Below are 144,179 nucleotides of genomic sequence, written 5' to 3' on the forward strand. Positions count from 1 at the left end.
TTCTCACCAGTTTCCATGCCACCAAAGGCACAGAGGAATTAAGTGACTTGCCCAAGGTAACCCAGAAGACAGGTGGAGAGAGAACACCCTGCTCTCTCTCCCTCCCTCCAGGCTAGTATCTCCTCCTGCCTACAGGACATCTCCATCTGGATGTCTGCCCACTATCTAAAACTCAATATGTCCAAGACTGAACACCCTATCTTCCCTCCCAAACCCGGCCCTCTCCCTGACATTCCCGTCACTGTAGACTGTCACTGTAGATGGCAAGCACTACCATCCTTCCCGTCTCACAAGCCCGCAACCTTGGTGTCATCCTCGACTCCACTCTCTCGTTCACCCCACACATCCAATCCGTCACCAAAACCTGCCAGTCTCACCTCCATAACATCACAAAGATCCGCCCTTTCCTCTCCATCCAAACCACTACCTTGCTGGTTCAATCTCTCATGCTATCCCAACTGGATTACTGCATCAGCCTCCTCTCTGATCTCCCATCCTCTTGTCTTTCCCCACTTCAGTCTATACTTCACTCTGCTGCCCAGATTATCTTTCTACAGAAATGTTCTGGGCATGTTATTCCCCTCCTCAAAAATCTCCAGTGGCTGCCTGTCAATCTACGAATCAAGCAAAAACTCCTCACCCTCGGCTTCAAGGTTCTCCATCACCTAACCCCCTCCTACCCCACCTCCCTTCTCTCCTTCTACAGCCCAGCCCACACCCTCCTCTCCTCTGCCACTAACCTCCTCACTGTGCCTCATTCTCGCCTGTCCCACCGTCAACCCCCAGCCCACGTCCTTCCCCTGGCCTAGAATGCCCTCCCTCCACACATCCACCAAGCTAGCTCTTTTCCTCCCTTCAAAGCCCTACTGAGAGCTCACCTCCTCCAGGAGGCCTTCCCAGACTAAGCCCCCTTTTTCTTCTCCTCCTCCCCATCCCCCCCCACCCTACCTTCTTCCCCTCCCCACAGCACTTGTATATATTTATACAGATTTATTACTCTATTTATTTTACTTGTACATATTTACTATTCTATTTATTTTGTTAATGATGTGAATATAGCTATAATTCTATTTGTTCTGATGATTTTGACACCTGTCTACATGTTTTGTTTTGTTGTCTGTCTCCCTCTTCTAGACTGTGAGCCCGTTGTTGGGTAGGGACCATCTCTATACGTTTCCTACTTGTACTTCCCAAGTACAGTGCTCTACACACAGTAAGCTCTCAATAAATATGATTGAATGAATGAATGAATGAATGAATGTGGAGGAGCTGGGATTAGAACCCAGGTCCTTCTGACTTCCAGACCCATGCTCCATCCACTAAGAGACACAACCACTGGAGGTTCTTGAGGAGTGGGGAAAATGATCTTGTAGAAAAATGATCTGGGCAGCAGGGTGAAGTGTGGGCTGAACTGAAGACAGCCAGGTGGCTGGAAGGTCAGCAAGGTGGCTAATGCAGTAACCAAGGAGGGATAGAATAAGTGCTTGCTCAACACTGTAGCAGTTTGGATGGAGAGGAAAGGGTGGATTTTAGCAACGTTGTGGAGGTTGAACCGAAAGGATTTGGTGACAGATTGAATATGTGGGTTGAATGAGAGATATGTGTTGAGGCTAATGCCAAGGTTATGGGCTTGTGAGACAAGGAGGGTGGTGATGCTATCTAAAGTGATGGGAAAGTCAGGGGAAAGCAGCAGAGTGAAGTATAGACCAAAGTGGGGAGAGACAGGAGTCATGGAGGTCAGCAAGAAGGTGGATGAGGTAATGAAGGCAGGCTAGGTTAAGCAATTGGACCAGTGTGTAGCATAGTAGCAGTTTGAATAGAGAAAAAGAGATGGATTCTAGAGATTTGTGTAGGAAGAACAGACAGGATTTGATGACAGACTGCATCTGTGGGTTGAATGAGAGAGATGATTTGAAGATAATGCCAAGGTTTTATCACTGTTCTTGTTTTTTATGTTGTTTTCATGTTTCTACTGTTTCGTCCTTCCTTATGTGTTTGTCACCATTCCCCTTCTCCTCCCTTATTCCCTGATGGTATGCTGCTTAGGAGCCAGGGAACATGTCTACATTTCATCTGTGTATTTCTCCCTGTGCTTAGTACAGTGCCCTGCACAAAATGAAAACTCAGTAAGCATTATTATTTCTACTACTAACCCCAGTCCAAACTCTGACCAGACTCTGGCTCAAACTTCCACTGCGAATGAGACTCAGCTAGGTCTAGGGCTGGGGCTAGACTAGGACTGGAGATGGAACTGGGGGTGGGATTGGGGGTAAAATTGGGGATGGGATTGGGTCTGGAACTAGACTGGGACAGGAGATAGGCCTGGGTGTGGGACTGGACTGGGAGAGGAGATGGACTGAGGAAGAGCCAAACCTGGGCAGGGATTGGTCTGGCTGCTATGGAACTGGGTGGATACTACTATTACTACTACTACTGGGCCTGAGACTAGTTGGGGACATGGAATGGACTGAATCTAGGTCTGGGGTTGGGTCTGGGATTGGATTGGACCAGGATGGTATTAGGGCTGGGACTTGGGTTGGAACTGAGAAAGGGACTGGGATGATAATTGGACTGGGCAGGGACTGGGATTGAACTAATGACTGTACTATTTATTTAGTACATAGAATGAGCCAAGCACTGTACTAAACTCTGGGGTAGATACAAGATAATCAGATCAGGCACAGTAGTCCCTCTCCCACAAAGGGCTTATAGTCTAAATAAGAGGGAGGGTGGTATTAGATCCCTACTTTGCAGTTGAAGGAACTGAGGCACAGAGAAGTTAAATAACTCACCCAAGGTCACACAGAAGGCAAGATGAAGACCTGGGATTCGAAGTCAGGTCCTCTGAATCCCAGTCCTATGCTTTTTTCACTAGGCCACACTGCTTCCTAACTGGATTTGGAATAGGACTCTACTGCAAACATTTGATATTCATCCCTCCCTCAGCCCCACAGCAATTAGATAAATATCGCTAATGTTTTTATTCATATTAAGGTCTGTGTCCCCATCTAAACTGCAACTCCTTGTGGGCTAGAAATGTGTCTACCAACTCTGTTGTTTTAAATCAATCAATCATATTTCTTGAGTGCTTAATGTGTACAGGACACTGTATTAAACTCGCCCAAGTACTAAATACAATGCTCTTCACACAGTAAGTACGCGGTAAATATCACTGATTGGTTTGATTTGATTGGACTGAGTTTTGCTTTGGTGGGAATGAGAATGGGACTGAATTGGTCGTAGTAGTGGTAGCAGCAGTAGTAGTAGTAATAGTAGCAGAAGAAGAACTAGGAGTAATAGCTTTCATTGAGCATTTTTGGGTGTAATCCTCTGTACTAATGACTGGTCTGGGACTTGGATAGGACTAGACTGGGATGAGAGTGGGATGGGACTGGGACTGGGACTGTGTTTGTCTGGGGTTGGTCTTGGACTGACCAGGGGCTGGGGCCGGTCCAGACTGGGACTGGCCTGGTACTAGAGGGTGATTAGAACCAGACCTACCTCCTAACCCAACCCTACCACCCAGCCCTCACCCCCCCACCCCGACTAGCCCTGATCCCCAGTCCCAATCAATCATATTTATTGAGCCCTTACTGTGTGCAGAACACTGTACTAAGCACTTGGGAGAGTACAATATAACAGAATTGGTAGACACCCAGGTCTGACTCCTCTTCCTAGTCCAATCACCAGCTAGCCCAACCAACCCCCAGCCCTAACCTCGCTTGCTAGGCCCAATGCCTCTTCTGAGCACCATCCCACATCAGCTTTGAGGTGTACTTATTAGGGTGCAGGGACCAGAGGAAAAAATTGCCGGTGCCTAGAGCTCATTCCTTGTTGTTTTTTTTCTGTTTTGTTTTCTTTTGTTGTCTGTCTCCCCCTTCTAGGCTGTAAGCCCGTTGTTGGGTAGGGATTGTCTCTATTTGCTGCCAAATTGTACTTTCCAAGCACTTAGTACAGTGCTCTACACACAGTAAGCGCTCAATAAATACGACTGAAAGAATGAATGAATGAACTCCTGAGAAGGAAGTGATATTCTCCCTGACTGATATTGTAGGAGCACTTGGGCAGCTGCTGGGGCTAACTTCCCTGAGGCTTCCACTCCATTTACACTTATTAAGATGATCTCATTGCCTTTACCATAGCCATCTCATGCCAACTGCCAAATAAACTTCCTGCTCATTCAGAGCCTTATAAATAGTGCTTATGTCTGTTGAGTGGCAGGGGAGGGGAGTAGTGGGGAGAAGAGATCTGTGAAGGAGGCAGGATGTAGTTTCCAAAGTGGGTCCCACCCCTACCCTTGTCTGGAAAAGCCAGAGCATCAGTGGTTTTTATTAATAATAATAATAATAATGGCATTTATTAAGCACTTACTATGTGCAAAGCATGTTCTAAGTGCTGGGGAGGTTACAAGGTGATCAGGTTGTCCCACGGGGGGCTTACAGTCTTAATCCCCATTTTACAGATGAGGTAACTGAGGCCAGAGAAGTTAAGTGACGGCAGGTCCTTGCTGCAGCACTGGAACCAAAGGAGACGTCATGGGTCAAAGAGCTTCCTTGCCCAGTGCCAACAAGTTCTGAAACTAATGAAATAAATATGATTGAAATAATGACTGGTCTTACCCGGTTCCCTTTTTTGCCCCCTAGGGGAGTAGTGATTCAAGATGACAAGTGGGGGTGGAAATTGGGGTAGGTTGGACATGCTGAAAGGCTTGGGGAGATGGCTTGTCATTTATTTTACTCTAGATTGTAAGCTCCTCTGCCACTTCATTGTATTAGACTCTTGCAAATGCTTAGGACTCTGTTCTGCCCATAGTAAGGATTCAATAAATACCATTAATTGATTGATTGATGGAGCATTCAAGGACTAAAAACTGTGTCTAATCTGAGTACCTTGTATCTGTCCCAGTGCTTAACAAAGTGCTCGGCACATGGCATCCAAAGTGCTACCTTGTTGGTACAATCTCTCATCATATCCCAACTGGATTACTGCATCAGCATCCTTTCTGATCTCCCAACCTCCTGCCTCTCCCCGCTTCAGTCTATACTTCACTCTGCTGTCTGGATTATCTTTCTACAGAAACGCTCTGGGCACATCGACCCCCTCCTCAGAAATCTCCAAGGGTTGCCTATCAACCTTCGTATGAAGTAAAAACTCCTCACTATTGGCTTCAAAACTCTCCATCACCTTGCACCCTCCTACCTCACCTCCCTTCTCTCCTTTTACGGCCCAGCCCCCACACTCCGCTCCTCTGCCCCTAACCTCCTCACTGTGCCTCATTCTCGCCTGTCCCGCCATTGACCCCTGGCCCATGTCCTACCTTTGGCCTGGAATGCTCTCCCTCCTCACATCCACCAAACTAGCTCTCTTTCCCCCTTCAAAGTCATACTGAGAGCTCACCTCCTCCAGGAGGCCTTCCCAGACTGAGCCCCCCTTTTCCTCTGCTCCTCCTCCCCCCCATCGCCCTTACTCCCTCCCTCTGCTCTACCCCCTTCCCTGCCCCACAGCTGTTGCGTATTTTTGTACATATTTATCATTCTATTTATTTATTAATGATGTGTATATATCTATAATTCTATGTATATATTTTGATGCTATTGATGCCTGTTTACTTGCTTTGTTATTTTGTCTGTCTCCCACTTCTAGATTGTGAGCCCATTGTTGTGCTTAGTACAGTGCTCTGCACACAGTGAGCGCTCAATAAATACGATTGAATGAATTGTTGGGTAGGGATTGTCGCTGTTATCGAATTGTACTTTCCAATTGCTTAGTACAGTGCTCTGCACACAATAAGCGCTCAATAAATACAATTGAATGAATGAATGAATGAATGGTAAGTACTTAATATATTAGTATTAAGACCGGTAATAATAATAATAATTAGTAAGTCCAAGACCAACCCCAGCCAAAAACCTTCCCAGTCCCAGTCCCTTTCCTCAGTACATCTGTTCATTCAGTTACTTATTCAGCTATTTCATCCTAATGTACTTGAGTTACTTCCTGAACTATCTTCCTCTTCCTCATTCTCTGCATTCTTGTAAACAATTTAATGTCTGTCCATTATTGTAGATTATCAGCCCCCTGAGGACCAGGATCATGTCTTTGGCTTCTGGTGTACTCTTCCAAGAGCTTAGGATAGTGTTCTGCACAAAGTAGGCATTGGCTGATTGGTTAATTGATTGACTAGGTAGCGTCAGCTCCTGGAACTTTCCCTCTGAGGATTTTTTCCATCCCTGTCATCATTCTTGCAGCTTTTCTCTGGCCCCTCTCCAGCTTCTCCACTTTGTTTATAAAGCTCGGTGTTTTTAGTGGGGGAGGGGAAAGGAGCTGGACCTCCCCCAGTAGTACAGGTCTGACCCTCAGGTCCCTTCAGAAAACAACATGACAACTTTGACATTGGAAGGGAAAAATAGAAATAAACTAGTCCTGCCTCCTGTAAGAGCATTATGACTCCGATATCAATCAGCCAAGGCAATTTATTGAGTGCTTACTGTATGCAGAACACTGGACTAAGAGCTTGGGAGAGTATCATAAAGTAGACATGATCCCCTGCCCTCAAAAAGCTTACAATCTAGTGGGGAAGAGATATGCTAAAATAAATTACAGATAGGGGAAACAACCAGGTTTATGAATATGTATGTAAATACTGGGAGGGTGAAGTGAGTACCTAGGAGCTTAGGAGGTCCAGGGCTCAAATCATAGGTGACACAGAAGGGGAAGAAATAGGTTGGGGAGATGAAAGGTTAGCTAAGGAAGGCTTCCTGGTGTAGATGTGATTTTAATAGGGCTTTGAATATGGGGAGAGTGCCCAGGGTGCTAGGAGCCACCTAGCAGTTGCCTTGCCCCAGGGGCACCCGGAGAATTGGCTACCATCACAGTGTAAGGAGAAACCAGCACTTTCCAAACTGCATAAAAAGGGACGAAGACGTGCGTTGTAAGGTCAATCATCTTCTCTGGCCAACTGGCTAGAACAGTTCTTGTGCCAAGGGATTTAAGTGGCTTCTAGCAAACTGACGGGTGCACTTTGCCAGCCGCCCTGCTTTAGGGGTTATTCCTCTGCTTCTTTGAGGAAATTTCCAGCTGTCCCTGCCTCCCCCTGGACGCTTCGGAGACCCTAAGGGGAGGGTAAATTTCCGTAGTTTCGTTTCATAAATGGAAAAGCCCCGGGAAATTTCCACTTTGCGGGGAGCGCCTCTTCTCCTTCCAGCAGGGGGCAGTGTTGCTTAGCTGCTGCCTAGTCCTTCGGCACAAACCACAGCAACTGAGCTTTGATCCAAGATGGGAATGAAATTTCACAAGTGATTCCCTCTGATCTGGATTATTATTATCACTAACATTATAACTATCATTTACACTGTGCACGGCCCTGTGCAAAGCTCAGGAATAAACATAAGAGAAACAAATTCAGGCACATTTCTTACTTCCAAACAGAGAGGTGGTACATCCTAATGAATGGAACATCCACCTGAGAGTCAAAGGACGTGGGCTCTAATCCCGGTTTCGCCAATTACTTGTTGTGTGACCCTCACTTTCCTCATCTGTAAAATGAGGATTCAATTCCTGTTCTCCCTCCTACTTAAACAAAGATCCCCATGTAATTCAGGTAAAAGCAGTGTGGACTTGTGGCAAGAGCAAGGACTTGAGAAACCGAGGATGTGGGTTCTAATCTCGGCTCTGTCACTTATCTGCTATGTGACCTTGGCAAGTCATTTAACTTCTCTGTGCCTCAGTTCCTTCCTCTGTAAAATGAGAATTAAGACTGTCCCACTGAAGGTTTGTGTTGTGCCTCCAGCTTGGGCCACAAGACTGGAAAGTGAAGATAAATCACTGGTAAACTCATCAGCGATGGCCTTCTGTTATTCAGTGAATGTGTCCAGCATCAACTCCTCAACACAGATTTTCACTTCTCGGGTAAGACCAAGACATCTCTGAAAGTGCCCAAGACCTAAACAGTGGCCACTTACTGATAATACCATTGTCAGACAAAGACACCGAAAAGATGCTAATATGATCACTGCTCTGAGTGACTCAGAGGGCTGGACTGATTATCCCCCAAGATGAGCTGAATGGTCTCTGATGATGAAACCCATGCATTGTCACACCCTGACAGATGAATGTCCTCCTGTAAGGTGTACTGTAACTAACTAGCTGTAACTAATTAGGGTTAGGGGTAGTCCAACTCTAGACTGTTATTTACTTGGGGACAAGAAATGTGTCAAGAGCTCAGTCCAGTGCTCTATATGCAGTAAGTGCTTAATAAATACAACTGATTGATTGAAATATAACACAGGTAAGGAAATTTGCACAACATTTAAACTGCCATATCAGAGGCAGGAAACCCCAACTGCCTCAACCAATAAAACCAATGACTAGCTGTCCTTCTTCGGTATTCTATCCTACTTATTTTATTTTGTTGGTATGTTTGGTTCTGTTCTCTGTCTCCCCCTTTTAGACTGTGAGCCCACTGTTGGGCAGGGACTGTCTCTATGTGATGCCAATTTGTACTTCCCAAGCGCTTAGTACAGTGCTCTGCACATAGTAAGCGCTCAATAAATACGATTGATTGATTGATTATACTTTCTCTCAGGAGTCTTTAAAATCATGGTCCCTGCTGGAAGAAAACACCAGAATTGGTTTAATGAGAAGGAACTGAGGTTAAGGAGTGACTTACAAAGAAACAATCTATGATTCAATGCCACATATAGATCCTCTCAAACCTGCCCAAGAGACACTTATCAAAGCCAACATCATGGAATATGAAAGAAGGAAAAAGGATACATGAAAACTTGGAGGATGCTGAAGAGATGGATACTTGGCTGTGTAAACCAAACCAAGGATTTCTATGCATTACTGAAGAGTGTATGTGGACCCATCCACAACATGTGCTTGTGGATAACATGCTCAACATGTCGGAGACTGAACTCCTTGTCTTCCCTTCCAAACCTTGTCCTCTCCCTGACTTTCCCATCTCTGTTGACGGCACTACCATCCTTCCCGTCTCACAAGCCCGCAACCTTGGTGTCATCCTCGACTCCGCTCTCTCATTCACCCCTCACATCCAAGCCGTCACCAAAACCTGCTGGTCTCAGCTCCGCAACATTGCCAAGATCCGCTCTTTCCTCTCCATCCATACCGCTACCCTGCTCATTCAAGCTCTCATCCTATCCCATCTGGACTACTGCACCAGCCTTCTCTCTGATCTCCCATCCTCGTGTCTGTCTCCACTTCAATCCATACTTCATGCTGCTGCCCGGATTATCTTTGTCCAGAAATGCTCTGGGCATATTACTCCCCTCCTCAAAAATCTCCAATGGCTACCTATCAATCTGCGCATCAGGCAGAAACTCCTCACCCTGGGCTTCAAGGCTCTCCATCACCTCGCCCCCTCCTACCTCACCTCCCTTCTCTCCTTCTACAGCCCAGCCCGCACCCTCCGCTCCTCCGCCGCTAATCGCCTCACTGTACCTCGTTCTCGCCTGTCCCGCCATCGACCCCCAGCCCCCGGGCCTGGAATGCCCTCCCTCTGCCCATCCGCCAAGCTAGCTCTCTTCCTCCCTTCAAGGCCCTGCTGAGAGCTCACCTCCTCCAGGAGGCCTTCCCAGACTGAGCCCCTTCCTTCCTCTCCCCCTCGTCCCCCTCTCCATCCCCCCATCTTACCTCCTTCCTTTCCCCACAGCACCTGTATGTATGTATATATGTTTGTACATATTTATTACTCTATTTATTTATTTATTTATTTTACTTGTACATATCTATCCTATTTATTTTATTTTGTTAGTATGTTTGGTTTTGTTCTCTGTCTCCCCCTTTAAGACTGTGAGCCCACTGTTGGGTAGGGACTGTCTCTATATGTCGCCAATTTGTACTTCCCAAGCGCTTAGTACAGTGCTCTGCACATAGTAAGTGCTCAATAAATACGATTGATGATGATGATGATGATGTGCTTGGGAGGCAGAAAACCTGAGTCTGAATCCTGGCTCTGCCACTTATCTGTTGTGTGTCCTTGGGCAAATCTTTCAACTTCTCTGTGCCTCAGTAACCTCATCAGTAAAATGAAGATCAATCAATCAATCAACTAATCTTATTTATTGAGCACTTACTGTGTGTAGGGCACTGTACTAAGTACTTGGGAGAGTACTAAATCCTCCTCCCTCTGACTTAGACTGTGAACCTCATATGGGTTGGGAGCTACGTCCAACTGATTGTCTTATATCACGCTGAGAAGCAGCGTGAAGAAGAGCCCGGGCTTTGGAGTCGGTGGTCATGGGTTCAAATCCTGGCTCTGCCAACTGTCAGCTGTGTGACTTTGGGCAAGTCACTTAACTTCTCTGTGCCTCAGTTACCTCATCTGTAAAATGGGGATTAAGACTGTGAGCCCCCCGTGGGACAACCTGATCATCTTGTATCCCCTGAGTGCTTAGAACAGTGCTTTCCACATAGTAAGTGCTTAATAAATGCCATTATTATTATTATTATTATTATTAAATCTACCCCAACACTTAATTCAGTGCCTGGCACATAGTAAGAACTTAAAAAGTATCATAACAATACCAAAAACAAAGCAGACCAAGCCCAGCCTGACTTCTGCCATTACAAATTTACTCTAGCTTGCTATAACTCAGGTCTCTCTTTACTTGGTGACATTTCTTTCCTCCCTCATCAAATTCCATGCCCCAAAACTCTCTCTCATTAAAGCCTCCAAATTTTAGTTCCTTACCCAGTGCCCCATCCCCTCCTTCTCTAATCCCTGAGAACCTTGACAACTACTTTAAAATTAAAATTAAAACCATGAGAACTTCCCAAGGTTTCTCCATCACCCCCATGTTATGAGAAGCATGGCATAGTGAATGGAGCACATCCTGGGAGTCAGAAGGTCATGAGTTGTAATCCCATCTCCACCATTTGCCTGCTGTGTGACCTTGGGCAAGTCACTTCACTTCTCTGTTCCTCAGTTCCCTCATCTGTAAAATGGGGATTAAGACTGTGATCCCTTAGGTGGGACAGGAACTGTGTTCAACCCAATCTACCCCAGCACTTAGAACAGTGCCTGGCACATAATAAGAATTTAACAAATACCATAATTATTGTTATTTTAGCTCTTCTATCCACTCCCAGACTTTCTCCTGCTTCCATGTTGCTTCTCAAGAGATGGTATCCCACCTACTCTTTAAATCCACCACCTTTACCTATGCCACCGACTCTATCTACTCTTCCCACCTAAAAGCCATCATTCCCACCATTCTCCCCATTGTACTCATTGCTTTCTTTGACCTCTCACTCTGTCTTGGTTCCCTCCTTCATAGATGCCCAAATGTTCCCCATACTAAAAAAGGCCTCTGTCAACCCCCTCTATCACCCAATATCCCTAGGCCCACTCAATTGGTGGTATTTAATGAGCAGAGCACCATACTAAGCAATAGGAAGAGTATAACGTAAGAGTCGGTAGGCCCATTCTTTGCCCACAAGGAGTTTATAGTCTAGAAGAACAGGTCATTTACACCAACTGTCTTCATTTCCTCTCCTCTTGTTCATTTATTGGCCAGTACAGTCAGCCTTCAATTCCTTCATTCCATTGGAACTACCTTCTCTAAGGCCACCAATGACCTCTTTTTAGCCTAATCCTCCATGACCTCTCAGCTGCCTTTGAGATTGAGGATTACTCCCTCCTCCTTGAGACACTCTCAGGCCTTGGTTTTGCTGACATGCAACTAGCCTGACTCTTCTACCACTGTGACTGATCTTCTCAGGTTTGTTTACTGACTCACTTTCCATCTCTCTTCCCTGCTGTGTTCTGCATCCCCTACTCTTCCCTTACTCTCCTGGGGAGCTCATCTAGTCTCATGGTTTCAGTTAACTCTCTATGAAATCAATCAATGATATTTATTGAGCATTTACTAAGTACAGAGCACTGTATAAAGTGCTTTGGAAAGTACAATAATAATAATAATAATAATGGCATTTGTTAAGTGCTTACTATGTGCAAAGCACTGTTCTAAGCATGGGATGGGGGATACAAGGTGATTAGGGTGTCCAACTTGGGGCTCACAGTCTTAATCCCCATTTTACAGATGATGTAACTGAGGCTCAGAGAAGCTGTGACTTGCCCAAAGTCACACAGCTGACAAGTGGCGGAGCAGGGATTTGAACCCATGATCTCTGACTCCCAAGCCCATGCTCTTTCCACTGAGCCATGCTGCTTCTCTACACTACACTCTACAATAGAGTGAATATACATGATCTTTGCTCTCAAAGACCTTATAGCTTAGTGGGGTCATCTATGCAGATGACCCCCAACTATATTTCTCTTTCTTGAGCTGACCTTTCATTCATTCAATTGTATTCATTGAGCACTTACTATGTTCAGAGAACTATACTAAGCACTAGGGTGAGTACAATATAACAATAAACAGACACATTACCTGCCCAAAGCAAGCTTACAGTCTAGAGGGGGAAACAAACATTAATACAAATAACTAAATTACAGATATGTACTGTGGGGCTGGGAGGAGGGAATGAATAAAGGGAGTAAGTCAGGGAGATGCAGAGGTGAGTGGGAGAAGAGGAAAGGAGGGCTTAGTCAGGGAAGGCCTCTTGGAAGAGATATGTCTTCAATAAGATTTTGAAGGGGAGGAGAGTAATGGTCTGTCAAATATGATGCAGGAGGGCGTTCCAGGTCAGAGGCAGGATGTGGGTGAGAGGTGAGCAGTGAGATAAATGAAATCGAGGTAGAGTGAGAAAGTTAGCATTAGAGGAGTGAAGTGTGTAGGTTGGGGTGTAATAGGAAAGTAGCAAGGTGCGGTAGAAGGGGGCAAGGTGATTGAGTGCTTTAAAGCCAATGGTGAGAAGTTTTTGTCTGATGTAGAGGTGGACCAGCAACCACTGGAGGTTCTTGAGTGGAGAAACATGGATTGAACGTTTTTGTAGAAAAATTATCCAGGCAACAGAGTGAGGTATGGACTGGATGGGGAGAGACAAGAAGCCAGGAGGTCAGCAAGGAGGCTGATACAGTAATCAAGGCGGGATAGGATAAATGTTTGGATTAACGTGGTAGCAGTTTTGATGGAGAGGAAAAGGCAGATTTTAGCAATATTGTGAAGGTTGAAAGAGGATTTAGTGGTGGATTTAATATGTGGGTTGAATGAGGTGGAGGAGTTAAAGATAATGCCAAGGTTATGGGCTTGTGAGACAGGAAGGTTGATTGGTGCTGTCTTCAGTGATGGGAAAGTCATGGGGAGGACAGGATTTGAGTGGGAAGGTAAGGAGTTCTGTTTTGGACATACTAAGCTTGAGGTGACGGCGGGACATCCAAGTAGAGATGTCTTGAAGGTGGGGGAAATGCAAGGCTGCAGAGAGGGAGAGAGAGCAGAGTATTTGAGTATTATCCTCATAGAGCTGGTAGTTGAAGCCATGGAGTTAATGAGTACTCCAAGGGAGTGGGTGTAGATGGAGAATGGCAGGGGACCCAGAACTGAACCTTGAGGGACCCCCACAGTCAGGGAGGAGAAGCCTGCTAAAGAGATTAAGAGGCCAGAGAGTTGGGAGGAGAACCAGGATAGAATAGTGTCAGTGAAGCCGAGGTTGGATAAGGTTTCATTCATTCAATCCAGGAGAAGGGGGTGGTTGGCAGTGTCAAAGTCATATGAGGGGTCAGGGAGGGTTAGGATAGAGTAGAGGCCATTGGATTTGGTAAGAAGGAGATCATTGGTAAACTTTGAGAGGGCAGTTTCTGTGGGGTGAAGGAGATGGAAGCCAGATTGGAGGGGATCAAGGAGAGAATTGGAGGGGAGGATTTTGAGACAGCAGGTGTAGACAATTTGCTCAAGGTGTTTGGAGAGAAATGGTAGGAGGGAGATGGGATGATAAGTGCAGGAAGCCATGGGGTCAAGGGAGAGTTTTTTTAGGACAGGGGTGACATGGGCTGTTTTGAAAACAGTGGGAAAGAAGCCACTGGACAGTGAACAGCTGAAGATGGTTGTTAGGGAGGGGAAAAAGGAGGGGGCAAGAGTTTTGATAAGGTACAAAGGAATGGGGTCAGATGCACAGGTGGAGTGGGTGGCTTTCAAGAGGAAGCAGGACTTCCTCTAGAGATAATGCTGGGAAGGATGAGAGAGTTGAAGAGGGGGCTAGAAGGGGGAGGGATTGAGGAGGGGAAGGGGCACTTTTAGGGACCTCATGCCTAATAGTGTCAATTTTCTTAATAAAGTAGGTGGTCAGGCCATAGGGGGCTAGGGATGGGGGAGGCAGGGAGACAGCGGGTCTGAGGAGGGAGTTAAACATCTGGAACAGTTAGTTAGGGTGATGGGTGTCAATAAGAGTGGCTAAATAATTTTGCCAGGTAGAGGAGAGAGCAGAGTTAAAGCATGTAAGGATAAACTTGAAGTGAAAAAAGTCAGCCTGATATTTATCTTTTCACCAGCAGTGCTCTGCTGCTCGATTACAAGAGCGACGAAGGAGGACTGTGCAGGTGATCCAGAGCTGTGGGCTAGTGGTACAAGATCAACGATGGCATAGGGGAGTGAGTGAGCTGAGTTCAATAGAGAAGGTGGTATTGAGAGCATCAGTTTCATAGGTTGGGTATGGAGGCTAAATGGGGCATGATGAGTTGAGAAAATTGGATAGGGTCAAAATAGCGGAGGTATCTGTGGGCAAATAGTAAAGATTTACAGAGAGAGGGTGTGGGGGAGAAAAGGCAGGTGAGGAGGTCGGGGTCAAATAGAGTGATTTCAGAGATGGTGAGGGTAGAGACTGTGCAGTGGCTAGAGATGATGAGATCAGGTGTGTGCCCAAGTTGGTGAATGGGTGCGGTGGAACAGGAGGTCAGTGGAGTTGAGGAGTGATAGAAGATGGGTTGCAGAAGGGTCATCAGGAACCTGTAGTTGCATAATCGATGTCCCCAAGGATCAATGTAGGCATGGAGAAAGAGAGAAGGAATTTAAGAAAGGGATCAAAATGATTTAAAAAGTTGGAGGTGGGACCTGGGGGGCAGTAGATGACCATTACTAGAACCTAGAGTGGGTGGTGGAGACGGAAGATATGGGCTTCGAAGAAAAGGAAAGAAAGGGGTGGGGAGGTGGAATGCTATGGAAGCGGCATTGGGGAGGGAGAAGGAAGACAACACCTACTCCTTTCCCAGAGGGTCAAGAAGAGTGGGGGAAGATGAGCCCCCCCCCTGGAGAGAGCGGCAGGAGTGACCATCACCTGGAGAGAACCAGGTTTCAGTGCTAGTGAGGAGGAGTAGTGACTGTGTCAGGAAAAGATCAAAGATGAAAGGACGTTTCCCCACGATGGAGCAGGGTTTCCACAGACCGCACTTGGTTGAGGCTGTTGTTGGGGGCGGGTGGGGGGAGGGCTTGGGAGAGGGGACAGCTTGAGGGGTGGGGACAGGTTGGATAATAGTAATAATAATTGTGGTATTTGTTAAGTACTTACTATGTGCCAGGTGCTGTACTAAACACTAGGGTGGATACTAGCAAATCCAGTTAGACACAGTCCCTGTCCCAAATGAGGCTCAGTCTCAATCCCCATTTTACAGAAGAGATAACTGAGGCCCAGAGAAGTGAAGTGACTTGCCCAAGGTCACCCAGCAGACCAATAGTGAAGCCAGGATTAGAACCTACGACCTTCTGACTCCCCAGCCTATGCTGTATCCACTACACCATGCTTCTTCTGGGATGGGAGTGAGTTGACAGAGGGCAGATCCTCTGGGAAAAGGGATGAGGGGTGGTTCTGGGATAGGATTACAGGGATGGGGTGGGGAGGAGGGGTGGGGACGGAGCAAGGGAGGGGTGGGGATGGAGCAAGGGGTGGGGAGGGAGAGGTGTGATGGGAGGAGAGGACTGGGTTGGGTTGACTGGAGGAGAGGGATTGAAGGGAAGGGTTGTGGTGGGGTCAGTGAAGTTTGAGCATTGTAGGTGAGTTTAAAGACAGCAATAACTACTTAATCAGTTGATACCCTGAGGAGATGGTTGAATTGGCCTTGGGTCCTTGAGAGTGAAAAGGCCAGTGTGAGAAGCAGCGTGGCTTAGTGGAAAGAGCACAGGCTTGGAAGTCAGAGGTCTTTGGTTCTAATCCCAGCTCCGCCACTTGTCAGATGTGTGACTTTGGGCAAGTCACTTAACTTCTCTGTGCCTCAGTTACCTCATCTGTAAACTGGGGATTAAGACTGAAAACCCCATGTGGGACAATCTGATAACCTTCTATCTATCCCAGCTCTTAGAACAGTCCTCTGCACATTGTAAGCACTTAACAAATACCATTATTACTATTATTGTTATTTAGGAGAAAATACAGGCTGGGTTAATACGAGCTGGCAGTCCTGCATTTCCTCGTACCTCCAGGACATCTCCACATTGTGTCCACATTGTCTATAAATGAATTACTCATCTTCTCTCCTAAATCTACTCTTCCTCCCAGCTTTCCCATCTCCCTAACACCACAGTCCTCCCAGTTCCAGAAGCCCACAACCTTCAGCGTTATTGTTGCCTCCTCACGCTCCTTCAACTCACATTCAGACTATTGCCAAATCTTGACAGTTCTTTTTTCCTCAACATCTTCTGGTTCCCTCCAGTTCTCTCCGCCCAGACAGTTATCACTTTGATTCACCCTCTGGTCATAACATGGCTAGACTTATGCATCAGTCTTTTTTGTTGGTCTCCCTGCCTCCAGCCTCTCCCCTCTCCAATTCACCCCACCTTGCATTTCTGCTCTCTTTACTCATTCCTCCATAACTTTTTCTCTTAGTTCCTCTCAAGCTACTTTCCTATCTATATCATTCTCAATTCCTTGGCCTCCATCCTCTTGCTCACAATATTTTCTGACTTTGAACACCCTCCCTCCCCAAATCCGACAGAACACTTATTCAAAGCCCTCCTGATGGCCCATCTCCTTCAACATGACTTCCTTAATTAGTTCCCAGCATCCCAAATCAGCCATCTCTGGCACTGATCTCAGCACTTAGCGAATGTATGTATTCATTTGTAATTTGATTCTTTATTTTGATTACCCTGTTTGTAAATAATTTTATGTGTGTTTTCCTCTTTAGAGTGTAAAATCCTTGTGGAAATTGAATAATAGTGGTATATGTGCCAAGCACTGGGGTAGTAAATGCTCAATAAATACGATTGAATGAATATCAGGTAATCAGGTGCTCACAGTCTAAATAGGAGAGAAAACAAGAATTCAATCCCCATTTTAGAGATGAGGAAATTGAGACACAGGGAAATGAAATGACTTCGTTAAGATCACACAGCAGGCAAGTGGAGGAACTGGGATTAGAATCCAGGTCCTCTGACTTCCAAGTTCATGATTTTCCACTAGGCTTCTCTACTTCTCTATCATGACTTGTTTTGTACTTTGCAAGCACTTAAAACAGTGCATAGCAACCAGTGAAGGATCAATAAATAAAGCTACTACTATTCTTAATTTGGCTACTACCACCTCAGCCCCACTGAAGGAGTAAAAGAGGCTTCACCCTCTTCTCAGAGACGAAAGGAATCTTAAAATTAAACAATCCCTTCCACTATTGAAGTAACTCTAACATAAAGATTAGTTCACTTACCATCATGTGAAGACCTGACTTTCACTCCGACACAATCAGCCAATCAATCAATCATTTGAGAGTTTACTGTGCACAGAGCACTGTATTAAGTGCTTGGAAGAGTACAATGCAACAGAGTTGTTAGGTTCTCTACCAACAATGAATTTACATTCTAGAGGGGAAGACAGACATTAAATTACAGATATGCACATTAGGCACTGTCGGGCTGAGTTTGGGATGAATAAAGTGTATAAATCCAAGAGCAAGGGCGACACAGAGGAGAAAGGGAGTAGGGGGAATGGAGACTTATTCAGGGAAGCCCTATAGGAGACATGATTTTAATAAGGCTTTGAAGGTGCGAGAGTGGCGGTATGTCAGATATGAAAGAGGAGGGAGTTCTAGGCCAGATGCAGGATGTGGGTGAGGGGTTGGCAGCAAAAGAGATGAGATTGAGTACACTGAATAGGTTGGTGTTAGGGCTGGATTGCAGTGGAAAGAGCATGGGCTTGGGAGTTAGAGGACACGGATTCTAATTTTAGCTCCACCATTTGTCTGCTGTGTGACCTTGGGCAAGCCGCTTAACTTCTTTGTGACTCAGTTATCTCATCTGTAAAATGGGGATTAAAATTGTGAGTCTCCCGTGGGACAACATGATTACCTTGCATCTACCCCAGAGCTTAGAACAGTGTTCGGCACATAGTAAGTGCTTAACAAATACCGTAATTAATATTTATTATTATTAAGAAATCAGAGAGGTAAGATGAGGGGGCAAGGTGATCAAGTGTTTTAAAATCAATGGTAAGGAGTTTCTGTTTCATGCAGAGGCGGATGGGCAAGCATTGGAGGTTCTTGAGGAGTGGGAAAACATGGACTGAATAAGGAGTTTACAATCTAGTGGGGGAAACAGACAAAAAAATAAATTACCGCTAGAGGAAGCAACAGAGTATAAGGATATGTACGTAAGTGTTGTGGGAATAGGGGTGAGATGAATAGATGATGGGGTTACAGGAGATGCAGAAGTTAGGGGAATAGGGTGGGGAGGTGAGAGGTTAGTGAGGGAAGGCTTCCTGGAGGAGATATGATTTTAGTAGGGCTTGGAATGTGGGGTGAATGGTGGCCTGTCAGATATGATAGTTCTTTCTACCTTCACAACATCTCTAAAATCCTCCCTTTCCTCTCCATCCAAACTGCTATCACTGATTTAAGCACTGATATCCCACCTTGACTACTACTGCATCAGCCTCCTCACAGACCTCCCTGCCTCCTTTCTCTCCCCACTCCTGTCATCTTTTCTTCTGCTGCCAGGATCTGTTTTCTAAAATAAATGTTCAGTCCATGTCTCCCCACTCCTCAGGAACCCCCCAGTGGTTGCTCATCCACCTCTGCATCAAAGAGAAACTCATTTCCATCAAATTGCCCCTCCTACCATACCTCACTGATTTCCTATTAGTCATTCAGTCAGTCATTCAGTCAGTTGTATTTATTGAGTGCTTACTCTATGCAGAGCACTGTACTAAGCACTTGGGAGAGTACAATACAACAATAATCACATGCCTTGCCCACGATGAGTTTACAATCTAGAGGGGAAACCCAACCCACACACTTCACTCCTCCAGTGCCAACCTACTCACTCATACCTACTCCCTGTACCTCTATCTTGTCTACCTCAGCTCTGACCCCTTGTCTACATCCTCCCTCTGGCCTAGAACTCCCTCCTCCTTCACATATGACAGAGACCACTCTTCTCATCTTTTGAAGGCTTTGAGACTTATTAAAACAATTTCCTCCGAGGCCTTCCACACCTAAGCGCTCATTTCCTCTTTACCCTCTCCCTTCTGTGATGCACATGTGCTTGAATCTGTACATTATTATTATTATTACACTTTAAACACTTAATATTTACCCCACCTTCAGACCCACAGCAATTATGTACATAGCTGTAAATTATTTATTTATTTAAATGTCTGTCTCCCCCTCTGGACTGTAAGGTCCCTGTGGGCAAGGAACAAATGTACCAAATCTGTTATGTTGTGGCATTTAAGTGCTTACTATGTGTCAAGCATGGTACTAAGCACTGGGGTAGATACAAGGTAATTGGGTTGGACACAGTCCCTGCCCCACATAGGGTTCACAATCTTCATCCCCATTTTCCAGATGAGGGAACTATGGTACAGAGAAGTTAAGTGACTTGCCCAAGGTCACACAGCAGACAAGTGGCAGAGCCGTGATTAGAACCCAGATTCTTCTGACTCCCAGGTCTGGCTCTAACCACTAAAAAATAGTGCTTCTCTGTATATTGTACTCTCCCAAGCCCTGCACACAGTAAGGGCTCAATAAATATGATTGATTGACTGATTATTTTAATTTTTGTCCTCCTCTATAGACTGTAAGCTCCTTGTGGGGAACATGTCTACTATGTTGAAGTGTACTCTCCCTAGCACCTAATACAGTGCTCTGGACACAGTAAATGCTCAATAAATACCATTGATTGATTGAGGGATTTCAAGCCAACATGGAAGATGTGAGCAAGGGGTCAAAGGCAAGAGAGATGAGATCAAGGCACAGTAAGTGGGTTGATTCATTCACTCATTTAATCATATTTATTGAGCACTTACTGTGTGCAGAGCACTGTACTAAGCACTTGGAAAGTACACTTTGGCAACAGAGACAATCCCTACCCAACAACTGGCTCACAGTCTAGAATGAGAAGCAGGATGGCCTAGTGAGAAGCAACAGAGCCTAGTAGTAAGAGCTCAGACCTGGGAGTCAGATGACCTGGGCTCTAATCCCAGCTCTTTGACTTGTCTGCTTTATGACAAGTCACTTAATTTCTCTGTGCCCCTACTCTCTGCTACCTAGACAGTGAGCTCCATAGAGCATGGAACTGGGAGTCAGAAGGTTATGGGTTCTAATCCTGGCTCCATCACTTGTTTGCTGTGTGACCTTGGGCAAGTCACTTTTCTTCTCTGGGTCTCAGTTACCTCATCTGTAAAGTGAGGACTAAGACTGTGAGCCCCCGTGGGACAACCTGATTACCATGTATCTGCCCCAGTGCTTAAACAGGGCTTGGCACATAGTAAGCACTTAACAAATACCATAGTTATTATTGGGACTATGCCCAACCTGATATCCTTGTCTCTACCCCAAATCTTAGAATAGTGCTTGGCACATAGTAAGCACTTAACAAATATAACTTTTTAAAAAAGACAACAGCAGGCTACCAAAATGGTTGCCCTGTGGTATCTAATTGTGGTAACTGTAGACAGGGTGGGCAGAAGAGGAATTTTTAAAACATAATGAAAAGCACTTAAAACAATGCAGCAGAGCAGTGGATGCTGAGAGGAAGCAGTAGAAGATAGATGGGACTGGCTTACAAGAATTAGAAATGGAGAGGACATGCTGGATCTAGGGGCAGCGCCGAGCAGGAGAAGTGAAAGAAATGTCAGGCACTGTGGATAACAGATACAGCAGCATCAACAGGAACAATCTGTATTTAAAATTAAAACCACTGTGGAAGGAATTATTCACATATTGATCTTTTCTGCCACACTTGCCCCACCAAAAGAAAAATCAATCTTAGAGTCAGTAGTTTCACAATGGAACCTGCAGGACAGAAAGAGTGTGTGTGTGTGTGTGTGTGTGTGTGTGTGTGTGTGCATGCACATGCATGTACATGCCTATTTAGAAACTATATATCTTTATACATAAATCTATATAGTACAGATAAGCATGCTCCACAAAATTTGTCTTCACTGAATTATGGAAAGTGTTAAATATTGTGTCATTGGGAATTAAATTAGAAACAGGGAGCTACCTTCTTTTTTTTAATGGTACTTGTTAAGTGTTTATTATGTGCTAGGCATTGTACTAAGTGCTGAGGTAGATACAAGGTAATCAGTTTGGACACAGTCCATGTCCCACATGGAGTTCACAGTCTTAATCCCCATTTTACAGATGAGGAAACTGAGGCACAGAGAAATTAAGTGACTTGCCCCAGGTCACACAGCAGACAAGTAGCAGATCTGGAATTAGACCCAGGTCCTCTTTCATTAATTTCATCATATTTATTCATTCAATCGTATTTATTGAGCACTTACTGCATGCAGAGCACTGTACTGAGCGTTTACTGTGTGCAAAGCACTGTACTGAACACTTGGGAGAGTACAATGCAACAACAGTAAACAGACACATTCCCTGCCCACAATGAGCTCACAGTTCTTCTGTGCCCCTTGCAGAATGAGGCTGCTTCTCAGTGGTTTTCTAAAAGTTTAACATCAAATAATTCAGTACAGTCCATATAGAACAGCTGTTAGGGGTCTGTAAGCACTTATCTGTGGTCAGATTTTCACTTTCACAATTTATAAACATCGGCACCTTAAGATGCATGACCAGATTAACTTTCATTTTAAACCCAGCATTTCCTAGCTTTGTATTTCCTTAATGTAAGGGCTCCCCACCCACAGCGGTGACCCCAACACTCAGACTCGGTAGGGAGGTAGTCACAGGTGGGTGACAATCAGGTTTATTTTCTGGCTGGGGGTCTCGGGGCTACAGAAGCAGGTTGACCAAGTGCTGCCCCTCAGGATGGTCTGCCAGAAACAGGCAGCAGGCCAGAAGGCATGAAAAAGAGAAGAGCTCAGAGCCAAAGGAGCCAAGTCCACTTCAAGTTTAACCTTGCGTGCTTTAACTCTGCCCTCTCCTCTGCCCAGAAAAAATATTTATCCGTCCTTATTGACCCTCACGCCCATTGCCCTCGCCAGTTGTTCCAGATGTTTAACTCCCTCCTCAAACTGCCTGTCTCCCCACATCCCCCATCCCTTACCCCTAATGAACTGGCCACCTACTTTATTGAGAAAAATGAAATTATCAGGTATGATCTCCCTAAAATCTCTGAAACCCATCTCCAGTTATTCCCCCATCCTGCCCTCTCTTCAACTCTCCCATCTTTCCCAACTTTGTCAAGAGGAGATTCCCTACCTTCTCTCAAAATCTATCTCCTCCACAGTACATCCCACTCCAACTCTTTGCACCTTACCAAAACAGTTGCCCAGTTCCTTCTTCCCTCCCTTCATCTTCAACTGGTCACTTTCAAATGACTTTTTCCCCTACTGTTTTCAAACATGCCCATGTCTCCCCTGTCCATAAAAACAACCGAAACCCTTGACTCATGGCTCCCTCCAGTTATCGCCCCATCTTCTTCCTACCATTCCTCGCCAAACTCCTTGAACAAGTTGTCAACACCTACTGTCTCAGGTTCCTCTCCTCCAATTCTCTCCTTGATACCCTCCCATTTGTCATCACTCCATAGAAACTGCCTTCTCAAAGGTCACAAATGATTTTCTTCTTGTCCAATTCAGTGACCTCTACTTCATCCTAATCCCCCTTGACCTCTCAACTGCCTTCAACACCGTAGACCACCCCCCTTCTTCTGGAAACAATGTCCAACCGTGACTTCACTCACCCTGTCCTCTCCTGGTTCTCCACCTATCTTTCTGGCAGCACCTTCTCAGTCCCTTTAGTGGGTTCTTCCTGTGCCTCTCACCCCCTAACTGTGCGTGCCTTTTAAAGTTTCAGTTCTGGGTCCCCTTCTATTCCCCATCTACACCCATTCCTTTGGAAAACTCATTCTCTCATATGGCTTCAACTTCCACTTCTATGCGAGTGATTCCCAAAACTACATCTCCAGCCCAGATCTCTCTCCCTCCTTACAGTCTCGCATTTCCCCCTGCCTTCAAGACATCTCTAATTGGATGTCCCACCATCACCTCAAACTGAATATGTCCAAAACAGAACTCCTTACATTCCCACTCAAACCCTGTCCTCCCCATGACTTTCCCATAAGTGTAGACAGCACCATCATCCTTCCCATCCCACAAGCCCATTACCTTGGTGTTATTCTTTACTCCTCTCTCTCATTCAACCCACATATTCAATCCATCACTAAATCTTCTCAGTTCGACTTTCACAACATCACCAAAAATCGCCCTTTCCTCTCCTTCCAAACTGCAACCACAGTATTCCAATCGCTTATCCTATCCTGGCTTAATTACTGTGTCAGCCTTCTTGCTGACCTTCCTGTCTCTCCCCACTCTAGTCTATATTTCACTCTGCTGCCTGGATCATTTTTCTACAAAAACGTTCAGGCCATGTTTCCCCCCACTCCTCAAGAACCTCCAATGGTTGCCCATCCAACTTGGCATTGAACAGAAATTCCTTACCATCTGCTTTAAAGCACTCAATCACCTTGCCCTCTCCTACCTCAGCTTACTACTTTCCCACTACAACCCAGCCCACACACTTTGCCCCTCTAATGCCAACTTTCTCACTGTACCTCAATCTCTTCTATCTCACTGCTGACCCTCACCCACATCCTGCCTCTGACCTGGAATTCCCTCCTTCTTCATACACGTCAGACAATTACTCTCCCCACCTTCAAAGTTTTTTTAAAGGCACATCTCCTCCAAGAGTTCTGCCCTGACTACGGCCCTCTTTTCATTTTCTTCCACTACTTCTGTGTTCTATGACTTGCTCTCTTTATTCATCCCCACTCCCCACAGCACTTATGTATATATCCATAATTCTTTTTACTTATGTCAATGTCTGTCTTCCCCTTTAGACAGCAAGCTCATTGTGGGCAGGGAATGTGTCTGTTGCATTGTTGTATTGTACTTTCCCAAGCGCTTTGTACAGTGCCCTGCACACAGTAAGTGCTCAATAAATATGATTGACTGACTGACTAACTGACCAAGAACAAGCTCAGAGCCAGGCAGCTTACACCGGGGCTGCCTTTGTCATACACCCCCCCAATTCAAACCTTGGAACTCGGTCCATCCTGGGTCTTGGATCTTTTTCTGCAGGCTGGGTTTCAGGGCCTTCAGGTATTCAAACTTCTGTCTCTTCTTCCTCTCTTTAACGACTCTTATCCTGTCTCTCTGCTTCAGGAGATCAATAGCTCCTGGCCTTCTCTCAGGCCAGAGTTTGTGGAAACAGGCTGTTGCCCCCAGAAGAGGAGACTGAGTCACCAGTTCCCTGATGGCTCTCAGTTCTGAGGCTGGGTCTCTCCCAGCACTCAGAACTAGCTTGTGACCGCTTCCCCGGAGTTAGCAGGGGCTTTTCTGAGTGTATTATAATAATAATAATTATTATTATCAAGTGCCGTTGAATCGTTTCTGATTCATAGCGACTCTATGGATATATTTTCTCCAGAACGTCCTCTCTTCTGCCATAATCCATAACCTCGCTATGAGTTCTTCCATCATCATTGTTATGGTTTCTAACCATCTAGATGCTGGTCTGCCTCTTCCATGTTTTCCCTGGACTTTTCCTACTAGCATTAGTGTCTTCTTCAGAGAAACAGTCCTCCTGATTATGTGCCCAAAATATGCTCATCTAAGTCAAGTCATTTGGCCTTCCAGAGGCCTCTTTGGCTTAATTTGGTCCAAAACCTATTTGTTTGTTTTACAGGCAGTCCATGGTATTTGCAAAAGCCTTCTCAAACACCACATTTCAAAAGAATCGATGCTCTTTCTATTCTGTTTTTTCACTGTCCAGCTTTTGGATCCATACACTGACACTGGAAGCACCATAGAATTGACAGTTTGTGGCAATTGTTACATCAGTGCATTTCATGACTTTTTCTAGGCTCTTCATAGCAAAGCTTCCTAACATTAATCTTTGGCATATTTTTGAGTATTTCTGATCGTCCGTGACTATTATGGAGGTCTTCAGAGAGTACATCTTCTCCTTTCCTGGAGAGATGGAGAAAGGGGAGGTTGACGACCCTGGGGCCCAGGGCTGCTCTGCTGCTATTCTGGGGACTGAACAGGCAGGCATGTGGAGAGAGGGCAAGTCCGCTGTCCATTTACCAGGACTGTGGGTGTCCAGTTCAGAGGGCTTGTCTGAGGACTCCAATCCCTGCTGGGGGAGCAGGGCTGGGACACCCAGGTGGAAGGGGCACAGGAATGCTTCTATACATGACCACTCACCTACCCATCTTCCATGGGCACAGTCTACATTCTCCCCTGTTTTTCTTTCATTTAAAGAATACACTTTTGTGGTTACATCAAATGACAATACAGGTCAAATTTAACAAGATCACAGGTAGGCCAGAAAAAAAAGCCTTGTAGGAGTTTCAGAGAAGAAAGAAAAGCAGAATAAAAATGGAGAAAAAAATTAAACCCAAAATGTTGGAGCCAAATAGTGATAATAATAATGATAATAATAGCCAAAGGTGGAAATATAAAAAACCAAGAAAACAACAACAAAAAATAAAATATTTTGTTAAAAAATTAAAAAGAAAGTAAAAAGGGGAAAAAAGGAAAGAAATAAGAACAAACAAAACGAACAAAATACAAAATTTAAACCACCAGCAAAACAAATTAGTCACCAGATCTGGAATGGAAAACCAATAACACCATCTGGCAAAACAAATTTAGGTAAAGATTTAGAAGGATATTGTATATTTGGGGCAAACAGCAGAGCCAACTAAAGCAAAGTTTGGAAGAAATGCCAGTTATAAATTAGGGAACCACAAAGCAAATTTTAGTTAGGGCCAGATTCAAGTCCACACAGATCTCTTGGTCCCATGGACTGTCCATTGCCTGGATCTCCCTGCTAATATTACAGGGGGCCGGTAATATTACAGGCACCCATCACCATCCTGAGCTGACTCGGTGTCTGGGAGGGCTGGGAGAGCCTTGTGAGGCCCTAGGAATTCCTCCTGGCAGGTTCCAGAGCTGGATCTCTGAAAACCCTTAAAGGGTCTCACCTGCTTTTGTTGTTTCCATGTTCCTCTTGTCCTACGCCTGGTTCCTGCTCCCTCCCTGTCCCTTGCTTCTCTTTCACAGAAGGGAGGGTGTGAGAGCCAGGTCTGGGAGACAGAGGAAGGGGAAACTGAGGGCCCTGGCACCCAGGGGTGCCCTGCTTTGCTGGAGACTGGACAGGCAGGGCAGGGGGTGGAGAAGGCAAGTCCCCTGTCCATTTCCCAGGACTCTGGGTGTCCAGTTCGAAGGGCCTGTCCGAGGGCTCCACTCTTTCCTCGGGGGGGGCCAGGTCTGGGACACCAGGTTGCAAGGACACGGACCGTCCAGAGTACCTGCCTTCTTCCACCTCTGGGGTTGGGCTCTGCTCTCTTGAGGGCCAGAAAACCCCTGCTTGGCTCTCTGCTCCTGGATCTCTGTTTGCCCCTGGGGACTTCAATGATGTTAACTGGGCCCTCAAGGCATCCCCGGGAGCAGGATCCCAAGGGTCTTCCAACCACGAGGGTCGCCCTGTCCTCTGGTCTCCCCAATCACCCTGTTCCCCCAGAATCCTGGGGAGCCCATCGGGTTCCATGTGGGAACGGGCTTGGGAGTCAGAGGACGTGGGTTCTAATTCCAGCTCTGCCACTTGTCTGCTGTGTGACCTTGGGCAAGCCGCTTAACTTCTCTGGGCCTCAGTTACCTCATCTGTAAAATGGAGATTGAAACTGTGAGCCTCACGTGGGACAACCTGATTACCCTGTATCTACCCCAGGGCTGAGAACAGTGGTTGGCACATAGTAAGCGCTTAGCAAATAACATAATAATAACAATAATTATTATTATTACTAGAGGTTCCCGCAGATACTGGCCTTCTGTTTCAGGGCTTCTTCTTCCCACCTGGCTAAATTAGAGTCTTGCTGCCCTTCCTCTCTTTCCCGCTCCTCCTCGCTTGTCCCGATCGAATAGGAGGGGAAGAAGTGGGGGTGTGAGGGGCGGGAGCAGGGAGAGGGGTGGAGGAGGAGGAGGGGGTGGGATGGTCCCGTGGCGCCGGGACCTGAAGGGGTTTCTCTGTCTAGGCGGTGGGGGAAGGGGAGGAGAGGGCAGAGAAGTTATCTGACAGAGAAGCATTGTGGCTTAGTGGAAAGAGCACGGGCTTGGGAGTCAGAGGACGTGGGTTCTAATTCCGCCTCCTCCACTTATCAGATGTGTGACTTTTGGGCAAATCACTGAACTTCTGTGTGCCTCAGTTACCTCATTTGTAAAATGGGGATTAAGACTGTGAGCCCCACGTGGGACAACCTGACTACCTTGTATCTACCCCAGAGTTTAGAACAGTGCTTGGCACTTAGTAAGCGCTTAACAAATACCATCATCATCATCATCATCATCCTATAACCGATCTGCCGTTTGATCCCTCTCTCTGCGGACCTTCTGGCCCACCCACTCACTTGCCAGGCCTTTCTCGTTGGCCCTGTCCGCACGCGTCTCTTAGAGGGCTCCCCTTTCGTCCCCTTGGCCGCTAATGCCACCTGAGCATCACACAGCGCTTCTACTTCCCTCAGACAGAAACGGACATGGGCCACCTCGTTCCAGAAGGTACCGTCTCTGTGCCTCAGTTTCCTCGCTTGTAAAAAAAAGGATTCAACATCTGCTCTCCTACTTAGATTTTGAGCCCCAAGTGGGACAGGGACTTGTATATACCCCAGCGTTTTGAACAGTGCTTGACACACAGTAAGCGCCTAAGTGTCATAATAATAATATTATTACATTTATTAACTCTTCAGGAATTCGTCAGGCTCAGCCTGCATCTCTGCAGGTGCTATGCAGTTAGTAAAAGCCCTGGTTTCTGGTATTCCACTTGGAAAGGAAGGAAAACTAGGTAATATTGGGTAATACTAGGTCCATTAGGTAAAAAAAAAATAATAATAGTAATAATAATAATAATAATAATGGTATTTGTTAAACATTTCCTATGAGTCAGGTGGTGTACTAAGTTCTGGGATGGATACAGGCAAATTGGGTTGGATACAGTCTCCGTCTCACATGGGACTCAGTCTTAATCCCCATTTTATAGATGAGGTAACTGAGACAGGGAAGTGAAATGACTTGCTCAAGGTCACACAGCAGACAAGTGGTGGAGGTGGGATTAGAATCCAGGTCCTTTTAACTCCCAGGCCATCTGAGTTCCCTCTTTTAATGCTATGACTTATTCTGCAGCTGGCAGGCCTTGGCCAGTAGCTCACTGAACCACAGTAACAGCATATTATTTTTTAGCATGAGCATTTTGACACATCTGAATTATTTTCAAATGAGAAAGCAAGTCAAAAGGAAGTCCTTTTTTGATTCAGTTTTTTAACAAAACCAAATGGACTTCGTGGCTTAGTGGTAAGAGCACGGGCTTTGGAGTCAGAGGTCATGGGTTCTAATCCCGGCTCCACCACTTGTCTGCTGTGTGACCTTGGGCAAGCCACTTAACTTCTCTGGGCCTCAGTTACCTCATCTGTAAAATGGGGATTAAGACTGTGAGGCCCACATGGGACAAGCTGATTACCTTGTATCTACCCCAGTGCTTAGAACAGTGCTTGGCACATAGTAAGCACTTAACAAATGCTATTATTATTATTATTATTATTATTGTTATTATTATTATTCTCTAATCCCTATAGTCTGGGGGAGGGGATCAGGACTGGGAGATAGGATCCCCCCCAAAGTCATAGCACCAATCAATCTATCAATGACATTTATTGAGCACTTACTGTGTGCAGGACACTGTACTAAGCTCTTGGGGGATTACCATACTGTACAGTACAATACAACAGAATAAGCAGACACGGTCCCTGCCCCGAACAAGCACCCCACTTTGCTACTTGTTAGCTAAACATTGCTACTTTTAATTAGCAAGATTCTATAAAGGCCCCCTCGCCTTCAGCAGTGATTCTCCAACAGTCAGATTGGGAAGGCTGGGAAGTCCAAGCGGGCACTGTCAGGTTTATTTAGCAGCTAGCGGGCCTCAGAGTTAGAGAAAGGGATTTATTTAGCGGACTTGCCCCTCCCGCAGTTGCCTTTGATATGCACGCACAATGCACACTTTACACTAGTCTCTGGTCTTTCCTCTGCAGCTTATGGTCTCAATGTTTTCAGGCATTATTTCCTCCCCACCTTCCCCTACCCCACCAGTATCTCCAGTGTTGGGCCTTCCCTCAGGCCTGGGTTCGGTGGAGAGGGTCTCTAAACCTATTGAAGAGATGATTTAGTCACCTGCTCCCTGCTGACTTTCAGCTGTCCGGCTCTGGCTTTCCCAGGTGTTGGCAGGGGCTTTTCCGGGTGTTCATGTCCGGTTTCGGGGATTTCATGGGGTCCAACTTTCTGGCGAGACCATGGGAGGACCGCATACACACAGTCAGTTACATATTGACCCCCACTATAGGGACAGTCTGCGTGTAACGGGCCTTGATAGAAACATCACTACTTTTAATTAGAAAGATTCTATTAGTCAATTAGAGTAGCAGCATGGCCTAGTGAATACAGTATGGGTCTGGGAGTCAGAAAGACCTAGGTTCTACTACCTAGGTTCTAAATAAATAAATAATAAATAAAGGGTACATCCTCCTGGTTTCCATTTATCCAGCCCAAACTCAGCTTTCCTCACACCCTTCATGTCAAATTCGACAGAGAATAAATTTTATTTAGTTAAGAATTTTCCCCAGATTAATTATTCAGTACCAAGCAGGACTAGGAATTAAACACACACAGTCACACACACACACACGATTCTTATTTATTCACACGACATCAAAACGTTGTTTACATAAGAGTGTTTGGTTCTTGGACTCCAGCCAGCTTTTCTCTTTGAACGGGAAGCTGAAGCCGGAAAAAATTAAATGTATTAAGCACTAACAGGGTGGCGTTTGATTAGCAAGTCCATCCTCATGGCAAGTCCTAAACTCGGAAAAATCCATTTGACTACCTCCTGCAACTCCGTAAACATTCCCACAGCTTATGCCCATTTCTTCATTAAAGTCCAGCTCTGACAAATGGTTGATCCAGAGGCTGGAAATTCCTTCCAAGAGACCCAGATTCCCCGAAGTAGGAATAACATTGGGAATGGTAAAGGACATTTCCATGACAAGATGCCTGGTAATAATGATAATAATAATAATAATAATATTTGTTAAACACTTACTTCTAGACTGTGAGCCCGTTGTTGGGTAGGGACCGTCTCTATACATTGCTAACTTGTACTTCCCAAGCGCTTAGTACAGTGCTCTGCACACAGTAAGCACTCAATAAATACGATTGAATGAATGAATGAATGTGCCCAGCACTGTTCTAAGCGCTGAGAGGATACAAGATTATCAGGTTGTCCCACGTGGGGCTCACAGTCTTAATCCCCATTTTACAGATGAGGGAACTGAGGCCCAGAGAAATGAAACGACTTGCCCAAGGTCACACAGCTGACAAGTGGTGGAGCGGGATTAGAACCCACATCCTCTGTCTCCCAAGCCCGGGCTCTTTCCATTGAGGCACGCTGAATGAATGAAATCATCATTCATTCAATCGTATTTATTTTAACACTTACTGTGTGCAGAGCACTGTACTAAGCGCTTGGGAAGTACAAGTTGGCAACACGTAGAGACGGTCCCTACCCAACAACGGGCTCATCATCATCAACAACAACAATGGCATTTACTGAGCGCTTACTATGTGCAGAACACTGTGCTGAGCTCTAGAGGAAGCATAACACAAACAGAGTGGTCCAGTCACCCTGACCCCCTTGCCTCTTGCCACCTGAGGCCTGGAGGAGCCGGGTGAGTCACTCTGGCCACCCAATGTACTGTGCCTTTAAGGTCTAGGGGGCGTGTAGTCACCGTGAGCTTTGGAGGGCGCTTTGAGACACGCTGCAGAAGTGAAGCGTCCGGGTTCCCGCTGTTTAAAAGAACTTCTGAAACTTTCCAGCGAGGCCTGCGTGCCCGGCCAAGCTTGGAGCGGCTGGCCCGCCGAGGGAGCTCCTTTGGTCTATGAAGGCAGCCGGGAAGCGGCGATCGTAGCACGTGCGGTGGGCAGTGAGTGGGAACGGCGCTCGAGCAAGGAAAACCAAGCGGGTGGAAAGAACTGGTCCAGCAGCGCTCGACATGGGCGGCTTTCAATTGGAAGATTTTATAGCTGGATGGATCGGAGGTAAGGTTCACATGCAGACGCTTGTGGCTCGTGCTTCCCTCCCCTCGACCCCAATCCACACCCGTGGGAGATAGGAAGTCTTTCCCTAAACTCTAATCGGAAGCAGCGTGGCTTAGTGGAAAGAGCCCAGACTTGGGAGTCAGAGGACGTGGGTTCTAATCCGGACACTGCGACTTGTCTGCTGTGTGACCTTGGGCAAGTCACTTAACTTCTCTGCGCCTCGGCTACCTCATCTGTAAAATGGGGATTAAGACTGGGAGCCCCACGTGGAACAACCTGATTACCTTGTATCTACCCCAGCGCTTAGCACAGTGCTTGGCACATAGTAAGCGCTTAACAAATCCTATTATTATTATTAGTATTATTATTAAGAAAGGGAAACAGGAATCCAAGCCCCTCGTGTCCAGAACTGCCTGTGTATCCGACGGTCCATGATTTTGAAAGTTTCGCCTGGACTTTTCGTTAGAACGGTCCAATTGTTCGAGTTCAGAATAAATCAGCCAAGGCACTGGCAGCCGGGACACGATGCATCTTGTGTGAAAGCCGCGTCTGGGTGTGTCTGAGCTCTCGGGAAAGCTAACACAGAGTGGTCCAGTCACCCTGACCCCGTTGCCTCTTGCCACTTGAGGTCTGGAGTAGCCGGGTGAGTCCCTCTTGCCGTCCACTGTACTGTGCCTTTAAGATCTAGGGGCCGTGTTGTCACTGTGAACTTTGAGGCGCTTTGAGACACGCTGCATTTATATGCCGTCGGATAAATCTTCCAAGGAGGGTTGTAAGGGAGTTTAGTGGGCGCCACTACCCGGAATGCGTAGTGCTACGCAGCATGAACCGTGTTACTACTTTCCCCCAAATTCTGATTCGTCGGGATCCCCTGCCCAATCATGAAACTGCGGGTCATTCATGCTCATTCAGTTGGAAATGTTGGAAACCGAAGCGAAGAGCGCGCCAAGCTTCCCAAGAAAGCGTCCGACGACGGCATAGGGTGGGGAGGAGGGGAGGGGGCTGATGAGCTCATGGACCCAGGACGACTTATTTATTTATTTATTTTTTACAAGCGGTTTGTGTTCCAAGAAATCGCGAAACCAGCACCATACGGATTGCTGAGATCTGAGGCTGGCAGGAGGGTTAGAGTTGGGGGAGGTGTGAGAAACCGGTCTTTGTTTGCTCTGAATCAACTAACAGGAGTTACCTGAGTGATTCGGACAGAAGTTTTGGACTCCGGCATGAAAATTGTGCAAACAGGACACCAGATCTGCGGCTTCCCTTTCTCGCGAGGAAAAGAAATAGAAAAAAGAACTCGCCTCCTGCCTTGTGTTTTCCACTGCACAGGCAATGTAGAAGGGAAGGCAGATAGGAAGAATGAGGGCTTAATCAGGGTAGGCCTTTTGGAGGAGATACGATTCAAGAGGGCTTTTGAAGGTGGGAGAAATGGTGTGGTCTATCAGATGTGAAGGGGCGTTCCAGGCCAGTGGGGGATCGGGTTGTAGTTGGAGATCAGCTAGGTAAGGAATCAGTCATATTTATTGAGTGCTTACTGTGTACAGAGTACTGCACTAAGCGCTTGGGAAACTGCAATATAACAGCTGGTTGACACATTCCCTGTCCACAATGAGCTAACAGTTTAGGGGAAGGAGGGGGAGAGATGATGTAGTGTTTGAAAGCCATTGACTGGTAAAGAGTTTCTGTTTGATATGAAGGTGGATGGGAAACTATTGAAAATTTTTGAGGAGTGGGGAGACATGGACTGAATTTTTTTTAAGAAAAATTATTCAAGCAGCAGTGTGAAGTGTGGACTGGAGAGGGGAGAGACAAGAGGCAGGGAGGTTAGTGAGGCAGCTGATGAGGTAGTCAAGGCAGGATATCATAAGTGCTTGAGGTAGGGTGGTAGCAGTTTGGGCCAAGAGGAAAGGGTGGATTTTAGCCATGTTGTGAAGGTAAAAATGACAGGATTTCATAACAGATTGAATATGTGGGTTGAATGAGAGAGACAATTCGAGGATAATGCCAAGATTATGGGCTTGTGAGGAAGGATGGTGGTGTTGTCTATAGTGATGGGGAAGTCAGGGGAAATTATAACCTTTGAATGGGGAGATGAGGAGTATTGTTTTGGACATGTTAAGCTTGGGGTGTGAGCAGGACATCTAAATGGAGATGTTCTGAAGGTAGGAGGAAATGTAAGACTGCAGAGAAAGAGAGAGATCAGGGCTGGAGATGTAGTTTTGGGATTCATCTGCATAGAGGTGGTAGTTAAAGCCATGGAAGTGACTGAGTTCTCCAAAGGAGTGGGCCTAGATGAAGAATAGTAGGGGACCCAGAACTGAGCCTTGAGAGACTCCCACAGTTAGCCAGTGGGAGGCAGAGGAAGAGCCTGTGAAAGAGATTAAGAAGGAGAAGCTAGGAGAACTAGGAGAGGACTGTGAAGCCAAGGTTTAGATCATGCTTTCAGGAGAAGGGGGTGGTTGACACTGTCAAAGGCAGCTGAGAGGTCAAGGAGGATTAGGATAGAATAGAGGCCATCAGATTGGACATGAAGGTGGTCATTGGTGCCTTTAGAGAGGGCAGTTTTCGTGGAGCGAAGGGGACAGAAGCCAGATTGAAGGGAGTCAAGAAGAGCACTGGAGGAGATGAAGTGGAGACAGTGGGTGTAGACAACTCACTCAAAGAGTTTGAAGAGGAATGGTAAGAGGGAGCTGTGGCCATAAGTGGAGGGTGTTGTGGGTCAAGAGAGGGGGTTTTTTTTCGGACAGAGGATACATTGGCATGTTTGAATGAATGAAAGCAGTGGGAAAGAAGCCATTGGAGAACGAGCAGTTGAAGGTGGTGGTCAAGAAGAGAGGCAGGGGTTATGTGTTTCGATGGGGTATGAAGGTATGGCAGATGGAGGGGGTAGATTTTGAAAGGAGGCTGTATATCTCATCTTGGGAAACTGCTAGGAAAGATGGGAGAGTTGAAATGGTAGTTGAAGCCATGGGAACAAATGAGTTCTCCAGAGTATGAGTATAAATGGAGAATAGAAGGGAACCCAGAACTGAGCCTTGAGGGACTCCCACATTTAGAGGGTAGGAGGCAGAGGAGGAGTCAGTTAAAGAAACTGAAAAGGAGCAGACAGAAAGGTAATCGATCAATCAATTGTGTTTCTTGAGCACTTACTGCATGCAGAACATTGCTCTAAGCACTTGGGAGAGTACAATATAGCAGTATAATGACACATCCCCTGACCACAGCAAGCTTACAGTCTAGAGGGGGAGACAGATATTGATATAAATAAATCACAAACATGTATATAAGTGCTATGGGGCTGAGAGAAGGGATGAATAAAGGGAGCAAAAAGGCAACGTAAAGGGAGTGGAAGAAAAGGAAAAGAGGGGTAGTCAGGGAAGAACTCTTGGAGGAGTTGTGCCTTCAATAAGGCTTTGAAGTGGGGGAGAGCAACTGTCTGTTGGATATGAAGAGGCAGGGTATTCCAAGCCAGAGGCTGGATGAGGGCGGGAGTTTGGTGGTAAGATAGATGAGATCAAGGTACAGTGAGTAGGTTAACATTAGAGGAACAAAGTGTGAGGGCTAGTTTGTAGTAGGAGAATAGTGAGGTGAGGTAATTTGAGGCAGAGGTGGATGGGCAACCCACTAAAGGTTCTTGAGGAGTGAAGAAACATAGACTGGACATTTGTATAGAAAAATGATCCAGGCAGCAGAGTGAAGTATAGACTGGAATAGGGAGAGACAGGAGGCAGGCAGGTCAGCAAGGCAGCTAATAAAGTAATCAAGGTGCTATAGAATAAATGCTTGGATTAATGTGGTAGGAGTTTGGATGGAGAAGAAAGGGAGGATGTTGTGAAGGTGGAACTGACAGGATTTAGTGATGGATTGAATGTGTGGGTTGAATGAGGGAGAGGAGTCAAGGATAACACCTGGCTTGTGAGACAGGAAGGATGGTGTTGCTATCTACAGTGATGGGAAAGTTTGGGAGGGTAGATAAGGAGTTCTGTTTTTGACATGTTAGATTTGAGGTGACAGCAGGACATCCAAGTAGAGGAAATGCAAGACTGCAGAGAAGGAGATGCAGGGCTGGAGATGTAGATTTGGGAATGGCATGCATAGAGGTGGTAGTTGAAGCCATGGGTGCAAATAAGTTCTGCAAGGGAGTGGGTGTAGATGGAGAATAGAAGGGGACCCAAAACTAAACCTTGAGAAAAACCCACAGTTAGGGGGAGGGAGGCAGAGGAGGAGCCCGAGAAAGAGACTGAGAATGTGATGGGAGGAGAACCAGGAGAGAACTCCAGTGCCCCCCTGCCCCCAGCACCCTTGCCAGAAAGTACCTGGTTCCGAAACCCTCTGACCCCCTTTCTCTCTTTCCTCATCTTTCATTCATTCTTCATTCCTGCAACTGTATTTATTGAGTGCTTACTGTATGCAGAGCACTATAGTAAGCACTTGGGAGAGTACAGTGCAACAATAAACAGGCACATTCCCTGCCCACAATGAGCCTACATTCCAGAGTGGGAGCCAGACATTAATATAAATAAGTAAATTACAGATATGTACATAACAGCTCTGCAATTCATATTCCTTTTTTGCCTCAAAGCAAAAAGTCACAAGAACTCTCTAGTGGAGGTTGAGGGTAGGTTGAGCTGGGACTTCCTTTCTGTTCCTTACACTGCTATTTCTGAGAATGAAGCTCTTCAGTATATTAGTCTCCATTCTCCTTCTACACCTAGTCCATTGGAGAACTCATTCACTCCCATGTCTTCAACTACCACCTCTATATGGATGATTCCCAAATCTACATCTCTCCTTCTCTGCAGTCCCGTATTTCCTCCTGCCTTCAGGACATCTCTACTTTGATGTTCTGCCTACACCTCAAATTAAACAAAACAGAACCTCCTATCTTTCCCCCAAATCTCTGTCTCTCCCTGTCTTGCCCATCACTGTAGTCAATGCCACTAGCCTCCCTGTCTCACAAACTCATAACCTTGTGTTGTCCTCTACTCATCCCTCTCATATAGCCCACATATTCAGTCTGTCACCAAATCTTATCAGTTCTGTCATCAAAATATCATTAAAATCTTCTCTTTCCTCTCCACCCAAACTGATACTACGTAGATCCAAGCACATATTCAGTTTCACATGGGCTCACCATCTAAAATGGAAGGAGAGCAGGTATCTCATCCCCATTACAGCTCAGAAACTGAGGTCCAGAGAGGCTATGTTACTTGCTAAGAAGAGCAGTGACAGCTAGGACTAGAAGCCAGGTCTCTGACTCCCCATCCCATACTTCTTTCACTGATCCAAACTGCAGTCCTTTCAACATCCATGGCCTCTTGGGAGAGTCTCACCAAATGTTCTGAGGTCGCCTGAAGTCACCCTTGGGATGTTCTGGATGGTAATTTCTGCCTACCTCTCCTCTCTTTCTATGTCCTTTCCATTGTGCTGCACCCCTGTCTGCCTCTTCATTTTTTGCACTCTGTGCCCCGAGGGAAGATGATTGGCAGGAAAAAGATAATGCAAAGGAGTTGGGCAAACCCCAGTCCTACAAGTCCACTCCCTAGCACAGGTTCTCCATCCTGAAGCCTTAGGCCCGGGCTCCTCTGCGTTTGCTGACCAGAAACTCCATCCTCATCCTGGCTCATACCCTGAGCTAGGCATTGGGGTTGATACATTATAATTAGATTAGACACAATCTTTTTCCCACTTGAAGCTCGCTATCTAAGAGAGAGAGAGAAGATATGTTGCCTATGCTTTTTTTGATGAGGAAACTAAGGTGCAGAGAGGTTAAGTGACTTGCCCAAGGTCACACAACAAGCAAGTATCAGAGCTGGGACTAGAACCAGAAACTCCCAATCCCCAGACCCATGATCTTTCAACTAGACCATACTGTCTCCCCTGGCTTCCCATTGGCGAGCAAAGTTTTGTAGTTTAATGGTCTTGCAGTCGCTTTGTCAGTGCAAGAGGAAAGAATACCACCTACTTTAGTATCTGACTAAGTAAGTATCTGGGACTTTAAAGAAGTGTCTGCACTCAGCATGTAGGCTAGATCCACATTATGATCTCAAAGTCCCTTTCCTCCAAGGAACAACACTACAAGACAACTGAACACACTGTTCATACAACTAAATCATTACTGTATTTGTCCAGTTTACAAAGTGCTTCGTTTTGAGATCAAAGGACAATCAAGTCTTGCTAATAATTATAGTACTTGTACTATTTTAATGCATTTGGTAAATGCTTGTTATGTGCCAGGCATTGTACTAAGCATTGCAGTAGATGCAAGATAATCAGTTTGGGCACAGTCTGTGTCCTGTGTGGGGCTCACAGTCTTAATCCCTATTTTACGGATGAGGTTACTGAGGCACAGAGAAGTTATGTGACACTCACTCAAGGTCACCCAGCAGACAAGTGGCAGAGCTGGGATTATAACCTACGTCCTCTGATTCTCAGGCCTGTACTCTTTCCAGCAGCACTTACTTATTAAGCACAGACTTGTTTAGCATTTACTTTGTGTCAAGTACTGTTCTAAGTGATGGGATCAGGTTGGCAAGGTAATCAGGTTGGACACAATCCATGTCCCACTTGGGGCTCACAACCTAAATTGGAGAGCGGGGATTTAATCTCCATTTTGCAGATGAGGAAACTGAGGCTCAGAGAAGTTAAGTGACTTGACCAAGGTCACATAGCAGACAAGTGGGATTAGAACCCAAATCCACTGACTCCGAGGCCTCACTTCCTGACTCCCTTCTTTGCACTAGGCCACAGTGCAAGCTCCCCTTTAGACCATCAGCTTATTGTAGGCAGGGAATGTGTCTGTTTATTGTTGTATTGTACTCTCCCACACACTTAGTACACTGCTTTGCACATAGTAAGTGCTCAATAAATACAATGGAATGAATAGTAAGTGCTCAATAAATATGTTTCCCAGGCTACTAGTGACTTGTTATTTTTTTAATCTGCAGGGGCTGCAAGTGTGATTGTTGGTCATCCTTTGGACACAGTCAAGGTATGCTGAAACCATTTCAATGTCAACCTTAAGTGGAAACTAAGATATGGTTGTTCTTTGGGTTGTACTGGCTGTTTGTGGTGGTCAACAGAGCAGTGCAGGAGGCAGACCATTCATTCATTCATTCATTCAATCGTATTTATTGAGTGCATACTGTGTGCAGAGCACTGTATTAAGCACTTGGGAAGTACAAGTCGGCAACATACAGAGATGGTCCCTACTCAACAATGGGCTCAGAGTCTAGAAGGGGGAGACAGACAACAAAACAAAACAAGTAGACAGATGTCAATACCGTCAAAATAAATAGAATTATAGCTATACACACAACATTAATAAAATAGAGTAGTAAATATGTATAAATATATACAAATATATACAAGTGCTATGGGGAGGGGAAGGGGGTAGGGCAGAGGGAGGGGGCGATGGGGAGGAGAGGTGAAGGAGGAGAGGAAAAAGGGCAGCTCAGTCTGGCAAGGCCTCCTGGAGGAGGTGAGCTCTCAGTTGGGCTTTGAAGGGAGGAAGAGAGCCAGTTTGGCAAATGTGTGGAGGGAGGGCATTCCAGGCCAGAGGAAGAATGTGGGCCAGGGCTCGATGGTGGGTCAAGCAAGAACGAGGCACAGTGAGGAGGTTAGCGGTGGCAGAGGAGTGGAGTGTGCAGGCTGAGCTGTAAGAGGAGAGAAGGGAGGTGAGGTAGGTGGGGGCTTGAAGCCTTGAAGCCAGACCAGCCTGGTGGGCAGAAATCAGGAGAGAGGTTGCTGTCCTTCTGCAAAGGCTGTGTGACAACAAGAGAAGTAGCATAGCCTAGAGGATAGAGCATGGGCCTAGGAGTCAGAAGGACCTGGGTTCTAATTCTGGCTTCTCCACTTGTCTGCTGTTTGTCCTTGGGAAAGTCACTTAACTGCCTCAGTTCCCTTATCTATAAAATGGGGATTAAAACTGTGAGCCTTATGGGGGACATGGACTGTGTCCAACCTTATTAGTGTGTATCTACCCTTGTGCTTAGAACAGTGCCTGACACATAGTAAGCTCTTAACAAATACCACTAAAACATAAAAATTGAAAAAGAACAAAAAAAAATCCACAAGGAGGCAAAGTCCAAAACAAGGGCAGGCCTGATGTGGAGAAAGACCACCAGCAGGTGCTCTCCTTGCTGGAAAAAATGTGGCAGGGTGTATCCAACCCCCATCAGTCTTTAAGACCACATTTGAATTCCTGGTTAGGACCTCACCATCAGGAGTATCATCACTGAAAACCAAAGACAGAGATATATTTTTGGAGGTTTCCCAGAAATCTTGAATCTTATTTTTGAAGAATGGGAGATCTCTGACAGGAGCACAGATTCTGCAGAAATGCAGGCTCTTTTCTAGTCCTGCCAAGATCCTCAACCAGTTGTTCAAGATTCACTCAAAACATCAGTTGTCCTGGTTATGGCCCAAGTGTTGGGAGTAGGAAGACTGGACAAAGGGAAGAAAAAGGAAAAGCAAGAAATGACAAAGTAGAAATGTCAGTATTTTCTCCACACTCATTAAACGAGTGCACTCTATTGCATAACACAGGCAGATCGATGTAAATGGCAATAGAGAGTCTCAGGCATTTGACAGTTCTCTCCAGATCCCATTTCTGGCCAGTCATCATCCCAGGAATGCATATTCTAAACCCAAATTCTCAGAGCCCTCTTCTTTTTCATCTTCCTCATGCAGCAACACCAGGTTGGAGTTCAAATCCAACCCAATGTGTTCAGAGGCCTGAGAAAGAGATGGACAAATGAAGGGAATGGAGAAAATCCTTTTCAGGTTGCTGAATTCTGTAAACATAGGTGTTTACTCACTGTCAGCAGAGCAGGGGAAGGTGATTTGTTTACTCTAAATAGACTTGCTTTTACTGACAGAGTCCCTAGGGCAGCCTATCCCAGTGGTCATCAGCATAAAAAACATTAACCCATGACAGCCCTGCAGCCATTAGAGGGAATCCATCGATCAATGAATGATGTTTATTAAGCACTTACTGTGTTCAGAGCACTGTAATTAGTGCTTGGGAGAATCCAATTGAGTTGGTAGACATGATTCCTGCCCTCAAGGAGCTTGCAGTCTAGCAGACAGGGAGATAATAATAATAATTAATAATTATGGCATTTATTAAGCACTTACTGTGTGCAAAGCACTGTTCTAAGCGCTGGGGAGGTTACAAGGTGATCAAGTTGTCCCACGGGAGGCTCACAGTCTTAATCCCCCATTTTACAGATGAGGTAACTGAGGCACAGAGAAGTTAAGTGACTTGCCCAAAGTCACACAGCTGACAATTGGCAGAGCCTGGATTTGAACCCATGACCTCTGACTCCAAAGCCTATGCTCTTTACACTGAGCCATGCTGCTTCTCCGTGTTTCTTCTGCCCAGTACAAGATGCTGATACAAATGCCGTACATCAGCCCCTGTTTATAACCCTGATCCATCCATATTGGAATTTCAAAAGCTGTTCTGATCACCACATTCCAAGAAGACAGAGGATAGTGTTGAGAAGAGGCAGGACAGGATTAACAAAGTGATCAGGAGGCAGAAGAAGCTTTCCCATATTAGGATAGGTTGCAGAGAACAGAGTTGCCAAGGTTGGGAATAGGCAAGCTGAAAGAGGAGTGGATGGAAGCCCACAAAGTCATGAAGGGTATGGAAAGGGTGAGCCCCTGCATCTAACAACACTGGGGTGAGGGGCACCCATGGAAGCTTGAAGGGAGAAGATTCAAACCAAACCAAAGGAAGCCCTATGCCCAATGGGTCATCCATCCATCAATCAATCAACCAATGTTTTTATTGAGGGCTTACTTGTGCAGAGAGCACAAGCGTTTGGGAGAATCCAGTACAAAAGAGTTCACAGACACCTTCCCTGCCCACAATGAACTTGCAGCCTACATGTTACACTCCCATAGGAAGGTGTATAGTTTAAAAGTATGGACTGGCTCCTGATAAATTCGTGGACAAGCAGTCCATACTGGGTTGGCAGTTGTAAAGCTTAATAGATTCAGTGCCAAGACCATAATGCAATAGTAAAGAGAAAATTTAGGGGTGTTCGATGGTATATCCCAAACCATGAGGACAGGTTTTCAGCCATCACATGGATTCCCCCTTAGCATCCTTTTGTTGCCGCTGGAGACAGATTTCTGTGCTGAACAATGAACAGTGGGTCGGACCCAGGATGGTGTAAGCTGGATGAGCCATTTTTCCTTATCAGTGTATGTTTCCACTGGCTTGACCAGCTAAGGGGGGCTTTGGGAGAAACAGTCTTCCTCTGCTCTTGGCCACGTGGCTGGTGGGATGAAGAGTACAGTCGCTTTAACTTTTTTTTAGGTTGTTGCCTTTTTCTACCCTTTCTGTTTACCCAGCAGGCTGGTGGCAGAGCTGGGGCTACGACTCGAATCTCCAGACTCCATAATAAATAATAATTGTAATTTCTTAAACACTGTACTTAGCACAAGATCAAGCCAGGCACAAGTCCCTATCCCATATGGGGCTCAAGGTCTAAGTAGGAAGGAGAACAGACATTGAATCTGCATTTTACAGGTGAGAAAGTGAAGTGACTTACCCAAGGTCACAGAGCAGGCAAATGGCAGGGCCAGAATTAGAACCCAGGTTCTCTGCTTCTGCTTTTCCAGTCCCTTACTTTTTTAAAAAAACTGGTATTTGTTAAGCACTAACTATGTACTAGGCACTGTACTAAGCATTGGGGTAGATGCAAGCTAGTCAGATTGGACACAATCTATTTTCCACATGGGACTCACAATCTTAATCCCCATTTAACAGATGAGGTAACTGAGGCAAGATTAGTTAAGTAATTTGTCCATGATCACACAGCATAAAAGTGGTAGGGCTTGGATTAGAACCCAGGTCCTTCTGACTCTTTCCCCTGGGCCATGAAGTTTACAATAGAGAACCCTCAGCCTCACAAGGACAGTTGCCTCAGGAATCAGAGTTTCTCTGGTGGAGAACCCTGGGAACTGGCAGTTTGCTCAGTCTGAGGCAGGAGTTTTTGCAGCGAGCACAGAGTAGCAAGTCTGAGCCAAACCAGGGGATCAGAGAAAACGTTTAGGAACGTAGTTTTAAAGTGCCTGTTCTACCTGTTGGTTTGAGCCAAATTTGTCCTTCCTTAGCAAGGAAAGACAATCAAGGAAGTTCAGGTTATATGTCCTTGGGGTCTCTGAAGGGTGCAGAGATGGCTGTGGTGCCACTGAAGTGTTTTTCTCTCTGGCCAGACAAAGGGCAGACACATTTATCCATGTTGCCAATGGTGACTGTCAAGCAGATGCCTTGGTCCTATTGGCTGGGGGAGATGCTAGAGGAATACCAAGTAAGGAGCTTTGTGACCTTTTCAAGCTGGACCAGTCAGAGCAAAAGTGCAAATCACCCTGCTTCTCAGACTGCAAGCTGCACTGGGGGAGCCTTCAGGCATCCCAGGCTGGGATTGAAACTTTTTAGTGTCCAGGACCGGGAAAAATGGGCATCTTTGAAGACTAAATTCAACCAGCAACTTAGACTGTGAGCCTCATGTGAGACAGGGGTTGCGTTTGACCTGATTATATTGTATCTACCCCAGGATTTATAACAAATACCACAATGATTACTATTATCCAACATCTAAAAATCTTTACAGTTAAAAGTTCGAATGTTGGGTTGCTATATAATACACTTCCCTGAGACACAGCCCACTACAGGAGCTTCACAGAACTGTTTTTGAACTATCAGGATCAATCGTGGTATTTATTGAGTACTTATTGTGTGTAGAGCACCGTATATACTAAGAGCATTCCCTGTACTTAACTCTTAATCAGGGTAATTCAGTATGATGAAAAATTATCAAGGGAAAGCATTCACATTGTGAGCAAGTTCAATTGAAAAGGAAAAATTGTGAAATGGGATGCAAACGAAGAGGCTCAGAAATCAGGGTCCAGGGCACCAATCACAGTAGTAATAGTAATAGTAATGGCAGCAGCATTTATTGAGCACCAGTTGGTGTGGGGCATTGCACTAAGGTCTAGGGAAGTACAGGAAAACAAAGTGACATGTTCCCTGCCCCTATGGTACTTACACTGTAAAGGGGCCTGGGTTGGTCAGTCAGTCAGGCAATCAATCATATTTATTGAGTGCCTACTGTGTACAGATTACTGTACTAAGCACCTGGGAGAGTACAATATTCATTCATTCAATCGTATTTATTGAGCGCTTACTGTGTACAGAGCACCGTACTAAGCTCTTGGAAAGTATAATGTAACAATAAACAGGCACATTACCTGCCCACAATGAGCTTACAGTCTAGAGTAGGGGAGACAGGCATTAATGTGAATAAACAAATTACAGATTTGAACGTAAGTGCAGTGGGGCTGGGAGGGGGAGGAATGAATAAAGGTAACAGGTCAGGTGATGCAGAAGGGAGAGGGAGAAAAGGAAAGGAAGGCTTAGTCAGGGAAGGCCTCCTGGAGGAGATGTGCCTTCAATAAGGCTTTGAAAGGGGGCAGAGTCATTGCTGTATAGGAGGAGGGATGGTGTTCCAGGTTAGAGTCAGGGTGTGGGTGCGAAGTTGGTTTGTGTCACCCTGCCTCCATTTATACTGCTTCTGGTAGTGCCTTTCTGAACAGGCATTTACCCTAGGTTATAGCTGCCACATAGTTACAATCCATATCTTGGGATCCAGCCACCTTCATGGTTACAATAGCCCACACCATAGGGTCAGCTATCCCATGGTTATAACCATATCCTGGGGGATACTGGCTGTGTTGTTAGGTTCATTCATTCATTTATTTATTCAGTCGTATTTATTGAGTGCTCACTGAGTGCAGAGCGCTGTACTAAGTGCTTGGAAAGTACAATTCGGCACCAGAGACAATCCCTACCCAACAACAGGCTCACAGTCTAGAAGGAGGAGACAGACAACAAAACAACTAGGTAGGCATCAATAGCATCAAAAGAGATAAATAGAATTATAGATATATACACATCATTAGTAAAATAAATAGAATAATAAATATGTACTTAACATGTCCAAAACAGAGCTCCTTATCTTCCCACACAAATCTTGTCCTCGTTCTGACTTTCCCATCACTGTAGACGGCACCACCATCCTTCCCCTCTCACAAGCCCGTAACCTTGGTGTTATTCTTGTCCCCTCTCTCTCATTCAACCCACATATTCAGTCCATTAGCGGAAAGAGCACGGGCTTGGGAGTCAGACGTCGTGGGTTCTAATTGTGGCTCCGCAACTTCATTCATGCAATTGTATTTATTGAGCACTTACTGTGTGCAGAGCACTATACTAAGCACTTGGAAAGTAGCTGTGTGACTTTGGGCATGTCACTTAGCTTCTCTGTGCCTCAGTTACCTCATCTGTAAAATGGGGATTAAGACTGTGAGCCCCACATGGGAGAATCTGCTTACCTTGTATCTACCCCAGTGCTTAGAACAGTGTTCGGCACCTAGTAAGCACTTAACAAATACCATTATTATTACAATATCGCTAAAATCCACCTTTTCCTCTCCATCCAAACTGCTACCATGTTATTGTAATCACTCATCCTATCCCGCCTGGATTACTGCATCAGCCTCCTTGCTGACCTCCCAACCTCTTGCCTCTTCTCACTCCAGTTCATACTTCACTCAGCTGCCCAGATCGTCTTTCTACAAAAATGTTCAGGACATATCAGCCCCCTCCTCAAAAATCTCCAGAGTTTGCCCATCCACCTCCGTATCAAACAAAAACTCCTCACCATTGATTTTGAAGCACTCCATCACCTTGCCCCCTCCTACCTCACCTCCCTTCTCTTCTCCTACAACCCAACCCACATATTTTGCTCCTCTAGTGCTACCTTCTCACTATGCCCCGATCTCCCCTGTCTTGCCGCTCACCCCTGGCTCACATCCTGCCTTTGTCTTGGAATGCCTTCCCTCCTCAAATTTGACAGACAATTACTCTTCCCCTCCTCCAAGCATTATTGAAGGCACAACTCCTCCAAAAGGCCTTCCCAGACTAAGCCCCCATTTTCCTCATCTCCCTCTCTGTTCTGCGTTGCTCTGAACTTCTCCCTTTGTTCTTTCCCTCCCTCAATCAATCAATCAATCAATCAATCAATCAATCGTATTTATTGAGCGCTTACTATGTGCAGAGCACTGTACTAAGCGCTTGGGAAGTACAAATTGGCATCACATAGAGACAGTCCCTACCCGATAGTGGGCTCACAGTCTAAAAGGGGGAGACAGAGAACAGAACCAAACATACCAACAAAATAAAATAAGTAGGATAGAAATGTACAAGTAAAATAAATAAATAAATAAATAAACAGAGTAATAAATATGTACAACCATATATACATATATACAGGTGCTGTGGGGAGGGGAAGGCGGTAAGGCGGGGGGATGGAGAGGGGGACGAGGGGGAGAGGAAAGAAGGGGCTCAATCTGGGAAGGCCTCCTGGAGGAGGTGAGCTCTCAGGAGGGCCTTGAAGGGAGGAAGAGAGCTAGCTTGGCGGATGGGCAGAGGGAGGGCATTCCAGGCCCGGGGGATGACGTGGGCCGGGGGTCGATGGCGGGACAGGCGAGAGCGAGGTACAGTGAGGAGATTAGTGGTGGAGGAGCGGAGGGTGCGGGCTGGGCAGTAGAAGGAGAGAAGGGAGGTGAGGTAGGAGGGGGCGAGGTGATGGAGAGCCTTGAAGCCCAGGGTGAGGAGTTTCTGCCTGATGCGCAGATTGATCGGTAGCCATTGGAGGTTTTTGAGGAGGGGAGTGATATGTCCAGAGCGTTTCTGGACAAAGATAATCCGGGCAGCAGCATGAAGTATGGATTGAAGTGGAGAGAGACACGAGGATGGGAGATCAGAGAGAAGGCTAGTGCAGTAGTCCAGACGGGATAGGATGAGAGCTTGAATTAGCAGGGTAGCGGTTTGGATGGAGAGGAAAGGGCGGATCTTGGCAATGTTGCGGAGCTGAGACCGGCAGGTTTTGGTGACGGCTTGGATGTGAGGGGTGAATGAGAGAGCGGAGTCGAGGATGACACCAAGGTTGCGGGCTTGTGAGACGGGAAGGATGGTAGTGCCGTCAACAGAGATGGGAAAGTCAGGGAGAGGACAAGGTTTGGGAGGGAAGACAAGGAGCTCAGTCTTCGACATGTTGAGCTTTAGGTGGCGGGCGGACATCCAGATGGAGATGTCCTGAAGGCAGGAGGAGATGCGAGCCTGGAGGGAGGGGGAGAGAGCAGGGGCAGAGATGTAGATCTGGGTGTCATCAGCGTAGAGGTGATAGTTGAAGCCGTGGGAGCGAATGAGGTCACCAAGGGAGTGAGTGTAGATTGAGAACAGAAGGGGACCAAGCACTGAACCTTGGGGAACTCCCACAGTAAGAGGATGGGAGGGGGAGGAGGAGCCTGCAAAAGAGACTGAGAAAGAACGACCGGAGAGATAAGAGGAGAACCAGGAGAGGACGGAGTCTGTGAAGCCAAGGTCAGATAACGTGTTGAGGAGAAGGGGGTGGTCCACAGTGTCAAAGGCAGCTGAGAGGTCGAGGAGGATTAGGACAGAGTATGAGCCGTTGGATTTGGCAAGCAGGAGGTCATTGGTGACCTTTGAGAGCGCAGTTTCCGTGGAATGAAGGGGACGGAAGCCAGACTGGAGGGGGTCGAGGAGAGAGTTGTTGTTGAGGAATTCTAGGCAGCGCGTGTAGACAACTCGTTCAAGGAGTTTGGAAAGGAATGGTAGGAGGGATATGGGACGATAACTAGAAGGTGAGGTGGGGTCAAGAGAGGGTTTTTTTAGGATGGGAGAGACATGGGCATGTTTGAAGGCAGAGGGGAAGGAACCAGTGGAGAGTGAGCGGTTGAAGATGGAAGTTAAGGAGGGAAGAAGGGATGGAGCGAGAGATTTCATAAGATGAGAGGGAATGGGGTCAGAAGCACAGGTGGCCGGAGTAGCCCTCCCACCCCTACAGCACTTATGTATATATCTGTAATTTTATTTATTTGTATTGAGGTCTGCCCCCACCCCCCCAGACTGTGAACTCATTGTTGGCAGGGAATGTCACCATTTATTGTTGTATTGTACTTTCCCAAGAGCTTAATACAGTGCCCTGCACACAGTAAGCACTTAATAAATGCGATTGAATGAATGAATGAATGAATGAATGACACCATCCTTCAGATAAGCAAATCCTTCACCTCCCACTCCCTACCTGTTCTCTAGACTGTGAGATCCTTGCAGACAGGGAATGTGTCTACCAACTCAGTTCTATTGTTTGCTCCCAAGTGCAAAGGACAATGCTCTGCACACAGTAAACACTCATTAAATACCATTGATTGATTATCCAAGAGAATCCTGAGCAGAGAAGCCAAGAAACTATTGAATGGGGAGGCCACTTAGACATTCATGATGTAGATGTGAATGAGTTCACTGTTCCTCACTCAGAGGACTTGTTGCCCGACATGGACCTAGTCAAACTTTGACAATCCAGTGCATCATTATGGGTATCACATCATGTAAGAAGTGTTCACTGGCTACAATCTTGGGATGAAAAAGTCTTGTAGCAATTTCAAAAAAGCAGGTAAATGTTAAAATATGATTGGAGGTGAAGACCCTAATGGAGAAAGGAGTTCAAAGGTGCCTAGAAGTGTTTGGAAGGTGTTTACAGGCTGTAAATTGCTTCAGGAAAAAAAGGGAACCCTGCTTAATTCAACCTAAATTGGAAACACTGTTTACTGAAGTTGAAAAACCACGATGACTGTCAACCCAACAAGCTTCTATTACAGCAGCCTCTAGCAAAGACTCTTAATCATACTATAGGTCTTCATTTATGTAATATTAGGATGTCATGCTTGGAATTACTTTAACAAAGATTAAAAATTGTTAGTGAAATTTGTTATTACAGAATATAGCATGTGAAAGAACTTTGTATTGCTTTTTCAGAGGTTCTGAAATGGATCCTAATTTATAACATGTAAGTCTAGGGGAAAGTAAACTCCACAACATATCATTCACAAGGCAAACAAATTTTCAAAGAACATAATTTGGCTGTATTGTAAATCATCAGTTTTTATCAACCATGTACTGTGTGCAGTGCCTGGTACTAACCACTGATGAGGTGAGCAAGTTCTCTTTAATTCTATTTGTTCTGACAACTTGACACCTGTCCATGTTTTATTTTGTTGTCTGTCTCCACCTTCTAGACTGTGAGCCTGTTGTTGGGTAGGGACCATCTCTATATGTTGCCAACTTGTACTTCCCAAGCACTTAGTACAGTGCTCTGCACACCGTAAGCTCTCAATAAATACGATAGAAAGTTACTGTGCTGAGCATCTACTGAACTGAACTGCCATCAGAGGCCTTTCTTTGCACACCACCACCTAGCTAATTGGGGTTACTGTTTAATTTCTGGTTCGAATACCCATTCGGATTGATTTTTTGCCCATGTGGAGGTCTGCTCACCTTTGGCCTTTGGAACCGGCCCCTCCCTGCTGGAGTGCTGTTTCTTGAGTGCGCCAGCATCCTTGGCATGCCAGTCCAAGACTGGTTACACATGCAGCCTAGATTTCTGCTCTGGCAGCTCACCCAGCCCATGCACCTGTTATCTTAGAGGATCTAATTTCTAACTGCATTTGCGGTTAGGAAACTATACTGCAACTGGTTGCTGTACTCTTCCCAAATCTTCGGGTTTCTTCAAGGGATTCACCATGCTTTCACCCATCACTAGCAAGCCCCTATTGTGTGCAAAGTGCTATATTGGGCACCTGCTGTATGTAGAACACTATATTGGGCATGTACTGTGTTCAGAATGGTATATTGGGCCACTACTGTGTGCAGAGAACTCTGTTGGGTGTCCACTGGGTGTAGAGTGCTATACTGGGCACTTACTTTGTATAGAATTTTAGGCTGGGAGCCTACTTTCAGCAGAGTACTCTATTGGACACCTCTGTTTGCAGAGCATAGTACTATGTGCATAAAATAAAAGTAGAAGCCCCACTCCTTGCCCTCAAAGGCAGCTTTGATGGCATCTTTGTGCCTCAATGGCTTACTATGAGCCTTGCCCTCAATGGCAGCAAGATGGACACATAGTGGACCTATATACATCTCACATAGGTGACATATGTCACAGTTCAGTGCCTTGGGAAGTTTTCCTGAGAACCTTGTCTGATCCAGCCAAACCCCTGCAGGCCCCGTGCACACCTGGGAGGTTCTGAGGTGGTGAATTGTTGCATAAGATCAGATCAGCCCAGGGACACCTAGCTAAATACCCAGTTTGCTCTCTAAAGGCCTCCCAGGCGAGTGGTAGTCAGATATTCAGGGCTTGTGGGGGAAGGTAGAATCCGGGAATGGGAGGTGGGCTGTAGGTGGAGAGTGCAACCCTCTAGACTGTAAATTCCTGTGGGCAGGGAACATGTCTATCAACTCTATTATATTGTACTCTCCACAGTACTTTGTACAGTGCTCTGCACATGGTAAGTGCTCAATTCATTCATTCATGCAATCATATTTATTGAGCACTTACCGTGTGCACAGCACTGTACTAAGCGCTTGGGAAGTACAAGTTGGCAACATATAGAGATGGTCCCTACCCAACAGTGGGCTCACAGTCTAGAAGGGGGAGAGAGACAACAAAACAAAACATGTCAAATCAATAAGTATGATTGATTGATTGCAGGAGTGTTCCCTGGCTATGGCTCTCAGTGTGCATCTTAGTAACGCCAATCCTGCTGGCAGGTATTTTGGAAGGCAACAAGGGATACTCATTCCACTTGTCCCATTTCCTGCACTGCAGCAATTGAAGCAGCCAGGTTGCTACATGGAAGAGCAAAAACCCGGTTCTGGGTTGTGCTGACAGATGTGGCCATTCAGGGAACAGGGAATGGGGCTGCCAGCTCCTGCAAGATGACCTCGCTCTCGCCTGTCCCGCCATCGACCCCCGGCCCACGTCATCCCCCGGGCCTGGAATGCCCTCCCTCTGCCCATCCGCCAAGCTAGCTCTCTTCCTCCCTTCAAGGCCCTGCTGAGAGCTCACCTCCTCCAGGAGGCCTTCCCAGACTGAGCCCCTTCTTTCCTGTCCCCCTCGTCCCCCTCTCCATCCCCCCATCTTACCTCCTTCCCTTCCCCACAGCACCTGTATATATGTATATATGGTTGTACATATTTATTACTCTATTTATTTATTTATTTATTTATTTTACTTGTACATTTCTAGCCTACTTATTTTATCTTGTTGGTATGTTTGGTTCTGTTCTCTGTCTCCCCCTTTTAGACTGTGAGCCCACTGTTGGGCAGGGACTGTCTCTATGTGATGCCAATTTGTACTTCCCAAGCGCTTAGTACAGTGCTCTGCACATAGTAAGCGCTCAATAAATACGATTGATTGATTGATTGATTAATAGGGTTTTCTCCCATCACAGATCATTAAAAGAATGTTCATGAGTTCCCCAAGTTTGGAAAATGTCCCCAAGCCCCATGTCCATCCAATCTGGCTCAGTTTCCATTGGCTTAGCCCTGCTGGTTCATATGAAAGTTGGAATATAGATCACATCTGTGTTCTCTAGTTTCACTTCCAGCTCCAGGGGCTTCTAGCAAAATATCCTGAGGGGGTAGAAAACTTAATGGGCAAGAGAGTAACTTACTATTTGTGGGGAGGAGGAATCATTTCTTATTCCAAGAATTGAAATTGGGAATTCTCTAGTACTAAAAGAGGGGCATTTCTACAGGGAGTAGAAGCCACCTAAACAAGGTGGATTGTGGAACCTGGAGGGAAGTTTAGAGTGGGTGAATATCAAGAGTTCATCCAGCCCATTCCCCTGCCTTCAGGTAAGTGGCTGTGTTACAAGGACAGTGAGAGGAGGGACTTTATAGCTACAAAGTGAGCAACCCACTATCTAAGGCTTTGACTGGTAAACTTTCTGGTTGAGAATGGGTAGTGGTGATGCTTGGCTCTCTGGGAAAATGTTTTAAAAGGCTGATTATTTGGGTTCCAATCAGAAAAGTTAGTGTGACCTACTAGAAAAAGCACGGGACTCAGGGTTAGGAGATGTGGGTTCTAATTCTAGCTCCTCCACTTGCCAGCTAATTGACTTTGGGTAGCTCATTTAACTTCTCTGTGCCACAATTTCCTTATCTGCAAAATAGAAGATATGTTCCCTGAAAACCAGAAAAGAGTTTCAGTATTTTACTTTGTCGGGTTTTGAGTGGCAGTGGCTTTTTTGTTGGTTTTTTTTTTTTGTTTGTTTTGGGTTTTTTTTGGTATTTGTTAAGTACTTGCTATGTGCCAGGCACTTTACTAAGCGCTGAGGTGGATATGAGCTAATCAGGTTGGACACAGATGAAGTCCTACATGGGGCTCATGGCCTTAATCCCTATTTTACGAGGCACAGAGAAGTTAATTGCCCAAGGATGTGCAGCAAGCAAGTGGTGGAGCTGGAATTAGAACCCTGGATCTTCTGACTGCCAGTCCTGTGCTGTATTCGCTAGGCCATGTTGTCTCTCACTGGTTCTGTTTGGTTGAATGATTCTAAAGGGTCCTTTGGCCATCACCCATCCCCAGATTCTTGTCCAATAGAAAGTCAGTTCACTGTTGGGTAAGTTTTGTGGTCAGTTACTCTGTTGAATGTTAAAGGATGCCCTGCCTTCCTCTACGTCTTCCTCCCAGACCACCAAAGCTGTTCTAGAGGTCTCAATTTTGCCTTCTCATCCTTGATGAGGCTGCCATTGCGATTCATAGTTTGGAGTCTTTAAAACAATCAAACGGATCCTCAGACTCAAACTCTCCTTTGTAAGCCCATTGTGGAGGCATATTCTCACCATCCACCGATCTTTTGACAGACTCGCTTGCAAGCTGGACTGGGATATGGAAATACCTTGAACTGCATTCTCACAGTGTACAAAAATGAAAGTGTAAGTACATCATTGGTTTCTACTGGCCAAAACTGGTGTGGGGTATTCCACTCAAGGCACACTTGGGTCAGTCAGTTAGTCAATCATATTTATTGAGTACTTACTGTGTGCAGAGCACTCTACTAAATACTTGAGAGAGTACAATATACCAATAAACAGACACATTCCCTGCCCACCATGAGCTTACGGTCTAGAGGGGGAGACAGACATTAATATAAATAAGTAAATTACAGATATGTACTTAAGTGCTGTGGGCCTGGCAGGGGGAGATGAATAAAAGGAGCAAGACAGGGTGATGCAGAAGGGAGTGGGAGAAGAGGAAAGGAGGGCTTAGTCAGGGAAGGTCTCTTGGAGGAGATGTGCCTTCAGTAAGGCTGTGAAGGCAGGGAGAGTAATTGTCTGTCAGATATGAGGAGGGAAGGCATTTCGTGCCAGAGGCAGGACATGGGCGAGAGGTCGGTGGCAAGTTAGATGAGATTGAGGTACAGTGAGAAGGTTAGCATTAGAGGAACGAAGTATGTGGGCTGGGTTGTAGTAGGAGAGTAGCAAGGTGAGGTAAGAAGGGGCAAGGTGATTGAGTGCTTTAAAGTCAATGGTGAGAAGGTTTTTTTTTTTATATGGAGGTGGATGGCCAACCACTGGAGTTTCTTGAGAAAAATCATTCCTTTAGAAAAATCATTACTCTGAGGGGGAGACTGCAGAGTGTGGATGTGGATGATCATGGCTCTAAATGGAACTGACTTCAGAAGACCATCTGGAACCATGGTCTTCAGCTGACTCTTGATTTGGGGTTCCTGTTTGTCAAACAGGAAATGGAGCTACAACATTCTTCTGAACAGGACTCTGGAAGAAACACAGAGCCAAAATTCTAAAAATCAGTTCATTCCTGTGACCATGGACAAGCCTGTATTCCTGGGGCTAGGGTATTTTGTGCAGTATAAGAAATTAAATCAATGCTCCATGAAAAAGGGGCCCCAAGCCTTCTCTTTCTCAGCCAGCTCCCAGAGCTAATCTCAGAGAAGCCATTCTTCCCATGACCTCAGAAAAGGGGCCATTAAGGTCCTAAAAAAATCCCCCAGAAGCCAGGAACCACATGATACCACAAATGGTAGCCAGCTTTGGTTCCTCCACAATCATCCAGGTGTCCCTGTTGGAGGCAGAATCCTAGACTGAGTGGACCATGGGTCTGGCGTTCATCGGTGATATTTACTGAGCACCTTCTGAGGGTAGAACATGATGATAAGTGCTTGGGAGAGTACAGGAGAAGCAAGAGACATTTCCCTGTCCTCAGAGAACTTTTAATTGAATGTTTGGTGTTACACAGGTGGGTGGTCTTATCTTTCTATTGAATCCATTTCCTAGAGATTCATGGAGAGGTAGAGAGTCTACCAGTGCTACTCTTTAATGGAAGGAACGTCAATCAGTATTTTTTTCCAGCACATTAGAAGGACTCTCTAAATTCCAACATGAAACTCTCAAAATTGAATTTGATTTATGTGGCTGGGTGGAGGATGGTTCAAAAGATTTGCAACTGTGCCCGCAAGGGTGGAGTCCTGAGACACTCTGACCTGGCACTATTTTCAGTTTCACTTCTCATTCTCAAAATTCTGTAGAAGCTTGTGAGCTCTCCCCTTAAACTGAAACCTCCTTGAGGGCAGGGAATGTGTGCCTTGCTTCTGTTGTAATGATAATGATGGTATTTGTTAAGTGCTTACTATGTGCCAGGCACCCTTCTAAGTGCTGGGGTAGATACAGATTGTCCCACGTGGGGCTCACAGTCTTAATCCCCATTTTACAGATGAGGTAACTGAGGCACAGAGAAGTTAAGTGACTAGTCGAAAGTCACCCAGCTGACAAGTGGCAGAGGCAGGATTAGAACTCACTACCTCCCACAGCTCTTGCTCTTTCCACTAAGCCATGCTGCTTCTCTGTACTTTTCCCAAGCCCCTAGTACAATGTATTGCTCTCAGTAAGTGTTCAATAAATTGACTGATTGGAATATATGCCTTGTTTCTGTGGCACTCTCCCAGTCACATTGTACTCAATAGGGTGCTCAGTACATAGCACTGGCTGGCTAACAGGAGCCCACCATTTAAGCCAATGCACAGCTTGTTACACTCAACATCTGGCTGTTTTGCTATGGCGCCTTTTTTACCGTCCTTGTCACAGGACCTTAATAATAACTGTATGAGAGATACAGGTGATGAGGAGAGTTCAGTACTTTTGCATGTAAAATTCATATGCTCAGCAGAGTTGTCCCAAAATAACCTCTGTTGAAAATGTCCTAGACCTCTGAAATCTCTATCCTTCAGTTTTGACTTCCTCTAAGCCAAAAATCTGAAAATATATTGTTTTAAATCTTTCCATTTTTATTGGGCTTTGTATAAAACAGGGCTATAGATTTTGTTTGAAAAGTAAAACTCCGCACTTCAAAGAAAAGCTGTTGTTAATTCAGCCTTTTTTTCTCTCCATATTTGCCAGTTTAGCAAAGATGCATTCTGAGGACTGTCATAGTTGAATTCTTCAAGACCAGGCATTTCCTAGGTAAATGGGTCACCAGAAGGAATCACGAAACAAAAGATAAGGATTTGTTGTCTGCCTTTTCCAACACAGGACTTTATTTCATAGAGACCAGGAACCAATATTGCTTTATGGACATTTCATTTCTGCCTGAGATACATCAAGAGATCGGAGCCTTGAGGTTTCCTAAAACAATTTTTCTATCCTTACATGGGTCTCTAGGAAGCGGGTGTGATAGGAATATAAGATCTGTACAGCTCACAGAGGACATTCTGTCCTTATGGTAATAATCCTTATATCCAGATTTGCGTTGGCTCCTCTCACCTTTTTTATGGTATTTGCTAAGACTTACTTTGTCAAATATTGTTCTAAGCACTGGAGTAGATACAAGTTAATTAGGTTGGACACAATCCGTGTCCCACATTGGACTCACAGTCTAAGTAGGAGGGAGAACAGGAGAACTGAGGCACAGAGAAGTTAAGTGAATTGCCCAAGGTCACACAGCAAAAAATTGGCCGAGCCACGATTAAAACCCAGGTCCGCTGACTCCCAGGCCTATGCTCTTTCCATTAAGCCATGCTGCTTCTAATTTCCCAAAGCCCTACCCCGTCTTTTTTTCTAGGCCTGCTCACCTTCCACTCGTTCCCAAATCTTGACCGAAGGAGAACTCAAGCTTCTGCCTCTGTAAAAAATATTCGAAGTGTCTTGCACAAACACAGATTCCCAGGCCAGCCAAATCAGAAAGGAAAGTTGGACAATTTTAAGTTTCCTTTTTAGTAGTATTATCTTTAAAAATGAAGGGCATAAGTAATAAATATTTTTTAAGTTTTCAAGTTTGCTTTCTGTACTCTCCCAAGTGCTTACTATAGTGCTCTGCACATAGTAAGAGCCCAGTAAATACCACTGATTGATCGACTGTTGGTCTTTTCCCGGTTCACCCCCATGTTTTTATGTATTTATTACTCTATTTATTTATTTTACTTGTACATATCTATTCTATTTATTTTGTTTTGTTAATATGTTTTGTTTTGTTCTCTGTCTCCCCCTTCTAGACTGTGAGCCCACTGTTGGGTAGGGACTGTCTCTATATGTTGCCAACTTGTACTTCCCAAGCGCTTAGTACAGTGCTCTGCACACAGTAAACGCTCAATAAATACGATTGATTGATTGATTGATGTTTTTATCTCACTGGGCCCTATCACATAACCAAAGGCAACATTAATTTAACAGCAGCGCCCCCTACTGGAAATACCATGAAGACCAGGAGTCAGAAGACCTGGGTTCTAATTCCAGCTGTGCCACTGGCTTTCTGGGTGACCTTGGGGAAGTCACTCTATAGGGTTCACTTTCCTCACCCTGTAAAGTGGGGATCAGATCCCTGTTCTCTCTCCCACTTAGATTGGGAACCCCGTGGGACAGGGATTGAATCTGAACTGATTATCATGTATCTACTTGAACATTAAATACCTTGTGTTGGTGCCTATTAAACTCTTAATAAATTCCACTTTTAATAAAGGATTACAATCTACCAATCCAACAAAATATTTTTTAAATGGTATTTGCTAAGCACTTACCTTGCCTGATCTCTTGCAGTTGTTAACAGTGGAGTAGTAGACCAGTGGAATAACATCTTAGTGAACTGGGCCTTCTTATCTCTTCAAGCAGCATGAGCCATTTCTTCCTCTGAGGAAATTGTTTTTGATATGACTACTTTACTCATAGTGATCCAGGGAGTAGAGACTGGGCTGAGGGAGAAGTGAAGATGTCAGACCCAGGCCATCAATACTTTCTCTGGACAAGAGGTGGCTTAGCCTTTGTGCTCATTGGAGAGAGAGATTATAATTTACAAGCAAAATGAGCTCTTCTACAAGTGAGGGGTTTTCAGCTTTGCCAGATAGGTACAGTGGCTGTTAGTTGTGGAAGTTATTGAGGACCTACTATATGCCAAGGACTGGGATAGATGCAAGGTAATCAGATCAGATGCCCCCTGTGCTACACAGGGCTCACAGTCTAAGAAGGAAAATACCTTCTCTCATCCCTATTGAACAGATTGGAAACTGAGGCCTAGATAGTTTAGACTTGTCCAGCATCATAGAGCAGGTCAGTGGCATGTTTTTGCTCCTTGTGGGCAGGGGTCGCTACTTCCAACTTTATTATATTGGACTTTCCCAGGCACTTAGTACAGTGCTCTGCACACAATAAGCACTCAGTAAATACCATTGATTTATTTTGGGATGTGGTTATCTATAAAGTTTGGTCATTTAAAACTGTAACAAACAGTTTTTTTTTCCCCTGGGGTTAATTCTGTACAAAATCTGCAATTCCCTTAGGAAACCCATGCTTATACTTTGCTTATCTTTAGACTATAAATTCCTACAATTAGATTGTAGGATCCTTGAGGGCAGGGATTGTGTCTACCGTCTCTATTGTATTGTACTCTCCCAAGGGCTTACTACAGTCCTGTGCACAAAATAAGCACTCAGTAAATACCATTGGTTGATTGATTGTCAGAGAAGCAGCATGGCTTACTGGATAGAGCACAGACCTGGGAGTCAGAAGGAGCTGGATTCTCATCCCGGCTCCACCACTTGTCTCCTCTATGACCTTGGGCAAGTTAGTTCACTTCATTGTGCCTCAGTTCCCTCACCTGTAAAATGGGGCTTAAGACTGTGAGCCCCATGTGGGACAGGGACTGTGTCTAACCTGATTACCTTGTTTCTACCCCATCGCTTAGTACAGTGCCTGGTACATGATAAGCACTTAACAAATACCACAATTATTAATTATTAGATTGAACTCCAAGTCCAGTGGTCTATCTACTAAGCAACACTGTCTCCCAGTACACTGGACTGTAAGCTCCTTGAGAGCAGGGATTGGGTCTTCTAACTCTACTGTTCTGTCCCATGCACTTAGTACAGTGGTCTGCACAGAATAAGTGCTCAGTAAATACTATTGGTGGGTTGCTTGATCCCATTGTCAATTCCGCTTTTCGGATGTTCCTTAACCCTTGCTTTCTTCCCCTGCTAGGTTGCCGGATTCTTTAAAGGGATGTCGTTCCCCCTGGCCAGCATTGCTGTCTATAACTCAGTAGTATTTGGTGTCTTCAGCAACACCCAAAGATTCATCAGTCAGCACCGCTACGGAGAGCCCAACCAAGCCCGTTCTCTGTCGGACCTGGTTCTGGCCAGCATGGTGTCAGGGCTGATCTCAGTGGGCCTTGGCGGCCCTGTGGACCTCATCAAGATAAGGCTTCAGATGCAAACCCAGCCCTTCCTGAAAGGTACGGAGGTCAGAGCCAGGCTTTGTTGGGAAATCCCATCTTGGACAGTTGTCTGGGTGCTTCTGAACTGTTATCCAAGCGTTTGAGGAAAAGGGGCTTCCCACAGCTGGACCCCTGGCTGGTCTGTCCTTCAGAAATGTCTGTCCTGAACTTTTTGGGAAGGTAGAAGTAAAATGTGCAGGATTATGGGGAGAAATCCAGCCCAGCCTCTTTTAGTCAAACAACCCCGACTCCATGGGTCCCTTAAAAGTAGAAACATGATGCTGACCATTCTTCTGGTTTTATGTTGTGGTGACAGTCAGGTTTTCAGCCGATCTGACCCCAGCCAAGGATGGACCCAGTATGGGATGCCTATATTTTCAGAGCCCAGTCTCCCTCCGCCGCGGCTCCCAAGATGGTATCCTGGGTCATCAGAAACCTGGGAAAGAAAATAATAATAATAATAATGATAGCATTTATTAAGTGCTTGCTGTGTGCAAAACACTGTTCTAAGCGCTGGGAAGGTTACAAGGTGATCAGGTTGTCCCACGGGGTGCTCACAGTCTTCATCCCCATTTTACAGATGAGGGAACTGAGGCCCAGAGAAGTGAAGTAACTTGCCCAAAGTCACACAGCTGGCAGTTGGCAGAGCTGGGATTTACCAAAGCCCATGCTCTTTCCACTGAGCCACGCTAACACAAAGCTTCTCTGGGGGGGCGGAAGGAGGGAGCAGCAGAGTTTCCATTAAACACTATTTTATGTGACCTTATGTTTCTCTTCCATTACATAACACAGATAATGCACATCTGTTGCTTCTGGGTGGGTGAGGGACTGCCAATATCCTTAAGTCCCATCACTGACCACCCTAGGTTCCACTGACAGCTAACATTTCAATCCAATGAGAAAGGGGTTTGCAAATGGTATTTGGGGGCCAAAGCCATGCAGACTAACCTCCAGGCAACAGTTTGGGTCTGTGCAGACAAGTTCCTGATTAGTCCAGGAGGTCCCCGATTGACAGCTATTATTCTGGGGCTCCTGAGCTGCCCTCACTTTCACCCCAATAATAACAATTATTATTGCTACTTAACAAATACTATGTGCCAAGCACTGGTCTAAGCTCTGGGATACAAGTTAATCAGGTACCTGTCCCCTGTGAGGCCCGCAGTTCTCCCAAGTAGTTGGGAGAACAGGTATTGAACCCCCATTTTACAGATAGGGAAACTGAGGAAAAGAGAAGTTTAGTGACTTGCCCAAGGTCACTCAGCAGGCAAGTGGCAGGGCTTGGATCAGAACCCAGGTCCTCTGATTCCTTGGCGTGTGCACTTTCCACTCTTTCCACCCTGCTCTTCTAGCAGGGTGCTTAGACCCCTTGGGAGGTGCCCCAAGGGCTCCTGCCCATAATGCCCTGGGGCAATCAGTAGGGGTTGCTGGGGATAGGTTTGCCAGGGTGACCCTGAAAGGTTGAGTGGTCAGATGTGTTTCTGAACCCCCTTCCCTCTGTCTGCATAATACTTTCTCCAAACTCGTGGGTGAGCCCCATGGGCAAACCTTGCTCAGAGCATAGATAAAACCACAATTTTCAACAAAAAAAAACCCCAAAACCCAAAAAACCATGACACATTCCCTGCAGACATGACCCATGCTGAAATTGGAGGCCTCACAGTTCTAGGCACTGGCCTTTGGGTTCATTGACCTTTCCATTCACCCCCAGGGAAAGGTCAACAAAAGGAAACCATGCACCTTCCCTGGGCTCAATAACCCTCCAGCGAGAAGGTCGTGAAAAAGAAATCCTGAAAAACTCAGTGGGTACAGCAGTCATGGAAACTCTCTGGTAAGTGAGTTTGGTCAAATGATCTTCCCCAGAGGAGGATGAGGCTGAGTTAATGAATATGCCATTTATCCAGGATCATGAGACCAGCTGGGCCCTTGACTGATGGAGCACAATGGCTGTTCAGTTCCCTGCCCTCCCTTGGAGGAAGGGTCTTGCCCTCCATGGTGTATGGATCTCTTTCCCTCCAGAAGAATTCAATCTGCACCCAAAGATGAGTCCCTAATGATACTGTCAGAATGAACCAATCAACCAGTCAATAGTATTTACCCAATGCCTACTGTGTGTAGAACACTGTACTGGGCACCTACTGTATGCAGTGCAGTGCACTGAACTGGGTGCCTACTGCATGCAAAGTGCTGTTCAGGAAGCAGCATGGCCAAATGGTTAGAGCATGGGTTTGAGAGTCCGAAGAACCTGGGTTCTATTCCTGGCACCACCACTTGTCTGCTTTGTGACCTCAGGAAAGTCACTTAACTGTCCTGTGCCTCAGTTCCTTCATCTGTAAAATGGGGATTAAGACTGTGAGCCCCAGGCGGGACGTGATTAGCTTGTATCTACCCCAGCTCTTAGAACAGTGTTTGACACATAGTAAGCACTTAACAAATGCCATTATTACTATTATTATTATTCTGAGTACTTCCTGCATGCAGAGGACTGCACTCAACTTCACAGTCTTACAGCCAAAACCCTACAACTTCATTCAAATTGCAAAGGAGTCCTGGGACTTCGGGAATTGCAAAGGTCCCGAGTGGGAGCCCTCCTCTGCTCAAAAGGAGGGACAGTTTATAGTCCTTCCTTTGGAGTCCACAAGGACTTGACCTCTCTGAAGAAAAGTCTTGGGTCATATTTCTGCTCTTCTCCCTCTTCCTTCCTATACCTAACTAAATACTCAAAAACCACCTTCTACAGTCCTTCAGAAATTCTGATTCTTTCCCTTCCCATTTCTGCCAATGATATTTTAGTTTCAACTTTTGCTGGTGTTCCTCAATCTGGCAAATATTGAGTAACCAAACCCTCTTTTCACAATAAACGCAAATAAAAACAACCCTCGTATCCCAACGAATCCAATTGCTGATGTTAATCTGGTAGTGCAAGAGAAAAGATATGCTTCAAAGGCTCAAAGAGCCAAATAGAGTTTACCAGCAGGAGAAACTACTGGAGTGGCTGAAAATGGCTTGTGCCTTAGTTTCCTCCTCTGTAAAATGGGGTTTCTCCCTCTTACTAACTTTATCTTCTTCTAGCTCTTACCTAGATCGTGAGCCCCAAGTGGCACCAACCTGATTATCTTGTATCCACCCCAGGGCTTGATACAGTGTTAGGCATATAGTAAGTACATAAGAAATTCCACAATTATTTTCATTTTCAGGATTCCTGCTGGGCCTACCTATCTCATAGAACACCCTAAATGGTCCTTCAGTCAGATACCTTGCCTCCCCATTGGCAGAGCCCGGTAGACATGCCCCTACTTGCGGAAGAGGGACTGAAACCCAGGTCTTCTGATTCCTAGAGTCACAGGCAATCCTCTGGGCCCAAATCAGGTTAGGTTCAGGCAGTAGACTCAGTTTAGTGTGCAAAAATTGACACATTTTCTACTAAAATCCTATTCCCAGTTTGGATGGTTAGCATTTCTGGGATTAGGGAAGCAGCAGAACCTAGTGACTCCCTGGCCTGGGAGTCAGAGGACATGGGTTCTAAACCCTGCTCTTCCACTTCTATGTGGTGTGACCTTGGGCAAGTCACTTAATTTCTCTGTGCTTCAGTTTTCTCATCTGTCAGGTGGGGATTGAATCCTACTCCCTCCTACCTAGATTGTGTACTCCATCTGGGACAGGAACCATATCCAACCTGATGATCTTGTATCTACCCCACAGCTTAGTTCAGTGCTTGGCACATAGTAAGCACTTAACAAATAATCTAATTATTATTATATGTGTTTTCACTCTGGATCGGAATAAATGATTTATAGTCATGTGATCAGGACATCATTACATCCCATGTCTATTGGGAGCCGATTGATAATACTATTAATGCTGGCTGAAAGAAAGAAAGTTGCTTAGGAATGAACAGTTTAGGGAAGTAATAGAAATAATCCCCTCATAATGGTTGTATATTTAATCCATTATTTACCCAAGCTATTGGAATTTTCCAAACTTCATTTTCCTGGGAAGCGTTAATATTTATTCAATTTCCACTTTTAATAATCAATTAGTCAATCGTATTTAGTGAGTTCTTACTGTGTGCTGAGCACTGTGCTAAATGTTTGGGAAAGTACACTAGAACACAGTTGGTAGACATATTCCCTGCCCACAAAGAGCTTACAGTCTAAAAGGAGAGACAGACATTAAAATTAATGACCAATATGTATGTAAGTGCTTTGGGGCCAAGGGTGGGATGAATAATGGGTACAAATCCAAAGTCAAGGGTGATGCGAAAGGAAGGAGTAGAGGAAATGAGGACTCAGTCAGGGAAGGCTTCTTGGAGATGTGATTTTAATAAGCCTTTGAAGGTGTGGAAAGTGGTGGTGTGTCAGATAAGAAGGGGGTGGGAGTTCCAGCCCAGAGGAAGGACATGAGTGAGCAGTCGGTGCTGAGATTAGACGAGATCAAGGTACAGTGAGACAGTTGGTATTAGAGGAGTGAAGTGAGTGTTTTAGGTGGTAGTGGGAAATCAGTTAGGTAAGATAGAAGGGGGCAAAGTGATTGAATGCTTAATAAAGATGAAATTCTATTTTTTTCACTTCAAAACCTCCCATGAACAAATGTTAGTGTGATGAACTAGACTGGTTGCTTTTAAATATTCACCTGAAAAGTTAATTTTTTATAAAGGAAGAAATAATAAATCAAATAAGTGTTTAGGAAGTTACTTTGTTAGTTGAACATTAATTAGGCACCCAGACCCTCGAAACCAATGAAAATATGCTCTCTGGTTCTGCCCTTCATGTAGTCCTTTTCAAGAGGAAAGATCAAAATTCTCCAAGGTAAATGAATGCCCAAAGGAGAGAGGTTAAATTATACAATGAGGAGTGTAACACAAAATGAATCCTCCTCAGGATGCCCAACATAAGAGTTGACCAAATCTTAGCTCTTCTCTCATGCTGCAATCATGACACCCAGAGGGTGGCTGAAGCAGAAGCAGTCTGCCTAGTGGGAAGAGCGCAGGACTGAGAGTCAGATGACTTAGGTTCTACTCCCGATCCACCACTTGCCTGTTGCGTGGGCCAGGGCAAGTCACTTCTCATTTTCCTAACCTGAAAATAGGGATTGATGACCCGATTAGACTATCAGCTCCATGTGGGAAAGGAAGTGTCTGATTTGATTGTAGTGTACTTGCCATAGTGCTTGGCACGTGGTAGGACTTTCCCCAGGATTATTAATGGTCAAAGTACAAGATGTGAAAGTCACAAAATCCTCAGCAGAGAGGTAGTTAGGTGTTTTTGTCTCATATAATAATAATAATAATAATAATAATAATGGTATTTGTTAAGCACTTACTATGCGCAAAGCACTGTTCACACTGGGAAAATCAGCTAGCCCTGAGCATCTGTGGGTTTTAACTGTCAAACTGTCAGAAGAGCAGCAGGCAGGAAGAACCAGACTGGGGAGCTGAAAGAGCTGCAACCTTGATGTCAGGACTTTGGAGCTGGATTGAAGAAGCAGCATGGCCTAAGGGACAGAGCAAAGGGCCTGGGAGTCAGAGGCCCTATCTCCTAATCCCGGCTCCACCACATCACTGTTTTGTCATCTTGGGCAAGCCACTTAACTTCTCTGTGTCTCCGTTCCCTGATCGGCAAAATGGGGTCCCCCTGTTCCCTCTCCACTTTAGACTACGAGTCCCATGTGGGACCTGATCATCTTGTATCTTCCCCAGCACTTAATTGGAGTGCTTGGTATGTATAAGCACTTAACAAATGCCACAGTTGTTATTATTATTCAGTCAATCATATTTATTGAGCACTTTGTGCAGAGCACTGAATTAAGTGCTTGGGAGACTATAATAAAACAAAGCCGATAGACACATTCCCAGCCCACAAGGATCTTTCAATCTGGCTCTGAAATCAGTGGTCCTCTTTACGTGGTGCTTTGCCCCCACACAAAAAGTTTTTTCTTCAAAACATGGCTAGTTCAGAGCCAGAGTTTTCTAGTCTTTTCAAAGATGGGCCTGCCCTGGTCACTCTAGGCTAAAACCTTTTTTTTGGTACTTGTTAAGCACTTACTATGTGTCAAGCATATTCTGAGGACTGGAGTAGACACAAGTAAATCAGGCCAGATATAGTATCTATCCCACATGGCACTCACAGTCTAAGTAGGAGGGAGAACATTTTGCAGTTGAGGAAACTGAGGCACAGAGAAGTTAAGTGATTTGCCCAAGATCACACAGCAAACAAGTGAAAGAGCCAGAATTAGAACCCTGGTCCTCTGATTCCCAGGTCCATACTTTATCTACTAGACCCTTATGCTTTCCTATTTTGGGGTCCCTAGTTCTACTTTGGGGCCCTTGACTTTGAATGTAAAATAGTGAATAGTGAGAAACTGAGCCTGGTTTTCCAAAATACAAAAGAGCATGGGCTTGACTCAGACAAAGGGGCCTTGGGCTAGAAGGTAGTGATGTCCCATAAGCAGGGGTCACACCTGTGCTCAGTGCATTTTTGCAAAGCTGGTCATGTCCAGCTAACAAAAGATCAATAAATCAATGATATTTATGGACCACTTGCTACATGCAGAGTGCTTGAATTAAGTGCTTGAGAGTATACTAATCAATAAATAGTATTTATGGAGCACTTGCTACATGCAGAGCACTATGCTAAGCACTTGGGAGAGTATTCTTGTCTTGTCTTATGCTGTCGAGTTGCTTCTGACCCATAGCGACACCATGGACACATCTCTCCCAGAATGCCTCCCCCCCCCTCCATCTGCAATCGTTCTGGTAGTGTATCCATAGAGTTTTCTTGATAAAAATATGAAGTGGTTTACCATTGCCGCTTTCCACACAGTAAACTCGGGTCTCTGCCCACGACTCTCTCCCATGCCGCTGTTGCCCAGCATGGGTGAATTTCAACTTGTAGCAGATTGCTTCCACTCACTAGCTACTGCCCAAGCTAGGAATGGAATACAATTGAATGAATGAATGATAGGCCTCTGCTTGACTCCCCCTCCTGTAGCCGTGACTGGTAGAGTAGGGGAAACTCTGCAGTTGCGACCCTGAGAGGGGGTGGGAGAGTATAATATGAAAGAATTAGTAGACACGTTTCCTGCCCATAGTGAGCTTACAGTCTAGAGGGGCAGACAGACATTAGTATGAATAAATAAGTAATTTATAATAGATAATTTAAAGATTCCTAAATAAGAGCTGAGGGGTTGGGGGTGGGTCGAATACCAAATGTCCAAAGGTCAATGATCCAAGTGCATAGACGAGTATATAGTACAGCAGAGGTGGTAGACCAGCTCCCTGCCTCTAAGGAACTTACAATTTAGAGGAGGAGGCAGACATTAAAATAACAATGAATATGCACATAAGTACTGGGGAGTTGAGGGTGGGGTGAATGAAAGTGAGTGAAGGATACTGATCCAAGTGATGCAGAGCCAGAGGGAGTAGGGAAAATGAAGGCTAAGTTGAGAAAGGCCTCTGGAGTTGTGATTTTAATAAGCCTTTAAATATGGAGAGCGTGATGGTCTGGCAAATAGGAAGGGGGAGAGAGTTCCAGACCAGAGGAAAGATGTGGGTAAGGGGCAGCAGTGAGATAGACAAGATTGAGGTACAGTGAGTAGGTTGTCATTACAGGATTGAAGTGCATGGACTGGGTTGTAGGAGGAAAACAGTGAGGGAAGGCAAGAGGGGACAAGTTGATTGAGTCCTTTAAAGTGTGTGGTAAGGAGTTTCTGTTTGATGTGGAGGTGAATGGGCAATCACTAGAGGTTCTTGAGGAGTGGACAAACCTGGATTTAACAGTTACTTTAGAAAAATGATCCGGGCAGAAGAGTGAAGTGTGAACTGGAGTTAGGAGAGGATGGAGGCAGGAAGGTTAGCAAGGAGGCCGATGCAACAGTCAAGGCAGGATAGGATAAATGTAATAGCAGTTCGGATGAAGAGGAAGAGTGGTTTTTAGCAATGTGGTGAAGGTAGACCTGACAGGATTTCGTGACAGATTGAATATGTGAGTTGAAAAGAGTAGGAAACCTGGTCCAGTAGGGGATCAATCTGAGCTGCCAAAATGGTGTGTCAGAAGTAATGAAACTCTTTTGGACCCAGGCCCAAGTTTGAACTGTCATTGAGCCTGCTTGACTGTGCGTTCCTTGGAGGTGTGGATAGTGTTTTTAAATTCTATTGCAGTCTCCCAAGTGTCCAATAAAGTGGTCTGTTCACAGAAGGTACTCAGTAAATGCTTATTGATGGTGGAACACCAGACATTCTGTGGAGTTGAGGAGAAGGTGGCTGAAGAAAACAGCACCATGGGAGGCAATGCTAGTGACCGGTCACTGCAGCGGTGACAAAAATATGGTCATGCAGAAAAGACTGGCAGTGGGAGAAGACAGGGGGTCCTCGGTCACAAGGCCTAGGACTAATAGTGGGGTTGAGACACTAAGCAAATGTTCAGAGCTGTCCAAAGAGGATGGATCAAGAGCTAAGGTCCAGTAGCCAATGTCTCAGAGTAAGCTGAGCTGGGGATCCTGAATGACAAGGCCAAAGGCAAAAAGGAAGCTATCATCTTGTTGAAAATGATCAGAGGCCCACGTCACAACTGCACTTGGTGTTTCTCTTCCCCTAGCTTTAATCACTGTCCTTCCCTTCCCAGACTAGGTCCTTTATTTCCCCATCCACCTGCCCCTCTCTGTCAACTATACATTTGGCTGTGTACCCCATAAGCACTCAACCTAGCCTAACAGCACTTATGTAAAGAGTCTCATACACTACGATTTCCCCGATCCCTAATCTATTTTAATGTTTACCTCCCCCTGTAGACTGTGAGTTCATTGCAGACAGGGATTATGTCTACCTACTCTGCTGTTAATGTATGGCAGTGTGGCTCAGTGGAAAGAGCCCGGGCTTTGGAGTCAGAGGTCATGGTTTCAAATCCCAGCTCAGCCAATTGTCAGCTGTGTGGCTTTGGGCAAGTCACTTAACTTCTCTGTGCCTCAGTTACCTCATCTGTAAAATGGGGATTGACTGTGAGTCCCCCGTGGGACAACCTGATCATCTTGTAACCTCCCCAGTGCTTAGAACAGTGCTTTGCACATAGTAAGCACTTAATAAATGCCATCATCATCATCATCATTATTATTATTACTTTCTCTAACACTTAGCAGGGTTCTCTGCTTACAGTAAATGCTCAATAAATGCTTGCTTACTTGCTTGATTGATTCCCTCTACAGAACCACCCATGGCACCCTGGGGAGCCCTGTGCACTGAGCTGGGCAAAGCAGAGGGGACAGCTTAGCAGGGCCCCTCTCTCTATCCAGCCTTGAGCCCACCTCAGTTTGCCGAGCAGTACCACATAAGAACATATGAGTAGGAGGACTCAGAGAATATCATAGATAAGGCCATCTTTAGACCTAGGTCCTCTAACACCTGGGAAGCAGCATGGCCTAGTGGAAAGAGTACAGGCCTAAGAGTCAGAGAACCTGGGTTCTAATTCTGGCTCTGCCACTTGTCTGCTGGGTGACCTTGGTAAAGCCACTTAACTTTCCTGTACCTCAGTTACCTCATCTCTAAAGTGGGGATTGAGACTGTAAATCACTTGTGGGATATGGATGGTGTCCAACCTGACTAGCTTGTAACTACCTCAGAGCTTAGTACAGAGCCTGGTACTTAGTAAATGCTCAACAAATACCATAAAAACAAAAAGCCTCAGAGAGTAATCCAAATGCCTTAAATCAGACAGGAGAAGTCTTTGAAGACCTGTGTTAGTCAGAAGTCATTCATTCATTCATTCATTCAATCGTATTTATTGAGCGCTTACTATATGCAGAGCAGAGGAAGAGCTCAGTCTGGAAAGGCCTCCTGGAGGAGGTGAACTTTCAGTAGGGCTTTGACGGGGGGAAGTGTGCTAGTTTGGTGGATGTGAGGAGGGAGGGCATTCTAGGCCAGAGGTAGGATGTGGGCCAGGGGACAGTGGGACAGGCGAGAATGAGGCACAATGAGGAGGTCAGCGGCAGAGGAGCAGAGTGTGCGGGCTGAGGTGGAGAAGAAGAGAAGGCAGGTGAGGTTGTGGGGGGGGAGGGGTGAGAGTTTTTATAAGGCGAGAGGGATTGGGGTCAGGAACACAGTTGGAGGGGGTGGCACTTGAGAGGAGGAAGGAGATCTCCTCTGAAGATACTGCTGGGAAGGATGGGAAAGTAGAGGAGGGGGTCGAGAGCAGGGGGGATGGAGAAGGGGAAGGGGTGACTTTTGGGGGAGCTCAGACCTGATGGTGTTAATTTTCCTAATGAAGTTGGTGGCCAGATCATTGGGGGTGAGGGATGGGGGAGGGGGAGGAACAGGGGGCCTGAGGAGGGAGTTAAATGTCCGAAACAGCTGACAGGGGATAATGACAGTGTCAATAAGGAGGAAAAATAGTTTTGCCTGGCAGAGGAGAGGGCAGAGTTAAGGCAGGAAAGGATAAATTAAAGTGAACAAGGTTGGCCTGGTGTTTAGACTTCTGCCAGCAGCCTTCAGCAGCTCAAGAATAAGAGTGAAGGAGGCAGACAGTGGCAGTGATCCAGGGCTGTGGGTTAGTGGTGCGAGGGTGATGAAGGGTTAGGGGAGCAAGTGAGTTGCCTTCCTGTAAATCTTTATTACTCCCCCAGAGAGACCTCTGCTCTCTTGACCCCTTACATCTCTCTCAGTGCATCGCACCCCACCTTGCCTCCCTACCCACTCTACCCACTCTTGATGACCAAATTGATGCTCTCGACTCCATCCTTGCTACTCAACTCAACTCAGGGGGAATGTGAGAGAGGAGGCAGGTGAGAAGGTTATGGTCAGAGAGAGGAATTTCAGAGTTGGTGAGGGGGGAGGTAGTGCAGCAGTTAGAGATGATGAGATTGAGGGTGTGACCAAGTTGGTGAATGGGTGAGGTGGGGTGGAGTGGAAGGTTGGCGGAGTTGAGGAATGATAGAAGATGGGCAGCAGAGGAATCACCGTGTACATCCATGTGGATGTTGAAGTCTCCGAGGATCAGAGTGGGCATGGAAAAAGAAAGAAGGAAGGTGAGAAAGGATTCAAAATGGTTTAAAAAGTTGGAGGTGGGACCAAGGGGGCGGAAGATGATGGCTGCAAGAATCTGGAGGTGGTGGTAGAAGCAGATGATATGGGCGTCAAAGGAGGGGAAGGAAAGGGAAGGGGGAGGAGGGATGGTGTGAAAGCGGCATTGGGGTGCTAGATGGAAGCCCACACCTCCTCCTTTCCCACTGAGTATGGGGGACTTTAACGGTATTTTGACTAACAATGGTCATTAAGATAAGGAAACCATTTTGATTGTAGCGACCAGCTGAGTAACTGTGGAGGAAATTAAAGTTCATTGCAGGCACTGTGTGCTATTATTCATTCAGTTATATCTGTTGAGTGCTTTCTACAGCAATAAACAGCCACGTTCCCTGCCCACAATGAGTTTACAGTCTTGAGTGGGGGAGAAAGACATTAATATAAATAAATAAATTATAGATATATTACCTCATGTTATCCGTGATAGTTTCTTTACTGCTCACCCTGGATAAGAATGTTAATTCTTGATGAGAGTTTCAAGATCAGTCATTCCAGCCACGACTGTTGTAGCCCTCAGAAGATCAAAACAGGAAAGACTTTATGAGAGAGCAATCTAAAGTTTTGGTTAAGAAGTACTGAAATCTACCTCTGGTAGACCACTGATTCCTGTGAACACTGTGTTTTGTATTTAAATTAATACATTAATGTAGGTGGTGTCTGTGGTTTGGGGAAGGTCATTTTGATTTGACTCTCCCCACCACTGAATCCAACAAAGCGATAGTAATTGTTGGCTGGTAAGTAGATGTTTGTTTTAATGGGGTCAAACTCCTCTCCTTTTCCATGTACCTCAAGGAGTTTTGTTGAGGACAGAGTGACTCCAGGCCCTGACCTAAAGTGAACTCTGGTAAAATGTAAACTCAATGTAGGCAGGGAATGTACCTGCTTCTTAATAAAAATAATAAGAAGAGTACTCGTTATGGTACTCGTTAAGCACTTACTATGTCCCAGGTACTCTACTTAGCACTGAAGTGGATACATATCTGAAATTTATTTATATATCTGTAACATTTATTTATCTTAATATCTGTCTCCCTCTCTAGTCTGTAAGCTGATTGTGAGCAGGGAATTTATCTGCTTACTCTCCCTAGAATTTAGTACAGTGCTCTGCACTCAGTAAGTGTGATTAAATGAATACAAGATAATCTGGTTGGACAGAGCCCCTGTTTCACATGGGACTGTGAAGTTCTGTGTCAAACTGGGGCTTCCCTAAATGTTAGCCCTAAATCCTGGTCAAAACAACTCTGGGTATCCCTTAGCAGAGTCTGTGGTCTTAAAGTCCTCCATATCTTCCCTTCCAAGGATAGACGGTATCGGGGCTCCCTGCTGAGTGATCCCCACTCCTCTGGACGTTCCCATCCAACTTTAACCCTGTCACTCCCCCATTCCTATATACCCAGATACATTTTCCTCCAAAGACTGGCTTCCTCAGAGCCCAGAAATAAGACTCATCCCTCCACGTTTTCCTTTTATCTTCTGAATCAAAGGAATGAACTCAATTTCACTTCTTAAAAAAAAATCATCTTAGAAAACAGAATCACCCCTGTCTACATTGTGCCTTTGTACTGGGAGCTATTTAGCAACATTTCTTTAGAAATTGTTATCAATTTGGTCAGGCTTCCATCTGATTCCTCAAAAATACTGCTAATTTTGAATTCCAAAGCTTACGACAGTACTAGTCTCTCTTTAAATACCCTAGATTTTGTCAGTCAAAGCTGTGTCCCTGCATTGATGTGCAGGACAATGTTTGCTTTACCAGCAACAACATACAAAGGTTACTTTTACAGAGACCCAAATCTAGTCTTTTTTACTGGCCATCTAAAGCAAGGGTGCCCACTGACAGTAATAATAATAATGATAATAATAAGAATACGAATAAGAATACTAAGAATAAGAGTTATGAGTGTGATAGTTGTTAAGTGCTTATTACATGCCAAAGAATGTACTAAGCGTTGGGGCGGATACAAGGAGAATACTGCACACTGAGATTCATGGGCCATCACACACGCAACTTTGGGCACGCAGAGCCATGTGATGATGTCATATGTGCTGTTTTGTCGCAGTCCTCCGGACGTATTGTCGAAGGCCTCCCCTGGGCCCTCCCACTTAATCAAGAGTGCTTCCATCCCCTGCCTAGATTCCCAGGAACTGAAGTACTGCTTTTAAACCATAGGGCCCAATGGAGGGAAGCAGAGAGAGGCTGCACATGGAAAATAATAATCCCGGATAGAGAGACATCCGGTGTTGAATCTGAACCAGACATGGGACAGATCAGCTGCTCCTCAGACTGTCCGGGGTCAAACTGGACAACTGGACACTTTGTGTCAGGCACTGAAGTGAGACCACAGTAAAGAAACAAACTCCCAGATCAATCAATCAATCAAGAGTGTTAATTCTGTGTTTACTGTGTGCAGCACACAGTTCTAAACACTTGGAAAAGTACAGTGCAATACTGTAGGTAGACACGATTTAAGAAGGAGTGACCCCCGTGGAGCAAGATGGTCACGCAGTGGGGATTCCACTCTGGAACAGTCCACCAGGCCACAGCCTCACCCCCGTCCATTTTTCCAGCAGAGTTAAACGTGAAGCCCAGAGGGAGCGAGGCTCCGGTCCAGCCCAGCATCTATAAAGGATCAATTCACTGCATCACGACCATCATCCGCAAGGAGGGGCTGGCAGGGCTGTACCGGGGGGCTGGCGCCATGCTCCTGAGAGATGTGCCGGGCTATTGCCTCTACTTCATCCCGTATGTGTTCCTCTGCGAATGGCTCACCCCGGATGGCTGTGCCACCCCCAGTCCCTTCTCGGTGTGGATGGCAGGAGGTATCGCAGGTATGGCCAAGGGGCCTAAGGTGGCTCAGCCAGGCATGAGGAGTTGGGGGTGGGTTTGGAGCCCAAGCCTGTATCTATGGCCAGTGGGCAGGTGAGCAGCATTTGATGGGCTGAATGGGTAGCACAAAACCCTGGGAGAGGGCATGGCCAAGTGGGGAGAGACCATTACTGAGAGCCAGAAGACCCAACTCTACCTCTGGCTTGCTGCGTGACCTTGGGCCAATCACTTATGCTTTCTGTGACTCTGTTTCCTCATCAGGGAAACCTTAGGAGGTAGTGCAACCTAGTGGAAAGGACCATGGACTGGAAGTCAGAAGACCTGGGTTCCAGCCCCAACTCTGCTCCAGCCAGTCACTTAAACTCCCTGTGACTCAGTTTCCTCATATGCAGAATGGGAAGAAGGTACATGCTCTTCCTGTGTGGGGCTTTTAAAGTTCCTAGAACATGGGGGTGCCTTAAAGACTTTCTTCTTGGCCATCTGTGTACCAGTAGTAGTAGCATTTATTGAGTGCTCACTTGTTGGGGTACATTGTACTTACAGAGAATTACTCTTGGTATTTGTACATATCTTTAAATTATATATTATATGTTATAAATTATTTCTATTAATGTCTGTTTCCCCCTCAAGACTGTAAGGTCATTGTAAGCAGGGAATGTATCCCTAATTCTGTTGTGTTGTGCTCTCCCAAGTGCTTAGTATAGTGCTTAGCAGATAAGTGCTCAATAAATACCATCAATTGATTAATTATTTGGGAGCTCCATACTAGGCACTTGGAAGCACAATACTAAGTGCTGTGTCCCTCCCACTCTGCTTCAGCTTTGGGAGAGGACTCAGGCCCGGATAGGTAGGCAGCCAGTCTGCTGGGAGAGTTTTTATTCTGCTTTTAAACTCCTGAGCCCCACACTGAGGGCTGCGAGTATGGGAGAACATTCGGTCTTGTGCTGCGGCTCTTCTCGTTTGGAAGCCACAGAGCAAGTAGATCCAGATAACAGTAAAAGTCAGTGAAGGGTTAAACCATCCAAAGCAACAGTGTTGAAATAGGCAGCTTGGGATGCTCCTCCTCCTCCTCCCCATCCCCCCCGCCTTACCTCCTTCCCCTCCCCACAGCACCTGTATATATGTATATATGTTTGTACATATTTATTACTCTATTTTATTTGTACATGTTTATTCTATTTATTTTATTTTGTTAATATGTTTTGTTTTGTTCTCTGTCTCCCCCTTCTAGACTGTTAGCCCACTGTTGGGTAGGGACCATCTCTATATGTTGCCAACTTGTACTTCCCAAGCGCTTAGTACAGTGCTCTGCACAGAGTAAGCGCTCAATAAATACGATTGAATGAATGAATGAATGAATGCTTGGGCTGGTGGGTTGGGGGGAAAGTCAGCAGACCCCAGGCTCCTCCCTGCTCCAAGCCACAGTCCCTAGTACTAGACAGCTGGATGTTGCCCAACATTCTGAAGGCTGAGCCTGGTGTCGTGGCCACTGGGTCACACCGGAGAAAGGAATCTGGCCCAGCCAGTAGAACCTGGAGCTCCTAGCCCAAGTGACCAGTTGCCAGGAGATGGCCGCATTTTTGGCTGGTGATTTGACCTTAATTCCTGAAAATGGTACCAAACACCCAGAACTGCAGAGGTGAGATGCATTTCGAGGCAGGATAAGGTCCCTCCATCCCTGATTCTGTTTCCCAGGGCCCCTCCTAGGTGGTCTGTGCTGATCAGCGAGAGCACAACCTGCTGCTCTATGACTTCTGCTTCAGTGGAAGGTACATGGCAATCTCCTCCCACAGAAGGACCGATTCAACCAGGCACTTAAAGCCATTACTGTTACCCTTGTGCTTTCCATGGGTTCTCAGCTCTTCTTTGTGATTCATCAATAACCCTTTGAAAGTGGTGCATATGTATGCATGTGTGAGAGAGCGAGTGAATGAGCTTGTGTGTATGAGCATGGATGAGGGTATGAGGGTGTGTTTATGCTCATATTTAAAGACAGGCATTCTCAATGAAGTGGTCAAGTCAGTTGTTAAATGAAGGATTCCAAATGCAGTCAGCCCATTAATCTAGTAGTGTTGGGCAGCATACCAACTTGTTTTCTCTGAGAACCAATAGCCCTGGCTCTTGGGAGAGGATTTGATAACGTGTCAAGCCCTGCTAACTCTTTGATTATTAAATGGTGGGATTCCAAATGCAGTCAGCCCATTAGTCTAGTAGTGGTGGGCAGCATACCGACTTGCTTTCTCTGAGAACCAATAGTCCTGGCTCTTGGGGGTAGATTTGCTGTCATGTCAAGCCCTACTAACTTTTTGTCCCACCTCCGTTTAGGCCAATCAGAACAGGCACAGAAGATTCGAAAGATTTGGAAAGTCCCAGACTTTGCTCCTAAGCCCACTCGGACCATCTGTCAGAAGGTCATGGGTTCAAATCCCAGCTCTGCTACTTGCCTGCTGGGTGACCTTGGGCAAGTCACTTCACTTCTCTGTGCTTCAGTTACCTCATCTGTAAAATGCGGATTGAGACTGTGAACCCCATGTGGGACAGGAACTATGTCCAACCCAATTTGCTTGTATCCACCCCAGTGCTTTGTACAGTGCCTGGCACATAGTAAGTGCTTAATAAATACTATTATTATTATTATTATTATTATTATTATTATTATTATTATTATTATTATCTGTCAGTCTTCCAGTCACAGAAGGGTTTGCTCTCCCCAGGGGAAGAGAGGAAGCAACTCCATAAATGAAAAAAAGAATCTCTCTCTCCTGGAATAAAAGCCATATGTTTCTCGGGCCCTGGCTCTGCTTCAGACATGACCCATCCTCCTTTCGTTCTTTCTGACACACACTTTTGTCCATGAAAATACAGTAGTGCAGCTGTCCTAGCCCCTCACCATTCAAGATGAGGATTGTTCAGACACCAGTGGTTTAGAGGGGAAAAGTATGTCTGACCATTAATCAATCAATCAACCAATGCTGTGTATTGAGCACCAGCAGGATATATACTTGATTTACTTTGTAGCAGTGACGTTGGCTTGCACTGAGCCATCCACTCTCTATTGTTTAGTCTCCTGTGTCCAGAGGCAAGCATTGTGAGACAGCAGGTGGAAGAATGGCTATAGTCCAATGGTCATGAAAATGAATATCTTTCAGACCTCAGCAGCAGCCGACACCACTATCTACACCCATATAAGAAACCACCATTGGATATGATACTCAGACTCAGATTGGGATGGAGAATTTTTTTCCAGTTTGGGAGCAAATATCTCCACATGATTACTCAATCATAGAGCACTATGCACTCTACTAAATGGTTAATAGAGTTAGAATTTACCAACTCTGTTGTATTGTACTCTCTGAAGGGCTTAGCATGTAATAAGTGCTCAATAAATGCCACTGATTGATTGATTGATTGAGTGATTAACAGTGGCCTGCCAGGAAGGTTTCGGTTTCAAAACCAGAGTGATTTATTCTATGTGTCTTCCTTCCCAGGAGCAATTTCGTGGGGAACCGCTACCCCCATGGATGTGATGAAAAGTCGACTCCAAGCAGATGGGGTTTATAAAACCAGATACAAAGGTGTTCTGGACTGCATCTCCCAGAGTTATCAAAAGGAGGGCTTGAAAGTAAGCAGCTTTGCAGCAAGACCCTCAGGCATCTTGATTCTGGTCATCTGAGAAAACCGTGAGAACAGGGGGTATGGGCTTGGGAAACTATGGATTCCATACAGGTTTGCTATGTAAGGGCAAGATGTCTTTGCTTCTCTATCCTGGAGTTTCTTCTACTGTTAGGTGTATATAAGCTCACTCTGGGCAGGCAATGTGTCTGTTACATTATGCGTTGTACTCTCCCAAGCGCTTGGTACTGTGTTCTGCACAAAGTTAGCACTCAATAATTGATATGCCAGAAATGCTGTCAAGATCACAATGAATACTGATGATTAAGCAGTGAAAAAGTGTGTTAGAAAGCCTTGACTTACTTGGAGTAGTCAGAGAGCAGTGTAGACTTGTAGCAACGAAATGCCCGCCCAAAAGGCATTTGGAAGTCTTTGAATGGAATTTTCCTCTTGAGTTTCCTGCATACGAGTTATTGTGCAATCAGTTATGGGAGCCTGTGGAATTTCAAAAAAAGGTTAATAGCTCATGCTTGAAATGAAGAGCATTAGAGACACAAGGAACCTTCTTTCACCTTGAATAGAGCCCTTCAGTGTTCGGGCTGGCTTATCCAATTTGCAACCTTCCAGAACCTCAGAAATGCTAGACTGGATTTAGGGCCAAAAGCTAGTGCCAACATTTTCCAAGTTTCTGACCTAACTCCCCTCCCCACCGTCCACTGACAGGATCAGAAACCGTGAATATCTGCCTGCCATTTAGTTCGTGATGTGTGGCAGCTGATGTCTGAGCTATGACTTTATTTGGCCTGGAAATGGCCCGTAGCTTGTCAGTGTAAACAATATAGGATTCAGGGCAGGAGAAAATTGGAAAAGTCCTTAATGCTGTGAATGGCTGAATGGTGAACAGCTCTAAGTATTTAAAGTGACAGTGTCCTCTATACTCCCTCCCTCTGCTTCCCCCACCAACCATCTAAAATGAAACTCTATTCAATGAACAGGAAAAATAATAGTATTTATTAAGTACTTACTGAGTACAGGACACTGCACTAAGTCCTGGGAAAGAATACAGAGGTGGGAATTAAATACAGTCCCTGAACCTCAAAGGATTTTCCCCCTAAGAGCATCAGGTCACTTTAATTTGGATTTTTCAGTGATTATATTTTTAAATGAAAGGAAGGGCAGATTTGGGAAATACTTTGGGAATACTCTTGAAGGGAGCAAGTAAAACTGCCTCCTCCAACTTCTTTCAATGATGAATGCCCTTTCCATTTATTTCATGCAGTGCTGAAAACAGTAATTTCATGGATAGGGTCTCACTGTCAGCAGTGCTTTCTTTGAAAACGAAGGACCTCTAGAGATATCTAATTGGTATTGACATGACTAGTCACTAAACTAGAAATGGTTTTCTTTCTGATTTTCCAAGATTTTGATGCTAAATGCAAAGTTGAATACTGTATCCTGGAGATGTAACTAAGTTTTCATTTTGACTGGGGATGGGGAGGTAGGTGAGTATTTTTTTTTTATTTCTAGGATTTCCAGACACTAGAAAATCAACACAATTTTCCTAATCATACTTGAGTGTGTGTACACGTGAATTTGACTAGAGGCATATTTTCATAGGCACAGATTTTTATCGAGTGCATAATATTTAATAAATACCAATTTAAACAATCCTGGTATTTATCAGATATCATAGTCAAGCAGATGAAAACACACATTTTGCTGCTCTTTAAAACATTCCAGACATTTGCAGTTGATGTAAATAAATTTTCCATAACTGTCAGCATCCCCTAGATGTTGTAGTAGTGGTAGCACTTATTGAAGATTGACTTTGGAAAAAGTGGTGCCTAGTGGGAAGAGCCTGGGTCCGGGAGTCTGAGGATCTGGGTTCTAATCCTGGTTCTGCCACTTCTTGGCTGTGTGACATTGGGCATGTCACTTAACTTCTCTGTGCCTCAGTTCCCTTATCTGCAAAATGGTGATTCAATTCAATGCCTGTTCTCCTTCCTGTGAGCCCCATGTGGGATGTAATTACATTGTATCTACCCCAGCCCTTAGTACAGCACTTGGCACATAGTAGGAGCTTAGCAAATACCATAATAATAATAATAATAATTATTATTATTATTATTATTATCATTGTTATTGGAGTAGTTGACTGTGCTAGCTGCTTGGAAAGTACAGAATGATGAAGTGACAAGTCCCCAGTCTCAAAGGAGCTTACATTCTAATTGGGAAGACAAATCTAACCTTATTTACAACTAGACTGGTGAAAATAAACTAAGGGACACACAGATATACAGCAGGGCTGAGGAGGGTTATAAATAAATCTGTAAGTGCTAGAGTTGGCTGATGGAATTAGCCATGCTAATTAGAATGCTGGGAGATTTACCTGCAAGTTGAAAAAGTAATCCCAAAGAGATTTTCAGTGGACACCCAAGTTTGTTAAGACTACTGAAAGAGTGATGTCAGGTTATGTTGAAATCTGGGTTGTTGGTGTTATGGCTGTTTCTGCATGGGGCAAACCCAGTGGCAGATCTTAATAGTTAATATTGCTTGCCTCGATAGTCAAAAATGGATTTTGCTAGCAGAAAATTGGGTGTGATTCAACATGGTATCAGTGAGGCAGTCTTCTCTGTCCAACCTAATCCAAATGAATGTTTAACACTGGGTGGCCTTCATCCAGATTTGAGTAAAAACTTATCAATCAAATATATAATTGTCATACTCAAACATGGCCGTGGGAGTGGCATCACTGTGAGAAATAGGAGACCTTTGTCTCAGAAATACCCAGGTACAGTTGAAACATTGTTCTCTCTCTTGCTCCTGCTCTTTATAAATAGTTTGGGTCTGTCTGTTTCCCTATCACACAATCAGTGGTATTTATTGGGCACTTACTGTGTGCACAGCACTGCACTAAGCACTTGAGAAAGTACAGTATAATAAAGTTTGTAGATATGATCCCTTCCCACAAAGAGAATGATGATAATAATCATTGTCATCATCATCATCATAACCAGAGAAACAGCATGGCCTAGGGGAAAGAACATGGGCCTGGGAGTCAGAAGACCTGGATTCTAATTCTGACTGCCACTTGCTTGCTGTGTGACTTTGGGCAAGTCACTTAACTTCTCTGTGCCTCAGTTCTCCGGTTCTCCCTCCTACTTAGACTGTGACTCTCATGTGGGACAAGGACTCTGTCCAACCTAATGAACTGGTATCTACCCCAGTGCTTAAAACAGTGTTTGACCCATAGAAAGCACTTAACAAATAACATAAAATAATTACACAAAAATAGTATTTGTAATAAAAATAGCACGTAGCACTAAGTACCGGAGAAGAGAGAAGATATTTTGGTCAGTCCCCCTGTCAGACTGTAAGCTTCTTGACAGCAGGAAAAGTAACTTCTACTTTTATTGGACTCTTCCAAAGTGCTTATGCAGCGCTCTGCATGTGTCAGGCTCCTAATTGACACCACAATTGATGGACTGATCCTCTCCCAAAGGTGTTTTTTAGGGGCATCACTGTGAATGCCGTGCGAGGGTTTCCCATGAGCGCTGCCATGTTTCTGGGATATGAACTGTCACTCCAGGCCATGAGAGAGGACCCTGCAGCGACTAATTCATGACCTGCAGGTAACTTCCTTTCTTTCCAACCTCATGTAGTTACCCTGACATGGGCAAATATGGTCTAGCAGGAAAAGCTTGGGACTGCAAACCGGAAGATCAATCAGTCAGTCTATCAATGGTATTTTTTGAGTGTTTATTGTGTTCAGAGCACTGTACTAAGTGCTGGATGGTAGAATTTGTTGCAGAGTTGGTTGACATATTCCCTGAGCAAAATGAGCTTACAGTCTAGAGATGAGCTTACATGCTAGAGGTGAGCTTGCAGTCTAGAAGATCTGGGGTTTGGTTCTGGTGCTACCGCTGGCCTGCTGTGTGACCTTCAGTAATTCACTTAACTTCTCTAGGACTCAGTTTCCTCATCTGAAAATGGGGAAGAAAACACTTACCTTTCCCTAACTCACAGGTATGTTGTGAGAACAAAATAAGAGGATTAAATGAAAGCACTTTGGAAAAAATTAAAATGTTATCAAAATTCGAGGGATTACTTAGAGATGAAACAGTTTCTGACAAAGAGCAGGGAAACATTAAAGCACTTAATATTTATAAGACTTACTGCAAATTCCCTTTCTTGACCATTTAATTTAATGGAAGCAGTGTGGCCTAGTGGAAAGAGTACAAGCCTGGAAGTCAGAAGACCTGAGCTCTGTTGCTTGCCTTCTGTGTGACCTTGGGCAAGTCACTTGACTTCTCTGTGCCTCAGTTTCCTCATTTGTAAAAAGGGTATTAAAAGCACATATGCCTTCCCATTTGGACTGTGAGCCCCATGTAGGGACAGAAACTGTGTCTGAACTGATTATCATGCATCCACCCCAGCACTTGGCATAAAATAAACACTTAATGAACACCATAATAATCAATCAATCTTATTTGTTGAATAATAATGATAATAATAATAATAACATTTGTTAAGCACTTACTTTGTGCCAAGCACTGTTCTAAGTGCTGGGGTAGATACAAGGTAATCAGGTTGTCCCACGTGTAGCTCACAGTCTTAATCCCCATTTTCCAGATGAGGTAACTGAGGCCCAGAGAAGTTAAGTGACTTGCCCAAAGTCACGCAGATGACAAGTGGCGGAGCCAGGATTAGAACCCGTGACCTCTGACTCCCAAGTCAATGCTCTTTCCACTGAGCCACGCTGCTTCTCCAACTGTTCGCTGTTGAACACTTACTGTATGCAGAACACAGTACCAAGTACTTGGGAGAGTAAAACATATCAGAGAATTAATAACAATAATGGTTATTATTATTATTATTGTTATTGCTGTTGCTCATGTTATTATTATTATAAAAAATGAATTAGTTGCCCTTCCCCAGTGCAGGAGAAAAAGAGGTTACTTCTGGTACCTTTTAAGATCCTGACCAAATGAATTCCCTGGGAATAATGACGAGATCCTTTATGGTACTGGGAGACTGCTGCAGCAAGCAGAAATGGGGTGACCACCTTGCTGGGATCGGCACCACGAGAGAGAAACAAAAAATCTCCAGCCACTGTGAGTGACAAATAGAACGGTGCAGCAGGGGTAAGGACATTGGCCCACCTGATATTAAATCTCCCAACAGTAGATGCTTTTGACTGTAAGCACTCTGTGGACAGGGAATGTGTCCATTTATTGTTGTATATACTCTCCCAAGCACTTAGTACAGTGCTCTGAACACTGTAAGTACTCAATAAATATGATTGAATGAATGAATGAAGACAAGTTGATAGAGACATTTAAACGTTTGTCCAAGAATCAAATAGGAAACATTTGAGTTCAGTTAATACTAACTTTGTCTAGATTGCTGCTCTAAGCACTTGGGAAAGTACAGTTCAGTTGATAGGCAAAATCCCTGTCTGGAGTTTATAGTCTAACAAATCTAGGACCAGTAGGAGAAAAGCATTTACTGCCTCATCCTTCCCAACCATCTCCAGAGAGGGAATCTCCCACTTCCTTTCAAAATATACAGTCAATCAATCAGTGGTATTTATTGAGTACTTACTGTGTGCAGAGCACTGTAATATGCACTTGGGAGAGTACCACAGAGTAGGTAGATGTGTCCACAGGGAGATTATTGTCTCCAGTGGGAGGCCTATGATCCCATCCCTCAGCAACTTATTAAAACACTTGTACCTGAGCAGCAGTGTGGTTTAGTGGATAGAGCATGGGCCTGGGTTCTAATCCCAACTCTGAAGTGTGACCTTGGGCAAGCCACTTATATTCTCTGAGCCTCAGTTCTCTCATCTGTAAAATGGGGATTAAGACTGTGAGCCCCATGTGGGACAGGGACTGTGTGCAACCTGATTACCTTGTATGATAATAATAATAATAATAATAATAATAATGGCATTTGTTAAGCACTTACTATGTGCAAAGCACTGTTCTAAGCACTGGGGGGATACAAAGTGATCAAGTTTTCCCACGTGGGGCTCAGAGTCTTAATCCCCATTTTACAGATGAGGTAACTGAGGCTCAGAGAAGTTAAGTGACTTGCCCAAGGTCACACAGCAGACATATGACAGAGTCGGGATTCAAACCCATGACTTCTGACTCCAAAGCCCGTGCTCTTTCCACTGAGTCATGCTGCTATCCCAGTGCTTAGACCAGTGGTTGACACTTAACAAATACCATAATTATTATTATTATCATTATTCTTCTTCCTTCCCTGACCACCATTTTTTATTGCTCATTCTCTGAGGGCTACTTTCCTGTTTTAAAATGTGTGCATGTGTCTTCTATTTCGAAAATCCTCTCTCAATCCCACTGCACCAACCAGCCACCACCCCATCTCCTTCCTACTGTTCCCATTCAAGCCCCTTAGCCGCTGCCTCCACCTCCTCTCCTACAGCTCCCTCCTTGGGCCTACTGCAGTCTAGCTTCCTCCCCCTCCACTCTACTGAAACTGCTCTCAGTAACACCACCAATCCCCCCTTTCCTACAATTCTCAAGCCTGCAAATTTGGCATTATCCTTGACTCCCTTCTCTCTTTCAAGCAGTCATATTTATTGAGAGCTTACTGTGTGCAGAGACGTACTAAGCACTTGGGAGACTACAATATAACAGAGTTGGCAGACGTTCCATTTCAATGATCATACTCAATCGGTCACCAAATCCTGTTGGTTTTTTCTTCATCAGTATTTTCTCTCCATGCAAATAGCTACCCTGGTCCAAGCATTTGTCATATCCCTTTTGGACTATTGCATCAGCCTCCTCATTGATGTCCCTGTTTTCAACCTCTCCCCTCTCTAGTCCATAATTTACTTTGCTGACCAGATCACTTTTCTATTCTCAACTCCCCACTCCCCCAAACCCTCAAAACTCCAAACCCCCAAAACTCCCCATAATAGTTGCCACATCAACCAGAAACTCCTGACTGTTGGCTGCAATCAATCAATCAGTCAATGGAATGTATAGGGCACTTATTGTGTGCAGAGTACTGTATTGACAGCTTCGGAGATTACAACACAGTAGAGGTGGTAGATGCAATCCCTGCCCACAAGGCGCCTAAAGTCTAGATGGGGAGTCTGGTGTTAAAATAAATCACAGTTAAGGGAAATGGCAGAGCATAAGGTATTTAAGGTACAAAAGTGTTGTGGCACTGAGAGTGGGGTGAAAATCAAGTGCTTATTGGATAGAGACCCAGGCTCCTAGGTGACACAGAAGGGAGGATGAGTTGGGGAAATAAAGGCTTACTCAAGGAAGGCCTGTTGGAGGAGATGGGATTTTAGGGAGGCTTTGAAGGAAAGTGGCATGGTGTCAGTTGGATATAAAGGCGGGGGGAGTTCCAGTCCAGAGGGAGGATGCAGGTAGGGGGTGAGTGGTGAGATAGATGAAATGGAAGTACAGTGAGTAGGTTGACCTCAGAAGTAGGTTGAAGTGGGTGGTCTGGATTGTAGTAGGATATTAGTATGGTTAGGTAGGATGGGGACAGCTGACAGAGTGCCTTAAAGCAAGTGGGAAGGAGTTTCTGTTTGATGTGGAGGTAGTTGGGCAACCACTGGAGGTTTCTGAGGCACTCAATTCTAAATCCTTTCCCAGTACACCCCAACTTGTACACCCCAACTTGTACACTTTGATTATCTAAAGCCTACCTCCTCATTGTGCCTCCCTCTAGACTCCAGACACCCTCTAGACACTAACCTCTTGCTCGCACCTTCCCTCCTATCTGGAACTCCTTCCCCTTTCCTGTCTGAAAGATCTCAGCTTTCCCCATCTCCTAAGCCCTTCTGAAACCACAGCTCCTCCGGAGGCCTTCCTTAATTAATCACTCATCCACTCACTCTATTTCTCCCTCTATTACCACTTCAGGATCACCTAAGAATTTGGGTATTGATGTGCCACCTCCACCACTTTACATTCATGTAGTTAAACTTGATTGCTTCCCCTACCTTTAATTTATTTTAGTGTTTCTCTCCAGCTAGATCGTAAACCCCTTGGAGAAGTTATCATGTCTCCTAATGCTACTGAACTCTCCTAAGTACAGTTCTCTGTATAGGGTAATAGCTCAATTAATACTGTTGATGAACTGATTTAAGAGACAGATTTTAAATTTTGTTTCAAATCCAAATATGCTCTTTCAGATGTATTCGGATTCTGGCCTGTTGCTCAGGATGAGGGCAGATCTTGAATTGCTGAACCTCTCCTGGGTTTCCTACACAGGAATGGCTTGTGGTTACATTAGCAGTTTACAACTTGCACTATGAAGAGGAAGTTGTTGAACCAGATGCAGGTTCATTTCAACAAATTTAGATGTGTAAAACTGGCAAGCAGAACTTGAAAATGGATATTTCTGAACAAAAACCCCCGCCTTGTGTTGGACCAGAGTTACTTTGGACCATACTGGCTGTAGGGAGGATGAAAGAGAGTTGCCTGGAATTGGAGTTCATGAATGCTTGTGTCAAGCCTCAAACCTAGAATTAGGTCTCCCTGCCCTCACCAAAGCCCTTATCTCTCTTTATAAGCTCACACTGTTTGTGAAGGCATTGTCTTGGTTAGCATCTTGTTTGTGTGTGCTCTCCCAAGCATTCAATACAGGAAATACCATTGATTGCTTCTCCTTCCTGCCCCTTCTATTTGGGGCCCAACAAAGCTCCTAGCTCAAAGTAATCACCTGGAGCAACACAAGAAAAAAACACATATTTGATCTCATGCAGGAAGTGTCTGACATCCAACAAGACAAGGAAAAAATTCATCAATGGCCCGTTACCTGGTGGGACATTTCAAGAAAAACCAGTTTGAATCTACCCTAGGTTCATGTTGGCACTTGTAGCAGTAAAACATTTTCTTTTCATTCAAAATGCTTCATAAGAGCCACTTCGTGTCTGCATGCCATGCATTATTGTTCTCTATTTTATTTTCTTACTGAAGATGTTTTCCACTGCATAGTGGGTTCTACACCTGCCCATTTTGGAGACCCTTTGGATAAATTTCCTTTGGCGAACAGATTTTCAAGGGAAATGTAGCCACTGAAACTCAGTTGTGAGGCAGTTTGGCTCTGAGGAAAGAGCACGGGACAGGGAGTCAGAAGACCAGGGTTCTAGACCCAGCTGTGTCCCTGGTCTGTTATGTGCCCTGGGCAAATAACTTAATTTCTCCGGGCCTCCACTACCTCATCCCTGCTCTCCATCCTTCTTAGATTGTGAGCCCTGGGTGGGACAGGGACTGTGTCCAACATGACAGTGTCACTTAGCTCACAATAAAATGTTAATAAATACCATTATTAGAGGCAAGAAAACCAGTTGGTTATGCTGAGACAGTCAAAAACTGGGCTAACCCCTCTGGGTGCAGGTAAGCTTTGTTGGATGAGGAGGGAAGAAAGTTTTCATAATGGCATGATCTTCTGGGTTGATCTCTTTCTTTCTGTTCCTCCTTCTAGGGGCGGTGCCTCCCAGAAGTGTCCCTGTCATCTCCGAGATCCAGATTCAGATCCCCTGGGTGTCACTAATGTGAACTCACTGGCACCATTTGGGCGACCGTGGACACGGGGGGTCAGGGAAGCATTTCTGAAGTGAGGTTCCTCCTCTTCCACCAAGAGCTTGTCCATTGGTGGGTCCCTTGTATGTCTTAACTGTGGCAGCAAAATCCACCCCGGAGATCACCCGCTTGACTGTACTTGAAAATCATTCACTTGGTGTGAATGAGCACTTTAACTTGCCTGACCTGGAGTCGGAGTCCAGCCTCTTTGGTACAGCACCCCGCTTAACCCTGAGCCTCTGGAGGGTCATAGTTCCTCTGAAGGCAGAATTGCTAATGTCCCACCCTGGCAGGGGCCAGTGAATACCAGGACTGACCTGGGGCAGGAGGCCATGAGTGAGGGCAGGCCTCCAGAAGGAAGATGGTGACTTTGGAAACAAGGGAATTTTACTGTTCTTAACAGCTTTGTGGGAAAGCTGAGGTTATCCATGAGGCTGAAATTAAAAGGTGAAACTTGGAAACTTGTTCCTTGGGTTAGTTCCTCTCCGTGTATTAAGTAATAATTAGGGTACCCTCAGAATCATACCTGGAGAGTTTCCAGTACTCTACCAGTCTTGGCTAAGGGAGGGAGAGTCAAGCAGTGGCCTACCCATTCCATTCCTAGCATGGGCAGTGGGTAGCGAGTGGAAGGCAATCTGCTACAAGTCAAAACTCTTGTAGCAGAGTTGTAGCAAACTCTTGGAGAAGCAGTGTGGCTCAGTGGAAAGAGCATGGGCTTTGGAATCGGAGGTCATGGGTTCAAATTCTGGCTCCGCCAGTTGTCGGCTGTGTGACTTTGGGCAAGTCACTTAACTTCTCTGTGCCTCAGTTACCTCATCTGTAAAAATGGGGATTAAGACTGTGAGCCCGCCGTGGGACAACCTGATCACCTTGTAACCTCCACAGTGCTTAGAACAGTGCTTTGCACATAGTAAGTGCTTAATAAATGCCATTAAAAAAACTCACCTGTGCTGGACAGCAGCAGCATGGGAGAGAGTCGAGGGCAGAGACACAAGTTTACTGCATAGAAGAAGACAATGGTAAACCACTTCTGTAATTTTACCTAGTAAACCATATGGATATACTACCAGAACGATTGCAGATGGAAGTGGGGCATTCTGGGAGAGATGTGTCCATGGAGTCACTATGGGTTGGAAGCAACTCGACAGCATAAGACAAGACAATAATTAAGGTCTTTATTAAATGCTTAGTAGGTGCCAAGTATGGAAATAGAATCAAGATAATCAGATCAGACACAGTACCTGTCCTGTCCAGGGCTCCATCAAGTAAATAGGAGGAAAAGTTAAATTCTTCCCATTTAACAGATGAGGAAACTGAGACCCAGAGAGATTAAGTGATTTGTCTAAGGTTGCGCAGCAGCCAGAGGCAGAGCTGGGAGTAGTACCCCATCTCCTGACTCTGTCTAGACTGCAAGATTCTCATAGGCAGGGAATGTATCTACTAAATCCGTTGTATTGTACTCTACCAAATCTGTTGTATTGTGTGCTCTGTACACAATAAGCACTCAATAAATGAATAAATAATTGATTGATTATAAATGAAATAAATAATTGATTATCCTAGATCTCTGCTTTTTCCACCAGGCCACATGTTACTTTTCTTCTTATGTACCCACCATCAGCATTTACTTTGATATCAAGAAACACTATAAGACCTTGCATGTGATGAGCTTTATAAATTGAGATGAGAGTTGTAAGACAGAAATGACTTTCATCCTAATCATTACATCATCAATAATCAGGGATTGATCCATCCTTTGGTGATTCATTCATTCATTCATTCATTCAAAAGTATTTATTGAGCACTTACTGTGTGCAGAGTAATGTACTAAGTGCTTGGAAAGTACAATTCGGCAACAGAGACAATCCCTACTCAACAGCGGGCTCACAGTCTAGAAGGGGAGAGACAGGCAACAAAACAAAACAAAACAAGTAGGCAGGCCTCAATAGCATCAATATAAATAAGTACAATTATAGATTCATTCATTTATTCATTCAATTATATATATTGAGTGCTTACAGTGTGCAGACCACTGTACTAAACACTTGGAAAGTACAATTTGGCAACAGAGACAATCCCTACCCAACGATGGGCTCACAGTCTAGAAGGGGGGAGACAGACAACAAAACAAAACAAAACAAGTATACACAAGGCATCAACAGCATCAAAATAGATAAATAGAATTATAGATATATACACATTATTAATAAAATAAATAGAATAATAAATACGTACCTATATGCAAAAGTGCTGTGGGGTGGGGAAGACGGTAGAGCAGAGGGAGGGAGTAGGGGTGATGGGGTGAGGAGGAGGAGCAGAGTAAAAGGGGGGGCTCAGTCTGGGAAGGCCTCCTGGAGGAAGTGAGCTCTCAGTAGGGCTTTCAAGAGGGGAAGAGAGCCAGTTCGGTGGATGTGAGGAGGGAGGGCACTCCAGGCCAGTGGTAGGATGTGGGCCAGGGGTCAACAGCGGGACTGGTGAGAATGAGGCACAGTGAGGAGGTTAGTAGCAGAGGAGCTGAGTGTGCAGGCTGGGCTGTAGAAGGAGAGAAAGGAGGTGAGGTAGGAGGGGGCAAGCTGATGGAGAGCTTTGAAGCCAGTAGGAGTTTTTGCTTGATATGGAGATTGATAGGCAACCACTGGAGATTTTTGAGGAGGAGAGTAACTCTAGGAAATAAGAAATCCCCATTTGAATGAGGGCCATCATCATCAAAGCCTTATTGAAGGCACATCTCCTCTAAGAGGCCCCACTTTTCCTCCACACTCACGCCCTTCTGTGTTGCCCTGACTTGCTCCCTTTGCTCTCCCCCACCCCCAGCCTCACAGCCTTTATGTATATATCTGTAATTTTATTTATTTATATTGATATTTGTCCTCCCCCCACTAGACTGTGAGCTCATTGTGGGCTGAGAATGTCACTACTTATTATTGTATTATACTTTCCCAGTAAGCACTTAATAAATACGATTGAATGAATGAATGAATCTGATGGACCTGGTGAAATTGGCACATCCTAGGGAAGACTGAGCGATTATTTGCTAATTTGCTCCATGAAGACAGACTAGCTGGGTCATTCAGCTGCTCCCCAAACCCTATCTTGGAGTTCAACCATTCGTTTGGGCCTGTTTCAACAATCAACCAGGCAACTGTTCAGTCTTTCATTGTACTCTCCTAAGTGCTTAGTACAGCGATCTGCACAAGGTAAGCACTCGAAAGATACCATTGATTGATTTAATTAAGCTATGCTGACCCACCAAGTGGGTTTTAATACTTTTGAAGATTTTCATTTATTCAATTATTTATTTCATTTTGTCTATATGGAAATATATTTTTGTCTGTTACCCTCATCAGATCGGAAGTTCCTTGTGGTTAGATACCAGGCGGTCTCTTCTGTTTCTGTCCTCCTAAGCGTTCAGTTCAATGCATTGCACCCAGGGAGCGTTTAAGAAACACTTGGACCAGGACTACAAAATTAGAGGAAAACTGCAAAGGGGGAAAATTTCCATTGTACGTGTGTGATCCACATTGTCCACACGATGGCACTAGAACCTAAAATAAAATTCTTGAAAACTTAGTCGATGAAGTTCGACCTCAGTCCTGGGCTCTGCCCGGGCGGTAAAATGTAAGTGAGGGAGACACAGTCCTTTACTGCTGGAAATTGAGGCCTTAGGAGAACCTAGATCTAGTATGGTGGATTCTGCCAAAGGGAGATCATTAAAATGAAAAAAAAAAACATTGAAAAGGGCAGAAGCAGGAGGACTGGGGGATTCAAAATGAGTGGAAAGATTAGCAGTGATGTTGAGGACATGGCCATCATCACAACCACTGGAGTGGACAGGGTGGTCATTTGTCTGGATTTATACTGGAGAGTCTGTCATTTAGCTGATCTGTCCCCTTAGCTGGCATCAGATACTGGGATTTTATTTTAAAATACCTAGCTCTTGCCATCAAGTCCTATGGCTTGGAAGTCGTGCCTTGCGAGGGATTGCTGTAGCTCTGGAGTAAGGTGGATCCCAGGGACTCCCCCCTCAATATGACACTTTCCAGACTTCTGCAAAGGTGGTGTCAGATCCAATTATGTGGTATATACAGTGCAAGGGACTTCTGTTATTTTAGGGTCAGCAGAGGGGCTTCGGGCTCTCATGGGGGTTGTCAGTGTTCAATCAATCAATCATATTTATTGAGTGCTTACTGTGTGCAGAGCACTGTACTAAGCGCTTGGGAAATACAAGTTGGCAACATATAGAGACAGTCCGTACCCAACAGTGGGCTCACAGTCTAAAAGGGGGAGACAGAACAAAACCAAACATACTAACAAAATAAAATAGAATAGATATGTACAAGTAAAATAAATAGAGTAATAAATATGTACAAACATATATACATATATACAGGTGCTGTGGGGAAGGGAAGGAGGTAAGATGAGGGGGATGGAGAGGGGGACGAGGGGGAGAGGAAGGAAGGGGCTTAGTCTGGAAAGACCTCCTGGAGGAGGTGAGCTCTCAGTAGGGCCTTGAAGGGAGGAAGAGAGCTAGCAATGTTCCCCACATTGTCCCCCACTCAATGGTTTATTGGCCTCAAAAGACCCTGTTTCTGGTAATGAGTTTGAACTGGACATTTATCCAGTTCACAAGATTGCTAAAATCCACACTATCCTCTCCATCCAAACTGCTACTATGCTTATCCAAGCACTTATTCTAACCTGCCTTGATTACTGCATCAGCCTCCTCACTGACCTCCGTGCCTTCTGCCTCTCCTCTCTCCAGTCCTTACTTTGCTGTCTTTCTAAAAAAGGTTTTGTGTCTCCCCATTCCTCAGAAACCTCCAGTGGGTGCTCATCCATCTCTGCATCAATCAGAAATCGCTTTCCAAAGGCTTTAAAGCACTCAATCAGCTTGCCTCCTCCTATCTTACCTCAGTGATTTCCCAATACAACCCAGCCTGCACACTTCACACCTCCAACACCAACGTACTCACTGTATCTTGATCTCATCTATTTCACTACCGATCCCTTGCCCAAGTCCGCCTTCTGAAATTATCTCCCCTTTCATATCTGACAGACCACTGCTCTCCCTACCTTCAAAGTGTTATTAAAATCCTATCTCCTCCAAGAAGACTTCCCAGAGTTAGCCTTCATTTCTTCTACTCCTTCTCCTTTCCGTGTTGCCATGTACTTGAATATGTACTCTTTAAGCACTTGATAATCATGCTACCTTCATCCCCACATCACGTGTTCATATCCATAATTTATTTTAAAGTCTGTCTCCTTCTCTAGACTCTAAGCTCCTGATGGGCATGGAACATATCTATGAACTCTGTTGCATTGTACTCTCCGAGGCACTTAGTATAATGCTCTCCACACAGAAAGTGTTCAATACATCACATTAATTGATTGGTTGCTAATGGTGGCTGTTGGCTGGACGTGCCTTTGGGTGAGTGAATGAAATGGATGTGACCAGTCAGGGAGAACAATTCATCAAAATGCTGCCCTTTTAGGTCTTCCACAGAGTGAAGTGCAGAGTCGGGTAGCTGTTGGCATCATTTGTCCAATGTAGTCAGCCAACTGGATAATTCAGATTTGAACTACAAGTCAATCCTATTTCACTCTGATTCCAGCTCTAAGAAATTTCCTTCCTCTGGAAAAAAAAAAAAAAACTAGTCCAAGTTGCAGCCTCCTCCATCATGGCTGTAAATACGGTTGGTGAAGGGCCCTGGCTTTGCTCTGACACTTAAATTGAAATTTTACTTTTAGTTCTGGAGTTAATTAGGTCATCCACCTTCTGACTTTCAATCAGTCAGGCAGACAGGCAAGCAAGCAAGAGCAAGCAAGCACATCTACTGTGTATAGATCAGCTGCAATGGTTCAGAAGAGGGAGTCAGAAGGTCCTGGGCTCTAATCCCAGCTCCTCCATTAGTCTGCTGTGGGACTTTGGGAAAGACACTTAACTTCTCTGTGCCTCAGTTACCTCATCTGTAAAATGGGAATGAAGGCTGTGAGCCCCATGTGGGACATGGACTGTGTCTGATGATGATGATGGCATTTATTAAGCGCTTACTATGTGCAAAGCACTGTTCTAAGCGCTGGGGAGCTTACAAGGTAATCAGGTTGTCCCATGGGGGCTCACAGTCTTCATCCCCATTTTACAGATGAGGTAACGGAGGCACTGAGAAGTTAAGTGACTTGCCCAAAGTCACACAGCTGACAATTGGTGGAGCCGGGATTTGAACCCATGACCACTGACTCCCAAGCCCGTGCTCTTTCCACTGAGCCACGCTGTCTGACCTGATTAGCTTGTATCTACCCCAGAGCTTAATACAGTGCCTGGCTCAGAGTAAGCGCTTACCAAATACCATAAAGAAGAAAGAATGGTTTGTTCATCTGGAATGGCTGAATCATAAAAATATGCCCAAGACAGTCTTTTGAGGAGAGCTCAGCTCTAGAGCCTGCTGCAGAAGAGACCAGAGGGAAAGTTCCAAGGACATGCTGAAGGTCACCCACAAAACTTGCTCCACTGACACTGGTAGTGCTTGAGAACTTGCTGCACAAGACAGCCCTTCCTGGCATCAGATCTGTCTTTGGGCTATTCAGTCTTTTGAGGACAAACTCATTAGGCCAATGGCAGTTTTGAGCTCTGCCCAGTCACCAATTTAAATCACCTCCTAATCAGTCCGCAATTGGCCATGAATCTCACACCTATCCTTCTCTATCCAGCCTGAAAAACACCAGAAATGATCGAATTTTTTTAGTCCAGCGGCCCTGTAAGTTAATTTATTTATATTAATGCCTGTCTCTCCCTCTAGACTCTAAGCTTGTTATGGACAGAGAACAGGTCTACCAACTCTGTTATATTGTACTTTCCCAAATGCTTATTACAGTGCTCCGCACACAGTAAGCACTCAATAAATATAATTAATTAATTGCTTCAATTAGTGTCTCTGTCTTTTGACCCAGGAAAGAGAGAGAAAGAGATAGGCAGGCTAATACAGATTCTCTTTTTAGTGAACAGTTTTATTCAAAACTGAAAAGAACACAGTTTTAACAAGAGGTTTCTGGCCTTCAGTTCTTGTGTTGGTTCTCATTTTCACTTTTAATGTGAATTATTGTGCTTCAATTTACAAAATTGGATAATAAATAGGATAAATAACAATGTTGCTTGCTCATTATCTGTGGCCGGCTTTCTGGAGATTCCCCTGGATGGCATAGAGAAACTCCACCATGTTGCCTGTAGCTGTGGCATTGCAGGGCTCCTTACAAGAGAAGGGCTGTGTGGACGAAGCAGAACATGCAGAGAGTTCATGCAAATGTCATTAGTAATCTTGGTTCCACAAAGATGGAAAAACTTAAAATTCTCCTAGGAACAGAAGCCACCTCATCTCAGGCCAGTCCCACAGGCCATCCAAGCAGAGGTCCCATGATAATAATAATACTAATAATTGTGGTAAGCACTAGGCACCTTCCTATGTTAGACATAGCCCTTCTCCCACATGGGGCTCACTCACAATTAAAGTACGAGGGAGAAGATATATTGATTCCCCATTTTACAGATGAGGAAACTGAGACAAAGAGAAATTAAGTGACTGGCTCAAAGTTACACAGAAGACAGGTTTGGGAGCCGGGATTAAAATCCCAAGTCCTTCTGACTCCCAGGCCTGTGCACTTTTCACTAGGCCACACTGCTTCAGAAGCATATGTTGTTTGCCCTCCTGGACACCCACATTCAGGGCTTGGGATGGACCACCCAACACCCTTCTCCCTCTCCTCTCTGGGCCCGACTGTCCCTCGGACTGGATCTTCCACAATTCCTCATTATGTATATTGTGCTTTAAAATTTTTAGGGAAAAAAATTCTCAGAGAATTTATTCTGCAGGAAGGTTGGTGGATAGAATGTGGTTTATTCATTTTTTGCTTTTTAGTATCTATTATCCCTGTCTTCTCTTCTAACATCAGTGGGATCTCTATGTTAATATTAACCCTCACAAGAAACCCCATCCTTTCCCTGCCCCACACTCTCTAGTTCCCACCCACAAAGAATGGCAGGCTTGAGAAGCACTATGGCCTAGTGAAAAGAGTCAGAGGACCTGAATTCTAATCCCAGTTCCACCACATTCCTGCTAAGTGATCTTGGGCAAATCACTTAGCTTCTCTGTTCTCCCTTCTAAGCAGACTGTGAGCTTCATGTGGGACAGGGATGGTGCCCAACCTGATTATTTTATATCTACCCCAGGGCTTACACATTGCTCAGCAAAGGGTAAGTGCTTAACAAATACCACAAACACTACAGGCCAGATCCTTAACCAGGTGATGGATTGTCAAAGCCCCTGTTTCAGTTGGTTTGCTCCAACTACATTCTATCTCACCACCAGGAATTTAAATCTACACACTCTGAGAAGGAAATTTAAAAACACTGAAGATGAGAGCCTGGACAGTTGCTTTTAAAGCTAGATGTCACTGCAAAAAGAAAAACAATGTGGTTTCTTCAAAGACTTTGGGCTTGAGTGTGCTGAAATCCACTTCAACCCTTACCTCGCAAGTTCTTAGGGGACAAGATGGAAAGACCATCATTTTCTCTGATAGGTCAGCTCCTGGGGCCTAGGATTAAGTTTCCACTCAGCACCAGGGGGCTCACTTCTGTTTCACTGGTGAAGTTCTAGAGCTGAATGGAATACTTTTCCTTGGGGGAACATTTAATAGGGATCATACACGAAATCTGGAATTTTCACTCCAGTTACCTCCTCAGTGGGTATCCTATTTCTCATTCTTCCTTCTAGGTACTCTAGAAAAATTATTTCCAAGAGACAGAAACCTTTTTCTTGCAGGAACTTCAAAATACCGTGAGTTTTATAGAGATTTACTACCATATGTCACAATTCTTAAAGAAATGAATGTCCAGGTCTGCTTATATCTCTCCAAAGAGACAGTTTTCCTCCCATCTCTTCAGCCCCACATAGTTGTGTGTGAGATTCTTCTATCTCAGAAGCCTGATCTGCTCTCTCTCTCCATTGCTCCTCAAGACTTAGATGGTGAGCCCCATAAGGAACAGGAACTGTGTCCAACTTCTTTAACTTGTGCTTGGCACATAGTAAGCTCTTAACAAATACCATATTTAAAAAGTTAAAATATAGGGCAGATATTTTCAAACTATTTCATCCTGTGACACATCCCTCTTCTTGCCCCTCCCCTCCCACCTACTCCTTTCCCACTCCCTGTATGGGCCACAACAACCCTCCACCAAATAGAATCAATCAATGGTATTTATGGAGTGTTTACTGTGTGCAAAGCACTGTACTAAGTGTATGGGAGAGTACAATGCAAAAGAGTTGGCAGACTGCCCACAGAAGTTTACCAACTAAAGGATGCTCACGATTCATCGTCTAGCAGTGATAGCAGTAGAAGTCATAGTAGTAGCTGTAGTAGTAACAGCAACAGTAGTAGGGGTATTTTTTAAGTGCTTACTACGTCCTGAGCACTGTACTAAGTGCTGGAAATAGTAGTGAAACTAGCAGTAATAGGAAAAACAATTATTTAGCCCTTCAACTGTGTAAAGTTTGTCTGAATTCTAGCCTGGAACTCCCAGCACAAGGAACCCCATTGTACGAGAGTGAAAGGTTTTTCAAGGGCCTACACTCACTATATTTCAGTTGCTAATCACAATAGCAATAGCTCAGCTCATCCTCCTTCTAAAGAAAGGAGATAAAAAACCACTACGTCACAGTCTAAATGAGTTTAAAGACTTATCAATTTATCTATGCTCTGCTGCTACCTGCTGGAGCTTTGTACTCTCTCCTAGTTCCACTATTTGTAAACCATTTTTGTTTGCTGGTCTCCCTCATTAGATTTTAAGCTCCTCACAGGCAGAGGCCATGCCCTTTACTGCAGCTGTACTTTTCTAAGTACAGCTTTGCACCTAGGAGATGCTCAATAAATACTACTGATGGATTGACTGATTCCTTGGACATTTAATCAATCAATCATATTTATTGAGCGCTTACTGTGTGCAGAGCACTGTACTAAGTGCTTGAAATACTAAAAGCAGGACTGAGTACTCTAGACTCTAAGGACTCTAGACTGTGAGCCCGTTGTTGGGTAGGGACCGTCTCTATATGTTGCCGACTTGTACCTCCCAAGTACTTAGTACAGTGCTCTGCACAGAGTAAGCACTCAAATACGATTGATTGAATGAATGAATGGATAAGTAAAATCCCTTTCATCCATGGACTGTGCTGGGTTTTTTGGCCCACCTTAAAAACCTTGGGCAGCCAACCCTGAAGCTCTATCATAAACAGACAATAATCAGAACCAACTGAATAGAAAAAGAAAACATACTTCGCACTGGAGAATCTGCAGAATCTGAATGGAAGTATTCACCCTCTGTAGGTCAACTCTGTCAATTATAGGCAGAGCCCGGCTCATCTTCCTCAGCCCATCATGAAAACATGAGGTGATGCAGTTGTCCTGGGAGGGAAACACACAATAAGTCACACAGCGAGATGAGTTTCTCAGAAAGAAGTGACAAGGCAGAACTCAGGCCAATTTTGAATAAATATACAGACTGTTTTGCAGCTTTGATAAAGAAGTGGGAGGTCACCCAGGGACACCAACTGGGTGGGGCAGATGGGTCAGGCTCCATCTCTTTCCAAGGGACAGAAGAGCTCCCTGTTTTTCTCCTGCCCACTCCACTCTTTAAACCCTCCATCTTCTCCCTCATTCCAGCCAGGGCCATAAATGCTAGGTTGTCCAGGGCTTCCAACAGGCCAGGATCATTTATCCTTGTCTGCAACCCTGCACCCCCGACAGGGCCTCAGGATACTCCCCAGAACCCAGGCAAGGTAGCAGTGGTGTGATAGGTCAAGAGAAAGAGCCCTAGAGGCCTGCATATCAACTGTCAATCTTGAATATTTCTGGGCCAGAGATCTATTTCACCACCCCATCTCTGTAAGTCTAGGTCCAAAGAGTTGGGGTCTGTGAGGAGGAGAAACAGAAAGCAACCATTCGAGATGCACCCGATTAGAGAGGCTCTGGATGAACGTGCCATTAAGCAGCAGGCCAGGTTTGCTCAGATGACTATTTTGATCTGGCCAGCTACGCCAGGCAACTGATAGAGATCACATATGCAGCTCCTCTAAGCTCTGCTATTCAGCTCTCTCCAGGGCAAATTGAGAACTTGTTATCCAAAGAGGAGAGCAGCTCTGCCCTCTCTTTAATGCTGCTAAAGGTAGATGCCCAGAGGCCCTATCCAGTACATTCATTCATTCATTCATTCAGCTTTTTTGGCGGGGAAGGAGGAAAGAGAGGAGAAGGGTAGCAGGTATATGTTAAGTGCTATGTGCCAGGCACTGTACTAAGTGCTGTGGTAGATACAAGATAATCAGGTTGGACTCAGTCCCTGTCACACATAAGGCTCACAGTCTTAATCCCCGTTTTATAGATGAGGTAGCTGAGGCACAGAGAAGTTAAATGACCTGCCCAAAGTCACACAGCAGACAAGTGGCAAAACTGGGATTAGCCTCCTGATTCCCAGACCCATAGTCTATCTGCTAGACCATGTTACTTCTTAGTCTTATTGCTATGTTTTCAGTGCTCATTAAGTACTTGCTCAGGCTTTTGTGTCATCTGATTCCAACACACAGGATTTTGAAAAGAAATACTGATGACCAACAAACTCAATGTATCAAAGTGGTTAAACTAAATAACTATAAACTGAATAACATTATTAACATTAGAAAGTGTTAAACACTTACTAGGTACCAAGCACTGTACTAAGGGCTGGGATAGATACAGGATAATCAGATCAGACAGAGACCCTGTCTCAAATGGGGCTCACGTTCTAAGCGGGAGGGAGAACAGGTAAGGAATTTCAGTTAAGGAAACTGAGCCACAGAGAAGTTGAATGACTTGTCCAAGGTCACACAGCAGGAAAGCAAAAGAGCTAGGAATAAAAGTCAGGTCTCCTGACTCCCAGTCTTGAGAACTTTCCACTAGGCCTCACCTAATGCAGTGATAACCAAAATGCAGCAATTAAACATGAAAGTAACGATAGATACAATGAATTTGGTTTCACTTACTGATGGTATAGGAAGACATAAACAGTTGGTGGCCTGTAAAAGAGATTGCAGTCAAATTAATTTGTGTATAATTAAGTAATCAGTTAGTGTGCAATTGGCTGAAAAAATTCCAATAAATTATCAGAAATGTGTCAGTTTACTTACATTCTCACTACAGTTGCAGGTTCCAACTCTTTGTTCCTAAATTACAAAGAGAGGAAAAATGATACTATGTTCTGTGGCTATTTTCCTTTTCAATCAATTTGCTGAAATAAACCTCTGGATTTCACTCCTCCCCTTTCCCCCTTCCAAACATACCTCCAATTTCCTAATGAGGAAATTTGTTGTTTCAGTCGTTTCTAAAGTTGAGCATGCTGGTCTGTCACCAGAGACAGAGAGCAGCAAGGAAGTGATGACAGCCCAGAAAAGCATCTTTGCGTCGCATGTAACTCAGTCTGTCGACCCTCCTTTAAATTGAGTCTTAAACAAAATTCCCTTTCTAACATGGAAAAACCCTTTCATCAAACTGATACCAAGTGCCCACATTTTCTTTGTAAGTGCCTGCCACCTTGTAAAAAGAAATATCATTGAGTCAATCGACAAAAGAGATTCTATTTCATGCCAGGAAAGTTCATTCCTGTGAAAAGATGATATGGAAATGATTTTCCTAAGATGTAGTAGGAAATATTAGTTAAAGATCTTCTAAATGAAGCATCACTCTTTTTGAAAGGGATTTTGCCGGTGAGAATTAAAATATTTTCCATTGAAACCCATGTCGTTTAACCCTTTCTTTAGCAAAAGAAGTGCTGATATGATCTCCGGTCCCAGCTGGTGCTGAAAACCGTCTTCTGAAAAGGGTAAACGTTTTTTGCCCTTTGATTTGGCTACATTGACCTGAAAACACAGGGACTTTTCATCCTCCAATCTCGCGTTCTTCCATGCACTGGAAATGCCTCTTCAGCACTGATGGAGGAATACAATGGAGGACCCACTGGTCCATGCGGAATCAGTGTGTTTTGTGATGCTGGAATTACCCCTGCTGTACAGGAATATATCAACTAAGATATTTGCTACCTGCAGTGGCACTTCAGAGCACTTGGTGGAGATTAATCTCTTTCTGAATGTACTAGAAGACTAAAGCTCTAGAAGATAGTGGCTGTCACATTCCCAGGGAGAAAAAGAGAACCCTCCAAGGCTCAGTGAATTTCCTGATGCAGGAGCCTGTGAGTGGCTGCCTGGAGCTGCAATCCACCATTCTGCTCCCTTCTGACAAAGTCTGGAATGATCAATGAGCAAGAGCAGGTGGACACTTCAATCCATACTTCACGCCGCTGCCCGGATCGTTTTTGTCCAGAAACGCTCTGGGCATGTTACTCCCCTCCTCAAAAATCTCCAGTGGCTACCAATCAACCTACGTATCAGGCAGAAACTCCTCACCCTTGGCTTCAAGGCTCTCCATCACCTCTCCCCCTCCTACCTCACCTCCCTAATCTCCTTCTACAGCCCAGCCCGCACCCTCCGCTCCTCTGCTGCTAATCTCCTCACTGTGCCTCGTTCTCACCTGTCCTGGCATCGAACCCTGGCCCACGTCATCCCCCTGGCCTGGAATGCCCTCCCTCTGCCCTTCCGCCAAGCTAGCTCTCTTCCTCCCTTCAAGGCCCTACTGATAGCTCACCTCCTCCAGGAGGCCTTCCTAGACTGAGCCCCCTCCTTCCTCTCTCCCACCTCCACCCCTCCATACCCCCCGCCTTACCTCCTTCCCTTCCCCACAGCACCTGTATATATGTATATATGTTTGTTCGTATTTATTACTCTATTTATTTATTTTACTTGTACATATCTATTCTATTTATTTTATTATGTTAATATGTTTTGTTTTGTTCTCTGTCTCCCCTTTCTAGACTGTGAGCCCACTGTTGGGTAGGGACCGTCTCTGTATGTTGCCAACTTGTACTTCCCAAGCACTTAGTACAGTGCTCTGCACACAGTAAGCGCTCAATAAATACAATTGATTGACTGATTGATTGACAGAGCTGGCATTCCTTGACCACGGACTCTCAACCCCAAGCCATTGATTTTGGAGCTGTTGTTGTAGCTGAATTTGTTAACCAAACCGGTGCCAGCCCCATGGCCTAAAAGCTTCTCCTATTTTATTGGCTTCAAAAGGTCACTGGAGGGTGAACAAGAATAACATGGTTCTCCTGAATCTTGGCAGATGGGGAGATTGGTCTTCCGGCTTAGACATTTGCCTGGTGGAAATCCCAGGAAGTTCACAGGGACAAATTGAGATTCAAACATTTGTTAGAGTGTAAAATCTCCTTGGGTAGAGTCCTTACTTTAATTGTAGGTTTCCCAAATTCCAGGTACCACTGCTCTACACATAATAAGTGCTCAGTAAAGCAATCTGCACACAATAGGCACCAAGAACAGGGTTCTACACTCAGTAGACACCCAATCCATTGCTCTGAATGTAGGCATCCAGTTCAGTGCTCTACCCACAGTAGTTGTCCAATTCAATGCTCTGCACAAAGAAGATGCCTAGTTCTCTGTTCTACATTCAGCAGGATTCCAGTACGGTGCTTAGAACGCTGCTGTTCATACAGGAGAGGCCCTGTACAGTGCTCTGTACACAATCATTAAGTTGTGAGCGCCATATGGGACAGGGACTATGTCCAACTTGATTAGCTTGTACCTATCCCAGTGCTTAGAACAGTACTTGAGACATAGTAAGGGCTTAACAAATACCATCATTATTATTACAATAATTATTATTATTAATAATCTTTCCATCAATGATGATGATAATGAAAATGTTGGGGAAAACAAAAACTCAAAACTGAGTTTAAATGCATGAATTCTAAATAAAAAGCACCCAAGTGTGAAAATCTTACCAGAGGCAGGAGAAGCCCTTTCCAAGCAGCGTCTACGCTGTAACTAAACTCCGGATTCAGGGTACTGGGCCAATTGCCATTTATTTGGGGGAGCCATATGTGTTTACAGCTGAGGCTGTTTAGAACCCTTGGAGCCACTGGCTAACCAGTACAAAACTCTCAGGATGGTTGAGAAGCAGCATGGCTTAGTGGAAAGAGCACGGGCTTGGGAGTCAGAGGCCATGGGTTCTAATCCCGGCTCCGCCGCTTGTCAGCTGTGTGACTGTGAGCAAGTCACTTAACTTCTCTGTACCTCAGTTACCTCATCTGTAAAATGGGGATTAAGACTGTGAGCCCCACGTGGGACAACTGATCATCTTGTATCCACCCCAGCACTTAGAACAGTGCTTCGCACATAGTAAGTGTTTAACAAATGCCATCATCATCATTACAACGATTATGATAAATGGCTCCCAACTGGAGAACAAAGAGCAGGGACAGAAGTTTTGCTGGGTTTGGTGGTACCTTGGAAGCAAACCTGAGGCACCTACTGTCATCATCATCCACAGCAGTAGCAGTATTTATTGGACCCCAACTGTGTGCTGAGCAATGTGGGTGCCTTTTGTAGGCACTGCACTATATTGGGGTGCTCGGTGCATGCAGAGTTCTGGACTTGGTGCTCACTGTGTGCGAAGCACGAGCCCATCCCCCGAGGGACATGGACCATGTCTAATTCCACCCAATTCTCCCCCAATGCTTAGTACCTGGCTTTGCACACAGTAAATGCTTAATATATACTATTACTACTACTATACTGGCATAGCCCAGGTTCCTGCCAAATCCATGCCATGTACAATTGGGGATATAACAATCATTATTTGATATCACACTCCAGGTTACAACTAACCCATGATACATAAGTCCTGGAATATAATAACAATAATAATAATGATGATGGCATTTATTAAACGCTTACTATGTGCAAAGCACTGTTCTAAGCACTGGGGAGGTTACAAGGTGATCAGATTGTCCCACGGGGGGCTCATAGTCTTAATCCCCATTTTACAGATGGCACAGAGAAGTTAAGTGACTTGCCCAAAGTCACACAGCTGACAATTGGTGGAGCTGGGGTTTGAACTCATGACCTCTGACTCCAAAGCCCATGCTCTATCCACTGAGCCACGCTGCTTAGCTGGCATTCTCTAGTATCATATCCCTAAACAAACCATTCCATATTACAACCAGTACCAGGATATAACCGATATTTTTGTTTGCCTTACCCCTAAGCAGCAGCCTGGCAGCCCAATCTGCCAGAGTGTTAATGGAAGTTAGCCAGCCCCCGACCCCAAGACCCGCACCCCACCTGTCCACACTACCTGGGCTGAGATTAAGCTATCAACCTTGAGTGGATCTTGGAGGAAGCTCTGTCCACAGTGTGAGTCAAATTATCAATTTGCCAAACAGACCCCCGGGGAAGACCACCAAAGAAGTTGTTGTACCCAGGAGGACACTCATTTTAGAAATGGATGATGCAGACGTTGATATGTTAGCTGTTTCTCCTCATTCAGAGGAATCACTGTCTGACCAGGGATCACACTGACAATCCAATGTACGATGCTGGAACAGATGAAGAAGCAGCAGCATTTAAGATTTTCAATTTTCAAGGAAATGGCTGAGATTATAGAAACGATTGGCGAAGAAGATCCTGACAGAGGGAAGAATTCAAAAGTTCACAGAGGGGCTGAGAAGGCCGGCTTCAAGGCACTTTATGAAGACAAGACAAAAACTGTTGTTCAACCAAAGTTGGACAAATTAATTCTTCACTAAAGCCAAAAAACCACACCCACAATCAAACGAGCTTCTACTTCTTCAACCTCCCGCAATCACTCATAATCATACTCAACCTCCTCATTTAATTGATGTTGTGAACTTATGCTTTGAAGTTCTTTAACAAAGAGCAAACAACAGTTTTGTAATGTTTGATGTAGCAGCATACTGTACATAAAGAAATTTCATTTTATTTTTCCAAAGCTTCCGGAACAGGTTCCGGTTTATAACATCTAAATCTGTGGGAAAATGTAACCACAATACAGGCACAATTTCAAGGATTATAACCCCCTTGTGTGCACACGTCGGAGCTGACAATAGAAACAGAAGTCATGGTTCCCGTCCCTGAGGATTTTATGCTATTGGCTTGGGGCTATTTTCAGGTGGTTTCCAGGACAGAGTCTGCTGGATTCAGGGAGAGAGAGGGAGAGAGAGGGAGAGAGAGGGAGAGAGAGGGAGAGAGAGGGAGAGAGAGGGAGAGAGAGGGAGGGAGAGGGAGGGAGAGAGAGAGAGAGAGAGAGAGAGAGAGAGAGAGAGATTGAGATTGAGGTTTTACAATTGACACACATATAAAACCTCAGAGAAGTACAAAAGAAGGGCAAGAGATGACTTGTGCCAGGTAAAGTACCACAGGCAAGCATCAGCTGAAAAGAGTGTCATTCATTCATTCATTCATTCAATCGTATTTATTGAGCGCTTACTGTGTGCAGAGCATTATACTAAGCACTTGGGAAGTACAAGTTGGCAACATATAGAGACAGTCGCATTTATTGGGTGCTTACTGGGCGCTTACTGTGTGTAGAGCATTGTACTAAGCACTTGGGAAGTACAAATCGGCTCTGAGACATCAACTTGATTGCAGCCTTTGCTGGACGGGAACACCGGAAGCCATGAATGACTTAGGATGTGGGAGTAGGTGGACACTCTCTGACAGATACCGACTGAGCCTTAAGGAGCCTGTCCAAGAAGCTTGTCTTCATCCCCTCATCATCAATGGTATCAATGAACATCTTTTGAGTGAGACGCAAAGTGTAGATCACACTGTGATCTACAGTGATCTCCTCCTTGCCAAATACAATGGCCTCCTAATCCTCCTCAACCTCACAGCTGCTTTTGACACTGTGGACCACTCCCTTCTCCTGGAAACATTAACCAACCTCGGCTTCACTGAACTGCCCTCTCATGGTTCTCCTCCTATCTCTCCGGTCACTCATTCCCAGTCCCTTTTGCAGGCGCCTCCCCTGCCTCCCATCACCTAACTGTGCGTATCCCTCAAGGTTCAGTTCTGGGTCCCCTTCTTTTTTTTATCTACACCCACTCCCTTGGAAAACTCATTTGCTCACAAGTCTTCAACTATCATCTCTATGCTGATGACATCCAAATCTACATCTCCAGCCTAATCTCTCTCCCTCTCTGCAGTCTTGCATTTCCTCCTGCCTTCAAGACATCTCTACTTGGATGTCCTCCCATCACCTCAAACTTAATTATGGCTAAAACTGAACTTATCTTTCTACCCAAACCCTTTCCTCCTGCTCTTTCCCATCACTGTTGATGGCACCACCATCCTTCCTGTCTCATAAACCCATAACCTTGGCATTATCCTTGACTCCTCTCACTCATTCCACCCTCATATTCAAGCCATCACTAAATCCTGTTAATTCTACCTTAACAACATTGCCAAAACCTGCCTCTTCCTCTCTGTCCAAACTGCTCCCACATTAATGTAAGCACTTATCCTAACCTGCCTAGATTATTATACCACCTCCTTGCTGATCTCCCTGTCTCCTGTATCTCCCCTCTCCAGTGCATACTCCATTCTGCTACCCGAATCATTTTCCTTCAAACACATTCAGACCATGTTTCCCCACTCCTCAAGAAACTCCAGTGGTTGGCCATTCACCTCCACATCAAACAGAAACTCCTCACCACTGGCTTTAAAGCACTTAATCATCTTGCCCCCTCCTACCTCACCTCACCCTCGCTACTCTCCTACTACAACCCAGCCCCCACACTTCGTTCTTCTAATGCTAACCTTCTCACTGTACCTCGGATCTTTTCTATCTTTCCACCGACCTCCCGCCCACAACTTACCTCTGGCCTGGAATGCCCTCCTTCCTCATATTAGACAGATAATTGCTCTCCCCCACTTTAAACCTTATTGAAGGCACATCTCCTCCAAGAAGCATTCCCTGACTAAGCCCTTCTCTCCCCTTCTCCCACTCCCTTCTGTGCCACTCCTACTTCCTCCTTCATTCATCTTTCCTACCATCCCCGCAGCACATATGTATATATCTGAATATATATCTGTAATTTATTAATTCATTTATTTATATTAATGTTTGTCTCCCTCTCTAGACTGTGAGCTCATTGTGGGCAGGGAATGTGTCTGTTGTTACATTGTATCTCCCAAGCACTTAGTATAGTGCTTCGCACTCTAAGTAAGCACTCAATAAATATGATTGAATGAATGAATGAATGAACGAATGAATACTGGCCTGGGAGTCAGAGGTTCATGGGTTTTAATCCCAGCTCCACCACTTGTCTGCTGTGTGACCTTGGGCAAGTCGCTTTACTTCTTTGTGCCTCAGTTACCTCTCCTGTAAAATGGGGATTAAGATTGTGAGCCTCACATGGGACAGGAACTGTGTCCATCCCGACATGTTTGTATCCACCCCAGCTCTTAGTACAGTGCCTGGCACATAGTAAGCACTTAACAAATACCATAATAATAATAATTATTATTATTACTGAGCACTTGAGAGAGAAATGCAGGAGGAAGGACAAAATGGCCTAGTGGAAAGAGCATGGGCCTAGGAGTCAAAGGACATGGGTTCTAATCCTGGCTCTGCCACTTGTCTGCTGTGTGACCTTGAGCAAGTCACTTAACATCTCTGGGCCTCAGTTTCCTCATCTGTAAAATGGAGATTAAGACTCTGAGCCCTACATGGGACAGGGACTGTATCATGTATCTACCCCAGTGCTCAGTACAGTGCCTGACACATAGTAAGATATAAACAAATACCACAATTATTGTTATTGTTATTATTACTATCATTTCCTGCCCTCAAGAAGTTTCCATTTTAATGGTGTGGTGAGACTATCAAAGAGGATTTACATTTTTATTTACATACTTATACCTGTAAAGTATTTTAATTCCATAAACACTTTCATCTGTAAAATATTTTCATCAGTAAATCCTTACATCTATAAATGCATCTGTAAATAAATGGAGAAGGACCAAAATATCTGGAAATAGTGCAAACTGATCAGGATGAAAAACTTGAATAAATAATTGAATGAATAAATAGCTGGATAAATAATTGAATAATCAACTGTGATTAGGAATAGAATCCCTAAATGCTAAGGCCGGAGGTTGGGTTGTCATGACTTGGGTGTTGTGGATTAATCAGGGAAGACTTCCTGCAAGAGGGGGCTTTGCTAGATTTTGAAGTGGAAGTAGGTTCAGGATGGCCAACAAAATTATTGAGGGGGTTGCTGGCTGGATAGCTGACAGACAACAGGCCCAAGGCTCATGGCTCATGGCCATCACAGGTTTGATTGGATGTGCAGGAAGAATAGAGTTCCAAGAGAAGGACAAGAGAATTTGAAATCATTTTAAACACAGAGAGAGAAATGACCTGGTTCACATCCCTCCTGCCTAGAGATGTAATGGAGGGGACAGGCCTGGAGCAAAGCTTCCCTCAGCTCCTGCCCTGACTCCCTAGGCCAAACCCCCATTCATTCATTCATCCATTTGTATTTATTAAAGCACTTACTATACACAAAGCGCTGTACTAAGTGCTTGGGAGAATACAGTATAACAACACACAGCACATTCCTGCCCACAGTGAGCTTACAGTCTAGAGAAGGAGACAGACAATATAAATAAATAGATAAATAAATAAACAGACATATTCATATGTACTGTGGGGATGGGAGGGAGGATGAATGAAGGAGCAAGTAAGAGCAGCACAGAAGATGGTGGGAGAAGAGGACAGGAGGGCTTAATCAGAGAAGGCTTCTTGGAGATGTGCCTTCAATAAGGTTTTGAAGTTGGGGAGAGCAATTATCTGTCTAAGATGAGGAGGGAGGGCATTCCAGGCCAGAGGTAGGATGTGGGCGAGAGGTCAGCGGCAAGATAGACAAGATTAAGGCACAGTGAGAAGGTTAGCATTAGAGGAACAAAATGGGCAGGCTCGGTTGTAGTAGGAGAGTAGTGAGGTGAGGTAGGAGGATGCAAGGGGCCAATGGTGAGGAGTTTTTGTTTGATGCAGAGGTGGATGGCCAACCACTGGAGTTTCTTGAGAAGTGGGGAAACATGGTCTGAACGTTCTTGAAGGAAAATGATTTGGGTAGCAGAATGGAATATGCACTGAAGTGCGGAGAGACAGGGAAGTCAGTAAGGCAGGATAGGATAAGTGCTTGCATTAACGTGGTAGCAGTTTGGACGGGGAGGAAGGGGTGGATTTGATGATGTTATATGAAATGACATGCTCATCCCTTGAGGAGATGTGTCAATCAATCACTCAATGGTACCTTTTGAGTGCTTGCTGTGAGCACAGCACTGTATTACGTACTTGGGAGAGTACATTAGAGCTAGTAGACATAGTCCCTGTTATAAAAATAATAGTAATTATTATGATGACAATGATAATAATAATGTTTGTTAAGCACTTACTATGTACCAGTATATTACACTGCTTGGTAATAGGGTAGATACAAGATGATCAGGTCCCATCTGGGGCTCACAGTCTAAGTTGGAGGGAGACCAGGTTATGTAGATGAGGGAACTGAGGCCCAGAGACATTAAATCAATCAAGCAATCAATCAATCATAGTTTAAGGTTACCCAGCAGGTACGTGGCAGAGCAGGGATTAGAATCCAGGTCCTCTGACTCCAGGGCCAGTACTCTTTCCACTAGATCATGCTGCTTCCTTGCTAAAGGTAGGTCCCCAGTAATAATGATTATTAAAGTATTCATTAAGTGCTTACTATGGACCAAATGCTGCAGCATATACAAGATAATCAGCTCAGACCCTCTCAGCTCAGACAGTTTCTGCTGTGTGACCTTAGGCCAGTCATTTAACTTCTCTGTGTCTCAGTTACCTCATCTGTACAATGGGGATAAAGACTGTGAGCCCTATGTGGGACAGGGACTGTCTCCAACTTAATTAGCTTATAGCTACCCCAGTGCTTAGTACAATGTCTGGTACAGAGTAAGCTCTTTACAAATACCATAAAAAATGACATGCCTATGCTCACTCGGCAAGCCAAAGAGAGAGTTGGACTTAGACCCTGGGTCAGGTCTTTCCTCTCTGTCCCAGTTTCTTCCTAAGGAAACACACTCCATCTGGTGGGGTTCTAGCCTTCTGCAGACTTTCAGCCTTCCTTCTCCCTCTACCCAGGGGATGAAGGTTCACTCTGTGTTCAGTATTTAAAGCTTTACTCATAAGATTAAACACCTCGAAGGCAAATGGATTCCATTTCCTGACAATTCACTGTTTTCCAGACTAAAGGGGAATGTTCCCCCCCAAAAGCTCCCAAAGAGACCACAAAGCCACAGGGAGTAGCTGATGGAGTTTCAAACAAACTGAAGCCCATTAGGTCATCACTTACTTTCCCCTTGCGAGGAGGGAGCAGCCCCCATAGTGCTCTGGTGGAACCCGGGGCCCTGAAAGGAGTTAGCACAAGAGTTTGGCAAGAATGACAATCAGTGAGGTTTTCTGATGGCTGCTATTCATCATCTCGTGCCATCTGTGGAGCTTTAGCTAAGGGTATATTACCCTTTCTAGGTCTTAAGCCACGGGCAGTGGGGGCACTAGGGGCCGGGCTGGGACTGAGATTGAGGTGCCCGTTATCCTGAGAGGTGGAAGGAGGGGTGTGCTAAGCTGGGCTTTTGTACCCTGAGCTTGTGGCCCCTGGCCAACCCAGCTCTGACGGCCGAGCTCGCTCCCTATCAGGCACACAGGAAGGAAATGAGAGCTCGGCCCAGTGACTGGCGGTGATGCCGGAAGACCCATGCACAGAGAGCAGGAGGAGTGAGGGGCCGGGGCTTCCCTGCCTGAGTCAGATTTGCACAAGATCTCCAATTCTTGACAGGTTCAAGCCTTGTCTATTTCACATTCACCCCAGATTTGAGCACAGTGCTTGGCACACAGAAAAATGCTCTATAGATCCATCAAAAATGCAATCAAACGATTAATTCAACAGAGTTGAATTGAATCTTCCGCTAATACCTCTGAACCATCCTCTCTCCCCTCTTAGCTCTCTCTTTCCCCTCTCTGCTGACCCAACACATATCTACCCCAGCACTAATTGCAGTGCCTGGCACATAGTAAGCACTTAATAAATACCATGAAAAAGCAAAAAAAAAAAAAAGATCTTGGGAGAATCACACAGGACCCTAACCTCACAAGCACACTGCCTCTATTTCCGGGAGCTTCCTTTGGGAGAACTGACAAAATGGACAAACACCCTGTGATAACCCAAAACCTACAACTCAGTGTGCAGTGAATCTATTTCCAAAATGACCATTCCCAGGAGACAGGCCAGACCTTTCCTCTCCTAACTCTGGTGTCCGAGGAAATCTCACCAGGAATGGCAAAAAGCCAGTAAGGGTGCCCAACCATGTCTTTATGGGTCCGGTGTGCCAACGTGCCGGGGATTCTCCACCTCATGGCTGCAGTATCAACATCTGCTCACAGCAAAGTCTATAACTGGGTCAGCTCCATCAGCTGAGCATTAAAAGCTGGCCTCCATGCAGAGACAGCTAGAAAGTGGGCTAAAGTGAGTTGCTAAGAAGTTGCTAGGAAGCATCATGGCCAGGTGGTTAAGAGCATGGGCCTGGGAGTCAGAAGGACCCAGGTTCTAATCCCAGCTCTGCCACTTGTCTGCTGTGTGACCTTGGGCAAAACAGTTAACTTCTCTGTGCCTCAGTCACCTCATCTGTAAAATGGGGATTACGACTGTGAACCCTAAGTGGGACAGGGACTGTGTCCAACCTGATGATCTTATATCTATCCCAGCACTTAGAACAGTGCTTGACACAGAGTAAATGCTCAATACCATCATTATCTGTTGCCAAATTGTACTTTCCAAGCGCTTAGTACAGTGCTCTGCACACAGTAAGCGCTCAATAAATATGATTGAATGAATGAAGAACTTGATTATGTTAAAGTGACCCTAGAGCTAGAGGACCCAGGGTGACATGCGGTCAGCGACACATCCCTCTGGGTCACTCAGAGTAGGACCACCCCACGGACAAACCTTTCCTCTGAGCTGGCCATGGCGGAATCGCTGGGGTCCCAGGCTCCCAGCACAGGACCGAATGCTCAACCAGAGGGACCCCACACCATACAGCTCATAAGGGGGCAAGTGGGAGAATCTCTGCACTGGTTTCTGGAGACAAGCTGGGCCTCGGGGCAGCCCGGGGTTAAGATCAAGGTCAACGCCAGGTTAGGGACGGGCTTATCTCTCTGTCATCAATTGGTGCAGGTTTCTTGTTCAAGTGTTGACACTGATGGGTTACACAGGGGCAGGAAAGAGAAAAGCAGAGGAATTTCAGGAATTAAGAAGCAGTGTGGCCTAGTGGATAGAGCACAGACCCGGGAGTCAGAAGGGCTTGGGTTTTATTGCCAGCTCTGCCACTTGTTTACTATGTGACCTTGGGCAATTCACTTAACTTCCATTGGCCTGGGTTACCTAATCTGTAAAATTAGCCATAAGACTGTTAGCCGTATGAAATGTGTCCAACCTGACTAGCTTGTATCTACCCCAGAGCTTAGTGCAGTGCCTGACACATAGTAAGTGCTTAATAAATACCATTTAAAAAATTGAATGATGCCCACACTTTCTGATCAGAATTAGAAAATGCAGCATGGATTCCTTTTCTGGAGAGGGAAAGGGAGCCTTGCTGCTTGTGATATTTAATGCCTGCCAACTCCAGCTGAACCTGTTCTCTAAAGAGTTTCAAGAAACATTAGGCTGAAGGAATAAACAGTCCATTCATTGGGAATTCTCCTCTACTTCCCCCCACCTACTCAGTCACGAAAACCCATGAGCACTGAATGCTGACTGTCCAATTCGAGGAAACATTTGAGATTCTGATCCTTATCTTCACCAGGCTACTAACCCTTTTGAGGTTCAGCTTCTAGGATTTTCTTCAAACTTAAAGTTTAAATGTATGAAAGATTCCTTACAGAGGAAAAGCACCAAGTGAAAAAAGAATGAATTACTCACTTGTTTTAAATATCAAGTGGATTTGTGCAGGAAGCGCTTGTCAAGATTTGACTGAGATAATAGCTTGACAAACCCTCAGTGACATAAGACAATACCCAGCTATTTTTTCTGTTCCACAGATAAAGGAGTCTGACGTTTTCAGTTGAGTAATAAAAACTCATGTATCACTGGTTATTTCTTTAAGAGTCAGAAAAATTAATGGTTAGGAACTCTAAGTCATGGGACAAAATGATTAAAAAAAGGTAAACTCCCAGGTAAAATACGGGCCTCCTTTTACCCTAAACGAAAAAGGAATATCCAATTATCGCCGCAAACAAATCCTCCCATAAACCAACTGCATTGTCTTTGACAAGTGTGTTTCTAAATTAGTAATATAGAGCTATCCTTTGATTCCAAAACAAAGCTGCTGAGAGTGGGAGTGCATTCATGAGTGTGAGTCTTTGAGAAAGATTCTTTTCCTGCATATTTTATTATTACAGTTATTATTAATAATGATAATTGTAGTATTTATTAAGCACCAGGATAGATACAATGAAGGAATCAGACATAATCTCTGTTCCACATCGGGTTCACATTCCATAAGAGGGAGAGAAGCTAGGTATTGCATCCCCATGTTACATATGAGGAAACAGGGGCACAGAGAAGTAAAGTGACTTCACACAGCAGACAAAGATCCCAGATCCAGGAAGATAAAGTCATGCACCTTTTCAGGTCCTTTGTCATCTGGAGAAGCATTGTACACCCACCAATGGTTTAAGGGGGAGGGGGAGGAAGGTCTGTCCTACCACCAACAGGACACAGACTTGGATTGTTCCACAGCAGTTACTAAGTTGAGAAAGAAGTACCCAGCTAAAAGCAGCACAATGAGAAGCCTTGTGGCCTAGTGGAAAGAACTCAGGCCTGGGAGTCTAAGGACCTGGGTTCTAGTCCCAGCTCTGCCACTGTCCCGCTGTGTGATCTTGGGCACTTAATTGTTCTGTACCTCAGTTCCCTCATCTGTCAAATGGGGATTGAATACCTGTTACCCCTCACCCTTAGACTGTGAGCCCCATGTGAGACAGGGACTGGGTCTGACCTGATAATCTTGTATCTACCCCAGGACTTAGTGCAATGCTTGGCACATAGTAAGCTTTTAACAAATACCACAGATATTTCTATTATCATCATTGAGTGGCAGGGCAGAACGCAGAAAGCATGACTAAGCAGGCCTAAAGCTTGATGTGTTAAGGGCTCTGCCTTCAGATAGAGTGGTGGGCTAGAAACCCTCGGCTGTAGTGGCGATAATGGCATTAGTGGTGGATATGGTGACTGCAGAAGCAACCATCACCATGGTAATTGAGTAATCAGCCCTTTTGGGCTGATTATGGGTGATTCATTGTGCAGCGACCCCAAAAACTCACACTGTCATCTTGGAAAGACCATTTTTCTTATCCACTACCTCGGCCATTCATGCCCAGGTTGTCCGAAACCTGGCCTCGGTTTAGCCCCTGGTGGACAGCCCCATCTCCTGTCCCACAAACCCATAACCATGGCATTATCCTTGACTCATCTCTCTTTCTTTCAACCTACATATTAATCACTATCCAGATCACTATCCAGATCATAGCCATCACTAAATCTTGTCAGTTCCAACTTCACAACATCGCTAAAAGCCGCTCTTTCTTCTCCATCCAAATGGCTACCACATTAATACAATTATTTATCCTACCCTGCCTCAATTATTGTATCAGCCTCTTTGCTGACCTCCCAGCCTTCTGTCTCTCCCCAGGCCAGTCCATACTTCACTCTGCTGTCCGGATCATTTTTCTACAAAAACGTTCAGGACATGTTTCCCCAATCCTCAATAAACTCCAGCAAATTGCCCAACCACCTCTGCATCAAACAAAAACTCCTCACCATTGGCTTCAGAGCACTAACTCACCTTGTCCCTTCTTACCTCACCTTGTTACTCTCCTACTGCAACTCAGCCTGCACACTTCGCTCCTCTGATGCTAACCTTCTCACTGTGTCTCACCTCATTTATCTCACTGCTGACCCCTCATCTACATCCTGCCACTAGACTGGAACGCCCTCCCACCTCGAGCCTGACAGACAGTTACTCTCCCCCAGTTTAAAGCCTTATTTGAGGCACATCTCCTCCAAGAGGCCTTCTCTGACTAAGCCCTCCTTTCCTCTTCTCCCACTCCCTTTTGTGTCACCCTGACTTGCTCCCTTTTTTCATCCCCACTCCTAGCCCCATAGCACTATGTGTAAATGCATTTATTTACATATATTAATGTCTGTCTCCCCCTCTAGACTGTAAGCTCATTGTGGCCAGGGAATGTGTCTGCTTATTGTTGCATTGTACTCTCCCAAGCTCTTAATACAGGCTCTGCACACAGTAAGCATTCAATAAATGATTGAATGAATGAAATATGATTGAATGAATCAGAACAACCCCCAGAATCCAGACCAGCTGGTACAGGAGCTAGGGGAGCTGGACAGTGCCTCGGGCTGTCTCCAGTTGGCAGTGGGCCATCAGACAGGTCCCTGATTCCAACCAGAAACACCCTGCTACCACAAGGGCAAGTGATCTGTAACCGAGCTTGGAAATTGGGTGACCGTATGCCCAGGCGGGATGTCTGAAAATCACAAACTTGGGGACTGTCCCAACCAAACTGGCTCAGATTCACAGCTCTGAGCAGGCAATATTCTGAACTCTAAACCCACACCAGAAGCCAGAAACTCCAAGTGGCTGCAATGATTAAAATTGCAAATGGAGCTTCCCGTGCAGTAGAAAAGATCTTATGTTCAGATAGTAGATACTGAGAATTCTTCACATATCCTGCAGGGCAACCCTGCCCCTCTTCCCTCCTCCCCCACACCCCCATTTCTCTACTCCTTTATCAAGACCGAGGAGCAGCTTTGAGACTCTTTCACAGGCTGTCTGGCTTTTGCATTTCTGAAATTAGTAAGGAAAACTTGAGAGTTCAGTCACTTTTCAGATTCTCAGAATATCTTGGTTTCCAGGTTTGGGATTACTGTAAATTGGCAGTATATAAAATTTAATTCATCTCACTTAAATGCACTTGAACTGATTTGGGATGGGGCTCTGGGTCATTAGTGTAAGGGCCTGATTAGGTGATGGCTATGGGTAAGAGGCAAATGGGCCCCCCGTCCTTCAACGTTCATCTTGATGTCCTTTGTGCCAGGGTCAGGGTGGGCTCAGGGTTGCAGGGGGATCTCCAAAGGGGAGTCCTCATGGTCAGGACACTCCCTGGACTACTGGGGCTGGGCCCTGGCCTGGAGTTCCCTCCCACACCTAATCCGCCAGGGCACAGCAATTCACACCTAAAATCCTTCCTCCCTCAGGAAGCCTTCTCCAATTTAATTCACCATACTCTAAACACTTCAACCCAACAGCTAGCCCTAGACATTTTATTCTTATCCTCAGCCTTGATGCCCATGTGTATATTTATCTGCATATTCAATTTTTTATTTGATAGTTCATCCTGACTCATTTGTGCTACCTTCCTGGTACATCATTGTTCTTCCTCCTGCTCCTGCTATTTGTAAACCAACTATGTCTGCCTCAATTGCCCATTAGACTGTAAGCCCCTCGAGGACAGAGTTTATGTGTTTTGCTTCTGTTCTGCTCTCTGAAGTGCTTAGTACAGTGCAGTGCACATAGTTTAGTAAATTCCATCAGTTGATGAAGTGAAGGCTTACTTACAGGTAGACCAGCAGAACTGATGAAATTTTCATGTAAGTGACAAGGTATGAAGTGAAAGAGACAATTCTCTTACCGTGTAACATAGAATTTGGGGGAATGTGAACAAGTTTGGGAGATGTTCTTAGAGGAAGAACACCGATTTGGGGAAGGGTAAAAGAATCAGAGGCCCCTGTCCCCCCACCTCTCCCATCCCTGGCCCCCCAGTGACCTGGCCACCCACTTTATTAAGAAAATTGAAACGATCAGGCGTGAGCACCCTAAACTCTCCCCTGCCCCTCCTCAGTCCCTCCCCAGTCCTTCTCCCTCTTCAATTCTCCCATCTTTCCCAGCAGTATCTCTATAAGACATCTCCTGCCTCCTCTCAAAATCCACCCCCTCCACCTGCACATCTGACCAAATTTCTTCGCACCCTATCAAACACTTGCCCCCCTCCCTTCTTCCCTACCCAACAGCCATCTTCAACTGTTCATTCTCCAATGGCTTCTTCCCCACTGCTTTCAAACATGCCCATGTCTCCCTTATCCTAAAAAAACCCTCGGATCCCTCCAGTTATTGCCTCATCTTACTCCTCAAATCCCCCAGACAATTACTGTCCCCAGCTTCAAAGTTTTACTGGAGGTACATCTCCTCCAAGAGGCCTTCCCAGACTAAGCCCCACTTTTCCGCATCTACCACTCCCTTCTGTGTCACCTTAACTTGCTCCCTTTGCTCATCCCCCACTCCCCGCTCACAGCATGTATGTATATATATGCAATTTTATTTATTTATATTGTCATCTGTTTACTTGCATTGATGTCTGTATCACCCCTTCTAAACTGTGAGCTCATTGTGGCAAGGGATTGTCTCTATTGTTGAATTGGACTTTCCCAAGCGCTTAGTAAAGAGCTCTGCACACAGTAAGCACTCAATATGAATGAATGAATGAATGAATGCATTCCTCTCCAAACTCCTTGAATGAGTTGTTTACGCCCAGTCTCAAAATCCTCTCCTCTAATTCTCTCCTTGACCCCCTCCAATCTGTCTTCCATCCCCTTCACTCCACAGAAACCGCCCTCTCAAAGGTCACCAATGATCTCCTTCTTGCCAAATCCAATGTCCTCTAGTCCATCCTAATCCTCCTTGACTCTCAGCTGCCTTTGACACTATCAACCCTTCTCCTGGAAACATTATCCAACCTTGGCTTCACTGACACTGTCCTCTCCTGGTACTTCTCATCTCTCTGGCTGTTCATTCTCAGTCTCCTTCACAGATTCCTCCTCTGCCTCCAACCCCCTAACTATGGGGGTCCTTCAAAGTTCAGTTCTGGGTCCCCTTCTATCCTCCATTCACAACCACCCTCTTGGAAAACTCATTTGCTCACATGGGTTCAACTACCACCCTATGTGGATGATACTCAAATCTAGATCTCCAGCCCTGATCTTTCTCCCTCTCTCCAGGCTCACATTTCCTCCTGCCTTCAAGATTTCTCTTCTTGGACGTCCTCCTGTCACCTCAAGCCTAACGTGTTCAAAACAGAACTACTTATCTTCCCACCCAAACCCTGTCCTCCCTATGACTTTTCTGTCACTGTAGGCATCACCACCATTCTTCCTGTCTCACAAGCCTGTAACCTTGGTGTTATCCTTGACTGCCCTCTCTCATTCAACCTACATATTCAATCCATCACTTTTAGGCCCACCTTCACAACATTGCTAAAATCTGCCCTTTCCTCTCCATCCAAACTGCTATCATGCTAATACAATCACTTATCCTATCCCACCTGGATTACTGCATCAGTCTCCTTGCTGACCTCCCAGCCTCCTGTCTCTCCCCACTCCAGTCCATACTTCACTCTGCTGCTCAGATCATTTGCCTACAAAAACGTTCAGGAAATGTTTCCTCACTCCTCAAAAAATGCCAGTGATTGCCCATCCACCTCTGCATCAAACAAAAACTCCTCACCATTGGCTTTAAATTACTCAATCACCTTGCCCCCTCTTACCTTAGCTCTCTACTCTCCTACTACAACCCAGCCCGTGCACTTCGCTTCTTTAAAGCTAACCTTCTCACTGTGCCTCAATCTCCTCTATCTCCCCACTGACCCCTCGCCCACTCCTGCATCTTGCCTGGAACACCCTCCCTCCTCAAATACAACAGACAATTACTTTCCCCACCTTCAAAGCCTTACTTAAGGCACATCTCCTTCAAGAGGTCTTCCCTGACTAAGCCTCTTTCCTCTTTTCCCACTTCCCTCTGCTTTACCAGTGTCTTGCTCCCTTTATTCATCTCCCCTCCCAGCCCCACAGTACTTATGTGCATATCTCTAATTTATTGATTTATATTAATGTCTGTCTCCCCCTCCTCTAGACTGTAGACTCATTGCGGTTAGGGAATGTATCTGTTAAATGTTGCATTACACTCTCCCAGGTGCTTAGTACAGTACTCTGCATACAGTAAGTGCTCAATAAACACGATTGAATGAATGAATGAATCTAAGAATACATACAAAGTGGTGGATGTCTTATCAAATCATCAGAGAGCCACAGAATGCAAGGCAGTGAGGAAGAGGAGTGGGTAAAGTTGCTAACTGTGAAAAAATGGATACCCTTCATGAAGGACAAAGATGCATGATGTAGTATAGTCTAGGTCATCAAGGAGGATGGAAATCAAGAAGGAATAAATAAGGGAGGTGATGGGGGGGAAGTCAGAAGGCTAAAAACAAGAAAGGGGTTTTCAGGGGAAGTGAAAGAAGGACTGTGGCTTGATATTTTACCAAGCGCTTGGAGGAGGAAGAAAGAATGGGTGACAGAGTCACTGAAGAATGGGCAGATTAAGGGAGAAAAAAGGAAGCCCTGAGGGCTATCATTTAATTCCAAAAAGGCCTATTCAGGAAGGAGGAGGAAGAAGGTGTGGACGAGGTGGTGGGAAAGCCCGTCCTTTAGGTAAATTGGACAAAATCTATCAAGGAGTCAATCAGTGGCATTAATTTAATGCTTACCGTGCACAGAGCACCGTACTAAATGCTTGGGAGAGTTTGATAAAATTGGCAGACACGATACCTGCCCTCGACAAGTGCTCAAAGGGTAGTGGAGGTGACAAATGCTAAAGCTGGATTACAGGAAGGGGAAGCAGCAGAGTATAAGGATATGGATGGAATTGCAGTGAGGCCGGGGTACAGAATAAGTGCTTAGGCAGTGCAGAAGGGAGGGAGGATAGGGTGGGGAGATGAGGAAAGGCATCCTATGGGAGATGTGATAGAGGAGCAGGTGAAGACTAAGCGCTTAGTACAGTGTTCTGCACACAGTAAGCACTCAAAAAATACAATTGAATGAATGAATGAAGGCATTGGAGGGAGACGGTGGGGAATGGGAGATGACCCAGTGCTTAGAACAGTGCTTTGCACATAGTAAGTGCTCGACAAATGCCATTATTATTATTATTATTATTATTACTATCCGGGGGTGAGAGAAACACTGGAGAACAGCAGGCATGGAAGGCTACTACCTCTACACTGTGTGCTCCCTGTGGACAGGAATCACATATACCAACTCCATTAATTGTACTCTCCCAGCACTTAGTACAGTGCTCTGCACACAGTAAGCATGCAATAAATTCCATTGACTGATTGATTGATTGCTTCAATAAGTGTTTGATGTGCTTGGCAAGCCAGGAGGAGAGGTTGAGAGGCAGAGGAGCAAGGGGACATTGTTCCTACGGACTTGGCACTATGGCAGCGAGGCTGGCAGCTCTGTCCTTGCAGGCTTCTGAGGCAGGACTAGCCAACTCACCCATTCTAGAGACAAATGAAGGCAAAAGGGAAGCCAAGATGCCATTCCATCCTCTACCCAGAAGCAGCATGGTGCAGTGGCTAGCACTTGGGCCTGAGAGTCAGAAGTTCATGGGATCTAATTCTGGTTCCAACACTTGCCTGCTGTGTGACCCTGGGCAAGTCACTTCACTTCTCTGTTCTTCAGTTACCTCATCCATAAAATGGGGATTGAGACTGTGAGCCCCACGTGGGACAAGAACTGTGTCCAACCCGATTTGCTTGGATCCACCCCAGTGCTTAGTGCAGTGCCTGGCACATTGTAAGTGATTTACAAATACCACAATTATTATTATTATTATTTCAGGTTGCCACTTCCTGCTGTGACCCTGGTACCCATGTGACTCCTCTAGCAGTGCTTGATTCCAGGGCCAGAACAGAGCCTTCCCTTGCCTCAGCCAGCCAGGAAGTCCAGAGGGGGCCCTGGGGTGGTAGGCGGGGAGGAAGAAATGGCTGCTGGAGTGAGAAAGCACAATGTGGCTCCTGACTTGCCAGGCTGGGGAAGGAGAACTCCGTGGCCCATGCAGAAGAGGCTCAGCTGGTTCATCCTGGGCTGGGTGTCACAGTCCTGCCCCTTAGCCCAGGGCTGCAGCAGCAGCAGCAAGGTAGCAAGAGGCAGGGACAGCATAGCAGCAGAGCCTGCGTCAGTTGATCAATCCATTCATTCAATTGTATTTATTGAGTGCTTAGTGTATGCAAAACACTGTACTAAGCACTTGGGAGACTAATATAACAATAAACAGACACATTCCCTGTCCACAGTGAGCTACTGAGTGGGTAGATGCAATCCCGGCCCACAAGGAGTTTACCTTCCTCTCTATCTTTCCCTGATTCTGCTTTGCCGCTCCTCTTTCTTTTTTGGCCCTTCTCCATCTGGCCCCCATTTCCTTCCCCTCCTGTCCCTTTTACCCTGTTCTTCATAGCCCTCTGTTTCAGTCCTTCTCTAACCCTTCCAGGGATCAGAATTGCTGCCTCCAGCCTAGCCAGGCAGCCTGATATGGGCTCCAGGAAAGATCCAGGGGCTCCTCAGCCTGCTGCCAGATCCCAGGCTGGGCCAGCAGACCCTCTCCCCTCATACCCCAAACCCAGTGGTGTTTCCACTCTGGCTCCCACTGGTCTGCTATGGGCTTTTCTCAACCCAAATCAGATCCCCAAGTTGGCTGGGGGCTTTTTGAGTTTCCACTCAAGGCTACAGGGAGAAAACCTAGTGCCCCTTGGGGTCCCAACCCTTAATGTGGCACTCCATGTTGCTCACACACTCACAAAGAAAAATTAGGGTTTGCTATTGCTCTCACACTCACAACGAAACGTTGGGGTTCTCTGGCAAAATTGGTGATGATCTGTAGTGCTAAGAATTTTATAAAATGAAGTCTAGTGGCAAAAGCAAAAGTCCAAAGACCCTGGTTTTAGTCTTAGATCTCCCTTGGACTGCTGTGTGTCTTCAAACAAGTCATTTAACTTCTCCAGGACTCAGTTTCCTAACTGATAAAGGGGGAAAATCATACCGGCCTCTTTCAATCTCACAGAGATATTGTAAGGACCAATACGAGTGATGTGAAAGTGCTTTGGGAAATAAATAATTCAAATTAGTAGTAGTAGTAGTAGTATTCAGCACTTAGAACAGTGCTTGGCACATAGTAAGCTCTTAACAAATACCATCATTATCACAAATTAGTATTGTAGTTGGGAAGCAGCATGACCTAGTGGGAAGAGCACAGGCCTAGGAGTCAGAGGACCTGGTTTCTAATCCTGCTCCACCACTTACCTGCTATATGACCTTGGGCAAGTCGCTTAACTTCTTTGTGCCTCAGTTCCTTCATCTGCAAAATGGGGATTCAAAACCTGTTCTCCCTCCTACTTAGACTGTGAACCCCATGTGGGACCTGATGGTTCATTCATTCATTCATTCAGTCGTATTTATTGAGCGCTTACTCTGTGCAGAGCACTGTACTAAGCGCTTGGGAAGTACAAGTTGGCAACATATAGAGACGGTCCCTACCCAACAGCAGGCTCACAGTCTAGAAGGGGGAGACAGACAACAAAACCAAACATATTAACAAAATAAAATAAATAGAATAAATACGTCAAATAAAATAAAGTAATAAATACGTACAAACATATATACAGGAGCTGTGGGGAGGGGAAGGAGGTAAGGTGGGGGGGGATGGGGAGGGGGAGGAGAGGGAGAGGAAGGAGGGGGAACCAACTTAACTTCCCAGGCGCTTCTAAGTGCCGAGGCAAGGGGGCAGAATTCCAAGATGACAAACTGTATTAATAACAATAATAGCATTTATTAAGCGCTTACTATGTGCCAAGCACTATTCTCTTGCATCTACCACAGTGCTTACTATAGTGCTTGGCACATAGTAAGTACTTAACAAATACCACAATTATTATTATTACTAGTAGTAATACTAACAAAGCATGCAACAAACTATAGAGCAAAGGGGTAAGAATCATTTCCATTGAACTACAGAAGCAATTTTTATTTTCTTATTTATAATGGCATCTGTTATGCGTTCACTAAGTGCCCAGCACTGTAGGACTAAGAGTTGGGGCAGATACAACATAATCAGGTTGGACACATTCCTTGTCCCACTTAGGCCTCACAGTCAAATACGTGCAGCAAGTACGTTCTGGTGGAGAATTGGGAAACCAGTTGTTTGGGAACAGATGATTGTGAGAAATCATTACCGGCCCCAGGTTGAAAGGTCACATTTGCCATGTGATACCCTTTTGGGCTGCTCACCCGTGTGCCTTCCTTTCCTGGAAGGAGAAATATCCAGTGGGTTGGCCAACAGCCCAGGATGGGCAGGGTGTAGAAGCCACCCAGCCCTGCGGCCCAGCACTGAGGTATCTGCACATTGCCCGGCAGCACACCCAAGGCAAAGGAAAGGAAGCGGGAGGGGAAGGGGAAAAAAGGGGAGGAGGAAGAGAGAAGCAGCATGGCTAAGTGGATGGAGCACAGGCCTGGGAGTCAGAAGGTCATGGGTTCTAATCCCAGCTCCGCCACACATCTGCTATGTGACCTTGGGAAAGTCACCTAACTTCTCTGGGCCCGTTACCTCATCTGTAAAACGGGGATTGAGAGTGTGAGCCCTATGTAGGACGGGGCCTGTGTCCAACCTAACTTGTATCTACCCTAGCACTTAGAACAGTGCTTGGTTCATAGTAAGCGCTTAACAAGTACCCTCTAGAGTGTGAGCTCATTGCGGACAGGGATTGTCTCCCGTTATTGCTGTATTGCACTTTCCCAAGAGTTTAGTACAGTGTTCTGCGTACAGTAAGCGCTCAATAAATACGATTGAATGAATAAATAGAAAGCGGGAGGAGAAGGGGAACGGGGAAGCACACCCTCAGTTTCTCCGACCCAGCCCTTCCAAGCTTGGGAACATTGCCCTCTGCTGGCCACAGTGCGCTGTGCAGCTTCCGGCACCAGTATGATCACTCATATCTTCCTCCTCGTTATCAATGGTATTTATTTATTTGTTGGTTTATTTATTTATTTTATGGTATTTGTTAAGCACTAAACTATGTGCCGGGCACCGTTCTAAGCGCTGGGGAAGATACAAGCTAATAAGGTCGGACACAGTCCATGTCCCACATGGGCCTCACAGTCTTAATACCCATTTTACAGATGAGGTAATTAAGGCACAGAGAAGTTAAGTGACTTGCCCAAGGTCACATAGAAGACAAGTGGCAGAGCCAGAATTAGAATCCAGGTCCTTCTGACTCCCAGGCCCATATTCTATCCACCATTCATTCATTCAATTATATTTATTGAGTGCTTACTGTGTGCACAGCACTGTACTAAACACCTGGGAAAGTACAATACAACAATAAAGAGAGACAATCCCTTCCCACAACAGCTCACAGTCTAGAGGCAGGGAGAAAGACATCAATATAAACATACATCAATATAAATAAATAAAATTACAGATATATGCATAAGTGCTTTGGGGCAGCGAGAAGGGGGAAAGGCAAAGGGAGTAAGTCAGGGTGAAACAGAAGGGAGTGGGAGAGGAGGAAAAGTGGGGCTTAGTCTGGGAAGGCCTCTTGGAGGAGATGTGCCTTCAGTAAGGCTTTGAAGAGGGGAAGAGTAATTGTCTGGCAGATTTGAGGAGGGAGGGCATTCCAGGCCAAAGGTAGGATGTGGGCTCGGGGTTGGTGGTGAGACAAGTGAGATGGAGGCATAGTGAGAAGGTTAGCACCAGAGGAGCAACTTTTGTGGGCTGAGTTGTAGAAGGAGAGAATCAAGGTGATGGATAGACAACCACTGGAGATTTTTGAGGAGGGGGGTGACATGTCCTGAACATTTCTGTAGAAAGATAATCTGGGTAGCAGAGTGAAGTAAGGACTGGAGTGGGGAGAGGCAGGACGTTGGGAGGTCAGCAAGGAGGCTGATGCAGTAATCTAGGAGGGATAGAATGAGTGATTGCACTAATGTGGTAGCAGTTTGGATGGAGAGGAAAGGGCAGATTTTAGCGATGTTGTGAAGGTGGGGCCGACAGGATTTTGTGACTGATTGGATACGTGGGTTGAATGAGAGAAAGGAGTCAAGGATAACACCAAGGTGATGGGCTTGTGAGTCGGGAAGGATGGTAGCGATGAAAAAGTGATGGAAAAGTCAGGGGGAGGACAAGGTTTGGGTGGGATGATAAGAAGCCCTGTTTTGGACATGCTAAATAAGAGGTGATGGGAGAACATACAAGTAGAGTTGTCTTGAAGACAGGAGGAGATGCGAGCCTGGAGAGAGCTCAGGGGAGGAGGTTTAGATTTGGGTCTCACTAGGCCACACTGCTTCTGTTCAGAGCACTACTAAGCACTTGGGGGAGTACAGTACAACAGAGTTAACAGATATGTTCCCTGGTCATAACGAGTTTACAGTCCCTTATTCCTTTCCACTCTGAACCCCGGGGTTTGGGTTCAGGGGGATAAAACTCGGGTTTCATTTCATCCAAAAATGAATAATCCCAGGATTTTTTTTTCATTTTCGAGCAAATGAGAAAGCAGTCTTTCCTACTAGATTGGTCTTTATCCAAAAGGATATAAAGAAGGAGGGTGATTCCTCGAAACTGGCCCAAAGAATCGACACTTAACAAATACAATAAAGAAAAAAAGAAGGTAGCTTGTACTTACCCTGGGCTATAATGTATCTGAGCAAAGTTAAGAGGTTGGGCAAAGCTTGCTCTCCAGTTAACTGGCAATGGTCCCCTCTTGTGGTCAAAAAGTAGTGCTGCAATAGGTGAAATTTTCGTTTTATTTCAATAAGAAACATGATAATACTGGAATTTGTTAAACGCTTACTATTTGTCAAGCACTGTGGTAAATACAATATAATTAGGTCCCACAAATGGGACTCAGGCTAAGAAGGATGAAGAACAGGTATTGATTACCCCTTTTGCAGATGAGGGAATTGAGGTACAAGGAAGTTATGTGATTTGCCAGCAGATACGTGGTGGAAATGGGATTAGATCCCAGGTCCTTTGACTTCCAGGCCAATGCTCTTTCCAGTAGGCCATGCTGCTTCTCTGACTGAAACAGTTCAAAAGAGCAGAGGTTCAGCTACAGCTCGTGTTTTCATTAGTCGATTTGACCGTAACTCATTGGAGGCCTAGGATCGAGCCAGAGGGAAAGGCCTCCTACCATCCCAGCGCCCACTATGCCTAGGGGCCAAAAAACTGAGTCAAGGGGAGGGTCTCCTTTACCACCACCACAAAGAGCTTAGTATCGCTCTGGGGGGAAGGGACGCTGAGCCCTTTGGCCCCTCACCCTCATACCGGAGGCCTAGTAACCCGGCTGAGGGAAAGGTTGCCCTCTGCACATGGGTGCCCGAAGACTGAGCAAAGGGGAGGGTCACCCCCCCGCCCCCCATCCAAGTCCCGCCAGGCTGAGGCAAGGGACTGCTCAAAGGGAAGAGACCCTGACCCCACTGGACCTCCTCCTCTATATGAACCGGAGGCCTAGAAGTACACCGAGAGAGGGGATACCGTCACCCTCACTTCCCTCTCCCCACACCTGGCCACCAAGGATTTGGGATTGCCCAAGGAGGGAATCGCCAATATTCTTGCTGCCCCTACCTCTCCACACACAGGGATCCTGACACCAAAGAAGCAGGGCTGTGACTCACCAAGGAAGTAAAAACGTGTCAATCATCCATCGACAACCAAAGACTTGTTAGCGTTCACTCCAGACAGACGCTTTAATGACTGGCTAATCACAGTTCAAAATTTGTGGATACTAGAGGAACCAGCGTTGGCCATCAAGTCTACAGACCAACTGCCGCTCCAGACTTTCTTTCCCTTATACCTTAGCCCATGTGCCCCCAGTCCCCTCCCTCTGATTTCCCCACCCCTGCCCCCAACACACCTCCTCATCCCCCACTCCACAGGCCAGTACTCCTCAATCCAGAACCATCCAACTCCTCCCCACCCTTTGTGCTACCCCATCCCTTTTCCCCTCCCCATTATCCAGTCCCCACATTGGCCCCCTCCTGCTCACTCCCTTTCAGTCTCTTCCTTCCTCTTGCACAGTCCCCACCTCATACATCCTCTCTAGAACCTCAACCAAGTGTGGCCTGTGGAACTCCCACTCCATCATGGGGAAGCTTCCCTTTATCCTTGACCTGTTCCTGAACCAGTCACTGCTCCTAGCCATTACTGAAATCTGGCTCTCCTCAAATGACACTGGCTCCTCTACAGCTCTTTCTAGAGGTGGGGGGTCTCATCTTCTCCCAATTCCCCAGGTTTACTGGGAAAGGGAGAAAGGTGGGCTTCCTTCTCACTCTCCAGTGCCACTTTCACACTATTTAGTCAGTCAATTGTATTTAATGAGTGCTTACTGTGTGCAGAGCACTGTATTTAACGCTTGGGAGAGTACAATATAACAATGTAACAGACACATTCCCTGCCCACAGTGAGCTTACAGTCTAGAGGAGGTGGAGACAGACATTAATTTTAAATAAATTACAGATATATATGTAAGTACTGTGGGGCTGGTAGGGGGAATGAATAAAGGGACCAAATCAGGGTGATGCAGAAAGGAGTTGGGAGAAAAGGAAAAGAGGGCTTAATCAGGGGAGACCTGTTGAAGGAGATAACAATGAAGGTATTTGTTAAGCGCTTACTATATGTCAAGCACTGTTCTAAGCGCAGAGGTAGATACAAGCTTATCAGGTTGGACACAGTCCCTGTCCCACCTGGGGCTCACAGTCTTCATCCCCATTTTACAGGTGAGGTAACTGAGGAACAGAAAAGTGAAGTGACTTGCCCAAGGTCACATAGCAGACAAATGGCAGTCAGGATTAGAACCCATGTCCTTCTGACTCCCAGGCCTGTGCTCTATCCACTAGGTCATATTGCTTCCCTATTGATACGCCTTCAATAAGGCTTTGAAAGCGGGGGAGAGTAATTGTCGGATATGAGGAGGGATGGCATTTCAGGCCAGAGGCAGGGCGTGGGCAACAGGTTGGTGGTGAGATAGACCAGACTGAGGTACAGTGAGAAGGTTAGCATTAGAAGAGTGAAGTTTGTGGGCTGGGTTATAGTAGGAGAGTAGCAAGTGCTTTAAAGCCTATGGTGAGCAGTTTCTGTTTGATGTGGAGGTGGATGGGCAACCACTGGAGGTTCTTGAGGAGTGGGGAAACATGGCCTGAACATTTTTGTAGAAAAATGATCTGGGCAGCAGGGTGAAGTATGGACTGGAGTGGGGAGCCAGGAAGCTGGGAGGTCAGCAAGGAGGCTGATACGGTAGGATAAGTGATTGAATTAACCATCCCTTTATTTCTCTTCCTTGGAAGTCCATATCATCCATCTCTACCACCCACTCCATATACTAGTCATGGTTATCTACTGCCCCCAGGCCCCACTTACAACTTTTTGAACCATTTTGAACCTTTTCTCACATTCCTTCTTTCTCCAACCCTACATTGATCCTTGGGGACTAGAATATTCACATAGTCATTGCTGATGACTCTTCCACTCCAGCTTTCTATCTCTTCTCAACTCCACTGACCTTCTCCTCCACCCTAACTTTCCCACTCACCATCTTAGACACACACTCAATTTCATCATTTGTAGTCACTCTATTCCCCATTCTATTTCCCCATCTACACCCGCTCTCTTGGAGAACCCATTCACTTTCATGGCTTCAACTACCATCTCTATGCAGATGATTCTCAAATCTACATCTCCGGTTCTGATCTCTCTCCTACTCTGCAGTTCCGCATTTCCTCCTGCCTTCAAGACACCTCTACTTGGATCTCCCACCAACATGCCCAAAACATAATTCTTCATCTCCTCACCCAAACCCTATACTCCCTGCTGAGTTTCCTGTCACTGTGGACAGCACCATCACACTTCCTGTCTCATGAGCCCATAACCTTGGCACTATCTTCAACTCATCTCTCATTCAACCTACATATTTAATCGGTAACTAAGTCCTGTTGGTTCAACCTTTGCAACACCACTAAAATCCACCTTTTTCTCTCCATCCAAATGGCTACCATGTTAATCCAAGCATTTATCCTAACCCACCTTGATTACTATATCAGACTCCTTGCTGACCTCCCTGCCTCCTGTCTCTCCCCACTTCAGTCCATACTTCACTCTGCTGCCTGAATCATTTTTCTACAAAAATGTTCAGCTCATATTTCCCCACTCTTCAAGAACCTCCAGTGGATGCCCATCCACCTCCACCTCAAACAGAAACTCTTTACCATCGGCTTTAAAGCACTCAATCACCTTGCCTCCTCCTACCTTACTTCGCTGCCCTTCCACCACAACCCAGCCCTCACACATAGTTCCTGTAATGCCAACCTACTCACTGTACCTCTTTCTCATCTATCTTGTCACCGACCTCTTATCCACATCCTGCCAAAGACCTGAAACACCCTCCCTCTTGATAGCTGACAATCATTCTCCCCACCTTCAAAGTCTTATTATAAGCATGTCTTCTCCAAGAAGTCTTCCCCAACTAAGCCCTCATTTCCTCTTCTCCCACTTCCTTCCGTGTCATCCCTGCATTTGGATTTGCACCTTTTCTTTACCCCACTCTCAGCCCCACAGCATTTATGTACATATCTGTATTGTATTTATTTATAGTAATGTCTGTCTTTGCCTCTACAGTGTAACCTTGTTATGGGCAGGGAGCATGTCTATGAACTCTGTTATACTGTAATAATAATAATGATGGTATTTATTAAGCGCTTACTATGTGCAAAGCACTATTCTAAGCGCTGATAATGATGGCATTTATTAAGTGCTTACTATGTGCAAAGCACTGTTTTAAGCGCTGGGGAGGTTACAAGGTGATCAGATTGTCCCATGGGGGGCTCACAGACTTCATCCCCATTTTACAGATGATCTAACCCCAGGTACCACCCTCCAGAAAAAGGATCATATAATGCCTCTGTTATACATTTTACACCTCCCATTTTACAGATGAGGTAACTGAGGCCCAGAGAAGTGAAGTGACTTGCCCAAATTCACCCAGCTGACAATTGGTGGAGCCGGGATTTGAACCCATGACCTCTAACTCCAAAGCCCGCACTCTTTTCCACTGAGCCACGCTGCTTCTCTACGCACCACACTACACTACACTCTACACTACACTCTCTACACTCTGCACATAGTAAGCACTCAATAAATATGATTGATTGATTGAACTCAACTGAAGGGTTATGGAACATTCTTCCCACAATGAGACCCTGTCATAACACAAATCCACCAGTTTGAGCAAATAGATTCCACAAAGAAAGAGTTTTGAGCATGTGCATGGTGAGCCTCAAGATGTGAGGCTGTTTCTCTACTTCCCATTTCTGCCTCAGCCTGACTAGCTTACACCACGTAGAAGTTGGTGTTTCTTTGTGTTTTTTGCACCTTGGCAGTAATTAGTGACATAAAATCCAATGAGTATTAAGATTGTTAGCGTTTTGCCCATTAGTGGTGGACAAAACAATATTATGGGACCTTGCTGTGGGCAGGCAACGTGTTTGTTTATTGTTATATTGTACTCTCCCAAGAGTTTAGTACAGTGCTTTGCACACAGTAAGCAAGCACTCAATAAATATGATTGAATGAATGAATGAATGACTTTTGTGGAAACATGTCAGTCACGGTGGCAACTTAAAACCTGCTACCTCCTAGACCCATTAATTCCCATTGTAATAGAGTTAATCTTCGAAGAGGACACTGCCGATGTTGAGATTGATGCATAAATTTGAGGGTTGGAGACTCTCTTGCCCACTTGCACAGGGTCCATTAAAACAGCACAGTACCCTTTGACTGGCCCCCCTGCAACTTGGTGACCACTGCTCAGATATCAGTGGGAAAGACAATGGTTCCTATGGTGTGATGTTCCTTAAAAAGAGGCAGTGTTCCCTAGTGGAAAGATCATAGGCATGAAAATCAGAGGACTTAAGTTCTAACCTTGGATCTGCCATTTCTCTGCTGTGTCACCTTGGACAATTCGCTTAACTTCTCTATGCCTCCATTTCCTACAAAATGGGGATTCAGCGATTAGTACAGGGCCTGGCACACTGCAAGCACTTAATAAATACCAGAATTATTATTATTATTGTTATTGTTATTATTATTAAAACCTATTTCCTTCTACTTAGACTGTGAGTAACATGTAGAAAAGGGACTGTGTCAGACCTGATTATCCTGAATCTCCTACAGGGCTGGGCACAAAGTAAGCGCTTAACAAGTACCATCATTAGTAGCATTAATAGGAGATTCTTCTAGACTGCAACCTCTTCGTTATAAGAGAATGGAAGGTACATTAAAATATCTTAAAGTTTACAGTAAGTGAAACTTGTCAGAGGTGCTTGCCAAATGACTTTAATCAGTATTTGGAAAAGTACTATTTGGAAAATATTTATTCACTTGGAAAGCCACAAGACAGTACATACATGCCATGAAGGTTTTGGCAGAATTCCAATGTGGATACATCATCATGTTTAGATTGGAGAGATTTGTTGTCTGGATTTTTTGGACTTTTCCACTAGCTGCAAACATTAATTTATTTTGTGCATAGGCATATGCCTACTGGATTTCTCCTAAAACAAGATGAGTCTAGATATAAGATGAATTCATCCACCCCCCCCAAATATGATCGATAATTAAAAAAATTATTTACTATAACAATTAATACTACCCATGTATTTATTACTTGTATTAATAACTGTCTTCCCCTCTAGCTTGTTGAGAGCAGGGAATGTGTCTACCAACTCTGTTGTATTATACTCTCATAAGTACTTAGTATAAGTCCTCCTCAAGCAGTAAGTGATCAATAAATGCCATTGATTGATTTATTGATAGATTCATAAAAGATGACAAATTAAATTTAAGGTCCTCAGTAATACTGTCACTTATCACTTCCTCTGAAGTCCATCTCCATCACTATTCCATTCCCTCCTCCCAAAAAACTTCCAAATTACATGAATGCACACAAATGTCCTCTCATAGACACACCCGATACACGTCAGACACGCAGGCATACACAGACTACATATGCACTAGATACACACACACAGGAACCACAAAAGTTAGGACAACTCTGCTGTTATACAGACCATAGCAGGCAGGGCAACTCCACTGTTAAACAGATGACAGTAGGTAGGGCAGCTCCACTGTTACACACACCACAACTGGCAGGGTAGCTTGGCTGTTTGTTCCGAGGTTAACCAGTTATCCACCATCTCAAGGTCAAATGCTATCTCATGACTGCCCAAGTCAGCAAGGCGGAACTCGAAATGTGGGTGGGATACCGCCTCTGCAACCAAAACCTCTAGATTGACAGCCCAATCCATGCCAATCAAACTGGATATGGAGGGTGGGGAGAACAGAGATTGGATAAACTGAGGTCAGAAGCTGGAATGGCCTAGGAGACCAGGTAATAAATACCTGTGGCCTCTGACCTTCTGGGTAACAGATTGAAACCTGCAGCACCCGGCTGCATGTCACCTCTGCCCAGAGCGTGGGATGCCTACTCTGCCTGCACCAAGTGAGGAGCTGTGGGATTCATTCATTCAATCGTATTGAGTGCCTACTGTGTGCAGAGCACTGTACTAAGCGCTTGGGAAGTACAAGCCGGCAACATATAGAGACGGTCCCTACCCAACAACGGGATGGGTGAGTGTCCCACTGAATGCTCGTGGGGCTGGAAGCTAGGGTGCTTTGCCACTGGTGTGTAACACATAAATTGATTCCTCCTTGAGGGGTAACACTCGTGGATGGTAGCTAGCCACCTGGCATGTGAAAACAAGGTATAAGTGAATTTCTCCTGGGTGGGAAGCATGCGTAGGTGAGACTTAGGTGTTTCACCATGGGTGAGTAACACGCAAGTATATTCCTCCCAATAGGGAAGCTCTAATATCATTAAATAATCATATTCCTCCCAAAATGGGCCTTCCAAAAGGGAAATTCAGTTCACTGCATCCAAATTAATAAAATGATTCAATTCACCTCGTGGAATACATTTTGTATAAAACTCAGCCTTTTTGTCTCAGATCTCGCTCTCGCCACGCGGATTCCCGAACAAACCCATCCTCGGGTGACAGGTGACACTGTTACACAAACTGCAGCAGGCAGGGCAGCTCCATTGTTACATACTCCACAGAAATCAGGGCAGCTCTTCTGTTATACAGATTACAGCAGGCAAGGCAGGTTCATTGTTACACAGTTCACAGCAAGCTGGGCAGCTTAATTGTAATCCAGATCACAACAGGCAGGGCAGGTCCCCTGTTACACAGACCACAGCAGGCAGGGCAGCACGATTGTTACCCAGACCATAACAGGCAGGGCAGCTTCACTGTTACACAGACCACAGTAGGCAAAGCAGCATCACCGATACACAGACCCACAGTTGGCAGGGCAGGTCTGCTGTTACACAGATCACAAGTCGGCTGGGCACCTCCGATATTATGTAGACCAGAGATGACTGGGCAGCGCCACTGTTATAAAGACCACAGAAGGCTGGGCACCTCAACGGTTACACAGACCACAGCAGGCAGGGCAACTCCATTGTTACATAAATCACAGCAGGCAGGACAGTTCTGCTGCTACACTGCCCACAGAAGGCAGGGCAGCTGCATTATTATCCAGACCACAGCAGCCAGGGCACTTCCATTTTTACACAGACCACCCTCCTGCCCAGAGCTCCCTCCCTCTTCCCCTCTGGCAGATCACTATCCTTCCCATCTTCAGGGCCCATCTGAAATCAAATCAACACACACACACAGTTTATTGCTTCCCCCAATCTGTAATTTATGTCTGTCTCCACCACTAAAGTACAAGCTCCTTGAAGGCAGGGGTCATTTTTATTAAGTCTACTGAACTCTCCAAAATACTTAATGCAGTGCTCTGCACAGGATAGAGGGCTCAATAAATCCCACGGATTGCTTGTCCCCAAGGAGTTTACATCCCAAGGGAAGAGGCAGATCTGGAAATATCCATGAGCGGTGGAGTCGGAATAAATAAATCTCAATGGCTGAGGGAGCACTGGCTTCTCAAAGGCCCAAAGGGAGAGCCTGAGTACCGTCCAACCGAGCTCCATTTTTTTCTTTTTCTGATGGCACTTATTAAGCGCTTACTATGTGCAAAGCACTGTTCTAAGCGCTGGGCACTGTTCTAAGCACTTTTCCTTCTGACCTTAGCATGGCAAGTCCTGTTGGACACCAACCTTTCAGATAGCCACTTGCCCTGGGTGAGTGGTGATTTGAGCTCGAAAAGAATCCCAACCTTCTGGATCAAACTCCTTGGAGAAGGCTACAGGAGTGAATAGGGGTCGAGGTAATCTCTTGGTGCAGTTTGCAAGGCTTTTTCAACAATCAATCAATAGCATTTATTGAGCCACAGAGCAGCTCCATTGTTACCCAGACCACAGCAGGCAGAGCACTTCCATTGTTGCACAGATCTCAGCAGGTAGGGCAGCTCCACTGTTACACAGACCATAGCAGTCAAGGCAGCTCCATTTTTTTTTGTATGGTATTTGTTAAGCAATTACTGTGTCAAACACAATTCTAAGTGCTGGAGTAGATACAAATTTATTAAGTCCAAGACAGCCCTTATCCTTCATGGAGCTCAACAGTCTAATTAGGAAGGAGAACAGGTATCCCTCTTTTCACAGTTAAGGAAACTGAGGCTCAGATCAATGAAGTGACTTGCCCACGGTGACACAGCATGCACTTGGTAGAACCAGAAATAGAACCCAGGTCCTTCTGACTCGCAGGCCCGGGCTCTCTCTACTAGGCCGTTTGCTTCTCACGCCATGCTACACTAAGACAGAGTTCTCTCCACAAGGCCATGCTGCTCCATTGTTACACCTACCACAGCAGGCAGGGCAGCTCCCTGTTACACAGACCACAGCAGGCAGGGTAGCTCCATTGTTACACGGATCACAGAAGGTGGAGCATCCCCATTGTTACATTGACCCCAGCAGGTAGACAGTACCATTGTAATACAGACTACAGTAGATGGGGGAGTTCCAATGTTACACAGATCACAGGTGGCAGGGCAGCTCTGCTGTTACATAGACCATAGCAGACAGGGCAGCTTCACTTTTACCCAGACCACAGCAGGTAGGGCAGCTCAATTAATACACAGAACACAGCAAGTAGGGCAGCTCCACTGTTACCCAGGCCACAGCAGGCAGGGCAGCTCTGCTGTTAGGCACACCACAGCAGGTACGGCAGATACATTGTTACACTGACCACAGAAGCCAGTCAGCTCTGTTATCACACAGACTACAGCAGGTAGGGCAGCTCCATTCTTACACAGATAATAATAATAATGGCATTTGTTAAGCACTTACTATGTGCATAGCACTGTTCTAAGCACTGGGGAAGATACAAGGTGATCAGGTTGTCCCACATGGGGCTCACACTCTTAATCCCCATTTTACAGATGAGGGAACTGAGGCACAGAGAAGTTAAGTGACTTGCCCAAAGTCACATAGCTGACAATTGGCAGAGCTGGGATTTGAACCCATGACCTCTGACTCCCAAGACCACGCTCTTTCCTTTGAGCCACGCTGCTTCTCTATCGCAGGAGGCAGGGCAGCTCCACTTTTACACAGACCACGGTATTCATCCATTCATTCAATTCAATTCATTCACTTATTTACTGTGTGCAGAGCAGCATACTAAGTGTTTGAGAGAGTACGATTATCAATACATAGACATATTCCCTGCTTACAATGAACTTACAGCCTACAGCGGGGAGGCAAACATTAAGTAAATAAATAAATTGCAAATAGGTACAAAAGTGCTGTGAGGCTGGAAGTGGGAAAGAACAGAGGGAGCAAGTCAGGGTGAGGCATGTTATCGACAAACAGGATTAACACATGGGTTCATTTAGTTGATGAAGAAACAAGTGACTCTGAGAGAACGAGTCATAGACCAGGGCAGTAGGAAAGTGGTGAGCAGCCCGTTCACCCTGATGGGGTACAAGTGACTGCAACGTCCGAACAACCGGTGTAAATCGGCGGCAGTGTTCGAGAACCCAAGGTGGTAATGCAGATAGGAAAAGTGACTCGGAGACATGAGTTCAGATAGAACAGTAAAGGAGGGAGGTGGCTACCTGCCCATTCACCTCCCGAGAGAGGTACGAGTGACAAGCAGCCCCGATCCCATTCTCACTGTGTCTTTTACTGAGTTACAGCAACATGGGAGCAGGGCAATTGGGAATTTCAGGAATCCAATTAGGACTGACAGGATGTTATAAATTCTCATTATTCTCTGTTTTCACTGTCTTGTGCAGGATGTTGTTATCTGCCCTATGACCTTGCATAGATAGGTGTTACTTGTTACTGGCCTTGAAGACATCTGTTGCTAAGCCTTGCATAAAATACAAAAAAAGGAGTTGTTCTCTTGGCCTGCACAAAATGGAGGGTTACTGTCAGCATACACAAAATGGAGTCAGTCACGGCAAGTCTGCTAGTGGACAACAATCTCCCCTTTGATTCTTCCGAGGCCCACGGCCTCCGGGAGGATCACATACGACCCTCCTCAGGATAAAAAAAGTCTTCCACAAAGTCGGCGCCTAAAGCATAGGACAAGGAAAAGACAAAAAAATCCAGGCAAAATGGAAAAGATAGAAAAATTCATCAGAAAAATCCAGGCACAACAGAGCAGACCACACACAACAATCCCCCTCCTCAGTGAAACGCGGCATCCAGAAGGCGCTGCATGTCCATGATCTCAGCCTTGGACAGGGGTACGGTCGGGGGTTGCAGAAGCATCGGGGTAGATGAAGTGTGTCAGAGGCAGGCCTTCAGGAGCTGAAAAACACAGCACACCAAAGCAAAGAAGGAACACAACCCAAAGGCCAAACGCTGCAGCTAAAGGGTAACCCAAAGCCTCAGGAGGGATGCTGGGGGCAACACGCCAAGCGGTATGCCCTTCCCAAAAGGCACACACCAAAAGTAGCCAGCAGCAACACACACAAATAAGCCACCAGACAAAATCTCACAGGGCCGAGGCCCATCCGGTAGAAGTTCGATGCAGACGTAAAGCTGGGACAGCAGGCAACTCGGAATCCTGAATGTCAGCAGAAACTGACGGAGGAGCACAATCAGGAGGCGAAGCTTCAAAAATGGCTGACTTCACCTGGGAGTGGTGGATCCACGAGGAGAACTCAGCAACGCGAACTGCAGACAAGACAAGAGAACCTCGTAGGGCCCTCCCCAGGACGGCTTGAGCGCAGTGTGGCCGACCATGCGCTTAACCCAAACCCAATCTCCAGTGACAAACGGATGCAGGTGATCAGTGAGAGGGGCACGCTGATGGAGGATTGCAGCAGTCAGCAGCTTACCGAGAGTCACCTGGAGAGACAAAACATAGGCTCGCAGGGCATCATCGCCTACTTGTAGGGTCGGAGGAGGTCGGGGATCTGAGAGACTTCCCCAGTACAGAGGATGACCAAACAGCATCTCATAAGGTGATACATTTAAAGGAGCCTGGGGGTAACAACATAGGCATTAAAGGGCAGGAGGCAGGACCTCTGGCCACTTGACATGAGTTTCCATACACAGTTTTCCCAAAAGGGTCTTCAACTCATGATTGGCACGTTCAACTTTCCCTGAACTCTAGGGATGGTATAGTGCATGTAAAGAACGTTCAATTCCAAGTGATCGATAAATTTCAGATAGAATAGACTCAGTAAAATGTGATCCCTGATCAGAATCAATAACAGCAGGTGGCCCAAACCGGGGAATGATTTCCCGCAAGAGACATTTCGCTTCCGTAAGAGCGGTTGTTCAGGAGGAAAGGAAAGCCTCAATCCACCCAGTCAGGCAATCAACAATAACCAGCAAATATCAGAAATGACCAGCCCTTGGAAGTGTCACAAAATCAACCTGCAAACCCTCAAAAGGGGAATAGACCCACGGGCATCCCCCCAAGGGAACCCGACAACCAGGGTGAGCATTAAAGCTCTGGCAAGGAGCACAACTGGCTGTGACACGTTTGGCAACAGGATGGATACCTGGGGCAAACCAAACTCAGAGGACTGTGGCTACCAAGGCATCTGCCCCAAAGTGAGTCTCCTGGTAAAGGCTCAGACAAACTGGTCACAGCGCAGCAACAGGCAGTATAAGGCATCCATCAGGGACCCAAAAGAGTCCGTCCTGTTCCAGTGCCTCATATTGCCGAGGCCACTTACCTCTTTCCTTATCGGTAATCAGGGAGGGCAACAGACTGCCAGGCATAGACGTAGGGGCCAAGGCCATAACAGGAGTTACACGAACACAGGGGGCATGCCGGGCTGCCCAACAAGAGACCTCGTTGGCTCGGCGATTGCCCAAACTCGGGGAATCACTTCCTCGGGTGTGGGCACACACATGCACAACGGCCAATTCAACTGGGAGCAAGAGGAGTAATAGGCAGTCTTTACGATCCCCATTAGCAACCTGATGACAGCTGAAGTAAGAAACCCACGACTTTGCCACAGGATACCTGTAGCGTGACAGACTCCAAAGGCATACTTGGAGTCCATATAGTCACGCACTTCCCTTTACCGAGTAATAATGCTTGTGTAAGGGCTTCAAGCTCAGCTGCCTGCACACTGCAAGAAGCTGGGAGTGAGCTGGTCCACAGCACAGAGGTTAGGGTAACAGTGGCAGCGCCGGTGAGGCACACCCCTTGTTCCATAAAGGAGGAGCCAACTGTAAACAAAACTAGATCAGGAGTGGACAGAGGCTCATCACGGAGGTCAGGTCAAGGAGCAAGAGTTTCCCGAACTACCTAGTCACAATCATGAATTTGGTCAGTCATGGGGGAGGACTCCAGCAGGGTAACTGGATTCAAGGAGCCACAGCGCTCCACATGTACCTGCAGATTTTCCAATAAGGCAACCTCATACTTAGTCAAACATGCCACAGATAAGGCTTGGGTGGCCGCTCCACGAAGGCGGCGCACAACTTTGTGCGGAGTCTGAACAACAACAGGACATCCCAAGAGGATATCCTGAGACTTTTTGAGTAACATGACCACCACAGCTATGCAGCGGATACAGGGTATTTGACCTAGAATGACAGGATATGGGCACCCGAATAATAGGCTACTGGCCAATAGTGAGGACTGAGGGTTTGGCACAAGACACCTAAGGCCTCTGCCTCAGTTTTCTCATCTGTAAAATGGGGATTAAATACCTGCTCTTCTTCCTACTTAGACTGATCCCCATGTGGGACAGGGACTGTGTCCAACCTAATTAACATGTACCTACCTCAGCTCTTAGAACAGTGTTTGACACATAGTAAGCACTTAACAAATACCAAAAAAAAAACTGAATTGGGCACAGAGGACAGATTTTTGGATTGTTTGTAATGTTCTTGTTTTTCTGCTCTTTGCACTGAATTTCTATTTAAGTAGCTCTGGGAGGTATTTTCACACTATGTTCATCCTCAGCATGGCTCAGTGGAAAGAACCCCGGCTGGGGAGCCAGAGGTTGTGGGTTCTAATCTCGGCTCTGCCACTTGTCAGCTGTGTGACCTTGGGCAAGTCACTTAACTTCTCTTGGCCGGAGTTCCCTCATCTGTAAAATGGGGATAAAGACTGTGAGCCCCACGTGGGATAATCTGATTACCTTGTATCTACCCCAGTGCTTAGAACAGTGCTTGGTACATAGTAAGCACTTAACAAATACCAACATTATTATTATCCTCCAAGAATCATGATTTTTCAATTTGTTTCTAATTTTCATCCCTAAAAACTGTTAAAGCTTCATTTTGATCCACTACAGCTCTAACTCAGTAAGGAATGCTGTACTAAGTGCCCACCATCCAGTCAACTGAATAAACAGCTCCCAAAAGGCTGAGTCCCCTCCCAGCCACAAGGAGAAACAGCATAGCCTAGTAGATAGAGTGCAGGCCTGGAGTCAGAAGGACTTGGGTTCTAATCCCAGCTCCACCACCTGTCTGCTGTGTGGCTTTGGGCAAGTCACTTAACTTATCTGACAGTTACCCTCCCTGCTTCAAAGCCTTGATGAAGGCACATCTCCAAGAGGCCATCCCTAAGCCCTTCTTTCCTCTTCTCCCTGTACCTTCTGTGTCACCATGACTTGCTCCCTTCATTCATCCCCCAGCCCCCAGCCCCACAATACTTATGTATGTATATGTAATTTATTTATTTATACTAATGTCTGTCTCCCCCTCTAGACTGTAAGCTCGTTGTGGGCAGGAAATGTGTCTTTTTACTGTTATAGTGTACTCTCCCAAGTACTTAGTACAATATTCTGTGCCAGTAAGCACTCAATGAATATGATTAAAGGAACTTCTCTGTGCCTCAGTTTCCTTATCTATAAAATGGAGATTCAATACCTGTTCTCCCTCCTACTTAGATTGTGAGCCCTAGGTGGGACAGGGACTGTGTCTTTCCTGATGAAGTTGTATCTACTCCAAAGTTTAGAACAGTGATTGACAAACAGTAAGCACTTAATATAATACCAATAATAATAATAATGTGGGGGAGGGATATGGTTTGCAGAGGGGATGGGAGGAAGAGGATGGACCTTCCAAGCCCAGGAAAAGGCTTGGGCATGAACAATTGGTCAGAACCAGGAGAATTATGTTTGAGGTACACTTAGAAGGTTGGCTACAGAGCAGCAGAAAGCACAGACTGGAGTGTAGCTGGACAAGAGAGTAGGTAGGGAAGAATGGGATAGTTGGTAGAGAGCCTTGAAGCCAAAAGTTGTTTTATGCAAGAAGATGTGAGTAGCTATTGGAGGTTTTTGAAAAGAGGAGTGAGAGATGTTGGAAAGATGATAAGCATGGCTGTAGATAGGAACAGAGTGAAGAGGGGAGAGGCTAGAGAAGAGAGACCTATGAGGGGACTTCTAGACAAAACAAGGCTTGAATTAGTGTAGAGTTATAAGGGTGGGGAGAGCCACTAGTCTGCTATGTGACCTTGGCCAAGTCACTTAACTTCTCTGTGCCTCAGTTTGTATCTGTAAAACGGGGATTAAATCTGTGAACTCCACGTGGGGCATGGACTGTAGCCAACCTGATTATCTTGTATCTAACTAAGCAGTTAATAGAGCACCTGGCGCATAGGAAGCGCTTAGTAAATGCCATAAACAGCGGGAGGGGAGGTGGGAGGAGATTAATAGGAAGGGTAGAAAGGTGAGAAGGAAAGGCTGGAGCTGTAAAATATTCTCTGCACTTGGAGGAAGTGTAAAGAAGGTTTTGAGCATCCGTTTATATTTCATTTCTTAACATTTTCAGAACGAAGAGAAAGTGACTCGTGTTTAAGAACCAAATTCTCATTGCTGCAGAGAGAGTGAAAATGTATGTTTGCTCCTATTTTGGCAAGGATTAAAAGCAGACCCTTAATTATGGTACTTGTTAACTGCTCACTATATGACAACCACTGAACGAAGGATTGGGGTCAACAGAAGGTACTTAGGTTGGACACAGTCCCTGTCTACATGGGGTTCACAGTCTGAGTAAGAGGGCATAGGACTTAATTCTCATTTTACAGATGAGGAAATAGGAGTACAGGGAAATTAAGTGACTTGCCCAAGCTCACCCAGCAGACAAGTAGCAGTGGCAGGATTAGAATGCAGGTCCTGTGACTCCCAGGCCCGGGCTCTTTCTACTAGGCCATGCTACTTTTCAGGCCGTTCTTCTTTCAGACTGGGGCAGTTTGCCACACCTTGGGTTTTTAAATACCTTTCAGCATCTCCTTTTTGTTGATTGGACTTGATCATCTTCCATTTGCAGGTGATGAAATGAAGCTTTTCATATGTGTGGGAAGCAGCATGGCTGAGGGGAATGAGCACAGGCCTGGAAGTCGGGGGAACTGAGTTCTAGTCCCAGCTACACCACTTAATAATAGTAAAAATAATAATCATACTTGTGGTATTTGTTAAGCGCTTACTATGTGCCAAGCACTGTTCTAAGCACTGGGGGAGACGCAAGGTAATCAGGTTGTCCCACAATGGGCTCACAGTCTTGGTCCCCATTTTACAGATGAGGCAACTGAGGCCCAAAGAAGTGAAATGACTTGCCCAGAGCCACACAGCTGACAAGTGGTGGAACTGGGATTAGAACCCATGACCTCTGACTCCCAAGCCCGGGCTCTTTCTACTGAGCCATGCTGCTTGTATCCTTAGGCAAGGTACTCACTTTCTCCATGGCTTGGTTTTCTTAACTGTAAAATGGGGATTCATTGCCTGCTCTCCTACTTAGACTGTGAGCCCCATGAGGGACAAAGATTGCATCCACCCTGAGTAACTTTACCCCAGCGTTTAGAACAGTGCTTGACACATATTAAGTGCTTAAAAAATGCCATAATTATTATTATATTATTATTATATTCCTGACACATGCAGCAAATTTGAATTCAAACTCAACCAGTCAGCTTCTTGTTTGAAGTCCACACATCCTTATCTCATTCAGCAGTTTATCAAAAAAAAACAACCCACCAACCATCTCCATGAAGTTAGCTTTCTTGTAAGAATTCTAAAAAGAGCACATTCAATTGGGGTCTGGATTTTGTTGTGTCTATTTCTGAGCTTAGTACAGTTTAGGCACTTAGTAAGCACTTGGCAAATACCACAGTTATTATTAGGTAGAGGTGTTAAATTGGCTGTTTCCAGGGTCACACCTAAGGGGCATCCTCAAGCACATCAAATGGGGCAGCTGTGGTCTGGATTAAGTGCTTACATGTGCTAAACATGGGGTAAACACTGTGGGGAAAAAAGTGGATGAGAATTACATATGATGCTTGATGGGTTCACAATTGAAGAATAACGTGAGGAGGAGGGATTGGCAACACACATAAGGAAAGAAAATGGCAAGGAAACAAAACCAAAAAATATGAGACTAGGATGCCAATTAATGCAAGGGAGTAGAGTTTCAGGCTGCTCGCAGCTCACTCCAACAGTCAGAAAAGTCATATTCTGAAGTCTAGGAGGCACGGGGTTCAACAGGGAATTGGGTCCTCCAGTGGATCCTTTGGAATATCTTTATCAGTGATCTGGATTCAGGAATCAAGAGGTCACCTCTACCATGGATGCTGAATTAGGCAGGATGGCTGACACCTTGGGAAGCAAGAGCAGTCTTGGAAATGGTAAAAACTATGCCTTTGGGGTTTAGAGTTCGAGAAGACACTTAGGAGCAAAACACAAACTGGGAAAAGGCTGGGTAGGCCCAGGTAGAAGAGAAAATGCCAGTTACCTAGTCAACTATTAAGCCATGATACTTTCATTCATGCAATCATATTTATTGAGCACTTACCGTGTGCAGAGCACTGTACTAAACACTTGGAAAGTACAATTCAGCAACAGAGACAATCCCTACCTAACAATGGGCTCATAGTCTAGAAGGGGGGAGACAGACATCAAAACAAACAGGTATCAATAGCATCAATATAAATATACAGAATTATAGCTATATACACATCATTAATAAAATAAATAGAATTATAAATATGTACAGACGTTACATGTGGGAGGTGTACGACAAGCGGTAGCCAATGCTGTTGCTGTCGGGTAGTGATTCTTGCTTCCCAAACCTGGCTCTGGCTCATAATTCAGTGGTGGGGGGAAGATTGGGGGAAATTTGCTGCACCCCCCAGAGCTGCAGGAGGAGAGTAGAACCCATTTGCTTCATTAATTGATTTATAGAAATGTTGTAAAGAAAAGCAAGAAAAATTTAGGGTCTGAAAGAAGAGGTTGGTCACTGAAACTGCCTCCATCCTTACAAATTGTTCATCATTTTCTAGGACGATATTAGTAACCCTGTTCCTAATTCGGGAATGAAAATAGCTTTTGTAGATTGATAGTAGTTTTGAGTCTGCAAGAAACAGGTTGCTACATTCTTTTTCAGCTGGTAAATCATTCTATCCAGGCATTAGGCTTGATTTCAAAAGCAAAATTGAGTTTTATGAGTATGACAGAGATAATATTTAATAGCATAAATATTTTATGAAACACAGTAAATTATCAAAATGGTATTAAACCAGAAGAAATGGATTGTCTTTGTTTTGTTTAAATCCAAACGATGCTGATGGGAGAAGCAAATTCCATTTACCTTAGAGTTCTAATCTTAGAGCATTTATTTCAATAAATACTTCATAATAGCAATCCAGACTGAACTAAGCCTTTTATTTATTCTAACATGAACTTTGGTTGAAATATTTTACCGATCAATCAGTAGATCAATCGTATTTATTGAGCAATTATTGTGTGCAGAGCACTGTACTAAGCACTTGGGAGAGTACAATACAGCAGAGTTCACAGACGTTCCCTGCTCACAACAAGCTTACACTCTAAAGTCTGTGCTCACAATCCTGATGGTTATCATTTTTTTCTTCTTTATTAGTCCATATGTTACTAACGCGTTCCAGATTACCATTGGTTGTTACCAAGGCTGCAAAATTTCAACGTAACAACTGGGGTTGTAAATGAAGTGAGGCTGGATGGGGGTCTTTGCTAATTAGAGGAATAGAGGCCCTCTAGCTAAGGATTATCATTCATTCATTCATTCAATCGTATTTATTGAGTGCTTACTGTGTGCAGAGCACTGTACTAAGCGCTTGGGAAGTACAAGTTGGCAACATATAGAGATGGTCCCTACCCAACAGCAGGCTCACAGTCTAGAAGGGGGAGACAGACAACAAAACAAAACATATTAACAAAATAAAATAAATAGAATAAATATGTACAAATAATATAAATAGAATAATAAATACGTACAAACATATATACATATATACAGGTGCTGTGGGGATGGGAAGGAGGAAAGGTGGGGAGATGGGGTGGGGGAGGAGGGGGAGAGGAAGGAGGGGGCTCAGTCCGGGAAGGCCTCCTGGAGGGGGCCTATTCATCCCTATTAAATTGAATCAAATCAGTTGTATTTATTGAATGTGCAGCATAGCCTAGTGGATAGAGCACGGACCTGGGAGACAGAAGGACATGGATTCTAATCCCGGCTCTGCCACTTGTCTGCTAGGTGACCTTGGGCAAGTCACTTCACTTCTCGTGCCACAATTACCTCATCTGTAAAATGGGGATTAAGACTGTGAGCCCCACGTTGGACAAGGACTGCATTCAACCTGATAACCCTGTATCTACCCCAGAGCTTAGAACAGTGCTTGGCACATAGTAAGCACTTAAATACCATCACTATTATTATTACTATTACTGTCTGAAGAGCACTGGACTATGCACTTGGAAGAGTACAACAGAATTGTTAGATATGTACATTCCCTGCCCACAGGGATGGAGTGGTTGATAAATGTTATCGTGAATGGGGTGTTGAACTAGAATGATAGCAATTACTCAAAAAAATTAGCAGAGGAAAAGGAGTAGGACTCACATCTGAACGTTGACAAAATGAGGTGTTGGTTGCCCTAGAAGTATTTGCATGAGTGAATGCCTATGTGTCTGTGTGTTTAAGGGAGCAAATCTGTTCTTTGTCTGAGTCTGTGAATCTCAAGAGTTATGCCCAACACAGACACTGATGACCATTGGGAAATGGAAGGAGCCAGAAGCCTTGATGGGGAAGAGCGTGTGAAGCCTTGTGAAGCAGGATCCAGGAATGTGAGAAACTATCGGGAAGCTGGTGATCCAGCCATTCCCTGGAGATACTACCAGAAGGCGAAGAGGACCTCTCCTCAAGACCGAACTCAGGATACAGGCCCAAGGTGTCTGCCCTAAATGAGGAAGATAGGAACTGGATGCAGGAGCTGGGAGATGGTGTTCAGAGTGCGTTGCACATAGTAAGCACTTAATAAATGCCATCATTATTATTATTCCAGGATGGCAGGGACCCTACTTGGGATACGGACCATAACACAGGGAGACTGGAGATGGGGGGGTGGTGGGGGGGGAGAGGGGGAGAGAGGGAGAGAGAGAGAGAGAGAGAGAGAGAGAGAGAGAGAGAGAATATTTTAGGTGCTTGCATTGCCTGGGGCACTATGTCTTGGAACCTCAGAGATGCTTGACAAAGGGGTCACAACATGTGGTAGACCTGCATTTTCCTAAGAGGCTAACTAGTTGGCAAATAAACCCTACTTTTTAATGGTATTTAAGTGCTTAATCTGTGCCAAGCACTGTACTAAGCGCTGGATTAGAAACAAACTAATACATGTCCCACATGGGGCTCACAATCTTAATCCCCATTTTACTTATGAGGTCATTGAGACTCAGAGAATCTAAGTGACTTGCCCAAGGTCACAGAGCAGATAAGGCCAGAGGCCAGAATCAACAGCCTTGGGTCAGATCATAGGGGGAATCACTTCAGGTCTCTGACAAGCAAAGCCAAGTGGGGTTCAGCAGGTAGAAGAGAGAGAAGGGAGTCCTGGAATAGGATATGGATTGGCTGCAGGCACAGCTAGTGGAAGCCTTGGGAACACCACCTGCAGAACCCATTGGTGCCCAGGAGACCGTACATTCCTTGAGGTTGGTTGCCCTGTAGGGCACAACTCTGAGGGATAAATACAAATTGTAATAATCATAGGTTTTGTTACTCTGAGCTCCCACCCAGTGAAGTTCCAGGAAATGCAAATATGTTCAGGGTCTAAGAGAACTGGGTAAAGGCTCCTTGGCTCTAGAAAGGCAGGACCAAACCAAGGAGAGTGAAGCCTTGTGTCTCACAGGTTCTGTGCCCCTGAGGCAAGGTGTCCTAGCCCTACTCCTCAATAAAAGGATGGTGCATTTCCTGTCTGCCCATCCAGTCCCCAGCAGAGCAGGGCACCTCTAGGTCCCAGGGCCCTCAGTTTCCTCTTCCTCCATCTCCCACACCTGGCTCTCACACCCTCCCGTCTGTGAGAAAGAAGCATGGGGCAGTGAGAGAGCAGGAACAGGGGAGAGAACAAGGGAGGAACAGGGAAACAGCAAAGGAGGTGAAACTTTAAGGTTTTGGATACCAAACTCAGGAAACTGCCAGGAGGATCTCCTAAATTCTCACAAGGATCCCAGAGACCTCCCAAAACTCCTTGTGGGTAGGAACTGTATCTACCAAGCTTACTATATTGTACTTTCTCAAGCACTTAC

The 144,179-nt window shown here is 45.3% G+C and overlaps 2 protein-coding genes and 1 non-coding gene across 6 annotated transcripts; 2 read left to right on the plus strand and 1 right to left on the minus strand.

Annotated features, from left to right (window-relative positions):
* The first annotated feature begins 31,211 nt into the window (after nucleotides 1–31,211).
* SLC25A48 (solute carrier family 25 member 48) lies at nucleotides 31,212–85,770 on the plus strand. 4 transcript variants are annotated; one of them, XM_038740572.1, is made up of 8 exons: nucleotides 31,213–31,452; nucleotides 38,400–38,443; nucleotides 52,259–52,330; nucleotides 57,878–58,130; nucleotides 71,746–72,006; nucleotides 75,493–75,626; nucleotides 79,119–79,248; nucleotides 85,094–85,179. In XM_038740572.1, exons 1-7 carry the CDS (start codon nucleotides 31,407–31,409, stop codon nucleotides 79,239–79,241), a joined length of 933 nt encoding a protein of 310 aa, XP_038596500.1. In that variant the 5' UTR covers nucleotides 31,213–31,406; the 3' UTR covers nucleotides 79,242–79,248; nucleotides 85,094–85,179. The 4 variants fall into 4 exon arrangements, with proteins under 4 accessions (XP_038596502.1, XP_038596500.1, XP_038596503.1 ...); XM_038740573.1 differs by having other exon boundaries at nucleotides 31,214–31,452; nucleotides 71,749–72,006; XM_038740574.1 differs by lacking the exon at nucleotides 79,119–79,248 and having other exon boundaries at nucleotides 31,212–31,452; nucleotides 85,094–85,770.
* LOC119920050 lies at nucleotides 85,701–85,837 on the plus strand. The gene has a single exon (XR_005447819.1). It is a non-coding gene; the product is annotated as a small nucleolar RNA SNORA7 (small nucleolar RNA).
* A 6,280-nt stretch (nucleotides 85,838–92,117) lies between these two features.
* On the minus strand, nucleotides 92,118–97,661 carry IL9 (interleukin 9). Its single transcript, XM_038771693.1, has 5 exons — nucleotides 97,548–97,661; nucleotides 97,395–97,430; nucleotides 97,251–97,283; nucleotides 95,512–95,640; nucleotides 92,118–92,450 (listed from the first exon to the last, which is right to left on the minus strand). Exons 1-5 carry the CDS (start codon nucleotides 97,659–97,661, stop codon nucleotides 92,349–92,351), a joined length of 414 nt encoding a protein of 137 aa, XP_038627621.1. The 3' UTR covers nucleotides 92,118–92,348.
* Nucleotides 97,662–144,179: the final 46,518 nt, after the last annotated feature.

The sequence above is a fragment of the Tachyglossus aculeatus genome, chromosome X1 (genome assembly GCF_015852505.1).
Source record: "Tachyglossus aculeatus isolate mTacAcu1 chromosome X1, mTacAcu1.pri, whole genome shotgun sequence".
Classification (NCBI taxonomy): domain Eukaryota; kingdom Metazoa; phylum Chordata; class Mammalia; order Monotremata; family Tachyglossidae; genus Tachyglossus; species Tachyglossus aculeatus.

What these genes read in the sequence shown, in the direction of transcription:
- SLC25A48 (XM_038740572.1), top strand. Translation starts at nt 31,407, where the DNA reads ATGGGCGGCTTTCAATTGGAAGATTTTATAGCTGGATGGATCGGAG. An exon ending in ATCCTTTGGACACAGTCAAG is followed by an intron (nt 38,444 to 52,258) that starts GTATGCTGAAAC and finishes ATCTTTTGACAG; the next exon opens with ACTCGCTTGCAAGCTGGACT. An exon ending in CAGTGTACAAAAATGAAAGT is followed by an intron (nt 52,331 to 57,877) that starts GTAAGTACATCA and finishes TTCCCCTGCTAG; the next exon opens with GTTGCCGGATTCTTTAAAGG.
- IL9 (XM_038771693.1), bottom strand. Translation starts at nt 97,661, where the DNA reads ATGCTTTTCTGGGCTGTCATCACTTCCTTGCTGCTCTCTGTCTCTGGT. An exon ending in TCCTCATTAGGAAATTGGAG is followed by an intron (nt 97,431 to 97,547) that starts GTATGTTTGGAA and finishes TTTGTAATTTAG; the next exon opens with GAACAAAGAGTTGGAACCTG. An exon ending in TATGTCTTCCTATACCATCA is followed by an intron (nt 95,641 to 97,250) that starts GTAAGTGAAACC and finishes TTTCCCTCCCAG; the next exon opens with GACAACTGCATCACCTCATG.